General features: G+C 36.0%; 6 protein-coding genes, 2 long non-coding RNA genes and 2 other non-coding genes across 18 annotated transcripts; 5 read left to right on the top strand and 5 right to left on the bottom strand.

Annotated features, from left to right (window-relative positions):
- Positions 1–27,052: 27,052 nt before the first annotated feature.
- Positions 27,053–30,668, top strand: LOC115982740. Of its 2 annotated transcripts, none has more exons than XR_004089718.1 (4): positions 27,053–27,150; positions 27,235–27,631; positions 27,793–27,878; positions 30,591–30,668. It is a non-coding gene; the product is annotated as an uncharacterized LOC115982740 (long non-coding RNA). The 2 variants fall into 2 exon arrangements; XR_004089717.1 differs by having other exon boundaries at positions 27,793–27,945.
- Positions 30,669–30,790: 122 nt separating this feature from the next.
- Positions 30,791–37,073, bottom strand: LOC115982739. Of its 4 annotated transcripts, none has more exons than XR_004089713.1 (5): positions 36,631–37,068; positions 35,513–35,574; positions 33,872–34,589; positions 31,367–31,610; positions 30,847–31,287 (listed from the first exon to the last, which is right to left on the bottom strand). It is a non-coding gene; the product is annotated as an uncharacterized LOC115982739 (long non-coding RNA). The 4 variants fall into 4 exon arrangements; XR_004089714.1 differs by having other exon boundaries at positions 30,848–31,287; positions 31,367–31,605; XR_004089716.1 differs by lacking the exon at positions 33,872–34,589 and having other exon boundaries at positions 30,791–31,287; positions 36,631–37,073.
- A 3,197-nt stretch (positions 37,074–40,270) lies between these two features.
- Positions 40,271–47,123, top strand: LOC115982724 (DNA polymerase lambda). 5 transcript variants are annotated; one of them, XM_031105421.1, is made up of 14 exons: positions 40,271–40,453; positions 40,730–40,867; positions 41,661–42,008; positions 42,138–42,231; positions 42,332–42,450; positions 43,047–43,109; positions 43,530–43,709; positions 43,811–43,864; positions 44,175–44,263; positions 45,056–45,146; positions 45,474–45,563; positions 45,891–45,958; positions 46,607–46,691; positions 46,773–47,123. In XM_031105421.1, exons 1-14 carry the CDS (start codon positions 40,343–40,345, stop codon positions 46,869–46,871), a joined length of 1,629 nt encoding a protein of 542 aa, XP_030961281.1. In that variant the 5' UTR covers positions 40,271–40,342; the 3' UTR covers positions 46,872–47,123. The 5 variants fall into 5 exon arrangements, with proteins under 5 accessions (XP_030961281.1, XP_030961280.1, XP_030961283.1 ...); XM_031105420.1 differs by having other exon boundaries at positions 42,320–42,450; positions 45,483–45,563; XM_031105423.1 differs by having other exon boundaries at positions 42,320–42,450; positions 46,607–46,680.
- Positions 47,124–48,131: 1,008 nt separating this feature from the next.
- LOC115982728 (protein PLASTID REDOX INSENSITIVE 2, chloroplastic) lies at positions 48,132–50,637 on the top strand. The gene is made up of 3 exons (XM_031105426.1): positions 48,132–48,471; positions 48,593–48,688; positions 50,206–50,637. The coding sequence occupies exons 1-3, from the start codon at positions 48,190–48,192 to the stop codon at positions 50,398–50,400; spliced, it is 573 nt and encodes a 190-aa protein (XP_030961286.1). The 5' UTR covers positions 48,132–48,189; the 3' UTR covers positions 50,401–50,637.
- A 636-nt stretch (positions 50,638–51,273) lies between these two features.
- On the bottom strand, positions 51,274–54,811 carry LOC115982726 (uncharacterized protein YuxK). The gene is made up of 3 exons (XM_031105425.1): positions 54,366–54,811; positions 53,046–53,213; positions 51,274–51,622 (listed from the first exon to the last, which is right to left on the bottom strand). Exons 1-3 carry the CDS (start codon positions 54,694–54,696, stop codon positions 51,411–51,413), a joined length of 711 nt encoding a protein of 236 aa, XP_030961285.1. The 5' UTR covers positions 54,697–54,811; the 3' UTR covers positions 51,274–51,410.
- A 1,645-nt stretch (positions 54,812–56,456) lies between these two features.
- On the bottom strand, positions 56,457–56,530 carry TRNAN-GUU. Its single transcript has one exon. It is a non-coding gene; the product is annotated as a tRNA-Asn (tRNA).
- Positions 56,531–57,508: 978 nt separating this feature from the next.
- LOC115982725 lies at positions 57,509–64,179 on the bottom strand. Its single transcript, XM_031105424.1, has 11 exons — positions 64,012–64,179; positions 63,255–63,636; positions 62,887–63,045; positions 62,189–62,272; positions 60,700–60,795; positions 60,237–60,329; positions 60,018–60,161; positions 58,972–59,079; positions 57,929–57,980; positions 57,795–57,836; positions 57,509–57,693 (listed from the first exon to the last, which is right to left on the bottom strand). Exons 2-10 carry the CDS (start codon positions 63,597–63,599, stop codon positions 57,805–57,807), a joined length of 1,113 nt encoding a protein of 370 aa, XP_030961284.1. The 5' UTR covers positions 63,600–63,636; positions 64,012–64,179; the 3' UTR covers positions 57,509–57,693; positions 57,795–57,804.
- Positions 64,180–84,312: 20,133 nt separating this feature from the next.
- On the bottom strand, positions 84,313–87,944 carry LOC115982746. Its single transcript, XM_031105448.1, has 4 exons — positions 87,341–87,944; positions 85,477–85,684; positions 84,726–85,271; positions 84,313–84,623 (listed from the first exon to the last, which is right to left on the bottom strand). The coding sequence occupies exons 1-4, from the start codon at positions 87,885–87,887 to the stop codon at positions 84,536–84,538; spliced, it is 1,389 nt and encodes a 462-aa protein (XP_030961308.1). The 5' UTR covers positions 87,888–87,944; the 3' UTR covers positions 84,313–84,535.
- Positions 87,945–88,024: 80 nt separating this feature from the next.
- TRNAV-AAC lies at positions 88,025–88,098 on the top strand. The gene has a single exon. It is a non-coding gene; the product is annotated as a tRNA-Val (tRNA).
- A 40,804-nt stretch (positions 88,099–128,902) lies between these two features.
- On the top strand, positions 128,903–132,104 carry LOC115982721 (cyclin-D1-1). Its single transcript, XM_031105414.1, has 6 exons — positions 128,903–129,422; positions 130,295–130,381; positions 131,094–131,192; positions 131,272–131,473; positions 131,642–131,772; positions 131,874–132,104. Exons 1-6 carry the CDS (start codon positions 129,162–129,164, stop codon positions 132,090–132,092), a joined length of 999 nt encoding a protein of 332 aa, XP_030961274.1. The 5' UTR covers positions 128,903–129,161; the 3' UTR covers positions 132,093–132,104.
- The last annotated feature ends 62 nt before the right edge of the window (positions 132,105–132,166 follow it).

Here is a 132,166-nt window from a genome sequence, read left to right as displayed (position 1 = left end):
ATATATTATTATTTATTTATGAAAATCACTTTTATGAAACCATCTAATTTATTTATAGTACATAAATATATTGAGATTCTCCTAATCACTCACTTTGCAATTTTTTTAAAAATAAAATCCGCTTACTATCTACAGGCAGGTGCAACTAGGGGTGAGCAATGGACCGATCTAACCACTGCAATCGACCGGAACCAAGAAACCGCACCATGATTGGGGTCGACTGCAAGAGCCGAGGTCAGCAAGCGGAGGTCGCGGATCTTTCTAACACCAGTGCGGTGATGCATTCAGAATTGACTTTCAAAAGTTGAAACTTTCTTCATCGAACCAATACATTATACCCCTTCGACTAAGTGAAACAGCGCCGTTTCATTGGGCTTTTAAAAAAAAAATTAAAAATAGTAAAACAACGTCATTTTACGTTAGGGTTACAAAATTGAGTCACCATATAAATTGTTCTTTTCCAAATTCTCAATTCAGAATTCTCTCTCTCCCCTCTCAACTACTGCAACACCAAAGTTGCTCAATGCTCACTCTCCTGCCAGTCTATCGCTAAGTTTCACTCCCCTACCATAATATCCATTTCATCTCTCTCTATTCTCTAAGTCCACTCAGTGGGTAAAATATCAAATTTTAAACCATAAGTAGGCAACATAAATTTCATCCAAGCCTCAGATGATAAGCTGTAATTTGCCCAAATTATAATATATAAAATTTAATAATTTTATGATTTTTTTTACCCTCAAAAAAAATTTGGGACTACCCTTTATTTTTTTAACTCTCCTGCCAGTCTATCGCTAAGTTTCACTCCCCTACCATAATATCCATTTCATCTCTCTCTATTCTCTAAGTCCACTCAGTGGGTAAAATATCAAATTTTAAACCATAAGTAGGCAACATAAATTTCATCCAAGCCGCAGATGATAAGCTGTAATTTGCCCAAATTATAATATATAAAATTTAATAATTTTATGATTTTTTTTACCCTCAAAAAAAATTTGGGACTACCCTTTATTTTTTTAGATCTAACATAATTAAATTTTGGACAAAATTTGGCAACAAATTTAGTTGTAACTAAGGTTACAACTGCACTCAATATTTTTTTTATTGAATGTAAATTTTGACAAATCCACCATTAAATTACATTTTCTTCTTATATATTTTATTTTAGCAAAATTTCAAGAACATCAAAGATTAATATCTATGTCATCAATCAAATATTTAAACTTCGGGTTTTTATAGTATAAAATTAAAAAAATAAGTTTATTGATCGAATAATAAATAACATCTGATTGGCATGAAATTTGACATGTATTTTATGAACATAAAGAATATGTAATTTAACTATTAGATTTTCAAAAATATGTAGTCATATTAATTTGTTTAATGAGCCTTAGACTGCAATCAAGTTTGTAACTAAACTTTCTCTTTAAACTTTTGTTCCATTAACAATATATTAGGCCCTTACAAACAAAAAGAAAAAGACTAAGAAAAAATTTATTGAAATAAAATTTCAAAAGAGATGCAAGTTACAATAATGAGACTACTATACAACGATTTCAAAATAAGAAAACTCATATAAGGAAATTGTAAAACTTTATGTATTTATGTGTGTGTATGTTTTTTTTTTTTGGTCAATATATGAAATTATCTTTTTATTAGATTTTGTATAATTTAAATTCTGCCTCTACTTCACTCTATAGGTGTCAAAACTTATATAAATACACCTTTTTTTTTTTTTTTGATAAATAAAAAAGAAGCCCCAGCATTCTTTACAAATGTTCCACCTTGTCATCTATAACCAATGCATGGCATTGAGAGTCATCTTTTTCAAGCAGTTGGGACGCATATACGGACCAAAAAGAAAAAAAAAAAAAAAAAAAATTACACTATTTGCCAGGCTCATTTTGGTTTTTTTTTTTTTTTTTTTTTTATAGGTATTCTAACAATAGATTTTTTTAAATTCAAATAACTTTTCTATACTATAAAAATAAGAAAACCTAAAAGGCAAAATAATGACCTTATAAAATTGCATGAATTCTATAAAATTTCAAGAGATTAAAAAAGAAAAAAAGAAAAAAAAAGAAGAGAACAATAGATATCTTTTATTTTTCACTTATTTTGCCAAGCAGATCATGTTACCTTTGGCCTAACATGATTTGGCAAAATAAGTGAAAAATAAAAGGTTTTTTTTTTTTTTTTTTACTCTCTTGAATTTTTTATAGGATTCATGCAATTTTATAAGGTCATTATTTTGCCTTTTGAGTTTCCTAATTTTTACGACCATAAATGCTATTTGTGAGTTTTACATTCTCATTTTGATCTCTTAGCAATTTTGTCTTGCTTAGATTTAATTATTTGGTTAGGTACATTGAACTTTTTATATTGTCTGCTTTGGATCTGGGAAAGAATACAAATAACTCAATTCTTATGTATTTTATGAACTTATTTCCAATCTTTTTGTAATTTGTTTCTTTGGAATGAGAAATTAAATTTGTCATTTGAGGGGTTGTTCTGTGATGTTGGGTCTTTTTCTATGTGAACAAAATTTCTAAAATAATTTTTAGTTTAGTACATACACATATACCCCTGTGTGGACCCATGAGTAGGGCCCACACCTCATGATCCTCCTATTAATTACACCAAGAAAACATGTTTTTTTTTTTAATGGTTATATTAAATGGGAGTTTTATGTTCACAATATTTTTATAATACTTTCATAATAAATTATAGTTTTTTTTTTAATTATAAAAACATTACGGCAAAATCAGAGAAGGTTGTAAATAAAATGAGTTTCACCAAACATTTTGCAACTTTATTAAGTTGACAGAAGGTTTAGCCAAAAAAAATTATTAAGTTGACAGAAGACGACAAAATTCAGTAACATTTTTGAATTATAGGCCTTTTTCACTGCTATTGCAGATTGAAGGAAAACTCACCATCTAGTAATGTTATACTATGCCACGATTGATAATGAAATGATCATTAGAGTCATTTTCTGAGCTGATCAATAATTGTCAATCAAATTCAATGAACTTCATAAGCTTTCAGCTTAGATAGTAACTTGTTGTGCAACATCGAAATCTCTAATATCAATTATTGTAACTTGGGGTCAAGGAAACTCAAACCAAAACTAATTAGGAATTTGAGGCAATACTCAACCCAACTCGATTGAGCTATGTTGATTCATCTTAGTTGGATTTCTTTTGAGGTCCCATGGGGCTTTTAGGCTTTGCACAATAGGTTTTTTTTTTTTTTTTTTTTTTTTTTTTTTTTTTTTTTATAAATTATTATTACTGCCATCTTGAGTGTTATTGAATTGCATAATGCAACCATTTAAAACAGCCTAATTACCTTTTGGTCACACCAATAAACGCATTATCATAAAATAAAAAAAGAAATTTACAAAATTATCTTGAAGCCCTGCTTATTAAATAAACAAATAAAAACATCATTCGGTAATGGAGAAGACATAAGCGCGTGTTTGGATAAGTTTCCTCAGCTTACTAGTTTATTACGGGAAATTATTGTGTACTCTTGAAGTATCATAAATACGTACTCCCTCCTCTCACATGAATGGTGGGTCCCACTAATTAAATTCATGATGAGACCCACCATTTATGTGAGAGGGGAGAGTACGCATTTATGGTACTCTGGGAGTACCTAATAATTTTCCGTTTATTACTTTATTTGTTTACGTAGCAGTTTTTTTTTTGGTTAAATGGCTTTCTCACCGTGGATGTAGGCCAATAAGCTAAATCATGTAAATTTTTGTGTGTGCTCTCTCTTTCATGTTTCCGCTTATCATTCAATCATCATATGCAATCACACAACAACTTTTATATTTTTAAAGCCTGATTTTTTTTTTTTTTTTTTTGAACTTTGAATAAAGAAGCAAATAATAACAGAAGTTAATCCAACCTCACACTTTGCACACATACAGAAATAGCAAATATTAAATCAACATTCAGCCCCTTTAAGCTGCTAATTTTCTTGGCATCTCTTGCAGGCAATAATGGAGCATAGAACAAGAGGAAGGTGGAAGTTAAATCATAAATGCGTGAACGCAAAAGATCAAGACAGGGAAAGTTAGCATTTTCCCTCCAAACCCAGTTGTCTTAATCCAAATGAAAATAGCTCTTATTAATGGTGTAAGGTCTCCTATCACATTAAGGGTATGTTTGTATATCACTTATTTTGTTGAAACTGAAAAATTATTACTGAAAGTAATGTAAATAAAGGTAAAAGTTAGTTGAAATAATACAATAAAATCCATAAATAATACCAAAAAGTGTAGTGTGGCCCATAAAAAATAGTAAAAATAAGCTGAATAGTAACATAATTTTAATTTTTCATCCACACCAAACTAAGGCACAATGAGAAAAAACACTGGAGCAATAATTTCAAAACCGTGATGCCATCAAAGCTATTTTGATCACTTTTCTTATCTCAATTTTTGGCCATAGTTCAGTACTAATCAAAGCTGAGAAATTTAAGGCAACTTGTCTTTTTTTTTTTTTTTTTTTTGAAACCAAAGCAAACTGCTGAAATTCATTGCCAATAAGAAAAAAAAGTACAACAAGCCAAGAGAGAAAAGCTCCAGGCAAAAGCAGATTACAAACTATCTTCCTGAACAATTTGAATCAGCAAAGGAGGACAAACTCCTCTCCACACCTGAGATAATTCCTTTTGCCTTCCAAACTGAGCCAACTCGTGAGCTGCCTTGTTGTATTCTCTTTTCACATGCTTGATTTTCCAGCTATTAAAAGAAGTAAGCAGACTAAGAATTCCTTGATAAATATGGCCAAGACAACCACCATTTCCAGCTGCTAAAACACTATTAACCGCTAATAGAGCATCAGATTCCAAAATTATTTGGGAAAGCTTTTGCTCCTTGGCAAGAAGGAGACCACATTCCATAGCCAAAGCTTCAACTTCCTCCACCAAGTATTGGCCCTGAAGGTATTTACAGCAAGCGGCAACAATATTGCCACCTGAATCCCTTATTACAGCTCCCACACTAGAGTTCTTTTCACCATCCGAAGTAGCACCATCAACATTGATCTTGAATATACCTAGAGGAGGCGCTAGCCACTTACCTTTTGACCGAGACAAGCTTTGAGCACTAGCTTTTGAAGCACATTTGAATTCAAAAATATATTTATTTGCAAAACTCCAAATATGATCAGGGATTTGACTTGAGGACTCATACACAATTCTATTTCTATTGTACCAAATTGCCCATGCAGCCCCAAAGAAAATCTCCAAGTCATTGGATGGACCAGATTCCAAAATCTCCATAGCAATATCTGTAATATTTCTATTTACATTCACCAACAAAATCGGACAATCCAGCCAACAACTCCATACCCTCTTAGCCATTTCACATTTCACAAAGACATGACAACTTGTTTCAGGCTCCATACCGCAAGCCGGGCAAACATCACAAATATCAACACCTCTCTTATGCAGATTCACAAAAGTAGGAAGAGCATTCTTAGACAATCTCTAAGCAAAAATACGTACCTTGGGAGGAATGTTTAGGTGCCATGGTTTTTTCCATAGAGGACCTCTAGAATCACCAATAGAACATTCGCCTGCCTCCAAAGTATCAAGCACTTCAACAGCAATATAATACGCACTTTTAACACTGAATTCTCCTTTTCTATTACCCACCCATATAATCTGGTCTTCTGGAAAGCTGTGGCAAAGGGAATATTTAGGATAGTCCTTGCTTCAAAAGGCAAGAATAGAGATTTCACAACTTCACATTTCCACCTCCTAGTATCTCTATCAATAAGCGCCGAGACCCTAGGGTAATCATTAAAAGACTTCGGGGGGGAGATAACTTTGTATGTTGTTGGAGTCGGAAGCCATTTATCCTCCCAAATAAGAATCTTCTCACCATTGCCAACTCGCCATCGGGTGTCTCTTTTCACAACTTCCAACCCATTGAGAATGCTCCTCCAAGTATAAGAAGGGCTGGATCCAAGCTTAGTGTGAAAAATATCACCATGCGGATAATATCTTGTTTTAAAAATTTGGGCCACCAGAGAGTTAGGATTCGAAATCAATCTCCAACCTTGCTTAGCTAGCATAGCAAGGTTGAAAGCTGCCTTTAAGCTTCTAGATCATGGGTCCCTAGATGTCAAGTTGTACACAAAGTTTCATACAGGAAAAATTGACACAACCTTTCCTCCAAAGTTGAAGTCATCCCGATAGCACTTTTGGATATTTCAGTCAAAATACGTTTGCCTTTGGATTAATTTTTGATGAAAATGTTATTTTCTTATTTGTTGAAAATTGACAAAAGGACAGTTTCACCCAAAAATAAATAAATAAGTGTGATGTTAAAAAGATGTTCATAAACAAACATAACTACCAAGTTTTGTTTCCAAAATTTTAGAGTTGATAATGCATCATCCACAAACTTGGTAAGAGCATTCGCAGCAGTGGAGTTAAAATTTTAGCTTTTTAGCTTCACCAAAAGTTACTTTATCTATTTTACCTACACACATGCTGCAGCAGTGGATCTATTTTAGTTTTCAACACAATAAAATAATATAAACATCACAATAAAATAATATATCCACTATAATAAAATAATATATCTACTACTACAATAAACAACAATTACAACCACCTGCAACCGCCACCACTACTGTCGCCGCCGTCACCACCACTGCCGCCGCTGCTGCAGCCGCCGACTCTTCTACCACCACCGTTGCCACAGAAAATTCTAAAATACCGCCGCCGACTTTTCTAAACTTCCCTGCACACAGAAAATTCCCAAACGTACATTTATATCAAAACTCAAAACCAAACTAACAATTTATCATTAAAATGACCACAAGAAATTTGTGCTCTTTTTCTAGTTTTGTGCAACAAAACATATCCAACAAAATCCACCCAAATCAGAGCACACCATCTTACAAAATCCATAATCATCATCATCATCAATGAGAAACTACTGTATTCATCCATTAAGAACATTAATCATCATCATCATCATCACTCACACTTACCAAACCATAATCATCATCAATCTACCAAAATAATCTACCAAAATCACCAAGCCAATAATCCAGAACAACAATAAAAAATCATATATCAAAAATAAAAAACAGAGACATCCACATGAAGTGGATCCAAATCAAAAACCCAAAGTGGATCAGCGGATCGGCGGAAGAGTATACCCAAATCAAAAACCCAAAGCATACACATGAAGAAGACAGAGACTAACTTGAAGTGGATCGGCGGAAGAAAAGTGCGTTGAGGCAGATCGGCGGCGTGGGTCTGAACTTGACAATGGCGGCGACGTTGAGAGAGTGAGCTTGAGAGGCTTGAGATGAGAGCTGACAGTGAAATAGAGAGAGTGAATGAGACCGGATTTGATAAAATGAAAAAAAGAAAAAGAAAAACAAGCAAGTTGTACCGGAGTGAGCTTGAGGTGGACGGGCCGGCGATGACAATGAGCTTGAGAGGAGAGATGACAGTGAGCTTGAGAGAGTGAATGAGTGCTCTGACCGAGAGAGAGAGAGTGAAATGAAAAAAAAAAAAAGAGAGAAAAGTTGTACCGGCTGTGAATAAAAAATTATTATTTGTTTTTTGCTCCAAACTACAGTGCACATCTATAGATAGATGTGTATTGTAGCAATTCATCTAAAATTTTTAAGTATGGCTCCACTGCTGTAGGAGTTTTTTTGTGTTTTGGTAGAGCTAAAATAGCATTATAGCTATTTAGCCCCACTGTTGCAAATGCTCTAAGTTAACCATGTATTCTTTTTTAATCATTTTATTTTATTTAAAATCATAATTTTTATTTTTTCTTAATTAACATGTCCAAAAAAACGTTATATAAAAACAAATGAGTTAAAAAGTCCAAAAAAAAAAAAAAAATTACAAACTCACATTACAATTCTCAATCTCTTATACAAAATGCAAAAGTAAAGCAAAAACCTTCTCACCCTTGTAGCCTTGTGTACAAAATTGTAAAAAAAAATTAATAATTTTACTTTTATAAAAAAATTATGGGTCAAAGAGAGGAAACCCATATTTGCCCGACTCTAATATCACTATAAATTCTTACCTAGTCCCGAACTACAAGGTCACCAAGCTGACCTTGCAGTCCCAATCAATAAGAACAAAACATGTAAGATAAAAATGCTGACATAATGTAAGAATTTCCCTACAATTGTTGGTTCTAAACAAGTATAAAAATGTTTCTTGGTAGGCTTTTGTGAACCAGGATGATTGGACAAGAGGTTGCATCAATTGTATTCACCGTGGACCTTATTCACAAATTGCTAAAGGAAAAAAGAAAAAAAAAGCAATTGTGTGGTAAAAGAAATTGTTTGTTAGTTTCTTTATGACTGGTTATATATATATATATATATATATTTATATTTATATTTATTTATTTATTTATTTATATATGCAACAATTGTATTCACAGTGGACCATATTCACAGATGGGGCTAAAGGGGAAAAAAGAAGGATAAATGTACTTTTAGTCCTTGTATTTTGGGCCAATTCACATTTTGGTCTCTAAATTGATTTTGTTCCTATTGTCATCCCTGCCATCATCCAAATAACGGAACCCTATTACATGGCAAACAGAGTGCCCTAATTACTGACATTGTGCTGACGTGACACTGACATTACATTAAAATATTATTAAAAAAATTATTTGGCAGTTTTCAATGCCACGTTAGCATTTTAATTTTTTACTTTCATAATATTATTATTATTTGCCTTAGATCTTGTGGGGGATTTTCTCGCGTACACTCAGCTCATTGTCCGCTTTGGGGAGCCAAGTCCGCATGGATTTGTCCTCGTCCCTGAGTATGGGAAGACTTTGAGTGCAGTTCCACATTGATTAGAGAAGCGCCCCACACATGCCTTATAAGCTCTCACACATGTGTGGCTGAGTGGTACACCATGCCTTGGCCCCAAGAGCTTATAAGACATGCGTGGGGCGCTTCTCTAACCAATGTGGGATTGCACTCAAAGTCTTCCCACACTCGGGGACGAGGACAAATCCGTGCGGGCTTGGCTCCCCAAAGCGGACAATGAGCTGAGTATGCGCGGGAAAATCTCCCACAGATCTAATATTATTTATTTATTTATTTTTACTTTCATTATTTTTTTCCTGTAAGAACATAACATCCAGTTCTTCATGCTCTTCCCAAATTCAAGAAATAAACCCTGCAACCAATCCAATCTCCAGCAAACCCAAATCCAAATCCAGTAACCAAATATAATCTCCATCAAATCTAGAAAAACAAGAAATAAAACCCAGAATCAAGAGCAAACCCAGAACAAATGCAAACCCAGAACAGTGTAGGTGAACCCAGAACTGTTCTTCATGTTCTACAAAAAAGAAGATGAACTTGCCCAGAAAATTAAAATAATCAATATTTTCTTTTCTTTTATTGATTTTCTTAGCAAATAATCAAACCCATGAACTCAGAAAAATCATCAACAACCCAAAACTAGAAAAATCAAACCCATGAACCCAGAAAAATCATCAACAACCCAAAACTAGAAAAATCAAACTTCACGTTCTCACAGTCTAACCCACTGATCAGTCAACAAACCCTCGCCCACAAAGTCACCAAACCCATTACCACCATTGTTGATCAAAAAAGAGAGAGGGGGAGGGATTTGGGTTTAGAGAGAGATCGGAGATTGACAAAGAAAGAAGCAAAAGAACGATACAAACACAAACAACACAAACAAGCAAAAGTCAAAGATTGCATGCTGTGCCCATGTTGCTAATCTCCTCTACCTCTTCTTCTTCTTTTTTCTTAGGCCGATCTCCTCTTCTAATTCTTCTGGGCCGATCTTCTTCCCTCTTCTTTTTCTCAGCCGTGGTTTGGGATATTTTTCAACCAACCCAATCTGAGAGCAAGTCGTCTAAGATCGAGAGAGATAGAGACTAAGAGAGATAAATGCCACACAAACACAAACTAATTTGGGTTTTTTAGCACTATAAATATGCTTCTCTAGCTGATGTTGTTTGGGATATTTATTAATTTATTTTTGTTTTGATTTTAATTTTTTGGTTTATCTTAAAAGAAAGAAGAAAATGAAATAGATACAAACACAAACACAAAAACGCCAACATAGAGCGTGAATAGTGTTAATTTAGTGTTTGTTTCTTAAAAAAGTTCAAGAAAAATTGAAATGATTGCTCTAAATTTTTTTTCTCAATCTTTAAAACTGTAAAGTTTTTTTGTTTTTGTTTTTGTTTTTGAATTTTTTCAATTTAAATTGAAATTTTATTTTATTAGAAATTAAAATGTGACATGGCATTGAAAACTGCCAAATAATTTTTTTAATAATATTTTAGTGTCATGTCAGTGCCACATCAGCACCATGTTAGCAATCAAGCACTCGATCTGCCACGTAATAAGGTTCCGTTATTTGGATGACGGCAGAGGCTAAAATAGAAATGATTTTTTGAAAATAGGGACGATAATAGGATCGAAATTGATTTAGAGATAAAAATGCGAGTTGACCCAAAATATAGGGACGAAAATTACATCTACGCAATTGTGTGGAAAAAGACGAGATACAGGTTGTAGAAATTTTTATTTTTAATCAACGCGAGGTGGACCCCTGTGTGGACCCATGAGTAGGGCCCACACCTCATGATCCTTGTACACGCTGAGGACCTAATAATTGCACCGAGAAAACATGTTGTCTTTCACTTTTCTTTTTTTCTTTTTATATATTTTACAGGAAAGAAAAGGATGGAAAAAAAGGCTGAAAAGAAAAGGTAAGGGTGGTCCTCATGATCCTTGCACGCGTAGGAGGACCTCATAATTACACCGAGAAAACACGTTCTCTTTCTCTTTCTTTACCCCTGAAAGAACTTTTTTTTTGAAAAGTTTACCCCTGAAAGAACTGAAGAAGCTAAAAGAAAAAGATCAATTACAGCTACCCTTATGATTTACTTCTATATATTTTGTCTGTCAAAATTTGATATAATATTTCATTATATACTATTTTTTTCAGGTAGATGAGTGGGCATGGTTCAAAGTCCACTCAAATCTGACCAATAGGAATTGGGCTAAACCTTGGCCACTGCTCCAGCATGATTATCAAAAATGGGCCTCCAGAAATGCTACATCAAAGGACATCAGGTTTTTTTTTTTTTTTTTTTTTTTTTTTTTTTTTTTTTAAATACTCAAACCTTTATTCAATACGTTGTAAAAAAAGATACATCATGTGCACACGCATGTGCCACTTGATTGGGACAGTCTTCCAGCCATACAACCAAGTTTTCAACATTTTGAGCATGCTGAGCTAACAAGTGGGCAGGGACATTGCCCTGCCTAGGCTGCCTTTTAATGTGTAAAAAATCAAACGTCCTAAAGCTCTGGGCTTTCTGCAGCACGCCTTGGATGATATTCTGAACCGAAGCCTCAGCCTCTCCAAAGGACATCAGTTCTTAATCATGCATAAAGGAAAAATTTACAGATCAGGGTCCCAAACAAGGCCAGTATCTTGGAAAATACTGACTTCTACCCTAATGCTTTGAAGGCCCAAAGGTTTATAAGAATAAGCATATGATCAAAGACGAGAGAGAGAGAGAGAGAGCATCTACAAGGAAAACTTTTATGCTACAACAACAAACCTAGCAGCTAATGTTGTAGCTAAACACCAAACTATCCAATGAAATAGACTACTCTTCATTGTTAAAAAGGAAACTGAAGATGGTAAAATTTAGTCTGATGGGCCTATCTTAATGGGCCTGACGGATAGGTACTGTTTGGTCTGTGTAAAGCGGGGCCCACGCGCTCTAAAGGCCCATCGTGGACAGACATATTAAGGGCCCATAATCCGGAATCTCTATTGCCTAGAAAAGCCCTAAGATCCAATAAGGGAAATTGTATCAGAGTCCCACATTGGAAAGATCTGGAGGTCAAGAAGAAAAGCAACTCTCTACCACTATAAAAGGAGTAACATTCACGCAAATCAAGGTAAGATTAATTGACCCTCTCTAACGTTCTAGAAGAGAAGAGACGAATTCTGACTTGACCTTCGGAGAGTGTTTGGCCGGCACCACACCGGTGCTCTCTAAAGGTTTCCTTCCGTTCGTTCTTGTTGTGCAGGTCCGTTGAGCCGCGAGTACGGTGTGACCTATTGGTGACAACTTTCAACGTCATCAGTTGGCGCCGTCTGTGGGGACAACGACATGTAGCACATCATCGCTTCCTAGACAAAAGAGTTACATGGTACTCACACGCTCAATGGCAACCACGAATGACGTTCAGGAAGAAGAAGCCCCTACGACTGCCCTTGAGAAACAGGTCAGGACGCTCGCCGCAGCCGTGGAGCGCCTCACCAAACAAAACCACGACCTAGAAGAGCAGCTGAAACAAAAGAATGCCGCGGCCAATAACCAAGGGGTGGATCAAGAAGGGAACAGCGCTGAAAGGAGAAATCAGGACGGACCACAGGGGAGTAACGCCCCGAGTAAACAAGTGCGACGGGACATTAGCATCCCTTCTCTGACGGATACGGCTCCACAATCCGTCATCGCAGAGATGCAGGCGATGAAGGAACAGATGGATGTAATGATGAACGCTCTCAAGGGGCGAGTGTCAAGTGATCTTGACGACCTTGTAAACCGGACTGACTCGCCATTCACGGCAACCGTCAACTCCTTCCCCCTGCCGAGCAAGTTCCGTATGCCAAATATGGATAGTTATGACGGAGTCAAGGACCCTTTAGATCACCTAGAGACCTTCAAGACCCTGATGCACCTTCAGCGAGTGGCAGACGCGATTATGTGCAGGGCCTTCCCTACAACCCTGAAGGGAGCAGCAAGAATTTGGTTCAGCCGGCTAGCGCCCAACTCCATTTGCACCTTCAAGGAACTAAGTGCTCAATTTGCTACGCACTTCATCGGAGGACATCGACATAGAAAATCCACGGCTTGTTTAATGAATATCAAGCAGCGAGAGGAGGAGACGCTGCGGGCCTACATATCACGCTTCAACAAGGAAGCACTCTCGATCGACGAAGCCGACGACAAGATATTGGTAGCAGCATTCACGAACGGGCTGAAGGGGGGTAAGTTTTTGTTCTCCCTATACAAAAACGATCCCAAGACCATGACGGAGGTGCTTTACAGGGCCACCAAATATATGAACGCTGAAGACGCGCTACTAGCCCGAGAGGATAGACCCAAGAAAAGGGACAGACAAGAGGATCCCCGACAGGACCAGGGACGGAAGAAAGGAAGAATGGGAGATCGAAGGGAGGACAGACGTCCAAAACCCACGGGCGGAAGGTTCACAAGCTTCACCCCGTTGACCGCGCCGATAGACCAAGTCCTAATGCAGATTAAGGACGAAGGGTCCCTGACGTTCCCGGGAAAGCTGAAGAGTGATCCCAGCAAAAGGTCCAGAGACAAATATTGCCGCTTCCATCGTGACCACGGCCACGACACGGCCGATTGCTACGACTTGAAGCAGCAAATCGAAGCCCTTATCCGACAGGGGAAGCTGCAGAAGTTCGTCAACAAGGGAAGAACGGATCAACCCCCACAGGAACAACACCTCCGCCGAGAAAACGAGCGACCAAGACCCCCAATTGGAGACATAAGAATGATAATCGGAGGAACTGCTGCGGCCGGATCGTCAAAGAAGGCTCGCAAAACATACCTTCGGATGGTACAGAATGTCCAGTTGACGGGCAGAGTGCCAAGGATAGCAAACGGAGAAGGCCCTATTGTTGGGTTCACCGAAGAGGATGCACGGCGCCTACACCACCCACACGACGATGCCCTCGTCGTCAGCGTGCGGACAGGAGACTACAACGTGCACCGAGTGTTGATCGACAACGGCAGCTCGGCCGACATATTGTACTATCCGGCATTCCAGCAGATGAGGATTGACAGGGACCTGCTAATACTGACAGACGCCCCGCTCGTTGGTTTCGGAGGGAGTAGGGTATTCCCTTTGGGCTCGGTAACGTTACGAGTGACAGTAGGAGACTACCCCCAACAAATCACCAGCAACGTGACATTCTTGGTGGTCGATTGCTCGTCCGCCTACAATGCCATTCTTGGACGACCTACGCTCAACTCGTGGAAGGCGGCAACATCAACTTACCACCTAATGATCAGGTTCCCGACGGAGTATGGGGTAGGAGAGCTACGCGGAAGTCAAGTTGCCGCACGAGAATGCTACGTCGCTATGATGGAGATGCAAGACCAAATCCAGGCCTTGAACATAGAAGAGCACCGAACGGTGGCGGAACCAACAGAGAAGCTGGAGGAGATAACTCTGGACAGTTCCAATCCGGACAGAACAACCAAGATCGGAACGCTTGCCAAACCCGCAATCCGTCAAGAGCTCGTAGCTTTCCTGAGGAGCAATAAGGATGTGTTCGCCTGGAGCCATGACGATATGCCGGGAATCGATCCCTCCGTCATGGTACACAAATTGAATGTGCTGCCCTCATTTCCACCCGTCCGACAAAAGAAGAGAGTATTCGCAACGGAACGAGACCAAGCAATAGCGGAGGAGGTCCGCAAACTCCAAGAGGCAAGCTTCATCAGGGAAGTCTACTATCCCGATTGGCTGGCGAATGTGGTAATGGTGAAGAAAGCAAGCGGCAAATGGCGTATGTGCGTGGATTTCACCGATCTTAACAAAGCGTGCCCTAAAGATAGCTATCCCCTTCCAAGAGTCGACGTCCTAGTAGACTCGACGGCTCAACACCAATTATTAAGCTTCATGGACGCTTTCTCGGGTTATAACCAGATCCGCATGCACGAGGCCGATCAGGAAAAGACTTCGTTCGTAACCAGCCAAGGACTATTCTGTTACAAAGTAATGCCATTCGGCCTGAAGAATGCGGGGGCAACATACTAAAGGCTAATGAACAAGATGTTCGCGCAGCAAATCGGGAGGAATGTTCAAGTCTATGTCGACGACATGCTGGTGAAGAGCCGGAAGGAAGAAGACCACCTGGAAGATCTTAAGGAAACGTTCGATACGCTACGATCCTACAACATGAAACTCAATCCGGGAAAGTGCGCATTCGGCGTAACGGCAGGCAAATTCCTAGGGTTCATGGTATCCCAGAGGGGGATTGAGGCTAACCTGGACAAAATCCGAGCCATAGTAGAGATGGCCCCCCCGCGAAATGTGAAGGAGATACAAAGCCTTAACGGCAAGATAGCGGCATTAAACAGATTCGTGTCGAGGGCCACGGACAAGTGCTTGCCCTTTTTTCGCACATTAAAGAAATCCTTCGAGTGGACGGACGAGTGTCAGCGAGCGTTCGAGGAATTAAAGGCATACCTATCTTCGCCACCCCTATTGAGTCCCTCGCAACCTGGTGAAGAACTTTTCCTCTACTTGGCTGTCTCCTCCGTCGCCGTCAGCGCTGCTTTAATCAGAGAAGAGGATAACGCACAGAAGCCTGTATACTACGCCAGCCGGGCGCTCCGCGGCGCCGAAGAAAGATACCAACCTATGGAGAAACTCGCTTTCGCATTGATAACGGCGGCTCGCAAGCTCAAACCTTACTTTCAAGCCCATACCGTGAACGTAATGACCGACAAGCCCTTGCGAAGGGCACTGAGTAATCCTGAAGCCGCAGGTCGACTGACGCTGTGGGCAATAGAATTGAGTGAGTTTGATATCAAGTACCGTCCGCGCGTGGCCATTAAAGGACAAGCTGTGGCCGACTTCATAGCAGAGTTTACGCGTGACGAGGACGAGGGGGCAGAAGAACCCCCCAAGTGGAGCATCTACACCGACGGGTCATCCAATCGGCGAATTGGAGGGGCCGGCATAGTGTTGCTGTCACCAGAAGGAGACAAGACCGAATGCATGGTCCGTCTCGACTTCCCCATTACCAACAATGAAGCAGAATACGAAGCGGTGGTGGCAGGACTTGACCTAGCCAAAGCCGCCGGAGCTGAAAGTGTAGCCGTTCATTGCGACTCTCAGGTCGTGACCAATCAAGTAATCGGAGACTATGAATGCAAGGGGGAAAGGCTGAAGAGATATCTTGATCAAGTGAAGGCGAGAATCAACGGACTAAAAGCGACGGTCATCCAAATCCCCAGAGGAGAGAATGAGCTCGCCGATCGGCTAGCCAAAGCCGCTTCAGCAGAACATGTGACGACACCGGGTAATGTACTTTCCTTCGTTCAACTCTTTCCACTAATAGACCCCGACAATATACAGGAGATACGCTCCGAAAGAAACTGGACTACACAGATAACTTCATACTTGAAGGATGGGTTACTGCCACAAGAGAAGGAGGCAGCGAGGAAGCTAAAAGTCCAAGCGGCGAGATTCGTCTTGATAAAAGACATTCTTTACAAGAGGGGTTTCTCCCGCCCTTACCTAATGAGGGAAGTACACGAAGGGATATGCGGGAACCATTTTGGGTCGCGGTCGTTGGTGCACAAACTGGTACGAGCTGGGTACTACTGGCCAACCATGCAGAAGGATGCCGAGTCTTACGTTAAAAGCTGCGACAAATGCCAGAGGTTCAACAATTTTATCGGACAGCCAGCTGAGGAGCTGACACCTATGACGGCTCCATGGCCGTTCGCTCAATGGGGACTGGATATCATGGGACCTTTCCCAACGGCGGTAAGACAACTAAAGTTCTTGGTAGTGGGTATTGACTACTTCACAAAATGGGTAGAAGCGGAAGCCTTGGCCACCATTACAGAAAAGAACATTAGAAGTTTTGTTTGGCGGTGCATCGTATGCAGGTTTGGTATTCCTAGAGTCCTTGTCTCGGACAACGGAAGGCAGTTCGACAACGGCCACTTCCGGGATTTCTGCACACAGTTAGGAATAAAAAACCACTACTCATCACCCGCCCATCCTCAGGCCAATGGCCAGGTTGAAGTCACGAACCGATCCCTGCTAAAGATTATCAAGACTCGGCTCGAGGGGGCAAAGGGAATATGGCCCGAAGAATTACCGAGCATACTGTGGGCATACAGGACAACGGCGAGGACTCCGACAGGAGAGATGCCGTTCCGACTGACATACGGGAATGAGGCGGTCATCCCCGCAGAAGTTGGCCTCACAAGTTACAGGGTTCACAACCATGACGAATGCAGGAACGACGAATCTATGAGGCTACAGCTGGACCTGATAGATGAGGTAAGGTCGGCGGCGGAGCAAAGGATCGCAAGATACCAGGATCGCATGGCCAGACATTACAACTCCCGGGTCCGACACAGGGACTTCCAAGTAGGAGACCTGGTACTCAGGAGGGTCATGGGTGCAGCTAGAGACCCTACACAGGGAAAACTCGGCCCCAACTGGGAAGGACCTTACCGAGTCACGGCATGGAAAAGGAAAGGAACATACCACCTGGAGACTACAGAGGGGGAGAAGCTACTGCATCCATGGAATGCTGAGCATTTGAGGAAATACTACCAGTGATAGTAACACGGCGAACAGCAACCAATTTTCCATTTAGCTTTTATTAACTATTTATAAGTTTTTTCTTTAAACTGTGTTTCTCTTGCTACAATCCTGTCGTGCCTTTTTTAAGCCCAAGGGGGCAGGCACTTTTCCTTTACGCAATCAGATACAGTTATGATCTTCTTCTACTTTGATGTCACTACAATTGTCCTCAAACTTAACGAATGCTAGTTAAAAGTCCACAAAGTGGACGGATCACCCAAAACGGTGAGAAATTCTACAAGTCCATAAATTGGACGGATCACCAAAACGGTGAGAATAATAGAAGTCCATAAAGTGGACCGTATAGCCGCCACAAAGTGGACGGATCACCCAAAACGGTGAATAAAATTAACCATAATGTGGACGGATAACCAAAAACGGTGAATAAAATTAACCATAAAGTGGACGGATCACCGAAAACGGTTTGTACTTCTACAAGTCCATAAAGTGGACGGTATAGCCGCCACAGTGGACGGATCACCCAAAAAGGTGAATAAAATTATCCATAAAGTGGACGGATCACCGAAAACGGTGTGTACTTCTACGAGTCTATAAATTGGACGGTGTCGCCTCCACAAAGTGGACGGATCACCCAAAACGGTGAATAATTCTATATGTCCACAAAGTGGACGGATCACCAAAACGGTCCACAAATTGGACGGTATAGCCTCCATAAAGTGGACGGATCACAAAGACGGTGAGAATTATACAAGCCCATAAATTAGACAGTGTATCCGCCACAAAGTGGACGGATCACCGTAATTTAACACTACCATAAATTAGAGGTATTTACGCCACTAAGTGGACGGATCAACAGACTAGCGTATGCAAATTAACACTTAAAATGAAAGTAGACGGAGAAAAAAATCCTTAACGGATACAGATAACGAAGAGAATGGAAAACATTGTTCAGTACAAAATCAAACTTTAAACAAGCCGTCTACAAATTATTAACAGTATATAAAAAGGGAGACGGATCCTCCCCAACAATTACAAGGGTTAGTCTGCTTTCTTGGGGTCGGCAACAGGAACCTCATTCGGCACAGCGGACTCCCCGTCTCCCTGGACAGCATCTTCACCGAAAAGGTCATCGGTATTTTCGGAGACGACGGGTAAAGCAGACGTCTGGTCTTGATCAGTAAGTGCTATCATGGACACGTCCAGATCTGGGTAGGCCTTTTTTATCTGACGGAGCGCATCTTCAAAGCCTTGAAGGAACGATCCCCCCAGCTCCTTCAGCAAAGCCTCCGAGTCGCGATACTCTTTGACGGCGACCTCCCTGGCCTGACGGAGTTTCTTCTTGAAATCCTTCAGTTCATCATCTTTGCCCTTCAAGGCCTTCCCAGCTTCCTCCGTCCTCCGTTCAAGTTCTTTTCTCGTCTTCTCAGAGAGTTCGAACTTCTGCTCCATTGTGGACTTCCACTTGTGTAGCTGGCTAAGCTCCTCCTCCGTCTGCCCAGCTTTTAACCGTACCCGTTCCAGAGCCGCTTCACGGTTGAGGCAACGGTCCATTAAGCCCTTCATCATGACCAAGGACTGAAATAAACAAAATTAAGTGTTAAATATGAAACTAAGAAGTGGACGGACATGCACTGAAGGATAAAGAAAGGTTACCTGTCCGACGGCGAATAACCCCGTCTCCCCCATTGCCTCCGTCGAATGATTCCCCAAATCCTCATAGTCCTCTGCAGAAAGTATGGACGTCAGCTTCTCCAAAGCGAACTTGGAGTCGTCACGGAGAAGGGGAGGGGGCTTCTCCTCGCTGACGGGCGGGGCGTGCATTAGGCCCTTACCGGCCCCGTGTTTAACATGGGTGACGGTCTTAGCACCCTCAGCCATCAAGCCCACCACGGGTTCCATTGACACCTTTGGCTGCTTATGTGGACGGTCAGATTTTGGGGGCTGCTTCCTTTTAGCCGATGATCCCGGCGCATTGGGAACCACGATCTCACCCGTCTTCTTTTGCTCGACGGCTAGAGATTTTATCATGGCCCTTCTCTTGGCGTCGTCCATTTCTACAATACAGGACGGATGAATATGTTTACTCAAAAATGAAATTTTAGTTACAAGAGTCAAAGTCGACGGGCTCACGTTTGTGTATTCTTTCGTCGTATGCGATGGCCTCACGGGTAGGTTCTGGACCGTCACAATACCAATGTATTGTCTTTGGGTTCACCAACTTAGCCCAGGTCCTCTCTTCCGGCTTAGTTTTTCTGCAAATCTCTTCAAGGAAACTAAATTCCTCGAGGCTAACCTGCGGGCGCCGTCTACCTGCAAAGACAGACGGTCAAAATACGCACATAAAAGTGTACGGATATAAAAAAAGGGACAAGCAAGACGGATGTATACGCAATTGGTTTATTATTCCCCAAGTTGTATCGACGGGCATGTACTCCATCTCTCCTGGACGGTTCATCCATCTGTCACCCTCCAGGAAGAAGTAGCGACTCTTCCAGTCTCTATTTGAGTCTGGGGTCTCAAAGATAATCTTCAACAGGGGACTTCGACTAGCAAAACGGTACAACCCCCTTGATCTATCAATCTCATCAGGACGGTAACAGTGAAGAAATTCACGGACCGTCAATCTCCTTTCTCCGTCTGACCATGCACCATAAAGAATCTCCATTGCTATGAAGACCCTCCAGGCGTTCGGAGAAGTCTGGGTGACGGATAGTCCCAGGTAATGCAAGAGTTCCCTATGGAGTGTAGAGAGCGGGAACCGAAGTCCTGCCTTCAACACCTGCTCGTACACTCCAACACCTTCTACCCCGTCATAATAACATTTCTCCGACACGTAGGGTAGACGGATGGGAATGTAATCTGGAATCTGGAAATTCGTTCTAAATGTACTGAAATGTCTCTCCCTGATGATGGATGTGAACCTATGCACTGTCCACTCTGGTAGCATGATGAACTGCCTTAGTCCATCAGCTCCTACAACGGACTCCAGTGCTTGATTCCCGTCGTCAGCAGGACCCTCTACCTCAATTATCTCCACATCCTCACTTGTTGAGGACGAAGAGGATGCAGACGGACTCCTATCTTTGCCAAGACTATCTTGGTCTTTATGACCGGACGGGTATACATTCTCGTATTCCGTCCCGTCACGAACCACCGATTGGTTACTTGACGCACTAGACATTTCCTACAATTAATGATGAAACCTAAGACTTGACGGGTTTAAAAGCATTGACGGGTATAGTAAGCCTAACAACTATGCTTGGACGAGAATATAACTTGAATATGAAGTTAAAGTAAACACTTACCACACCTGGCGGAGAACGGGTGACGGTTGTGGTAATTGTTGGTTACCAGTACTCGACGGATTGCTCTGACAAGGTTGACGGTTCGCTCTGACAGACGTTTTCTGTTTGGAAATGCGAAAATGAGAGATTGAGACGCCTCATATATATAGGAGATGCAGGAAAGACGAAGCGACGCTTCGATCCTATACAACGGCCATTCAGAGATTGACACGTGGCATGCTAATAAATGCTGACAACCTGTCTGCTCGCATCAGCAGATTGTAACCGTCAATTCGATGAAACCGTCTGAAATCGCAAGATACCCGTCATCATATCTGACGGTTTAATCCATCTGAACCCGTCATCCTATCTGACGGGTGAATCCGTCAATTAGTTTGAACCTTCTGTTTCACGGATCCATTCCGTCATTAAAATACCCGTCATGCCCCTATGTTAGAATCGTCACCCCATCGATCCTTTGACCTAAAAGCAGACGGACCATTGGGGTGAAGGGGGCAACTGAAGATGATAAAATTTAGTCTGATGGGCCTATCTTAATGGGCCTGACGGATAGGTACTGTTTGGTCTGTGTAGAGCGGGGCCCACGCGCTCTAAAGGCCCATCGTGGACAGACATAGTAAGGGCCCATAATCCGGAATCTTTATTGCCTAGAAAAGCCCTAAGATCCAATAAGGGAAATTGTATCAGAGTCCCACATTGGAAAGATCTGGAGGTCAAGAAGAAAAGCAACTCTCTACCACTATAAAAGGAGTAACATTCACGCAAATCAAGGTAAGATTAATTGACCCTCTCTAACGTTCTAGAAGAGAAGAGACGAATTCTGACTTGACCTTCGGAGAGTGTTTGGCCGGCACCACACCGGTGCTCTCTAAAGGTTTCCTTCCGTTCGTTCTTGTTGTGCAGGTCCGTTGAGCCGCGAGTACGGTGTGACCTATTGGTGACAACTTTCAACGTCATCAGAAACAATTACTAACACGCTATGTGACCAATGCACATATCAAAACCTATCACAATTGCTGATGATTATGATTATTTACATTTTTTTTTTCCTCTTTGAAATGCGAAATTCATGACTGGGATAGTTTTCTTCCTCATAATACTATGTTCTTTCTATTTTTACTTTGAGTCCATAATGTTCTTTTAATGAAATGTAATGTTAAGAACTTGTGTACCTGCATAATGTTCTTAATCATAATATTAATTTTTTGTTGCATGTTATCTAGTTTGATTTAAGAATATAATGTTCTTAACCATAATATTTTTAAATTTTTTTTTTCATGTCATCTAGGTTGATTTAAGAAATCAGTCGAAGAAGGTGATAAAGGTGATTGAAGTATGTATATAATTAATTTCTTCTTATTTCAATTTCATCAGTATTTTGTTTACAAGGTGGAAGAGGTATGTATATAATCAATTTCTTCTACAGGAATTAGGAATACGTCTACACAACTACCTAGAGCCGAAACGTCTACACAACTACCTAGAGCCGAAGAAGGAAGAAAGAATAAATGCTCTTGACCAAGCATGTTAACACATCATTGACTACAAGAATGTGGTTTTTATTTTTTATTTTTTAATTATACACATGTTTTTTATTATGATTTTGTTATTATTCTTTTTTATTTTTAAATTTAGGACAAGTTTATCTTACTAACGAAGTATGATGTGCTTTATAAACTGGGAAGCATAGGTACACTATTTTGGTTGGCACACCTGCGTTAAACTCGGTGGGATGCACTGTGCGTCCTAGATGCAACCGCACATGCGTCCTTGACCATTTTTTTTCCAACGCAGCTTGATATAGTTTGAAATAGTACCTGATACGACCTGATATGTGTTGATGTACTTGTGAAAAAAAGTTAATCATATGAAAAAGAAACTTTTGACTTGAGAGCTAGGAAGTACGGGCGTGGATTTGGGTTCGGATGCGATACGGCTACATGACAATTTTTGAAAACGTAGGATATGAGTGCGGCAAGACACGTTTATTAATTAATTATTAAATGTATTTTTATTTATATTTTCTATATATTGCTCAACTTTTTTAATTAATTATTTTCTATATATTTTTATTAATTATTAAATCAAACCATATTGGTTCGCGTTAGTAAAATAAATCGTCAGGGGATGCGCATACAGTCGCACGACACATTCGACCAAATCTGGTGTGGTTACGTTGACAAAAATGGCGCACCTGTACTTCCTTGCATATGAGTGAACCTGTCCTTGCACAATTTTAACAATAGTTTGGAAAATATAATATCAACCCACATATACCATAAAGATACTAAATTCAGAATCCCCTCAATTTAACTAAGTCAAAAATACCGTCAACAACCCAGGTGACTTTACTAGTAGCAGATTGTCTGGCCTTTTGTATCTGCAAATAAGGAAAAAAAAATGTCAATAACATCAAACAATTAAACCATGTCAAGGACCTTATTTTTGAGCTATAGATACTTGCTGGTTCATGACCCTGCATAATCAATTTCATCTATGACTAATAGCTCAGAAGTTAGCACATATATAAGCTTAAATCGGATCATGATTCCACCTTCATCTTATCTAACTACATCCTCAAATGAAACCCATTCCTCACAGGTGTGGCAAGATATGTTCATTAATTAATTATTAGATATATTTTTATTTTTATTTTTTATATATTGCTAAACATTTTTTTTTTATTATAATGGTAAATATATATCAATTTAAGAGCAATAGTAGATAATAAAGTGAATATATAACCATTACATGATGTTCATAAATTAGAATACAATATCGAGAGTTTGAAACTAAAACTAAATAAAAGATAAGTTTGAAATTAATGTTTTTTTTTTAATAAGTATTTCGGCTCATATTGGGTCCTATTTTGAACCGTATTGGGCCACATAGGTAAAAAAAAAAAAATTAAAAAAAAAAATCGTTAGGGGATGCAAGTGCAACCATGTCCAAGCCGCATGGCATGTGCCACAAAGTTCGACGCGAGTGCACCAACGAAAATGGCACACCCGTGCTTCCTTGCTTGAGAGAGAGAGAGAGAGAGAGAGAGAGAGAGAGAGAAATGTGATATTCACGTGTGAAAAGTTTTATTAACCATTGGAAAGTGAGTTGAAAGGAAATTAAGAAACTTCCAGGAAGTTCCTGGTTATAAATAACACAATTGCTTCACTTCCTTTTAGTATAACTCTTCAATTCATTTGTTTTTTATTCAGCACTTCACTTTAGGCATTTCCACCCCCCCCCCCCCCCCTCCCCCCCCCTCCCAAAAAAAAAGCACTTCACTTTAGGATTTTAATTTAATTTGAATAAATTACTTTGAAACTTAATTTTTACTCTTCACATGTATTTCTCTCACAATAATGGTGCTAATAATAATAATGCTCACATGTATTTCTCTCACAATAATGATGCCAATAATAATAACGCCAATAGTAATAACATAACATTTATATATATATATATATATATATATATATTTATATATATCAATATAATAATTTTAGTTGATTTCTTGATTGAAAAAAATATGTTGATTTTCTTTCTTTTTTGATAACTAAAAAAAATATGTTGATTGCTTATTTAGTTATCATGTTTACCATTATATGAAAAAAAAAAAGTTAGCAACATATAGAAAATATAAATAAAAATATATTTAATAATTAATTAGTAAACGTATCCTATCACACCCATGTTCTACTTTTTAAAAAATTGTTGTATCACCACATTGAACCTGAACCTAAATTCGCACTTTGCTTCCTAGGTTATGAATTTGATGAGGTAGGTTATTTGTTGTTTTCCTCTATTTCTATTTCTATTTCTATTTGTTGTTATTTTGTGTATTTTCTCTTCTTCTTTTTTTTCAATTAATTTGTTTACCTTGTGAAACTGTTTTTGTTTTTGATGCAGTATGGGAAGTATTTGTTTCAAGACCTACCGAAGCAAAGAAGATTTAGGGTCCATTTAGGAACAATTTTTTTAGTTGAAATAGAAAACTTTTTGCTGAAAGTATTGTAGATAAAACTAAAAGGTAATTGAATTGTACAATAGAACCCATGAACGGTACAATGGAACTCATAAATCTATAGTGATACTAATTTATTGTACTTTTTTTTTTAGAGAGTAATTTGTTGTACTTAGTTAAGTAAATAAATGAAAATACTCCGATTAATGTACTTAATTATTATTTTTTTTTGAAGCCAATGTACTTAATTATTTAAAAAAGCTAGATTCTATTCCAAATGCATATATTGCTTATAAAATATCATACATTTGCATTTGCAGAAAAAATATTTTCAGAACTTAAATTAATAAAATTTAGATTTTAAAAAAAAACTTAACTAATAATTTTGAATCTCAAAAAGAACGAAAAAATATATTTTAAATAAAAATAAAAAAAATCAATAAATATTATTTAATTAATATTTCAATATTAAAAAAAAAGACCGCTTAAAATTTTTGCCTAACGCCCCCATGTTGTTGGGCCGGCCCTGCACATGTTTACTGTCTAATTCAACTTGCCCCCTTTATAGAGGAAACCTTTACACACCTGGGCTGGACTTTACGTTGAAAACCCAGTTTTTTTTTTAAGGACCCAAGAGAAGAAGATGGGTTTTCAAGCAATGGGTCAAGTGGGTTTCTTTCTGGTCAAAAACCTGCAGAAAATGCCATTGTTAGTGAAAAGAGGGTATTTTCTGTGAGACTCAGACTTGGCAAATTTAGAAGTGGAATAGCAGTTGTAGTGGAGAAAGGAGTGGGAGAGAGTAGTAGTTTGGATGCATGAAGAGCTGCAAGTTGCTCTATTTGCCAATAGAGTTGGTGGTAGTATACTATGAGAATTGTGAAAGGGAGAGGTGGACAAAATGGGACTTCCATCATTGATGGGGATGGTGAGCGGAAGAAGATTAACATTGGAAGTAAAGGTGTAGTTTTTCTTTTTCTAAGATCTGGCAATGGCCCAAGCAGAGTAAATTCACAAGTTCTGCAGAAACCCATATGGGTGGTACTGGTACATCTTCTCTTACTGTGGGTTTGCCATGGTCTGATAGATTACAGGGTTCATCATGAAGGTATTCAATGTGCTTTGTACTTTTTTTTTTTGCATTTTGTCAAATTGCCAATGGATTCATTTCTCAAAAGCTTTTTCCTTTTCTTCTTTTCTTATTAATGAATGGTTAATTCCTTACCTAAATGCTAACTTATGTGAATGGTGCTCATTTTTTTGAACTTTATGGCAAATGGCTCTTGCACGTTATCTTTTCAGTAAAATTCCTTACTTTGATGCTTTCCTCTTCCTTATTACCTTTTTTTTTTTTTTTGGGGGGGGGGTGGGGGGGGGAAACTTTGGAATATTGGGTATCCAATTCTATTCATAGACATTGTTGCATTAACGATCGACTAACAATGTTTCCCTTTTTAATGACAACTAGATTTAATACAGCCATGTGTTTGAATATAATTGGAAAAACTATTGGAATACGACATTTTCTTTTTTGATAGGTAAATACGACATTTTCAAGTAAAAAAAAATAAAGCATTTAGGTTATTCTGTCAAGATGCGATCATAGTAGCATAGTAATCCTTAATTAAGTAAGTTTCAGTTAACGCAAATGGTAAAGTCTTTGACCTTTCACTGAGGAACTTGTGTTTGAATACTACCCTACCTACATACAAATAAAATAAATTCCATAGTTGAATTAATATCACTTTATCGTTGAGAAGTGGTAAAGTGACAAAACTCAGAAGCTATGCATATGAAGCCCCTAGGATCATCAGCATCCGGTCATGCAAAATGCTTTTAATCCATTTTAGCTTTTATTGTAACACCAAATCCACAAATAGATTCCCACATCTGGTTGAGAAGTGATAAAGTGACAAACTCAGAAGCTATGTATATGAAGCCCCTAAGATCACTAGCATCCAGTAATGCAAAATGCCTTTAATCCATTTTAGCTATTATTGTAACACCAAATCCACAAATAGATTCCCACATCTGATGAAGCATATTGCAAAATTTTTTGCATCATGCTGCAATGAACATGTAAATTTTTTTTTTTTTTTCTTTCTCTACTGCCGCCAAAAAGTACAATAACATGGTTTTATTTGTTTATTTTTTTTGTGTATAAAATATAGTATTATTTTAATGAGAATGAGATATAGGGTGTATTGTTAAAGTTGTTATAAAATAACAGTACATTGTGATCCCTGCAGGGACTGCTTTGAGGTTTTCATATGCCTAAACCCGCAATATTCTATGCCAATCACAATACATGCCCTTTTGGAACTCTGGAGTAATATTGCTTCTCAACTTTCTTCAGGTAGAAGTTTTATTATGAGTGTGCATAAGTCTGCTTGATTCGCCCTTGACAACGACCTTTTCTACTGTTATTATATTGCACTGGATCTCAAGGACAACCAAGCAGGTATATATGTCATTAACTTTACATGTATAATTTTGTATCAAGTGTTAAAAGTTAAAACTAACTGTAAACTGTGGTTATTTGCAGCTTCAAGGTTATGATATCAAGGAATTGCTACAAGCAACCTGATAGGGATTTTCATTGCTTCTGGAGCTTGTTCAGGCTACCTTATAGGTTTATTAACCATGGAACCATACACGCTGCCTTTATTACTTCTTTCATAATCTATCACTTCATAATTGGTGTGAGTGAACCAAGTGATTCTTTGTCCTCGATTCTGTCAAAAAGCATAGAAAGCAATGTCCTTTTTTTCTTTTTTTGCTTTTGTAGTTTTGATTATTCCCTGTAATCTTATACAAGTTAGTTCCTTTTGTATGTGAGAGAGTTTTATATAACATGCATTTACATGGGTAAGCATTTTTTTGATCTCGCACCCTTTGCATCTCTCTTACTGTCACTCCTCTGCCACGGCTCACACAGTCAGGTACCCTCTCTCTCTCTTTCTTAGCTGATTTAGGGTTTTTTTTCCCTCTCCTCTCATTCTACTCTTCCCTCAGTCTCACCCTACCAGATTTCTTTTCTTTTTATTTATGACATCACCTGACTAAGTTAGAATTACTGATAAAATATCTAATCTTATTGTAGGGATTTTCATGTGTTGTGATGAACAACCAAACGATGATGGAGTTTTTTGTGTCTCATCAAGTACAGAATTCAGTTCCCTTCTTCAGGTAAACCCACTGTTCAGAATTCAGATCATTGGCAGCTGGAATTCCCAGCCCAAAATTTTCAGAAAGTGTAAGTTTTCCTAAAACTATGATTCTAACAATTCAAAGCAATCAGTAGTAAGAGTTGTAAAACTTGCTAGGTTGTCAACTTTCGAGCTGACTGCAACAAAATTGACAGTAGTAGTAATGGTCTGGGACTTATTGAGTAGTCTATCGATTATCATCAGCTGCAGTTTATAGTCACTATATAGCCATTATAAATAGTTAGTAAGGATTTAAGACTAATTGTAAGCAAAAGAGTTCAAGTGCATCTTTTATTAAGGAAAGGGAACTAAAGTAGTTAGAGGGAGGACTAAAATAACAATAGTAGCCATAAGAATGGGTTGGAGGGTGACTAAGTGAGCCAGTGAGGTCATGGGTTCAAGACCTATTGGGTGGGTGGGTGGGTGTAGTTTATCAATTAAAAAAGAAAAGAAAAAATGAACACTAGAGAAGTAGTATAAAAGGAGATGTTAATAAAGGAGGTGACAAAGAGTTTATTTTATATAGGATAGAATATTGGAAAAAGAATACAAGTGAATGACTAAGGATCTATAGCTGATCCCATAGTTTTGGATGAGGGCTTTGTTGTTGTTGTTTGTCAAGGGAATGGTGGTTGTGGTATTTCTTGGAATTAGAGATGGATGGTGGTGATGGTTATTATTTCTGATCGCAAAATATCAAGCACAAGTAGAACTTTTGAGTCTACTGATGATAAAGCCATTGCTTAAACTTTAAATCTAGTATTAGTAGTAGTACCGTAGCAGTAGTTATTAAAGAATGAAATTTATAATAGTTTGTGGTGGAAAAGGACTAATGTGTCTCATGTTCATGTACATCTACTGATAGTGAAACTAATAATACTAGTCTAGCAGCTTCAGTTATTACCATTTTAGTATATGGAATACCTTGTTTCTGGGGCTGCCAAAGTTGAACCTGATCAAGATTTGAAAGTTTATACAATTATTTAAGCTCTAGAGAGTACTACTATTCTTAACGGAAAGAACATTGTGGGGAAGGGGGATGAATCATTAATCATGTGATCGGTTTTTATTTCTAAAAATGCAAGCTTGTTACTTATTTCCATAATACTAAGAATGTCCACTGCAGTTAATAAAGAGACCATAAAAAGAAAAGGGGGGAAGAGATGGGGGGCACATAATAGAAGTTGGAAAAATGATTCTGAAAGTAGGGAAAGACTATCTATGCAAAATGGAACTTAACTAAGAACTCATAAGTGACTTGGATGAAGTAAACTAAAATAGTTTCCAACTTGCTTTCCTAAGCAAGCATCTTAGACAAATTATAAACTCATTGCAAATTTTGTCGAAAGAAGTTTATCAGAGATCTGGGGTTTGAGGGATACTCCAGTAGTTCCAGCACCTCTTGTAGTGTCTTGGAATTGGGGTTTGAACCCCACCAGCCCCCTCCCCCCTATTTTACCTGTATATATATATATATAAAAGGAAGGTTGATCAGAGGGCTGCTGCATAATCAGGATGCATATTATGTTATTGAATCCAAAATATTTGATACAAGATTTAGGTAAACTTAGCCAATGGAGATGCATGGATGAGTGTGAGCCCACAGAGAGTAGAACAAAAGAAAAAGAAAATCATTGAGGTTGCTTGTTTTTACACAGGACTACAAATTCTGTTGACACATCATAAATAAGAACTCCAGATTTTTAACCTTGACCAAAATTTGAAGTGCTGAATTATGCTTTGAATTATTTTATGCATCAAAATTTGATGGAAACTTGAAGTTATATTGTGAAGCAAGAGAGTGTAAGAGGTTCTACTCTCAACATTACTCTGAAAATAAAACAAACTTTGTTACCCCTATTGTAATCCTTTCAGAGAATTTTAGAGCTAGCTTGTGTGCTTTTTATGTCTCTTCTTCTATAGTTCTGTATCCTATTGTGGTCATAACTCTACCTTTTTTTTTCATATGTTCCTTTACTGTTGTCTAAATACAAATCAAGCAAATACTACAGATGGCAGAAATGCTTAGAATTAAGTTTAAATGGAAAAATGGGGTGAGGGATATCCCAGTGGTTCCAGCACCTCTAGTGGTTCTGGGCACTGGGGTTTGAACCCTACTGGCCCTTTTCACCTAGCCAAAAGAAATATGTTTAAAAGGAAAAATATCATGGCAGAAACTTAAAATTTTTTTATATCTGAGCAACTGCCAAAATGCTCTACTTAAGAGGCACCATCACTTCTATAGAAGCATTCATGTTACACTCTTAGTGTGATATCCTGTATAGGTGATGCACATATGTGAAGAAGCTCAGTTAAGCCAAGCGAGGTCCTAGATGTTGCCTTGAGTTTATTAGTCTACTGCAAAACAACTTAAAATTGCAGGAATGATCAGTTGTTTACATTTAGCTAAAAGCTTAAATTAACCCCCTTCCTGGAGAACACTCTTTCACATTAGTGATTAGTAAGTGAAAAAAAATGTCAAATTCAATAAATGTGTCATATGAATTTACTAGTGCAGGCGCTGCTGACCCTTCGAAGTATTAATCATTTCCTTTGCTTTCACAATGAGGGGCTAGAGAACTGAAGAAGGCTAAAAGAAAAAGATCAATTACAGCTACCCTTATGATTTACTTCTATATATTTTGTCTGTCAAAACTTGATATAATATTTCATTATATACTATTTTTTTCAGGTGGATGACTGGGCATGGTTCAAAGTCCACTCAAATCTGAACAATAGGAATTGGGCTAAACCTTGGCTAATGCTCCAGCATGATCATAAAAAATGGGCCTCCAGAAATGATACATTAAAGGACATCAGTTCTTAAATAAAGGAAAATTTTACAGACCAGGGTCCCAAACAAGGCCAGTATCTTGGAAAATAGTAAGTACTGACTTCTACCCTAATGCTTTGAAGACCGAAAGGTTTATAGGAATAAACATATAAATTTTTTTAAAAATCAAGTTTACAACAAGCAGTTAATGCTACAACAACAAACCTAGCAGCTAATGTTGTAGCTAAACACCAAACTATCCAATGAAATAGACTACTCTTCATTGTTAAAAAGGAAACAATTACTAACACGCTATGTGACCAATGCACATATCAAATCCTATCACAATTGCTGATGATTATGATTATTTACATTTTTTTTCCTCTTTGAAATGCGAAATTCATGCCTTGCCTCTTCAGCAAATTTTCTCCACAGCATCAAATCTTTTTCCTCTCTAAGGAAAGCTCCATTTTAAAACTTGGACTGATATCTTTCTCAACTTCAGCTACTGCACATTTTCTATCATTGATTCTGCTTCAATCCATGCAAGTTAACCACCTAATATGTCAGAAGCCTCCCTAGTTGCAAGGGCAATAGAAGCCTGGGATTTTGTAACCTATCACAAAAACAAGGCATATTAATTATGAAAACAAAGATAAAACGTTTACAAGTAATTGCAAGGGACTAGAACTCACCAAATGCAATAGTTATGAACTTATGATTCCTTGTTTACCATCGATATGCAGCTGCAAGTGCAGGATAAGCATCTGGTTATATCTTAACAATGTTTATAAAACCAGAAATTTTGTACAGCTTCTGTCCATGGGCACAAAGTCAATTTGGTTGGCAAGTAATTATTGTTACCATTGTCAATCAGTGAATCTCCAAAGATAAAGAAGGCCCAAGCAGCCTCAATTTGAAAGTGAAATGATCCCTGAACTAAAAATCAATAAGCTGGCCATGAAATTGAAAGTACCATAAAAAAAGAAAGGAATTTAAATATAATGCCTAGAGCAACAATCTCATATAACAACAACACCCAGATTCAAAAGCTCATTAAAAAAAAAAAAAAAATCAAATCATTGAAAAGCACCTATTCATATCAACAACCATTGAAGTTTCCAGTAAATCATCAAGCCCAAAACAATTTATTGTCTACTTAGTATTAAAACAAAAATAATTTCAAAAATACATCAAAATGCACAAATATCCATAACCATTCTATACCAGAAGTATTTCAAAGTTCGCATTTTTCATTCTTAACTCAATTCTCATTCAAGCAATTGCAAATTGTTTCAAAAACAAAAAATAATTTAAACTCAATCTTGGCCATGTAGCAAAAGGACATTATTTTTGTACCCTTTATTTGATTTTTTTTATAAAATTTTTTAATTATTTTATCTTCCACAATGGTTAACGTAACGTGAGAATTAGATATGTGTGTGCACCGTGTAGGTTCACTGCCACCGGTACTTAGTAATGAATGATATTTATCTATTTTAAAAAACATAAAGAATCATATTTATCTATTTTGAGGTGCATTTCCAACCAAATGTGCTAATATTATCTTAGTAAAATTAAGTACCCTACTTCTTTGCTTTCAGCTGAATATTTGCTCAGTAGCTACTGAATGGGGTTAGATGCGAGTTGAACCGTATTCTTTGTAATTTTTTTTTGGGAAAAATGGTGACACCAAAAATTATTATTGACATTTTTAAAGAAACTGTAAATTTACGCTTAAAACAGAACCTTTTTTTCCCCCACCAAGCACTCATCATTAGACAAAATACCAATCCAATGGGTGCTGTTACAAGCTAACCACAAAGTTAAAAAAGAAAAAAAAAAAATACAAGCATTAACGGAAAATTCATAGCAAGGAACAAGATGATATCATAAGGTCACTTATTAAATTCCTTCTCTTTAGTATGATAATCAACTTCTTTCTTCAACTTTATATTTATTTAAAGACTAAAAAAATGTCATTTTTGTCTAATTGAAGTCGGATATGCTGTTTTGATTTAGTTTCTATTATATTTTTAAGTTAAATGGCGTAAGATTAATCACAAGGCCACAGGTGGGCAATAAACTGTTAACAGATAGGATCACGGGTGGATAAAGTGCCCTTTTTTAAACCATAAGTAAAATGATTTTTGGGCAACTCACATGTGGGCAAAGTTTAATTTTCCAAAAAAAAAAAAAAAAAAGCAAAGTGAGAACCCTAGAGGTGTTTGGTTTGAGGAAAAAAGTGTTGCATTTTGTATTCAATTTCAGTTTTTGGTGAGATCCACAGTAAAAAATTGGTTTGGTTGTGTTATTTGTATTCAATTTTCATTTTCAAAATCCAAAAAACCAGATTTGAATAAAGAAATGAATACATACTTTATCATCTAAAGTTTTAATTGATTAATTTGCTCCCCAAACATTAAGATTAGGCATTTTTTTTAGGAACATTAAGGTATGGTTTAGATTTACTTCATTTTGGCATTTCATCAATGTGTCATGCCTAATTGTCCGTTAAGTGTCAAATTAATATAAATAAATAAAATTAAAAAAAAAAAACTCCAAACATAAAGGGTTTAATAACATAAAATCCCAAAGATAAAAAAAAAAAAAGGTGTAAAAAAAAAAAAAAAACAAATATAGAGAGTGTATTGTTATGCCAATTTGGTAAAGTATAGTACTGTAACACTACAGTCGTACATTGACATAAGGGGGCAAATAAAAAATTGAAACTTTAAAGAACAAATTAAAAAATTACCCCAAATTTTAGGGGTATAATTTGTAATTAGAAAAAATACCATCATTTTCGGTTACCAGTTTCAAGTTAACAAAAGTCACTTGGATTGTAGGAGAAAAAGCAAAGGGATTGATAGCAATGGCGCCAAAGACAACGAAAAACAAAAGTACCCCTCAAGACCCATAAGGGATTTTCGCAGGAATGGTTGTTTTCTTAGTCCAACATGGAGTTCAGCCTCGTCGATTACAGGTTCTAACTCCATCTACGTTTGTACTTTGTTTTTAGTATATTATCAAACAAAACTTAGTTACAGTTCCTAGGTGTTCTACATTAGCTTCTCCAATTATATTCTAACACATACCACCATTGTAAGGCTTATACGTGTCAAACCAATCTTTCTTTGGAGTCGTATGATATGAGCATGCTGAATCTAAAACCCAAGATTCCAATAGAACATTGTTACCTGATGAGGCTGAAAGTAAATCTGCACCAACTTCACTTTCATCTGATATTTCTTCAGCAACACTAGCTGGTTCTAGGGGCTTCTTCCCATTCCTCTTCTCCTCTAAATGCTCTTTCAACTCTTTACACTTATTCTTGTAGTGTCATTTCTTATGACAATAAAAGCACTCTACATCTTTCTTTGCACATGATCTAGACTGAGATCTGTTCTCTTTGGATCTTGACTCACTCCCACCCTAATTGTTCGAATTTGACTTTACAATAAATCCATAAGCTTAAGAACCATCATCATCTTGCTTCATCTTTACATGTGACGAGAGAGCACTAGTCACCTCATTGAGTACTGCAGTCTCTTTCCCGTATATCAACGTAGTCACTAGACGATCAAAATGTGTAGGAAGTGACGCTAATAAGAGTAACGCTTTATCTTCGTCCTCATAATTCACCCCAAAACTTAACAATTGGGTGTTCAACATGTTAAACGTGTTGAGATGCTCCAACATATTTGAACCCTCCTTCATATGCAAACTGTACAATTACTTCTTCACGTACAACTTGTTCGTCATATTCTTTCTCATATAAAGACCTATTTTTTTTCCAAACTTCCTTTGCGGTCTTTGCTTCTAGGATGTTGTGAATGACCTCATCACCTATGTCACGCCCCAAACCCAGTACCCAGATTTGTGACCATGACCGGCATGCTAATATCAAGCCTAAACCTGATATTAACAAGAACCAACTTAACTAATAAGAAAACTTTTCCTTATAAACTTCTTCTCATAGAATACTATAACTTTCATGATCATAAAACTTAACGTTTCATAAAAACAGATATCTGATAAATTTTAAACATAAACTTGTACTTTCATCAGAAACTTTATCTTTATAGTACAACAGAACTTCAGAAACTTTTATCTTTAATGAACAGCTTTTCTTTTCATCATAAACTTCTTTTCATGAGAGCTTTTAACTTTTCATAATGCATTTAAACAAAAGAATTCTCTCATGATTAATAACATAACATAGCTGTTCATATCATATTGGTTAGTCCATGTCTGATAAGCTATACAGTGAAGGCCTCAACACATTTGGGTGCCCCCGTGTGTATGATATTGTCCCCTTTGGGAGGCTTGATGGCACATCCCCTCCAGGTTTTGTTCCTCCCCGCCGTCCGTACACATTGGGGAAAAGGCCTTAGTCAGATTAGAGTTACGGGCAACCCCATTTCCTCTACTTTAAATGGCCTAGAGTTACGGGCAGCCCCATTTCCTCTACTTTAAATGGCCAAACAGATAACCTATTTCCATGGAAAGTCAATAATTAACCCCTACTGGCTGAGTTCAGATTACCAGAGGACATAACCCGAAAATATTTCATACTTTACATCATACTGAAATTTCTTATCTTGCATAACATTTCATAATAATAGTATTTCCATTCTTTTCTTTAAACATCATGTTTGTGGAATCAGTAATAGTATCAATATGCTTAAATTCTCTACATAAGTTTTCGAAAGCTCACGAACATGTCTTTGTTAGAATAATGAATATATGCCATATCTCTAATCAAAAACATTTTAATGCATAATATACTTTAAAATAACCTTATGACTTACCAAATACCCATATAACTTATCCCTTACCTGAAAGCAGAGGAACTGAGAACCTAAAGTCGAAGGAGCTTAGACTTGGATACTGGTAACACCTAAACCATAAATCAAAACTTATTACTATCCATAATTCTTTACCATAAACTTCACATTCATCTCAAAGCCTATCTCTTAGAATCAAGAAAATCCTAATTCCCATCACATAAAGTTCCCCAAAACATATGATACAATCATCAAACACATTTTGCAGCCAAACCATAGAGAAACCAATCCATAAAATTTATATATGATTCTAACATACCAAAGGATGAGCATATAAAATTATAGCTCAAAACATTCACCTTAACTTTAGAATCAAATCCTCAAAGTTAGGCATGTCCCTTACTGTTCACTGTTCTATTCCAGCAGCATAGGCTCCATTTGTAAAATACAAACGGCCTGCTCAAACACATCCAATTGTCATGAAATTTTACAGAACTACTCCCCTATATGTCCAGTATATACCATAAAAATTTCGGAGTCAAAACATAAACCCATGATTTACTAAAAATCACACAAGACAGCATACTCAAATCTGTCCTGTCAGAAATTCATGCAACTTATAAATTAAACCATTATTTTTATATTAATCCAAATACTGTGAGACCAATTCAATAACAACCACAAGTGTCTTAGGTTTCATAGGAATTATCCCTAGCATCCAAATTTACTATATACAATTTAATACATAATTTAACATACACAAACACAGAATCTGTCACAGTGACAGCTTTGCAACGTTTTTCTCTAAATTCACAAACAATTATCAAAGAATGGTATTTTCATATGGGGATTTTTATACACTCATAAGACCTGTTATAAAGCACTTACATATAATCATTTAACCATTTAAAGCAAAAATACACACAACAAAAATCCCAGCAGCAGCAACAACAAAATACTCATCCTAACTTTTTCTTACTCCCTTAATCCTATAAAATCCCTAATTAGTGAAAACCCTAACCTACCTTCAACAAATCACCAATACAACTTCAAAGCTTCTTAAAACAGCATATATATATATATATATATATATAGACTTACAAATACCATTACTAAAATTATTTAAAGGAAAACATGGATTCTAAGAGGAGAGTAGCTAGAATTCTTACCAAGTTTATGGTTCTTGTGGGGGAAAATAGACATAGAACTACTCATGTAAGAATGGTAGAGAGCTTGAGAGAGTTTTCTGGTTCCTTTGAGAGAATATGAAGAAGAAATGAGCTTTCTTTTGGTGTGTGAACCGGTGGACTTGAGGGAAGACTCAAGAGAGCTTTCTAGCACTTTCCTTAAGACAAAAGAGAGAAAAGTGAGGTGCAAATTTCTGATTTGCATGGATCCGTGGGAAATGGGAGCAAAAGAGTTTCTTGAGTCTTCTTTCTTTGAGAAAGTCAAAGAAGAAATAAAGGTGCAACCAATAAGAACAAAGAAGGAAGAAAACAAAGAAGTAAAGCAAGAATGACCAAGGGAAATTTCTGGTGCAGCCAAGAAGTCTAGCAAAAATATCTTGGGTGAACTATCTGGAGTGACATACGTATATTGCTAAGGAAAGGGAGGATAACTCATCTTTTCAACTTTCTTGCATTCATACTGACTTTTCTACCAAAATAATTTCTTGCATTCATACTTACTTTTCTACAAAAATAATATCCCTTTGCATATACAAATATATATTGTTAGAGATATATTAGCCCATTAGCATAGGCCCAAGCCTAATTCTACTTTGTGTGCAAGCCAAGTCTCCTACTTGTACTAGAAGTCTATTAGTCTAGGGTTTAGTCTACTATATATACACATGTTATGATTCATTATAACACAGGATTTGTATTACACTATAATATATTATTGATGTAGCCCTTTAGGGTTTCCTCCGTGGATTTAGGCCGTTAGGCTGAACCACGTAATTCTCGTGTGTTATTGTGTTTTATACATTATGCTTTCGCTCCCGCATCTATACTAGCATATTCAACATGGTGTATCAATGCTAATATTTAACATATATATATATATATATATCTCATAACTTAACCACCTAATATAGTTTTGTACATGCTAAATATATATTTATAATACAACTAGTCATTTCAATTATTTATAATCTTTAAAATTCTTATTCAATAACATTATAAAATAATATGTTTATTAAATACTCTTATATTAATTTTTGTAAGTAAGTGGCTTAAAATATTAATAATACTTAACTACTTAAACACATAGTTTAATTATAAAAATTGGGTCGGGGTGTTACAACCTAGGTTAAGACGAATAGTGCTAACTGCTTCCTCATTCATCTCTACCCATTCTTCACCCTTCGCCGTTTCCGATTTCTTCTCCTTCCTAAGTAAGGGCTTATGAACTCCTTGTTGAATTATAAGATCCTTCAGCCGCCTTTGCCAAAAAAGGAAAAATTTCCCTTACCACAAAACTTCTTTACATCATACTTTGTGCTTGACATCTGCTCTGATACCACTTTTGCAAATAGCACCCCAAGACTCAAATCTATAATAGTCAATAAGCGGAAATTAAATAACAAGCACACACAAAGAATACAAGAATTTACGTGGTTTGGCAAAAGGTTGGGCTTGTCACTAAAATTACCGAAGTGGGCTTGTGTCAAATCCAAGCCACACATGGGCCCACATCAACAGTATAAAACACTCAATAGACACATGGTTACTATCTAATTCAACTTGCCCCCTTTATAGGGGAAACCTTTACACACATGGGCTGGACTTTACATTGAAAACCCAGTTTTTGTTTAAGGACCCAAGGGAAGAAGATGGGTTGTCAAGCAATGGGGCAAGTGGGTTTCTTTTTGGTAAAAAAACCTGCAGAAAATGCCATTGTTAGTGAAAAGAGGGTATTTTCTGTAAGACTTGGCAAATTTGGAAGTGGAGTAGGAGTTGTAGTGGAGAAAGGAGTGGAAGTCGGAGAGGGAGAGAGTAGTAGTTTGGATGCATGAAGAGCTGCAAGTTGCTCTATATGCCAATAGAGTTGGTGGTAGTATGAGAATTATGAAAGGGAGAGGACAAGTTGACTTGGAACGAGTCCAATCATGGCATTTTTAACCTCGGATAAGCTTATAAGATAGCCATTAATCAGGATAATGTTGATTCATTTAGGGGTAAGGGGATATGGAAGTCTAAGGTGCTTCCTAGGATCCAATCTTTTGTGTGGCTCTATTATCACGATAGCATCGGGGTGAAGGAGTGCCTCAATCAAAGGGGTATGCTTCTTAACACTCAATGCCCTCTCTACCACACATGTAGTGAGTTAATCATCAATGTCTTTCGTGATCGTAGAATGGTTAAACATGTTTGGGACCAGCTGGGTGAGAATTGGGTAAACATGTCCTTTTTCAGTGGAAACCTTCAGGAGTGATTGGAGGAATACGACACCAAGCAACAAAAAGTTGGTTGCCATGCTATTCCCTGGAATAAAATTTTTCTATTTGCTATATGGCTTATCTGGAAGCATAGGAACCAGGTGGTGTTCAAGGAGCAGAGGTCGAACCCACAGCTAGTTAAGGAAATATCTCACATAGCCATAGAGTATACCTGCTATGCTGGCCCTCACAAGGAAACTATTATGCGAGTTTGTAGACCTGTTCGATGGAGCAAACCTGTAAGTGGTTGGGTGAAATTGACCACGGATGGTTCTTCCCTTGGCAACCCTGGCCTAGCAGGGGGAAGGGCTTTAATCTGAGATAAGGCAGGGAATTAGGTTGTGGGTTTTGCTCGCAAAATTGGAAAGACTACCAGTTTTATTGTAGAACTTTGGTCACTTCATGATGGGCTTATTTTATGTCATAATCGCAACTTTGCTACAGTAGAAGTAGAGATAGATGCTAAAGCTATAGTAGATGCCATCTCTAACCCGAATTACTATAATGTATTTGTCTCTCCCCTTATGGATGATTGTAGGCTTTTGGTGTCCCGGATCCCTTAGATTCGCTTAAGGTATTGTTTCCGTGAAGCCAATAGGTGTGCTGACGCTCTTGCGTGCTTAGGAGGGCTTCAAGCTAATGATTTTGTTATTTTGGAAAGTCCGCCTTTGGACTCAGTTAATTTTCTAGATTTGACTTTAATGGGTTGTATTTGAATAGGCTTTTCCCTAAATTGTTGTTTTCTCCTTAGTTCGTTAATGCATTTCCTTTTCACCAAAAAAAGAAAAAGAAAGGGAAAGGTGGACAAAATGGGACTTCATAATTGATTGGGATGGTGAGGGGAAGAAGATTAACATTAGAAGTAAAGTTGTAGTTTTTCTATTTCTAAGATCTAGCAATGGTCCAGGTAGAGTAAAACCGGATTTGAATAAAGAAATGAATACATCCTTTATCCCCAAAGTTTCAATCGATTAATTTGCTCCCCAAACATTATGATTAGGCATGTTTTTTTTAGGAGCATTAAGGTATGGTTTAGATTTACTCCATATCAGCATTTCGTCAATGTGTCATGCCTAATTGTCCGTTAAGTGTCAAATTAATATAAATAAATAAAATTAAAAAAAAAACTCCAAACATAAAGGGTTTAATATCAGAAAATCCCAAAGATAAAAAAAGGTGTAAAAAAAAAAAAAAATACAAATATAGAGAGTGTATTGTTATGCCAATTTGGTAAAGTATAGTACTGTAACACTACAGTAGTACATTGACATAAGGGGGCAAATAAAAAATTGAAACTTTAAAGAACAAATTAAAAAATTACCCCAAATTTTAGGGGGTATAATTTGTAATTAGAAAAAATACCATCATTTTCGGTTACCAGTTTCAAGTTAACAAAAGTCACTTGGATTGTAGGAGAAAAAGCAAAGGGACTGATAGCAATGGCGCCAAAGACAACGAAAAACAAAAGTACCCCTCAAGACCCAGATGGGATTTTCGCAGGAATGGTTGTTTTCTTAGTCCAACATGGAGTTCAGCCTCGCCGATTACAGGTTCTAACTCCTTCTACGTTTGTGCTTTGTTTTTAGTATATTATCAAACAAAACTTAGTTACAGTTCCTAGGTGTTCTACATTAGCTTCTCCAATTATATTCTAACACATACATAACTGCATTTATTTTCATTCCCTTTGAGAAAGTTAATATAAATTTTGTTGTATTGGTCAATGCAAGAATTTTATTGTTAACTAAGGAATTTGTACCTCAGTTTTGCCCATATTTATTTGCATTTGAATCTTTCTGTCTCTCTTTTTTTTTGGGTATATAAAGATTTGGAAGCAGAAACTGGTGCAAATGGGGGCTGCAATAGAAGAGCGCTTATCCAAAAGGGTCACTCATGTATTTGCTATGAACTCAGAAGCTCTTCTCAAACAAGTGGCCGCTGAACGCTTGGAACGCTTTAAGGGAGTGAGTCTCTGTTCTTGTCTCTCTGTTTGAGCATGATTTTCATTTTGTATGATGGTTTACATATTCCTACATGGTTGCATAATTTAATTTAATATGGTCTTACTTACAAGTTTGACATATAACTTTAAGTCTAATTATATTGTTTAAAATTTTATTACTTCCATTCAGTTTCGTAGTTAGAGTTCTTGATTAATATTTTTACTGGAGGACCAAATTAGCAGCTAAATTTGCTTGCTAAGATTGAAGTTTGAATGCGATTTGCTGTTTGCTTAAGGGGATTTTTTTTAATGTGGGGCCCACCAAAATATGCTCGAAAGCCCAAAAAACTGGCCTTTTTGTGCTTGCAAAATACACACAAGTGTGCTTAAAATCATAGCAGCTGACAAAGATTGTAATCAAAGTGGTGTACTTATAAAAAAAAAGTGGTGTACAGTGTACTTTACCTCTATGTTATCTATGTTGGACTCTTGTTAGTTGAGTTTAATGACCCACGTCAATTATGGGAAATCAGTTATGGTCTAAGGAGTTACACTTAAACTACTACATTGCCTACATTAAAATCCTCAGAGGCTATTTTTCAGGAACATAGATTTTGGATATAAAGGACATGTCATGGCAAGACTCTCTAGTTAGGTATAGGCCAAGTTCAACATTCAACTCTGTAGGACTTCTCTATCAAGTAGTTTCTGATAAATTATTTTTACTTGTTTCTTGAGAAAACTTGATAATTTTGTTAGATTAGATTTTTTGTCTTCATATATCATATTCATCTATGTACTACCACTTTTTGCAGAGGGCTCTCCTTTATCAGTGGCTAGAGGACAGCTTGAGATTAGGAGAAAAGGTATCTGAGGATTTGTACTATATTAAAGTGGACCGAGAAGGAGATAACATCCCAGACAAGTCTTTAGTTCCTAAAGAAGCCAACAAAAACACTACTAGCGACGAAGAACCATCACATAGCAAAAAAATCAGATCCTCTCCTGAAGATTCGAAAAATGTAAATGCAGAAAGCAAGGAAGATGCAAAAAGTAGTGCTCTATATGACGCACCGAGTACTCCTGGAAGTTATGAGGATTCACCCAGTACTCTAAGCCCAGTGAATACCAGTCCACTGACCCCAGATCCTTCTAATAAGGATGTAAGATGCCAATAATTCAGATATTCTCTGGAACTTTGTATTGGAAATTTTGTAGCCATGGCAATTGTTTTGTGGAATTTAGGCTTTCTTTTCTCTTTGCAACTAAATACTTTTACCATTTTCAATCAGGTTGACACAATGCAAACATCCTTGCCATATAGTCCTCCTGATTTAAACAGGAATCTAACTGAGATATTTGGAAAGCTTGTTAACATATATAGAGGTGAGACTAAAATTAATTCTTTATTTTTGGTTGTTTTTTTCTTTGACCTCTTGGTGATCTGATTCCTTGTGATTATTGCTAATGGAAGCATTGGGTGAAGACCGGAGGTCATTTAGCTACTACAAGGCCATTGCAGTTATTGAGAAGTTGTCCTTTAAAATTGACAGTGCAGACCAGGTCAAAGACCTACCCTCAATTGGGAAGTCACTGCAAGATCATGTAAGTGAACATGCTCTTGAGTAGGTGTCTGCATTATTGGCCTAGGTTGTTTACTTGGCTTGTCTTTTAAAGCTTAGTCTTTTATCTCAGTTGGTCATCACATGAATTCTATACAATTTTTTTTTTTTGATAGGTATGAATTCTATACAAATGTTAAACATTGCACTTCTAAGAATGGTACAGCTGACTAGTTTCTTAGTCACTTACTTGACCCCTTTTAAGTTTGAATAATAGGGTAGTTTATTATTTGCCTATATGAATGTTGAATATATGATTATGAGTCACCAGGAAATTTTTTTGCTAAGTCATGAGTCTCATCATGATATTGTTACATGCTTAGCTGAATTGTGGTCTGTTATGTAAAATTATCTACACTGTGTGCTTCGAACATTGAAGATTAATGCGGTGAGGTATTTAATTCCAATCTTGAAACTCAAAATTTTGTACATTAGTTTTGGATCCTTACACATAAGAGTTACAATCAGAATTTAGAGAAGACTATGTTGTAGTATTATGCACTCTCTGGTGTACAGGATGCTTTAAATTCTATCATCTAAAGTTTACAGATTTTTTTTTTTTTTTGTAATTACTTGCAGATCCAGGAGATAGTGACAACTGGGAAGTTATCCAAGCTGGAGCACTTTGAAAAAGATGAAAAGGTGTTGCAAAGGTCCTCAGTAAAACTAGAATTTACTATCATGAACTGCTAAATGCATCATGAGTTATTTACATTCTTTCTGATTGTTAAGTATCTTCTTCCTTGTTATCACCTTTTTGAATAAATGATTATTCCATTAATTTGGACTCGCTTTCGTGAATCTAGTCTTTGTATGCCAATGATTGAAGATCTTATTCTTTTAATATTTTTTTGAAGTTTTATGTTCTGGAGCTTCTTTGTTGGCACTATGTACAGTGACTAGCAAGAAAGAAATTCCATTCTATTTGGAGTGGGTTTTAAATTGTTTATCCACTTACGCAGTATTGGAGATTATGAATATATATACATATATACAAGCTATATCTGACCATAATTCTTATCTTTTTAATAATCTTTCTTTCAACTGCATTACCATTTGCAGGTACGAACAATCACCTTATTTGGCGAAGTTTGGGGTATTGGTCCTGCCACTGCCCTTAAATTATATGAGAAAGGACATCGTACACTAGATGATCTGAAAAATGAGAATTCATTAACAAATTCACAAAGAATTGGGTTAAAATATTTTGATGATATCAAGCAGAGGATTCCACGCCATGAGGTCTGATATCCATGTTAGTTCTTAGAATTTTGCATTGCTAATCTAGAAGGTCTAGATTCACTTCACCTTGGATGTATTTGAAGTTATTTCTGATTCCACAGGTTCAAGAGATGGATCTTCTTCTTCAGAAAGTTGGGGAGGATATTTTGCATGGGGTGAGCACTATCACTTTTTCTTTGGTGCAAATGCTTTCTGCCCAAACTTTCTTTTAGCAATAAATGTGATTTCTTTTTCTCTCTGTGTGTTTAGCATTATAAATTAGTTGGTTAATATCAGGTGACAATGTTAAATGAACTGATTATATGCGAATTTAATTTGGTTCATCATTGTTATTCAATTAGATGTGGATCGAGATATAATTCATTGGCAATCAAATTTCAGGGCAAAAGCATGGTTTATAATTCTAGCATTAATTATGCATATTTGTATATGGGTTATCCTACCATTTTGATGTCTGTCTTGAAGGTGAACATAGTCTGTGGAGGATCATTTAGACGTGGAAAAGCTTCCTGTGGGGATTTAGACATTATAATTACACATCCTGATGGGAGAAGGTACAAAATTATTTCATCTCTTAGTGTGTCACCTTATATTTTGTTTCATTGACAATGTTCACTTGTCTTGATCTTAGAGGAGATCAGTTGCTTTTAGGCCAACTGTTTTCTTCTTTCCTGAATTCAGCTTTGTTCTCTTTATGGCATCTCTTTCTTCCCTTGATAGAATGAAATATAAATGTAAATGGTAGAAGAAATATACTTATAAAAAAATTTATCTTCAAATATCCAATGAGTTGTCAAATGGCACCTTTCCCCCCTATAAGAAAAGGGTAGGGGTGAGGTCGTGGGTTTCAAACCCAATGAGTGTATGTGTAAGCTGCCAATAAAAAAAATATTATGGTCAATTAGTATAAGAAATCCAAGACATTTTTCTACAGACCCTTTTTTTTTTTTTTTTTTTTTTTGAATAAGAACTCAAACATAGACCTTACCTATTTGTTTTTACCTATCAAATAAGTTTTTGATTACCCACCATATATCTGGCTGATCTTGGTTCCAAAGAGTGTAGATTAAATTACTGGATGCCTCCAAATTCCAACAAACAGTTTTTCTACAAACATAAAAGATTCTATGAAAGACATTATTTCTTATGACCTAATTGAATTAACCCTTGATTGCTGCAGATCTTGCCACTTTCTGCCCCAATTCTTTGACATGCCTTTTTTTTTTAACGTTATCATTTTTGTTTTATGTCACCCCTTTACCTGTCTTACATTCTTTTATGACTTATAGTCTTTCTGCTTTGTAAATTCTAACTGTCATATATGTGTTATTACTCTGTACCCACAGTCATAGAGGTTTTTTATCAAAATATGTTGAGCGTTTAAAGGATATGAAGTTCTTAAGAGAGGATTTGATTTTCACTACTCACAGTGAGGAGGTAATATCATTTTTCTTCTGTTTGATTGACCTATCTCTCTCCCTCCCTCTTTGCAGAATGCATGACTCTCTTATTTCTTGTATTCTATGTTATATGTGAGAGGGAGAGATAAATGAAGTTTATAGGTATTTATTTTTTGGATGCTTCCTTTTTTATTTTTGGTCATCTCGTGTAGCATATTTTAAGAACCATTGTTTTACAATAAAACTTGTGAATTTTGAGAGCTATTAGTTTGTTTCTGCAAATTGCATTTTTCAATCATAAGAAATGAGATCCTCGTGATTGTCAGACTTCTTGTAATATGCCCACATTAACTTTATGCAAAAGTTTGCACAGGGTACTGATTCTGGTGTTGACACTTACTTTGGTCTATGCACATATCCTGGGCGTGAGCTGCGGCACCGCATAGATTTGAAGGTACTTGATTGTTTCCTTAATTTCAGACAAAATACCAGAAGGAACAATGTGAGAGAAGAACCCCTCTTCCAATCCTTTTTTCATGCTTGAAACCACGCCCCCACCACCCCTCCCCCCCCACGCAAAAAAAAAGTGTTACTTCTAACAGGGAGGGAAAAAGAAGGCGGCCAGTCTTTTCTGGTTAATTCTCTTAGTTGATTATCTGTTCACATAGACACAGCCACCTTTGGTTGTATACAGCTTTTAATTGATTGTTATACGTAGAATTGCAGAAATGTATATGATTGATTTCGTGATACTTTTAATGCATATATTATATTTTTGTAGGTATACCCAAGGGATATATATGCATTTGGACTTATAGCTTGGACAGGGAATGATGTGTTAAATAGGAGGTATAATCTCCTTACTGACTATTGAATTCTGTAGTTTCTTAAATATTCTACCTTATGAAGTGTTTGCCTAATGAAAACAAAAGAAGTTCACAGAATGTATGTCTGATCCCTCTGCATAGGATATTGTAGGCTTAAAAAAAACGTGTCAGCTGTGCCAAATGTTGTATATTTGCAAATGAACAAAGGATGAGGATGATGCATCTATCAAAAATATTTAATATTGGAAAGAGTGTAGTGCTCCTGTTGAATAACATGTCTAGCAATTGTTGTATAAATTTCTAAGTAATATGCTATATTGCTATAAACAGAATTTGCTGAACTAACATATCTTGGAAAGCAGTAGGTTAAATTAGGGGGAAAAAAACAACTAGCTTTTTTGATAGTACTGACAATTATTGCTACCAACAGAATGGTGTTGAGTCTTCCAGAACCATTCCTTGTACCTACTTTTCTCTCATACCAAATTGATTCACTTTCTATACGGACTCCATATTTTGCATCAATTTTAGAATGTCTTCATTATGCTTGGGCAATATTTATGACAAATAGACTTATGGATCAATCAAGAAAGTTTTTTTTTTAAAAAGAAATTCAAAACCACCCACAGTTGAGTAAAAGTTATACGATTTACTTGATACTTGGGTGTAGGTTGAGATTGCTGGCAGAATCTAAAGGATTCAGGCTTGATGATACAGGGCTGTTTCCAGCTACTCATGGTTCAGGCGGTAAACGGGTAATGAGTTTATATGAGTTTGTTGTACTTTCACTTGTTTACATGGTTCATCTAGCTTTAGCATGCGTTGTTCAATTGCAGGGAACAAGAGCTAGTGCAAGTTTGAAATTTAACACGGAGAAAGAGGTGTTTGACTTCCTGGGATTTCCTTGGCTTGAACCACACGAAAGGAATCTGTGAGCTGTGAATAGTTTGTATAAGCATGCTGTACATAAGAGTTACCATGCTTGGTTTTGCATCATTCTTCCCTCACTCTTTGTTGCTGAGAGTTTTTTGGCATGCTTTCCTTGTAAATTATGATATAACAACAGGTTAGAAAAAGAGGGATTTTTCTTTGGCATGCTAGCCTTTTAAGCCATGTAATTCAAACAAGGGGGTCCAAGTAAAAACAGTGATGCCACCACAGGGTTGAGCTTTCGCTTTGGTCCTCAATTTCCGCAGCATGAAAATTTTTTTTAGCACTAGAAATATGCGGCAAGGAAAGGATTAGAGGGAACTGGGAAGAAAGGATTAGGGTGAATAACAAGAAAAGAAGAAACCATCCATGTGATATGATAATGAATCAGTGGTTAGATAGCCAACTTGCCTTGGGTGGCACTAGTGTGGCATTGGTTTAAGAATTCTGATGCCCAACAGCCTAAGGTAGTGATGTTCTAACCAAAAAAAAATAGTTTTAGGAGGTATTATGCACTTAAATTCAACTACATTATGTGGGCTTAGAAAATTCAAGCATGGTTAAATCCAAACTGTATACTGTATAATCTATATACTTCATTTGTTGGATATTTATTTTTCTGAACAAATGAATTCATTAAGCATGGACAAAGAGGGTAACGAGGAGATGGTTGGAAGCTCCCATGCATCACAAGAGGTCACATGCATCATAAGAGGCAACCCAAAGTTGCTAAGTTATGAGCTACAAAATTAAATTCTGGCAAACATAGAAAAAATCTCAGTCCACAAAAAGGGGCTAACCTTATTAGTGTAGTCTAATATTATTATTAATATTTACCTAAAGTCATGAGTGAATCCTGTTGTGTGGATTTTGGTTAACTTTGTATATTAGAATTATCTCAATCCTACTTAAATAAATAAATAAATATATATGTATATATATATATATATCTATATATTAAAAATTGATTAATATCATGGTTCAATAATAAAAGAGGATTTATTATCATGAAGTATAACACGTGGTTTAATTAGTAAAATTTCTTATTATCAAATTACACCTATATAGCCCCCCCAAAAAAAAAAAAAAAAAAATCAATCATGGAACAATACTTTTTAGATTTTAAATCAAAAATCTTGTCCTTCCATGTTACTATTTTACCATTCCGAACTTAACACAAAAGCCACAAACGAGGGGCTGAATCTGTAAAATGCTATGGTAATAGTAAGTAGCAACTGGTATAAGTACGTTATAAAAGTTTTAAAACCCCCTTATCAGCAGCAGGGTTTATCTGGATAGACCACAGAGAGTAGACAGAAGAGAATGGCTTTGAGAATAGGCACAGCTCCTTCAACTTGTCACTCATCCTTCCCTTTCTTTTCTTCTTCTTCTTCTTCTTCTTCTTCCTCTTCTTCTTCATCTCCATACAGTAGCTCAACTGGTTTTGGGTACATATGTTCCTATCCATACCCTTCTTCTTCTTCTTCTTCGTTAACCAAAAAACCACAAAGCTTGCCACTCTCACTCTCCTCCTCTTTCACAAACCATATTTGCAAAGCAGCCGAGTATAAATTTCCAGACCCAATTCCTGAATTCGCTGATTCAGTAAGTCTCTTTTCCATTTTACGTGTATAACGTTGTGTTACATAACCATTTTATACTGTTAATACTTACTATTATTTAAGTTTGGTTGCTACTTTTTATTTTTTATTAAAATTGGGTTCAGGAGACAAAAAAATTTAAGACCCATCTCCACAAGAAGTTTGTGAAGAATGAAATATATGGAGACTCAGCTGAAGAAGTTGTTGAAATCTGCACTGAGGTACTCTCAATTTCCCTGCATAAAATTTACATTTTGCTTGTTATGGCATTTTTATGGGTTAAGGTCAAGTTGTACCAAATTTTTGTGCTGCTCAACTGCATGTTCGACTCCGTAAAGATTAATGCCAAGGACACAATATTTTTCACAATTGTTAACATGGTTTGTTATAATTGGAACAATGTCACTTTAACATAGGGCTAGCACTGACATCATTTTTATTATGTCCAATAATAACTGGCTATGTCAGCAGTTGTTTTGTTACATGTAATACACAATTCGTTGTCATAAAACATTAGTTTTAATGCTATCTTTGTTGTACAAGAAAATCAATATCTTGGGGTTCACTAGAAAAGTAGTTGCTATGGAAAAATAATTTCTAATTTTAGGTTTTCTTTGGTATTTGGCAGAAAATTATTCATAGTGCTTATCCTACATTGTTGTAAATAAAGCTTTGTTGAGTTAATGTAACAAATTTCTTGGTTTGAGTAGCAGTGTTGCAATGTACAAATTACAATGCCACTTTGTGTAGGACCTGGACTATATGTAACAGGCCTGGTGGCTAGCAAGACATCATTGCATTTGATTGCATTGGCATTTAATTTATCATGTAGAAGAGACCCAATTATATGTGATCTTCCTTAGGGTGACAGTAGATGGAGAGATCACTTTTGTTGATACTGATCCAGTGATCCTAAAAGTATCCTTGCCTTCCTGAATTTCATAGTACTGAATGCCCCTATATATCCTTGCTCTCTAGTATAAATAACAGCTAGAAATAGGTACCACTTATTGCCGTTAATTTGATTTGTTGGTTTTTGAACTGCTTCACAAGCAAGCCACCATAGCCTGCTTTAGAAACACCCAACAAAATTTCAGGAAACTCTCTTGACCCTGATTTGTTTACCAGTAGAATTTGTAGCCTTTGTGTTGTCTTCTACAAATTGACTGGTGTTATCTTGACTAGATCTGTAAAATGTTGAAGGGATATGCAGAGACTCCTATAGTTGAATAGTAATAATTTTAATGTTGTAAAAGAAGAAAAAAAAGGGGGGGGGGGGGGGGTCCAGTTACTCACTGGATGTATCAATAAAATGCATCCAATCAGTTGTATTCTGTTGTTGAATGGTGAAATCTTAAATAATGTAAACATTATTGTTTATACTTCTTTGAAAAAAGAGATTGATCAAATGGGTTTGGGGGGGGTACCTAGGACACCGACTTTTTCCAAACCACTCATTATGGTGGCAAAATGTCTCCTACTCAACAAATTGTGGAAATTTTATTCTGTATTCTTCTAGAATTTTGTAGGTATAATTTTGCTCTGAATCTTTCAAGTGTCATACTTTTGTCTGACCTAAAAAATAGAAATATTGAGCCTCTAATTTTGTAACCTATTTTGTTGCAAATGTATGTTTGATTGTCTATTTATCTGAATCTTTGCTGATGAACTTGTTCAGTTGATATGTGGAAGTACACTGGTACTTAAACTATGTTGCCTGTGATAATATTTTTAACAGATATTCAAAAACTTTTTACACACTCATTATGGTGGTCCTGGAACACTATTGGTCCTTCCATTTATTGACATGGCTGATACTATAAATGAGCGGGGATTGCCGGGAGGATCACAGGCTGCACGTACTGCAGTCAAATGGGCACAAAAACATGTTGACAAGGACTGGAATGAATGGACTGGTGGTGATAGTGATTAAGCTGAATGCCTCTTGCTGGCATGAGTATTATCTCCCTAGTATTGTCAATGTGTGTTGTAAGAGCTATTCATTAATTTTGAATTTTTGATATGTACGGCGTTTCCTTACGGCAAATGAAATTCGAGTAGGTTTTGGGGTGTTACTAGTTGTAGGGAAAGCATAAGCTTGAAAGTGTATCATTAAGTGTAAAACTAATAGCATTTTAGATCAACAGAAGCTATTCAATTTCAGTGAACCCCTCCTTTCCTTCGGCTAAAAAGGTGTGACTGCTTGTGTTTCTTTAAAAACCAAAAGTGCAATGCAAATTTGCCATGTTTTCAATGGAGCAAACCACACGTAAAATTATTGTCCATCCTAGAATCAAGAATTCAGCAAACTTGATTCATATCCTGCATTTCTATGATCAAATTTTGTTGAAATTTTAAAATTTCTTGCATCTAGAGCTTAAGACAATCTTGTGCATTGGTATTTCTCAGTACTTGAAAGAGATCACAACTAGCAACACAGTTTTAGGCAATTGTATGTTTTTGAAGTTATGTTTTACTAGAATTTCCTGAGTCAAGTAATCAAGTAACCAACACTGTTTCAGCAAAACAGCTATGGATTTACCTTGTTCTTAGAGCAGGAAGGTTTATGCTGATAGGTGTTCAGCAGTTCACTGATAAATCAGTTTGCATCAAGTTATTTCCATTGTACAATTATACAGACTCTTCAGGCTATAACAGCTGGCATTATTAAGTTTTAAACATTCAACGGCTGACTGCATTCTAATTACTGGTGCTCCAAACCAGGCAGCTTGAATTTAGTCAGTGCAATCAATCTAGAGGGCCAAAGAAAACACGATCATTTTTAAAAACTGTATAATTGACAGAATAGTGCGTGTTGAATATTATTGCAGTAGTATCTTATCATCGGGTAAAAAAACTCATGGTTTGGACAAAAATAGGCTTGGCTAATTAGCAACTGGCATGTACAAGCAAAACATGGGTGATGGCTAGTTACAAATCTGATCAACTCCGGTCCATCATTTCTTCCCTATCAATGAAACGTTCAAGCAACTCTTTCTCTTTCAAAACTAAACAATCTTCACTCTTCCCGAACCAATTATAGCGTCGCTTGGCAATGTAATCGTAGACAGGATCCCTAAGCGGAGTTGGAACTACCAAGAGTGCGCTTAAGGCAGAGTATGGTAGCGGCAAATATGACATAACTTTCAAGGCAGCTGCAGAATCACATCACAACAAAAGTTAAGACCTTGGCACTTGGCAATAATAATGTTAAAATGTAGATTATAGAGTAGGAGAAGCAGCCTGGTCAAAGAAAAGCAATAGTAACTGACATGATATGCATTCACATGTCTGTAAGCACAACAATCTGCACAAACATTCATAAGTTTGTCCTCTAATGGATGTTCGAATTTTGATACACATGCATTGAAAGTTGAAACCACAAAATTCTCTTAAGTCACTAAAACTTGAAACTGAAATTCAGTAACAGAAGAAATTCATTTTGGAACTTATGCAGCATAAAGTTTCTAGTTACAAATATGTAATGGGATCGACTGTTATAAAGAAAATAAGCAAGAATCTAATAGCTTTTAAATAAAACTGTTTCATCAACTGAATCTTCCAAGATAAAGTGCAAGCAGTGTTCAATTACACTTCTTTCACTCTCATAATTTGGCCAAAGATCAAACCAGCAGTAGTGTTAATCAACCCAGATTTGCAGCAAAGTAATCCAAAGGATACAGATTTAAAAGGACAGTAAGGACGCCAAGGATATTTAGCCAGACCCAAGTACTTGGTAAAAAAACATTCATTCCTGAAAAGAATTATGCATTACCAATCTAGACAATACTATTTAATAGGCACAGGGTGTAAAAAATTAAATAACACTGTCCCTGGGAGTTAAATCTAACTCAAGTTTTGGGAGAATCACTGTAAACTGTTTCCACCATTATATTTAAAATAAGTATTCTGTACCCTGATAAAAGCTATCATTTATATATGAGCGGATCTTAGAGTAATCATCAGTATTCAATGAAAATCAAGTTGATTTTCAAATCCATAACTAGGATAATTGATAAAGAGCCCCCCAAAAAAAAACTTCACCATGTTGACTTTGAGCTGCATTTATATGGTGGTTTCTATCATCCTCACAGTCGAGGGATGGAAAGGGAAGACACTAGGAGAACAAGTGGGAGGGGATAGCCAGTGATCCAATAACTTCCACAATTTAAACCAATAGAGTTCTATTGAACAAACATATGCATAGAAGAGTAGATAATGCAAGAAAGAGTTATGATAGGCATTCTCCAACAACATTAAGAAAACTTCTTCCCTCCTTTAATCAAATACTATTTAGCAAGGAGAACATAGATCCATTGCAATCTATATTCTGCAGACTGATATGTTTAGATAGCTTGCAGCTACAAGGTAAGTACAGATGAATCAAAATTTTAAGCAGTGAAGATGAAGCTCTTGTTCTCTTACCACCTGCTTTTAGGATAGCTGATTTCAGTTGAAACAAAATCCTTAAAAAACTAAGTCTAACCAAATGTGAAGGAACACTTTTAGACAAAGCTTTTCATTAAAAACTAATACATTTAGTTGAAAAGTAATACAAAAGCTGATGAGGTTTCTAACCAGTTGATGCTTGGTGATACAAGCCAGGGCCTTCAACGAACAAAAAGCGACGGAGAACATCCTCTCGTTCAAGACCACACAATCGCAAGTATGGTTCAGCAGCCTTTGACTGAACGCAACAATACTTGATTTTCTTATACTTGTCTGCTTGAATCACCCATTTCACCCCTGTAAACATAAAATATCTAATTTTAAATCACTACATTAGATACCAGAAGCTACAATCCAAGCAATCATTGCAGTAATGCGAAAAGCATCTCAAAAACCAGCATCAAAATTCATTAACAAATGAACCTAAACAAAATGTGACTACTCTCTGGGTTTTGAAAAAGAGACAAGGTCTTGAAGAAAGTAACAAGAAAGAACATTGAGGATCATTATGGTTTTGAATTATTGTTTTGCTTGAAGCATTAGTATGCAAGTAACAAAACTATTAACAATTTATTTTGTTGCCAAATTGATGTGGGTCATGTGACTTTTCAGATACCCATTATTAAATATCAAGCTATCAATCCATACCTACGACCTAACATCCTTGTTTTTCATTAGCTTTTACAAAGTTATGAATGGTAGGATTGCAAAATAGAGCCTAATCAAACATCACATACATTTGCCATTTGTGATTCGATTCCTATCAAAAAAACAAAACTCATATTCAATTTATTGCAACAAAAAAAAAAAAAAAAATGAAGACACTAAAAGTTCATGATCCTCAATAAAAAAATTAAAAATAAACATAATCTTAGCTATCAAACATTAAAACAATGGGGTCATTTGGAAATGTCCACTTTAAACTAAATATTCTTGCAACCCAACGCATTGATTTGAGACCAAATTTCCATGCCCATCCCAGCATAAAAAACAAAATTAATAAACTAATTGGGGTGGCATTGCAAATCAACAGGACATTAGTTCACTCCACCTCTACCACCCAACCAACCCACTAAACTTAGCCTAATTTTGGCACTAAATTGGAACAATGGGATAGGATAGACATTGTCAATCAATCTCAAATTCAAAGTGTTAATTATAAACCTTTTCACAGTTTAAAGTTTTGTTTCAGCATATTTTCAAGCTTAAAGTTTCAATTTTTTTTCTTTTTATTGGTTCTTAAAAAATAAAAAATAAAAAAAGTTTCATTTTTTAGGTGCAACTGTGCAAGTGTAACCGTACTTTTAAACAGTTTAATTTTTTTTATAAATAAATAAATGAACATAAGCTAATCCAAGCATGGGTTTTTCACATAACAGTGAACAAAAATTATAAATAAATAAATAAAGCCTTAATAAGAGAAACACTTTGAAAAAACACGTAAAGTACCTCCGTGACAAAGGTGGCAGACACCGTCATAGACGAGGACACGTGGCTGAAGGAGAGTGGGTTCCACCGCGGTCTTCTCCGTGTTCGAGAACACCACCTCTTCTTCTTCATCTTCATCGACATCGGCCACGTCAGGTACAGCGTCCGAAACGACGTCGGACGGTATTGCTGCTGCTTTTGCTGTTGTCGTTGTAGTTGTTGCGGTTAAGGTTGATGAGGAGGTTGAAGAAATGGAGCGATTGTAAAAGGAGGAAGGTGTTTTTGACTTAGTTGTCAATAATAAGTTTCGAACAACACCTCGCGTCAACGTTGTCATGTTGTTCCTCATCATTTAAATTTTGGCTTCTTCTTTCTTTCTTTCTTTCTTTTCTGATCTCTCAAATTTTGGGTTCTGATTTTGAGAGATTGGTGCATTTCTTGATGCGCAAGTCCTGCAGGGACCGCAATTACAGTTTACAATAGAAAAGGGTCCCAAAACAAATATTTTGGTGAAATTACTTTTTACTATTTTAAATTATACCATTATTACACTTTACCTTCTAAATACGTTTTACCCTCTAAATTATGATTCTTATCACATTTTTACATCCCAACACCAAGTTTGCTATTAGTACAAAATGAAATTAATAGTATTATATCAACAAAAATAAATAAATAACAGTATAGTTTAGGTAAAGGTGATAATTTTTATCCAAACTCATTAACTCACACATGACCTACTTAATTTGGGTAAAACTTGACCCAACCTAATTAGATATTTGAGTTAAATGGATTAGACCCAAATGGGTAATTCAATTGAATGAACCTTAATGGGTAAACCAGCTGCCACTTTCTCCACTTCTAGCATCTAACATAAAATTTTCTCCTTCATTTTCTTGGGCATTTTCTCAACTACCAAACGAGACAAAATATAAACCATTTTCTCTCTCTTTAACTCTATCTTGTAGAACACGCCACAAAACCTCACTCACTCACATAAAAAGAAGGAAATCATAGAATGAAAATCAGAGGCAACATCACTGGACCATGATTTGGATTCCATGGAGTCAAAAATCGAACTCCATGGCGTCAAAACCATGGATCTCATCCATTTGAATCCACTTACTAATCTATAATTATTCTATATTTTTTTTTAATTTTTTATTAATCCTATGTTTGGCTGCCAAAAAAAGTTAGGGGAAAGGGAAAAATAGCTAGGTTAGGTTTAGTTTGGCATTGTGTATTTGCTATTTTGCTTCGTTTTAGGGCACAATTTGTTTTAAAATATATATATATATATATATATATTTTCTAGGAAAATTTGAATTCGTTTTTGATTGAAAATTTTATGTGATTTGCACATTTTAGATCAAGATGGATAGACTTAAGAATGATTCCTCAATTATTATATTTAATTTATATTTTTTTACTTATCCTCTATTTGGTTGCCAAGAAAAGTTAGGAGAAAAGAAAATTTGCAAGTTAGATTCAGTTTCGGTGTTCTTATTTTTGTTCTCTTAGCTCTAATTGTTTTAAGGGAAAGGTGAATTAGTTTTTCCAAGAAATAAAAAACTCAAATGATTTGCATAGCATGGGTGAGAACAAGTGAAAATTTTGATAATTGGTTAAATGGGTGGGTTGCACATTAAATGGGTTGGGTGGGTAATGGATATTTAAAATTTTTTAAAATGGATAATAAATGGTTAAAAGGGTACCACTCTTAAATTTAAGGTGGTAAAGTATAATTTTTTTTTATTTTTAAGAGATTAATAAGAGGGGCAGTTTATACATGTGATGTCATATTTTTTTCATTTAAGTTAACAACAAACTTAATTTTAGAGTGTAAAATGTAATAAGGGTTATAATTTAGTGTGCAAAACATGTATTTTTGAAAAATTTAGGATGCAAAGTATAATTTAAGATATAGTTTATAGTGATAAATAGTAATTTCCCTCTTCTTCTTTTTTATTTGTTTTCTGTACATGGACAAAAAAAGTGAATAATGAGGCCCAATTTTAAGGTAATTGTTTTAATCAGAGAGGCCCAATTTTAAGCCCAAAGTGAAAGTGAAACCCAAAAAGGGCAGTCCCGTTATTATGTACATCGATAGAGCGCTAGAGGAAGGGCTTGAACCTTCGACCTTGTGGTTAACAGCCACACGCTCTAACCAACTGAGCTACTCCAGCCACTGAGTTTTTCTCAAAAGTTAATAATATCAATCCGTTTGTTTTTCTTAACAAAAAAGGAAAATAATTTATGGCTTTCTGTGCCAAATTGCCAATCTTGAGGCTCTATTGAAATCCATTGATAATGAATTAATGGACTCTCTACTCACAAAATATTTTTACTACTTTTATTTTTTAACTTTAATTTAATTTAATTTTTTACTTTTTCTCACTTTAAAAAAAAAAAATTCAATGTCTGAATATCATTTTTACTAGACATTCTTATTTTCACTACTTTGCATCAAGTGCAATACTCCTAATCTTAATCATGAATTAATGATAACGTCATAACCTATTGTGAACTGTAATATCATAATAACACTTTTTTTGGAGATAAAAAACTACTGGTGAACTTCTCTTAACAATGATCATGGTATAGTCCTATTTATTGATAATTTTATATAGATGGTCTCCATCAAACAGATAAGTAAAGAACTATGATGTTAAAGCAAGGTATAATGTGCCAATTTTTTTGGAAGAAAGCTAGTAAACATTAAACTATGTCAATGAGTGAATCCCACTTATTGTGAGAGGATCATAAGACCAAATACCCGTCCTAGGTATATTACATGCCCTGTCATTTTATGAATTTGCCTCCTCCTTGATTTTCATCACTGAAGGGATATGATACAAAAATAAACTTTAAAAAATAACACAGATTTTAACGACAAGTGAAATAATGATTATTAAAGCAAGTAGGAATACAAATAGGTATGACAAATTTCTTCACTTGTTTCTTTGTGTACCACATTCTATAAGTTGGCTGGATAAATTTCTATAAATTTGAGGTTCACTTGCATCACTATGAAAAATCAAAACCATGTTAATTTACCACGGTTCCTGCCAAGGGGTTCAACCAACAAAAAAATTTCCCATCTCTTGCTATGACATTAATAAATACTCCAAATTTGGTTAAGATACAACAAAAAAATTTCCCATCTCTTGCTATGACATTAATAAATACTCCAAATTTGGTTAAGATACAGAGATCATGCTAATGCTTCTTGACATGATGCCCAATCATCTATGTGCTTGTAAACCAGCAACTCCCATGGCTCATCGTGGCAGTGAGTTTTAGACAGAAATCCCACTCTTCAGGGTTTGATTGTCATAATTCAGGTAACCTACATAAAGCAAAACAATTTAGCCCAAAGAGTAACACAAACTTGTCAATGTACAACATTTTCTATAGTACAAAACAAAATAAGCATATCCAGAAGCTTACCCTAAATTGATTACTTCTCCATATCCACCTGGATTTGACCATCTGCAGCAATAGACAGGTTACACAGAAATCAATGAAATTAATCGTATATGACTAAAAGCCAAAAAAAGCTATATAATTCTTGAGAGCCTCACCAGCAAGATTGACTGCCAAGTTTGCTTGAGCATCAGCCTCAGAGTTTAGTTCCTTTGAGAGGTGAAAAGAAAATGTCAGAAAATTGAAAAAGAAGCAATGACATAAAAGCAGCAGTATCAGGATTCTTCTGCAATAAGTAACAAAGAAGTACATGTTTCTACACATAAATCCAGGCTGAAAGCATGAAGAGCACAAAGAGTACACCAAAAGGGACATTGATAAAGACGGTAAGAATAAACAGGAATCCTATCGATTTACCAGAAAATTTGGTCCTAGGTGAAAGCTGCATGGTGAATAGGAATTGTCTAACACATCCCAAGTAGTTGAAATTAAGGCTTCCTTGAGTTGAAAAGTCCATGCTATTATGTTATAAAATACTGAACAACCAACATAAGAGGCCTCTATCGTGGGTTCTGAGCTGCAAACCTCAAAATGAACTAAATCAATAGGTTCTGGCATATTTAGAATCCTATAACAGAGGTCACTAAATGCCAAGTAAACCAACCAAAATGGGAGATCAGATTTAGGTCCAGACTTAGATGCACAAGACATAGTTTCCTCCCTTAGGCATAATATACTCTTTGATAAGGTAGCTTGTTTCAAGCAGTATAACCCAATAGATGGATGCTTTTCATATCCTAATTAGGCCTTCCATTGAAACACCTATGATTAATGGCAATTTGGGGCTTTATCAAAATGTTGTTATTCTTCTGCTTTGCCAGGGACAGATGATCAAACTTGGCTGAATGATAAGCCCACACTTTTTTCTTTATCAATAGTCTTAAACTGCACAACTATGTTACACTAAGCAACGGTATGCATGCATGCTACAACTACAAAAGCACTCTGCATGAAAAGTTCGACATTTTTTATTTTTTATTTTTTTATGGATTATTCCCTCTTTATTTATATTATGATTCCATTTGTTGTGAGGGAAGTGATGATCAAGTTCCATCTGTATTCTGTTTACAAAATCTATCATGAAGGGCCCATAAGAACTACCATATAGCATTAAAACCAAAAAAAAATCAACTGTGCCCACCCTTAAGACATGATTTATCTGGAAGGAAAGAAATTGATCCTTCAGTTTTTTGGCCTCCTCAAACAAGTCAGACATGTTCTGGTTTTTGACTTTCCACAAACCCTGAACCTGTTCCATGAAATATCATTAGTCATTGAAAAGTAAGGGTAAAAAAGGCCAAGCACAGGAATTGGCAACCAATAAAATAACTAAAACCAGAAGAACAGTATCACTGATATCATTGGGCACCAACTTATGCATGGCCCCTGTGATATGGCCCTTTTCACTTCACTACTCTGAGGTTTGAAATTTCACTGAGGTTTATTCCACAAGACATCAAAATTAATATAGATTTAATTACACATATAAGGATATGCAGCAGGTAGGTAAACTGTAAACTGTCTACAGCCAAAAATAATGGAACAAACCTGTCAAACTTCCAAATTGTAAGGTCATCTCACAAAAGAAAAATGTATGATTTGACCCTTTGAGGTTAAAAGTCAAGGTGTAGTAATACCGAAGCCAAAATTTTGCTTTAAACTTAAACCCCCAAATAAAGTAACATCACATCAAGTGATCACCTTGTAAATCAAGCCAGGACAAAACATCAATCTGAGTATTACAACTCATAACATCACAGGAAAACGCAAATGAGAGCCTAAAAATGTGGCAAAAATCCTTGTAATTGACAATTAAATATTGTAATAGATACATAATCTCTTTAGTCTCCAAGAAATTTGGGACTAAGGCTTGGCTGTTTTTGTTGTTGTTGTTGTATATAATATCTCTTTAATCAAACTCTTTTTGACAAGAATTGAATTTCTTCAGGCTTTTTCGACATTTAGTCCCAACTCCTAAGTAGTGGCAACCAAAATATCTATTTGTATTAGATAAAATTTTTTGTTAAGTATTGTATTAAATATTTTAACCTATATTGCGGAGAAAAAAGGCTGGAAAGTGGAAGAAACATATCACAAGAAAAATCTACAGCAGAAGATAATTTCTAGATAAAAATGTATTATTGACAACCAATGCACATGAAAGGGGAAAAAAAAATATCAACAAACCTGCATACAGACGAGCTTGGAGTCTCCTTGGACACGGATGCTAGTAAAACCCCTTTTAAGAGCATATCTCATCCCTAAAATCATAGCTCGATATTCAGCAACATTATTGGTTGCTATGCCCAAACCTTCCCGCACTCTACCAATCTATGAAGAATGCAAAGTTAGATATAGATATTAAATATAACATACAATATAAACCCCAAAAGGTCAAATGCATACCAAACTGCCATCGTCAGTTCGCAACACAGCTCCTGCACCAGCTTGTCCTGGATTCCCTTTTGATGCACCATCAAACTCAAGAATACAAGTTCGCTGCACAGACACATGATTGAAGGGTCAAGTTTTTGTGTTCTACCATACATGCAAAGCATGAATACATTGCCAGACTTTAAACAAAGAATTACAAATTTCTGTCCACAGGCTTGGATAGGTTCTGAGGAGGGTCCCCAGTAAAAGAGCCCATAATTAAATACATTCATTAATAAGAAAATGAAATAAGAATGGTCCAATTCTCAGCCACTTATTTGGCTTCATCCAGATTATAAGGCGAGAAAATAAGACTCGCATGAGTACAAAGGATGGTTTGGAGGAGCATAAATTGGGGTCAAAATAAGGGCAACCTAGAGGGTTTTTTTTTTTTTTTTTTTTTTTTTCATTATGCACCATCACGATATCCACTTACAGAAGCAGTGGATGGTGCAAAAGCCAGAGCAGAATGATCTAGCTTGAGATGCTTCGCAGAGGGATCAGTTGAAATAGATGCAGAACCGCTTACTTCCTGCAAAGCATTAGAAATAAAGGACAACAACATAGATCATCAGGGACAAAGAGTATGATCAACCTTCTACTGAATAAAGTATGAGTCATAATATTAAAGAAGCAAATATCAGTTTGCATCATACACCATGGGCATAAAGTTAGCCTAGGAAAAACAAATGACTCAATTACTTTAGTCAATAGTAAAGGAAAAGTACAAAAAAGAAGGATAAGTACAAGTCAAAGGAATCCTACGATGAGGAAAATACTGCCACATAAAGAATGACTATAAACCTTTGGAATATTACCACCCACCCTTTAGATAAATCAGCCCCATTCTAGCATATTTAGACACCTATCTAACCCCCAGCACTAAATAACAGTAACAAATATCTATTCTCTGGCATCAAATGCCCGCACTGACAAGGCCCTAGACAACCAGATCTCACCTAGTCAATGACAGAAAAATCATCCTCAAGAAAAAGATATTCATAGCAATAGCTTCCTTTAGGCCATCATAAAAGACTCAGATATATGCTTAGGAAGTATGTCAAAACATTTTTGATAAACTAACTAATAATCTTTAAAAAAAACTACAACAAAAAGGAATATTATGAGAGCATTAAGAATAAAAGTTGCTAATTGCTCCTACAAAATCATACGTGATACCTCAATCAGCCAACAAAGAATCAAACCGTCCAACTAACATCTAATCCTGCATCTAAGAAGAGGTTTCCTAAGAAATTAACTAGTTAATATAGTGTCTGCCTTTGATTAAAATATTTGAATCTCCAACCTTAAAAATGCAGAAAAATTTTAAGTATGAAGATTATTCACTAAACCTTTCCATAGATGACAGCCTCCTCAAGGCACTTAATAATTTTGTATTTTTCATTGGATGTGCTTAGTTTCTACCTCCACAGGCCCACACAGACGCCCCCAACTCCCCCCCCCCCCCCCTCTAAAAAAAAAGATAGAAAAACAAAAAGAAAAGAAAGAAGAAAGATGTGCTACTCTAACTGATGATAAGATGTGAGCAATTAAAACTGTTACATGTACTGCTTCTAGAATTTAGAAGAGGTTATTACTTCCAACTTTTTAACTACTGACAATGACAAAGATTCAACTCAAAGTTCTGCTAAATAGCAAACCAATAACAACACTTTCAAATCATCACTGTAGACATATGTGCCATCCATGGTTCTTTATGATCTTTTTCTGTTGACGTGGAACCTCACCAAGGCAGGGCCCTTTGGACCCACCCTTGGGGAGTAAACCACAAATACACAACCCCACCCGCTAGAACCGTGTATCAAGTAATTCAAAGGAGCTAGTATTGGGGATTGAACCCCAGATGTCTTTATGTTCTTGAACAAGGATTTCTATTTAAAAATATGCAAGTACACCCAACTTACCGCAATTTCCAATCCAAGGGCTGCCTGTGATCTTTTTTTAGAAGCATCCTTGCTAATTGTTTCACCTCTAAAAGAAGCTGGATCCTGATACATAAAAGAGAATTTAGTCTTCTCAATTATATAAGCCACCAATCTCAAACTTCTCTGATGCAGTAGGCACACATTAAGCATATAACTTTTGGTTGAGCTGTTAAGAACTCAGATTCCATATTTTAGCGTGTAAATCAAAATCAACCCTAGAGAGGCAATGTCATCATAAAAACTACTAGGTAATTCTTGACATAATAAAGAATGTTTTGGATATACAAAATAAACAACGAAGATGAACTAGTGACCAAAATGAACAGGAAAAAAGGGTCAAATAAGGGGCAAAGTCCATATAAATACAAAGGCCAGCATGATCATCATCTTCAACCTTGAGAATAAGAAACAAAGTAACTAACAAGAAGTAAGGTTACATATAAAATGATGGCTCATTTAGCTTTTCAAAGTATAAGCAGAGCAGTTTATGGCTGGCACATTCAACTGTTTAGGACATTGTTAGAGATCCAAAGGAACTAGTCGAAAAGTTAAACCCACAGAGAGAGTAAAACAAATATGTTTGCATCAAATTGGCACAGATAACTATTTTCCTTCACAGTACGAGTGATGAAAAGAACAGTTTACAATTCAAGAAATTCACAAATAAGTCATCTTACTTGAAAAGGGCAAGGCATAAGTGTGCCGAAAAGATCTTCTTTCAAGTCTGCAGCTCTAATAGTGTAGACAGCATTCTTAAGCCCACGGGAGAGAAGATATTCCTCAGTGTCCTTAGGCAAAGAGTTTCCTTTATAGACACTAACAGGAGGATCACATATCTACCAGGAGAAGTACAATCATCTGTTCAGTAATCATATGTGTAACATCTACACAATAAGAATCGGATGCATTTGTAACTCTACACTCTTTTAAATACTTCGCAACAAAGCAACGAGCTTTAAGACATGACAACAACTTGGAAAATCCAATCAAGGAGGTAATATTCAATAAAATTACAGTAAATTATAGGGTGGCAAAAGGGAATTACTGAAGATCCAACTTGAGCCTGGCAATCAGTCAAATTCTTATAAATACCAACAATATCCCCTTTCCGCACAACGAAGAATGCATCCTTCTCTTGTTCCATCACCGGCTCAGAATCCAACTTCCGTGTACGCGATGATGCACTCTTGGTGCCCCTTTTAGACGAATAGCACTGAACACAAAGCCTCGTCAGCACAAGTTCTAAACTGATAGCCTTAACACCAATATGTTTTCTTTGTCCTCCTGAGAAAGTAGCACCACATCCATACAAAGAACTCCTCGGCACGAAATGACTGGTCCTCCTAAATATAGCCGCGGTATACGAAGAAACTTGCGACAAGCAGTTCATCACAGTGTAAACCTTCCCAGATTGTCCAGATTTTCTTCTGAAATTATTAAAAAAAAAAAATCCCATATTTAAATTTGGATTCCCTAATTCTACATGTGGTTGCTAAGCAAAAAAATTAACAACAACATGATTAAAATAATTATTTCCTCTATTTCTCATCTTTTTTTTTTTCTTTTAACTTCAAAATTTTGATTCCATGGTCTTTACGCAATTTCTGATATGGGCACAGTAACACAAAGCTAATTGAAGAGAAAAAAACGTGAATGGGATCATTGACAAGCCAATTAGGGAGAGATGAGATAAAGTGATAAACCCTAAAAATGAGCAAAATTGAATTAGTGTGCTATTTTGATAGTGAAAGAGAATAGTTAATACTAAATGAGAAGGTTGGGTAAAGTGTAATGTAAAGTACCAGATGATCAGCAGTGAATAGTGATGAATGTTTGCGCCTTTGCGGAGATACTGGAGCAGTGGCCTCTAACGTCAGTCCCTCCGGAGAGAATCAGAAAATGCAGAGGACAGTGTGTGGGTTTTGGGTGGGTTTTTGAGATTCAATCATTTTGTGTCGGGTCGATAGGCGGGTATAAGGAGCGCGGGTCGGTTTTTTTCAAAAATACTTTCTTTTTTTTTTTTGAGAAAGAAAAAAAAAAATACTATCTTTCGGTCTGCATTTTTGAGTTGCATCATGGCCACGTAGTTCCCACATTTTTGTAGAGGTCAATTTGATTTTTACCGTCAATCATATCATTTTTTTTTCTTGCATTTTTTCAACAACCAAATACAAAAAAATAAATCAAATTTACTAATTTTTAATTTCAGTTAAGACAAATATCAACTTAGTAATTAAAACAAACTCATATTTGGACTTAAAATGATTGTAAATTGAAAATAACATAGACCAAATTAATTGTAAGTTAAAATTAACAGAGATCAATTTGAATACTACTAAAATGTGTTGACCAAATTGACATTAACCCCAAAAGGGTATTTTCGCCTAGTTTTATAATCAATTTACAACACCATTTATAATGGATAAAACTTAGATTTTTTTTTTTTTTTTTTTTTAATAATTCAATGGTTACAATTGAAAAGAGAGATTCATTTCGATGTCCCTATTTGAAATACAGACAGGTGTCAATTGAGTTCCATTGGAAATACTAAAATAAGTATTAATTATGAATAAAAATAAGAATTACAAATAATACAAGATGTGGGGCCAGAGAATTTGTGACCCCGGCCCACTATACATTAGGGCTCAAGGCCTGCACCGAGGAGAGACGTTGCTGAGGACATGTAGCGAAAGTCCAAATGGCCTAGAAATGCAGCCGAGGATAATCCTGTCCTCGACATCCCAAAACCTAGAAGGGAAGAACGACACGCCATCAAAGGCAGCCCCCAAAGTGCTCCCAGAAGAAAAGACGAGTACAATAGGACTTGCACGGGGGTACAATGTGGGAGCAGTTTAAGGAAAAGATGTCACCTCCGCATTAAATGCGCCAACAAACGTCCTGGCCACATTGATGGGAAAAGACCCCTAAACAGTGTGGCTTCGGTTATTGCAACTAACAGAAAGTGGGGGAAGGCGGTTGATGGGACAAGCACTCGAGTGGTTACCTGTCTGATCAACAGATGGAAGGTCAGGATCAACTGAGAGGGGCTATATAATGTAAGAATTTATCCACGCCAAGAAAAAAAAACAAGAGCATGATGTATCATCTCTTGGACCATTGTAACCTAGTGTAAAAGGAATAATAAGAACATTAATCTCCTCGAACGAGGTCCAATGACCAGAACCACTTAGGCCATGCCGGAGAGAAAGTCTTCTTGGACAAGCTCAGTTCACCTCTGTGCAATCATCATGAACACCATGACTAACTACTGTCCGATAACGAAGGCCTAGCATTTTAGTCCACTCTCTTCAAATTTATTGTTTGGGTCTTTAACGTTCGAACCCAATACTCCTTGGGGATCGTTACAAATTGAGTCCCTACAATTGGCGTCGTCTGTGGGAAGGCTTGTGTGTTGGCGCAAGCGGTGGTTAGTCATGGTAGGATCAAGCCCCTGTCAACAAGGGTCCCTCGAAAGAAATAACTTTGGCAGTGGTGCAAGCTATGCAAAACCCCTTCATCATTTCCAGCAGCACGCAGTTGTTGCACTAACACAGCTTCCACTCAGGGCTACACTTCGAAGCGCCAGTGGCACGGGCAGTTCTAGGGGCTTCTAACATAAAGTTTATGCCCCACACATATGCCAAGGGGCTAATCCTCACGGGACTAGAAAGACTCAAACCTATGGGGAAACTAGTCACTAGAAAATATAATTGCTAGACAGAACCAAGGTCTTGCATGGTCCTCGGACTCAAGCCTATGGGGAAACTAGATACTCCAAGAAAATCTAAGTACCAGAAATGGCCTAAGAACATGGTCGGCACCTCGGATGATGCCTTTAGCTCCCTAGAAGTATGTGTAGACACAAATTCAATGCCTCATGGGCGCGGCAATAGTAAATATCAACAAGGGCAACGAACGTATAATTTAAAGGAAAAAGGAAGAAAAGAATTTCATACATATGGTCAAAGAGTTTAGTTACAAGCAAATCCCAAGGTCCTTAAAACAAAAGAGAAACTAACTAACAGCTAAACTAAAAACAAATACAAAAGTTGGCTAGGGCTCCTACTTCTTCAATTTTGTTTTGGCCACTTCTTGGGGAGGCTGAGCAGGATTAGCCTCGGGACCCTGAGAGACATCCCCTTCTTGGGGAGGCCGAGCTGGATTAGCCTCAAGGCCTTCGGAGACATCAGTAAGGGGAATGGCCTGAAGGGGCTGAACTAAGAGGGTCGGCTTCTCGGCGTCAGAGACCTGAGCACTGACTGTGGACCTGGCAGCCTCTTAGGGCATCTCAAGATTCAGATCTCCAGGTGTTTCTGTCGCCCCATAAAGCTCTCCTCCCTTAGTCGGCTCGTCAGGAGTAGGAATGAGCTGAGCAGCTTTCGGTTGAGCAGCCTTAGTCTCCTGTGGAATGCTCACAGCCTCAGAGCGGGCGGAGACGGTCTCACGGATGGCCAGAGGATAGTACACCTTCTCTGCCTTCTACAGGTCGGACGAAGCCTCCACCCCAGCTCATTTGAAGGTTTCATCCTAAACCTGGGAGCAGTATAGCCTGCATACACTAGGGATTTGAGCTTTAAGGGTGGCCTGGGTATCAGCTACCCCCGCATCATAAGCCTTCTCCTCGGCTTTGTCCTTGGAGGTCTTGGCTTCCGTCTTGGCAAACTTAGCCTCTGTCTTGGCCCTTACAGCTTCATCCATGGCCCATTCTGCGATGCCCTTAGCCCTCTCTGCCTCGGTCAGTTTCTTCTTTAAATCACCGATCTGCTCCTTAGCGATCTCATTGCTCCTCGGCAGCAAGCAGGCGCCTCCTCTAGTCCTCGGCCTGTTTTTGAGCACCGTCCAGGCCTGCCTCAGCATTATCTTTGGCCTTGGTCATCTCCTTTAAGTCCTCCCTGGCCTTCGCGAGGTCAGCCTTGAAAATTTTAAGGGTTCGCGCAGCCTCTATACGCTTATTACGCTCAAGTTCTACGGACTTACTTTGCCCCTTAGCCTCATTCTCCAGCCTATAGGTGGCCTGGACGGCCTGCCAATTGAAACAAACACATTATGAATGAAAATCTATGAGCAAAGGTTGACGGAGTCATAAGTATTAGAAGCCTTACCATACCCAGGTACCTCTTCATGTTGAGGAAAACCTCTTGCATCCTCATATTCTTCAACTCGGCCATGTCAGTGGAGAGCAGTAGGGTCCTCTCCAACGTGTCGGCCACATAAGCGCCTTCATTGTCTGGGAAGCTCCTCATGGATACATCTTCCATCAGAGGCTCCTCGTGGAGCATTAGGGCAGGAAGCCAAGCATTGGACGCAGACTGGGCATCGGCCCCTTTCCCCTAGCCTTGATGCCCAATCTTTAACTGTTTTTCAGCTCACGGGGCTTCGTCCTCCTCTCGAGAGGAGTGAGATTTCCCTCCGTCCATTGGCTCCTTACCCTTGGAACTCCTCTTACTCTTTGGGTCGGTGGGCTCAGGCCGAGGAGGCAGAATGGATGGGAGAGGGGCAAGAAGTTTGGGTTGGGGAGATTATAACTGCGACTGAGAAGGAGAAGACCTAGTCTGGACAGGCTAGGGCTGTGGTGGGGGAGTTGGAACATTGGACTGTGACCTTCCCTGCACACCCTTCCCTGGCTGGCCCTCAAGCAGGTCAAACAAGCTGGTCGGGAGCTTTCTCTTAACACCCATCTCCGCCCGAGAAGATGTTCCCACTGACAATAGTTCCATCTCGGACAAGTCAGGGTCACCCAGGTCACTGGAAGGATCCTCGGGTGGATCAGCTTGGTCAAATACACAGAACCCCTCTTCGGATAAGCCCAAATCACCCTCGTCCTCCGCTATTTGGTAGGACGGAGAAAAGCCCGCCAACGGGATGCCCTCTGGGACAGGAGATCCTTCAGAGATCAAAAACCCGTGCTCAGCTACAGTGATTTTTTGAAGCCAAGGATCATTAGCTCTGATCACATGCTTCGGGGCGGCAAATGACTTCTGAATGGGATCGTATCCTAAGATTTTGTGAGCGGCTCTGACTTGACCATCCTCTTCGTTTACAAAAACCGCCGCCTTGAGAACGATTTCCAAATCCTCCCAGTTGATCAGATGAAAGTGTCGATAAAACGCGTGTGGATCTGCAAAAAGAAGGCATGTTCATAGTTAGTAACCGAACCATACAAATTAAGACGGCACAAAAGATTGGCCCCCTCCTACTCTTTACACCCCACCTGGTTCTCCCTCCACAATTGGGCAAGGAAGGCCATCGTGCCACTCCCCAAATAAAATAAGAAAGTCCTTGTTCAATCCTTTGCTAGACTCGAGGAGGCACTGGATTAGTCGAACCCTATCGTCTCTAGTTTTCATGTAGTAGGATTTGCCCCTCAAATGTTGGAGGTTGTAGTACCAGTTTACATCATGATAGGTTAGTCTTAGCCCCATTTTTTCGTTTAAGGCGTCCACACAACCCAGGATCCTAAACACATTAGCAGCGCACTGGGTGGGAGCTAATCGGAAATGCCTAAGGTAACTCCTCATTACCGGCCCCATGGGGATTCTCACACCCCCTTCTATAAAGGCGAGAAGGGGAATCACCACCTCGCCCGTTCTTCTCTTAAGATGCCACTCCCCCTTCTTGCAATACCTCAAACCCACATTGGGAGGTATCCTATAGTCGGCGATGAACTTTTCCATCGCCTCTTCGGTCTCAACCAACTTTCTTAATTTAACCATCTCTAGAAACTGCTAAATAGACTCAAGGGATGACGGGAGAAGGAGAGGAACAAGAGAAAAATAAACCCAGAAGAGAGAAAGCACGAGTTAGTGAGAGCAGAAAACTTATAGAAAAGAGGAAAAGTTTCTCGGACGGGCTTTTTATGCTGGAGAGAGACTTGAGTTTGGATGGAAGTTTGACTGAATCCAGGATATGTGCGCCAGAACACTTAAGTACAAAAGTGAAGAGAAAAATCAATTTTAAAAATTATTTATACCTCCCATCAAAAGTAATTGGGCGGGTTTTCTCGCCCATAAAAGTAGGAAAAATCTCCACCGTTTGATTACCATCGCACTGCTAAACGTGGGGAGCACAGAGCCGCTCGCATTTAATAAAGACGCGCTTCACATGCTAAGATGCCAGGAACGTGTCTCGGGTAGACGAAGAGGCTCTGGTACTAATAGATGACAAGGATTGACAAGCCATGACAGAGACTTGATGTCATCAAAACCCTCATCTCCGTCCGAGGAGCCAGACAGCAGGATTTTAAGGGGCTATTGTGGGGCCAGAGAATTTGTGACCCCGGCCCACTATACATTAGGGCCTAAAGCCAGCGTCGAGGAGAGACGTTGCCGAGGACATGCAGCAAAAGTCCAAATGGCCTAGAAATACAACCAAGGATGATCCTGTCCTCGGCATCCCAAAACCTAGAAGGGAAGAACGACACGCCATCAAAGGTAGCCCCCAAAGTGCTCCTAGAAGAAAAGACGAGTACAATAAAACTCGCACGGGGGTACAGTGTGGGAGCAGTTCAAGGAAAAGATGTCACCTCCGCATTAAATGCGCCAACAAACGTCCTGGCCACATTGATGGGAAACGACCCCTGAACAGTGTGGTTTCGGTTATTACAACTAATGGAAAGTGGGGGAAGGCGGCTGATGGGACAAGCACTCGAGTGATTACCTGCCTGATCAACAGATGGAAGGTCAGGATCAACTGAGAGGGGCTATATAATGTAAGAATTCATCCACGCCAAGAAAAAAAACAAGAGCATGATGTATCGTCTTTTGGACCATTGTAACCTAGTGTAAAAGGAATAATAAGAACATTAAGCTCCTCAGACGATGTCCAATGACCGAAGCCACTCAAGCCATGTCAGAGAGAAAGTCTTCTTGGATAAACTCAGTTCACCTCTGTGCAATCATCATGAACACCATGACTAACTACTGTCCGATAACCAAGGCCTAGCCTTTTAACCCACTCTCTACAAATTTATTGTTTGGGCTTTTAACGTTCGAACCCAATACTACTTAGGGATCGTTACAAATTGAGTCCCTACACAAGATAATTAGAATAATTATTCATATATATATTTTGGTGATATCATATAATTAGAATCATGAATTTTTATTTCATAGCTTGATATAGCATGATTTGAGGATATAATTGAGCTATATTTCAATCAAATTTCTTAAAGTTAAAATACTCTTATATAATTATATTTATAAAATTATTGTGGGTCTCACTTAACATTTAATTATGTATAAATTAAATAATTGTATAATTTTTTTAGGAACAAATAATTGTATAATTGATATCATTGTTCTTTGTCCAAAATTTCTATCTTCATAATTGTACAAAAAAATTAAAAAAAATAAAAAAAAATCTGCCAACATCTCCTCTAAATATTAAATTCTAATAAATGACAAATTTACTTTTTTAAATTTTAAACAAAAGGGTGAGATATAAATAAAAAAAAAATCTTGAAATTTTCCAAAAAGACATGTTTCATAAAAAGTCAAAACATATTTGAAATTTAAATTAATAAATAAAAAAACGAGTTCATAGTTTTTTTTATTAAATGTATAACCATAAGATAAATTGATTAGGTTTATACTTGTCAAAAGTTTTTTAATTAAATTATTACATGGTTCTAAAAAAATGAAATTATTACCATCAATAGTTAAGATGTCACATTTTATTGAAAAATAATAATCTTACATTATTTCATAAATGAATTTATAAATACCATTGCCATCTTTATTAAATACCAAAAAAAAAACCTGGAATGATCTTAGGCCAGGCCCAAAAATTCATTTTTCACCACTAATAATAAAACCCAAAACATGAATAAATCCTGAAGATTCATCCCCACCGAGTTTTATTTTTTGGTGAGAAAACTTCCCCAAGTTAGACAAGCTAAGGTGGGCATTGAGGCCTCATTTGGACCGTAAAAACTTGGCCACAATCCAAAACATATTGTAGACTTCAAGACAAGCTCAAATCGATAAGAATTGCTTTGAGATTTCCGTGGTTTCTATAAAAACAAAAGTTTTGGATTCAGGCTGGATCAAAAAGTGCCCAGAAAATGGAAAAATGTATCAGAATATTTTTCTTCCATGGTTTCGCCGTACCGGTTGTCAATTCATCTTGTCTATATAAAGGAAGTGCCAATAAATTCATATGGGGCCATCTTTTCTTAATGCAATCTTCACTCTCTTTTCTTTTACGACTAGCTTTTTCTCGGGAACCTTTTCTCCGTTTACTTTCGCACGTAGTTTTTTCTCAGGAACCTTCTCTCCTTTTCCTTTAGCAACTAGCTTCTTCTCAAGTACCTGGACTCTTTCTAGCTTTGAGGAAGAGGAATCAGTTAAAGAATCCTTCCTTGGTTGCATATTATTATTGCCAAAATTTATCTTCAATATACCAACCGTTGCCAGGTTCTCTCTACTATCTCCCACTTCTACTCTTACAAACTCATCATCTCTGTCATTAGATTCGTCAGAGGTGGTCTCCTCCCATGAACCCAGAGAAGAACCATCCACATGGAAGCTGTGTTTAGGTCTTCTTCCATGCCAAGAACTGCTAGCCGGCGAGAACTGTTGGAAATTTCTGTTGATTGTACATGGCCGAACTTGGAGACTGTACCAAACTCAATAGTTTGTCTAGAAAATATTTGTACAAACCTGCCATAAGAGGATTATTGTTTTAGTGAATACGATTCTAGCAAACTGAAAAACTTTGGCTCACTTTGAACCAGCAGAGAAGTCTGTCCATGCCAATCAGATGCAATGTTTAGTATGGAATAATGTCATGTATTACAAGTAATTGAAAAGAGAGAGAGAATTGCTCTAGAAAATTCTCTTGATGTATGGAGGATGAGAGAATCAAGGATTTATGTGCATGTGCTTGGGAGAGAATTTAGGCTGTGTTTGTTTTGGGTGTAAATGGATTTGGGAAAATATTTTACACCCTATGCGTGTTTGGTTACACATGTAAAATATGGTCAAACTGAAAATCTTTTCATTTGACCATAAAATAGGGCCCCTTGACTTGTAAAATATTTTACATATTAATTTTACCTTCAATTTGTTTTCTGGACTCACACACTTGAAGACAGAGATAGATCTAGAAGGGAAAGTGAAGAAGACAACCCAACCTTTGCTGGTTTGATCACGCCGCAGGTTCATGCCTTAGCCTCACTGAACCGTCATCGTCTTTGCTACAGATCTACATCGCCGGTCAAGGAAACTTTCTCTTCTCTCTTCCTCTCTCTTTCCCTCTAACCAACCAAAGTCGAGAAGCTAACACGATCTCTGATCTACAAACCAATCTCCTCCTCGTCGCCTCCTTCAGACCCACCCACCGATCTCGCCGCTATTAGACCCACCCACTGATCTCGCCGCTATCAAACCCACCCACCCATCTCGCCTCCTTCAGACCCACCCATCGATTTGTGGTCCTTTACCTCTCTCTTTCTCTCAATCTATCTCTCCTTCTCCCTCTCCCTCTCCCTCTCTCACGATCGGTGCTTATTTTTAAGAAAGACTAAATTTTTTTTTGTTATGTTTTTTTTGTTGATTTGGTTTATATATTCAAATTTCCTATTATAATATTTGTTTGGAAGCTGAGAAAATGTGAGAGAATGTGTTTTTCTAGAGGATTTTCAGAAACACAACCAAACACCTTAAAATATTTTCCAAAACATTTTTTGTGATATGACTAAACACCTGAAATCATTTTCATTTCTGAAAAATATTTTCACTTGAAAATATTTTACACTATGAAATCATTTTACATTGAGCCAAACACAGCCTTAGGTGAAAAGAGAGAGAGAATTGCTCTAGAAAATGCTCCAAATGCCCAATTTTTTTTTTTTAAATAATAATAAAAAAATCTGGGAGTTCAGGGGGCTTTTATAAATTTTTTGCTTCGACTTCCTAAGTGCACACCGGTCCATACTGGCATACACTAGGTGTGCACCGATTTGCTTTGATGACGTCAACAATTTTGTCTTTTCCTCTAATTTTTTTGGTTCCAATTTCATTCAATCATTTGAAGGACTTCCCGAACCGTGTTTGACCTAATTCTGGTGGAACTAGAAAAATATGGATGTCTAGTTTTTAAATCATTTGACTTTTCTAAAATCAAACGATCAGATCAAACGTTATGGCCATAAGAAGCGAGCTGACTGCCTGATCAACTGTTTTAACTCTGATTTAAACCCATGATTAGTCGTTTGAAAGGGAATTTCATATTATTTGCAATGACATTGGTTTTATCTTGATTGGATGATCGGATAGAAATTCGATTTTCAATCGTCATTAAGAGTCAATTTTAGGTCAAATTTGGTCAAAGTTGATAAAACTCTTTGATAATCTTGGGTTTGATGTAAAAATATAATTTTAAAAAATGTCATTTTGGTAGAGTTTTGAGCAATTTTGACCTTCGGTCAACCTTGGGTTGACCAAGGGCAATTTGCTTATTTTGAAAGGTTGACCGAAGGTCAAAATTGCTTATTTTGACCTAAAATGACTCTTTGATTACTCTAAACCCCAAATGGGTTAAACTATGATGATCTAGATGCTCCCGCAGTCCTCTAGTGAGAAAATGTTTTTTTTTTATTATAAATTTTTGGGGTTTGACACGCAAATCAAGGTGGACAAAATACAGTATTAACACCCCTTTTGCGACGAACCTCTTTTCGTTGCCAAATATATTCACAACAAGCTTATGGTGACAAAAATATTCATCACCAAAAATTTTATATTTTTAGTGATGAAATATTTCATTGCCTTAGAGTAAAAAAAATTCCGCACTTGACTTTTAGAAGAACTAATAGCAACGAAAAAGCTTATTGTATTTTCATAAATGGTGACAAAATTTATATTTCGTCACTGTATGTTAGCTTTTGGTGACAAAAAAAAATATCTTCACCAAATATACATTTTTTTGTAGTGTTATAAATCATTATCGTATTTCTTAAGTCTCTAGGTTAATCTTTTAGTTATTCATATATTTTAGAAATCTACTTTCATTGAATATAAACTTTAGTAACTCTTTACTAAAGTGGCCGCACCTAGCACCTTGAATAACCAATTCACATTAAACTTATCATAAAGAGATATTTCTTATCTCTATATAAAGGGATTATGTATTCCATCTTGAGAATATGTGTTTCCTCAATACTTTGAGCTGTTACCCAACATATTGAGGTTATGATCGTTAGATTAGATTTCACTCTGGATATATTAAAGCAACCTATATTTCATGATCAAGTTCATAATCCTCTCGGGATTGAAAGTCTATGACATTTAAAAGTTGTGAGATTTATTATCACGTGACAGGTGTTAATTGAATAATTAATCTCACAGTGATCTACTTCAATGTGTCTTACACACTTACGACACACTAACACATCAATTAGAAGTCTCCACTTCCATGATCAAGATAAGTCATCTTAGTTGACATGTTATAGTGTTCGTAGATGAAACGCTTAATTTCATCATTGACTACAAATTATGTTTTTTAGTTTACAAGGAACTTATGATTTATATCTTCTATAACTAAATCACATATAATGCATCTCAAGGACTATATGATAATGTCCAATTAGTTTATATACAAATAGTCACATACAATTAAAACAATTTAATTATTTATAATATGCCAATGAATTGGATTTTAGGGCACAAGCCCCTAACATTGTCCATCTTTGATATTTTGGACAGTAACAAAATAGATAAAAATAGAAAAATTGAGACAAAAAGAGAGAAATAGCTACAAAGAGAGATAGAGAGCCAAACCTTCTTCCATCGGTGAGAAAACCCAGTTGTCGGTACTCGATGTCACCATCTGCAACTTTTGCTTTAGTTGAGAGTTAGGGATTAGGGACAGAAATGAACGTGAGAGTGAGAATGAGGGTGAGGAAAGGGTTTGATGTGAGTGTTAGGGATTTTAATTTTTTTTTCCCAAAACCAGTCTCACATGAGAAAAGCAATTTTTTTATATTTTTTATAATATAATGTAGTTGTACAATTGGCTGTTGATGTTGTAAGTAAATTATTATTTTTTAATTTCATTTTACATGTCAGACATTTCTATTCAAGGGATAACAACAGTGACCAAAATGATATGACATTAAAATTGTAGAGACCAAATTGACACAATTGAAAAGTTGAGGAACATTTATATAATTTACCCAAAACTAAGATAAAGAAGTAAGGGTGTTAAGGACATGTTTTATGTAATTGGCTAATTCTTTGACAAAATGCACTTTACTTATAATTGTGTAAATCTAGGATGGGTTTAGTACTTCAAGAAACAAGAGTTCAAGTCAAATTTTAAAGCCATGAAGATCTGACCAAGAAACAAGTGAAGAAAGAGCTCTTTACTAAAGCTCGACAGCAGTATCAACAGAATCTTTTCTATCGAGATTTAATGTTGAAGCTCGACAGAAGCTGTTTTTGTTGAGACTTACAGAATCAGAATTTCCAAATTTTATTTTTAGCTTAAGCTGATGAGTTTGTATAGGGTTTCTTTTCTCACAAGCCTAGACATATATAAGGCTTATTTTAAAGGCCGTTATGCATGCAGAAAGTACCCTAGTTCATTATTCTCTCTGAAAAAGCTACTGTGTCTTTACGCCAAGGATTTTGTGACCAAGGAGCTTCCTGATCTTCATTGTTGATGAACTGAAGAACTTTGTAGCCAACAGCATCTTCAAGTTGTTGGAGTTAGTCACGTACTAGGATCCGTGCATCATTGGTTAGTCACGTACTGGGATTCGTACATTGAATGGAAAGATTGCAGCTACAATACAAGTCCAATTGAGTATTGGGGTAAGGTTTCAACTGTAAGTTGATATTTCGAGATAGGCTAAATGGTTTGGTAAGATTCCTTATGCTTGTAACTGCTTGTGATTGATAATAGTGGATTCTTGGGAGTGATGACCTTAAAAATACCCAGTGGGGTTTTGCCTTGGTGGTTTTTTCCATTCGTAAATAAATCACCTGTGTCAAATTCATTTTCCAATGTAGTGATATTTGCTACATTGTCCTCCAAGACTCTTTTCTTCAATTCCATCACTCTTTTGGGGGAAGTATTCCCCATATTGCTACTGCTTCCTTCAAGGCTTCATCTTCTTCATCCTTGAATTTCCACGGTATTGACATTGACATTTGTGGTCTCTATCAACTTCGAGCAATCCCATTCAACTTTATCTATTTGCCCCAATTTTGATATGGAGGGGGACCCTTTTGGTAATTAGGCAAATGATTTTTTCTAATGTTGGGCTTGGTGATGATGTTGGGATTTGGGAGATTTCCATTATCTATGAGGTCTTGTATCTTGTGTTTGAGGTGGAAGCAATTGTCAATTTTGTGGCCAGATTTTTGGTGATAGTGGCAATATTTATTGAGGTTCCAAGAGGGAGGTATGGGATTAGGCATGAGCATGGGGTCTAAAGGCTTGATGAATCCTTTGGAGGATAGGTTTTCATATGCTTGGGTAAGAGTCATTCCTAGTTCGAAGAATTCTTGACAAGCTTTTTTTGGGTAGGATAGTGTTGGTTGGGGTATGATGGTGCTTACATTTACAAGATTGGGTGCTTTAGTGGTGATCCCTCCTCCATGTGTCTTCTTGGTTGGAGGCTTGCTTTCTCCTTTCTCCAATTGTCCATTGTTGAGAGCATATTCAATTCTTATCCCACAATCACATAATTCTCCAAATGAACTAATAGGTGACCACAAAAGCCTACTATTATAATCCGGGAGCATGTTCTTGATGATCATGTTGATTTGGTCTTTCTCATTTGGCCTATTGACCATCATAAATGCCTTGTTCTTCCATCTAGTCATGTATTCAGAAAATGTCTCCTCCACACCATGCTTTGCAGTCTCCAAATCCCTTAAAGCCATATCAATCATGGTGTTGAAGATGAATTGGTCCATAAACAATTCCACTAGCTCATTCCATACCCTAGTTTTGCTTGGATCAAGGCTATAGTACCATCTTGATGCACCTCCCGTGAGTGAGAGAGGAAATGCATGCAAAGTTTGCTTCTCATCTAGCCCTTTCATTTCAACAATGCTTAGGTATCTTCTTATGTGTTGCTTTGGATCCCCAGTCCCATCAAACTTTTTCATATCGGAGATCTTGAACTTGGGAGGCAATGCAATAGGAGCATTTGAGCTTACTCCCCCCCATGTTATAGAGGTACTCATCCATTCCTTGTGCCTTATGGAAGGCAAGTTGCATCTTTTCCCTCATAGCTATGGTTTCTATGATGAGCTTCTTAAATTACTTGTTTCTTTCATACTCCAATTTGTCTTTTTCATCCCATCCTTTATCTTCCTCCTCATCATTTTGGATTTCCACATATGTGGATTTCTTGAGCCTAGATTCTTCCAACCTAGTGAGGCGTCCTCCCATTTTCTTAAAAACTTCTCCATGTTTGTCCAAAGTCTTAAGGATCCTTTGCACCATTGGGTCTTCTATGGAGGTAGCCATGGTCTCTTGGGGGTTTTATTCTTCTTGGTATGTCTCTTCTATCTTGATCAAGCACCTTCCTTTCTCTTGAATCCAAATGGACTGAGGACGTGTTTTCTTAACTTTAGCAGTGCAATGATGCCTAAAAAGAAGCCCCATTTTTATTAAGTTCATGTCCCAATTAAAAGGTTCCTTTTACTCTTTAGATGTTCTTGAAAAATTCTTAGGTCCATTTTAATGGAGGTCCAATTACAATATCACTCACTTTCCCTTCATGGATCCTTGCCTCTTCTTTCATTGGGCTTTAGTCCATTTACAATAAAGCTCTCATCTTACTCTCATGGGTTTTCATTAGAACGTGCTTAGGAATTTTCAACCCTTTGTCTCAAACTTGGGCCTATAATGTATTCATCACCTTTAGGCTTTTCATTTTTATTATTTTATCATATTTTTTGAAAGAGCCCTCTTCTAGAATATTTTGTGGTCTTCCTTTCAAAGTCTATGAAATTCTCATCATTTTGGGACTAGGCATACAACAAAGAGACCCAAGATTAGGGAGTTTCATTTTGGCTTTGAAGGATATTGGATACTAAGTCCATAGCATACTTATTACCTTAGGCAAAAAAAAAATCTTCTTTTTCAAAAGGGTTTTTTTCCATTTGGGCCTATGATAGCAATTAAGCCATGGTCTTCTGAACCTTTCAAATTAAGATATGCCTTTGGATTTAGGGACAAGCCTCTTATATGTGAGAACTTCTTTCTTTTGTCCCACAACATCTTAGGGTATACCATAACTTTAGGGTCATCCCTTCCATTTTTATACCTTTATTTGTCCTTTAGGATTAGGTGAACACATGATATGGTTGAACAAACAAGAGATATATAGAGGGTACCCTTCATGGTGGAATCTAGGATCTCTCTAGTGTGGGTAGGCTCCCTAAGGCCAAATGGATAGATAAGTAGGTCACTCACAACTAGGTGGGCTATGATTCCAACCGAGGGCCTAAGTGGACCCCATAGTGGATTGGTAGCAAACATTTAACGTACTTAAGGCTCATTATAGAATGGCACTGATTGTGAGTTAATGGGATGAACTTCAAAAAATTTGGGCTCAAATGGAACCTTCCATCTTCCCACTCATCACCAACTGAGGTTAAGGGACAAAAGAGAGCAAGTGATATGTGTGCAAAACAAGTATTGAAACAATTTTTATTAAAGTTAAGACATAGGACACATAGGAATTAAACTCATAATCCCCAGTGGAGTCGCCACTGTGGGTGCAAGGGAAAATGCATATGGGGGGAGTCGCCACCTAGTTGTATAGTCTAGAAACTATGAATATAACGTCCTTTCGAGGAAAGACCTTTGATCTTACTACTAGAGTTTGGGTTTAGAGTTTAGGTACGCTCTTGGGTAGGTTTTACACACCCAAGATTGCCCAACCATAAGGTTGGCCTCCCATCATTGTGTCCTATATCTTAACCCTATAAAAAACTATTTAAATACTTGTATTCTAGGCTCACATACACACTGCATCTAACAAACAACATGACATCTTTAACCCTAAACACATACTTATCCATCTATCCAAACAAAAGGGAGCCAAACATATTGAAGAAACCCTAACATTTATCTAACACAGGAAAACATTATCATACATCTAAAACAAAGCAACAACTTAAACATGGCAGTAAGCATATCATCAAACAAAACATATCAAAAACAAAATCTTAACACATTAAAAACTCTAATCATACATCTAAAAACCCTTATACAAATGCATGAACATTGCTCATGCCTGACTTACCCTTTACTTACCTCTCAGCAACACAGCACCTATGGCATCAATACATGAACATGTGAATGAATGGCATTAAGACTAAGAAACCCTAAATTAAACCCTAATCTAGACATGTGATAACAAACAAGCATGTTAGAAGGTGAGGAAGCATTTTATAAGGCTTAAAAAACATGTGAAAAGGAGGCTATTCAGACAAACATGTGAAGGCAGAATCAAAACAAACAAAAAATTAGGGTTTCTGGGTAACAACATCATGCACGCTAGAACAGGTTTGCGTACGCATGAGTTCAAGTTGCGTGCACAAGCTAGATCATGTGCACACAGATCCTTACCTAGAAAATCTAATTACACTGAAATAGAGCATAAACCAAACAAGACATAAAACATAAAATCTAGCAACTTAATATGCTTAAAGACATAAAGAAAACCTAAAACTAACCTAAACAAACATGTGCAAGCATAAACCAAACAAAAGAAGCAGATTGAAACAAAGATTAAGGCAAAAAGGAAAAAGAAAAGTTTTAAAACATACCTTAAAGCAAAAGCTCCTAGGCTTGATTTTTGACCATTCCCCTCAGTCAAATCTATCACAATTCAATAAAATAGTGATTAATAATCTTAAACTCGAAGGATTGGGGCCAGAAAAGGTCTCAATTAAATAAAAATGACTTGATAATGTTTTGTGAAAAACTCCTTTTTGATTCATTATTTTCTAGTGAATCTTAAGTTTTTCCTATAGGATTTCTATGTATTTTGAAAATGTACGTTGTAAGGCTTTATATAGTGGAAAAAATGGGGTTTGGAACAGCTTCCAAATAATGTGAGATTCGTTCCAAACCTCGGCCATTATTGCAAAAAAACTTGTATTTCTTATACTTTTGAAACTCTAACTGCATACGCAAGAACGTGCCTGCGTATGCATACTTTGGCTCGCGTACGCAAGTCGAGGGCCACTTTAATCAATTTATTTCCAAAAATAAATTTTTGCTCATTTAAAAGGATATATTTTCTATTTTAACACTCCTTAAGTCAATTTAATATCTAATTAGGCTCTAAACTGGCCTTAGGACTTAAAGTTCAAGCATTATTGGGGAATGGGGGCCCGAGTTGTAAGGGGTATAAAATGCGGTGTTTACAGACCATCGCACCAAGGGTGCATGCACTGGCAGCTCCACGTAGGGTGCAGGGTGGTCACAGGACCACTCTTACTTGGAAAAAAAATTAATTACGATATGTAAATTTTATAATTTTTTATCCTTTAAAAATATTTGGGACCACTCTAAATTTTTTTAGGCTCAACATAATTATATTTTGGACAAAATTTAGCAACAAACTTGGTTGTAGATTAAGACTACAACTCCACTAAAAAAAAAAAAAAAAATTATTGGATGTGAATTTTGGCAAATCCACCATTAGATTACATTTTTCTCTTAAATCATCTCTACTTGTAAAATTTCAAAAATATCAAATATCAATAGCTATGTCATCACTCAAATATTTAAATTTCAAATTTTTGTTGTTTAAAATTATACATAAAAAATAATTTTATAGACTAAATAGTAAATAACTTCTGATTGACATCAAATTTAACATGTGTTTTAAGAACATAAAGAACATACAATTTAACATTTAACTTTTCAAAATATGTAACCATGTTAATTTGTTTAGTGAGAGTTGTAGCAAAAGCCCAAGAAAATTTTTATGAAACTAAAATTTTGAAAAAGATATAATTTGCAACATTGATAATGAAACTATCATAGTATCATGCAAAGATTTCAAAATAAGAAAGTTCAAAAAAGAAATTGTAAGACTTCTTTCTTTGTGTGTGTATGTGATTTTTATTTTATTTTTTATGGTCAGTATATGAAGTTCTATTTTTTATTAAATTTTGTATAATTTTAAGTTTTTTAATGACCACCCCGGAAAATTTTCCTAGAGCCGCCATAGGTGCATGGTGGTTTCTTACATTTTTGGTTACTATCAATTGGTCGATATATGTTGGTAGCGGTTAATTTGGTCCCTACCATCAAATAGTTGTTGTTGTTGTTGTTGTTGGTTTTTTTTTTTTTTTTTTTTTCACTTTTTTTTCAACCAAATACAAATCAAATTTACCAATCTTCAACTTCAATAGACACATATATCAGCTTAGCAACTAAAACAAACTCATATTAGGACTTAGAATAACTGCAAATTGAAAATAGAAAACAACATAGACCAATTTGAATGCTACCAAAAATTTATCAATCAAAATTGTATTTTAACCTAATTTTATTATCGATTTGCTATAATACCCCATCAATGGATAATAAAAAAAAAACTTGGGTACTTTTTTTGTTTTTAATTCAATGGTTACTGTGGGGGGTAAAGTTCGCCAGTAAACCGTGGGCCATGGTACCCGTACAAAGCCCAACCATAATAGGAAGCGAAAACACGGACAGAGGACCCCCAACCCAACCATGTTGGGCCGGGCTTGTTTGAGGGGCGTCCGAGGAGGAGTGCCTCCTCGGACGCACCAAACGGGAGTCCAATTCACACCCTTTACATGGTGAAAGGTCATCTAAAATCAAAGGAAAATGCTAGACGTTCAGGGGGCAACCACAACTGCCGCATTAAATGCAAGGAAGCTACTTTTCCAGCCGCATTAATGTGGAGAGGACAGGAGAACAGTATTATCTTGGCCAGTGCAACTCACAGAAAAGGGGGAGGATGTCCTATGGGACAGGCACTCAAATAGAGGTCCAGATGATCAACAAGTGTAGGGTCATTATCATTCGAGGGATGCTATATAAGAGAAAAAAACCCCCATGATTAGGGGATCGGAAGCTGGAGAGCAAAAAGTAAGGAAAGGAAGAGAGAGAAAGAAAGGAATTCTGTAAACGAAACTTTGGGGTACAGCCCTACGAACTGTTATCCCAGGAAACCTAATGAAGTATTCCCACGTTCAAATTGTTGCATGATTTACTAACAATTACGTTTACTCTGTCAAGACCTAGTTTTACATCCCACTCTCTACAAATTCATTGTTGAGGGTCTTTTGGGCCAGAATCGCTCGCTCGCTGGGCTTGGGCCCCAAAATCTGTCCCTTATAGTTACAATGAAAAAGGTGTCAATTTAGACTATTTGAAATACTACAATGATTATTATTTGTGAATAAAAATAAGTACTACAATGAATACAAGATATTTAAATAATTATTCATATGTATCTATTTGGTGATAACACATAAATAGAATTGTGAATTTGTATTTCACAGATTGATATAGCATGATTTGATGATATAATTGAGTCATATTTCAATCAAATTTCTTAAAATATCCTTATATAATTATATTTATAAAATTTATACGGGTTTCACTTAACATTTAATTATGTATAAATTAAAAATTGGATGATTAATATCACTGTTCTTTGTTCAAAATTTCTATCTCCTTCAATATAAAAAATAAATCTGCCAACATCTCCTCTAAATGTTAAATTATAATAAATGAAAATTTTATTTGTTTCAACTTTAAATAAAGGGGTGATATATAAAACAATCTTTATTTTTTTTCCAAATAAGACATGTTTCATAAAAATTCAACACATATTTGAAATCTTAATTAATAAATAAAAAATGAGTTTATAATTTTTTTTTATTAAATTTATAACCAAAATATAAATTGATTAGGTTTACTTGTTAAAAAGTTTTTGTAATTAAAATATTACATGGTTCTTAAAAAATTAAATTATTACAATCAACACTTAAGATGTCACATTTTATTGAAAAATAATAATCTTACATTATTCCATAAATTAATTTTATATATGATATAGTTCAAGTTACACTTTGTGTATCTTAAGAAATGTTACACCATATAATAACTTTTTATTGTGTTAATATTTTGAAAATCTCAATGTTAGATTACATGTTCTTTGATGTTCTTAATTAACATGCATGTTGAATTTCATGCCAATAAATTTTTGTTTACTATTCGATCTATAAAGTCATATTTTATGTTTTAAAACACAAAAACATGAAATTAAACATTTGATTGATGGTTAGTTATTGATCTTTGATTATTTTGAAAATATAACCCAACAATAAAATTTGTTAAAATTCACATTTAATAAAATAAAATAAAAAGATTGAATAGTGTAACCTTGTTTAATGCTATACCATATGTAACTTGAATCTAACTCATATATATATTATCTTTCCCAAGGCACGCATCTATCTTAGCACTCTCATTATCGCTCATCTCATTTCTCTCTCATTACTATTCCATTGTAAAAGCCATTTCATTAAGGATAGCAAAATGCATCCACTCATCCTGCTTCGCCCTAACTTGTCGCACTCATACCTTGTATAGGTTTACACATATTCTATTATCTTTCCCGAAACACTCATCTTTCTAAGCACTTTCATTGTTACTCATCCCCTTTTTCTCTCATTACAATTCCATTGCAAAAGCCACTTCATTAAGAATGGTAAAATAGATGCACTCATCCCGATTCGCCCTAACTTGTCCCGTTCTTACCTTATATGGGTTTTCCTCTTCTCGTAGAGGATACAAGGCAAGGACGAGATTCCCAAGAAAAACCTTGGAATGATCTTAGGCCAGGCCCAAAATATCATTTTTCGCCACTAATAATAAAACCCAAAGCAAGAATAAATCTTGAAAACACTTTCCCACTGAGGGTTTTTTATTTTTTTTTTGAGAAAACTTCCCACTGAGTTAGACAAGCTAAGTTGGGCATAGAAGCCTCATTTGGACTGTAAAAACTTGGCCACAATCCAAAACATAATTTTAGACTTCAGGACAAGGTCAAATTGATAAGAATTGATTTGAGATCTCCGTGGTTTCTTTAAAAACAAAGGTTTTGAATTCAGGCTGGATCAAAAAGTGCCCAGAAAATGGAAAAATGTATCCAGGATATTTTTCTTCCATGGTTTTGCCGTACAGGTTGTCAATTCATGTTTTTTTTGGGGGGGGCATCTTTTCTTAATGCATATGCAATTTACACTCCATATGTCTAGTAACGGTCTCATCTTATCAAAATTTAACTGATTTACACTACATTGGTTAGCTCCCTTCCTTTGAAGCCGTCGCAACTTGTACTCGATATTTAGAGAAAACATCAGCTAAGATAGCCTTCTCCTTGACCTTTAACCTGCATAATGATCCATAGAAATTATATGAATTAAAAATTAATATAAAAATAAATTAGGAAAATCAATCAAGTCAACAACAAAATGCAAATGCAGGAGATTACCTCTTGGCAGATCCTGGAATGCCTAACTTCGGAATCTTCACTCTCTTTTCTTTTACGGCTAGCTTTTTCTCGGGAACCTTTTCTCCTTTTACTTTCGCATGTAGCTTTTTCTCAGGAACCTTCTCTCCTTTTCCTTTAGCAACTAGCTTCTTCTCAAGTACCAGGACTCTTTCTAGCTTTGAGGAAGAGGAATCAGTTAAAGAATCCTTCCTTGGTTCCATACTATTATTACCAACATTTATCTTCAATACACCAACGGTTTCCAGGTTCTCTCTACTATCTCCCACTTCTGCTCTCATAAACTCATCATCTCTGTCATTAGATTCATCAGAGGTGGTCTCCTCCCATGAATCCAGAGAAGAACCATCCACATTGGAAGCTGTGTTTAGGTCTTCTTCCAAGCCAAGAACTGCTAGCCGGGGAGAAATGTTGGAAATGCCTGTTGATTGTACATGAGCCGAACTTGGAGACTGTATAATATCACAGTTTATCTGCTTCTGAATTTTACCAAACTCAATAGTTTGTCTAGAAAATATTTGTACAAACCTGCCATAAGAGGATTATTGTTTTAGTGAATACAATTCTAGCAAACTGAAAAAATTAGGCTCACTTATGAACCAGCAGAGAAGTCTGTCCGTGCCAATCAGATGCAATGTTTAGTATGGAATAATGTCATGCATTACAAGTAACTGAAAAACTTTTTGTTTGATTGAACTCCTTTAAGAAGGAAAAAAAAGAAGATAACAAGTACCTAGTTGCATCCTCCTCAGACTTGAAATCAACAAAAGCAAAACCCTTACAGATGGGTTCCCTAGTCTTCTTGTTCCCATAAACTGCTGGGACTATATTAAGTATGCCAGGGACCCCTACAAAAGCAGATTTCAAATCCCTATGAATGTTCTTTTTCTTAGGAAGGTTGACAACTCGTACTCGAACTCCACTTGGAACAACTTCAGGAGCTGCATAAGTCCAATGCAGTAAACTCAGACTCACTTTGGTAAAAATGGAGAAGTAAATAATTCAATGCTATAAATTAACCTGAAAATAGTTATTGATTAAATGTTTAATGAATATTACCAACAACTTCGCCAAAGCACATAAAAAAAGCAACCTATGAAATAATTTTTCACAGGCAAAAGAGTATTAGTTTAGCAACATAAATGACTGATATTATAGACACAAGGGTATCCTATTAGTCTCTGTTGGCTATTGTTGCTGGCTTGGTGCAGAGATTTTCTGTCACCTGATTGGAGTAGGTCATTGGACCTAACTTTGTTTTCTTTTCAGTTGAATGAAAATCCTTACTGATTCATACAGAAAAAAAGAAAGAAAAAAAAATGTACAGTTTGCATGGCCATAGTGTAAGACAGATGCTCTTCAGTCTCTATAAACCACATGCTGAGAATTTTATTGGAGAAAATTTAGAGAATGTATTTGAGCAGGGAAAGAAATTCAACAAGAAAAGGAGAATGATGACTTCCAATTCTATATCCCAATGCTGTCAAAGTGTCGACAGATGTTCTTCAGTCTCCACAAACAAAAATGATATTCCATTAACAATAGAGAAAATCAATAGAGTGAACTTAATTGTAAAAACCATGCAAAAATAGAAGTTCCTTAGAATTGAAAGCCAATTGGAGATGCATAATAAACGAGGGTTTTAAAAAAAGATTCACTCCCATCATACATTTTGAACATAACAAAATCATAAACTGGTAGGAACACTAAAAAATTATGCATTTTCAGATGAGAACTGTGCTTAAGGCTATTGAAATTGAACTAAGGATAAGGAACAATGGTCTTTTGGAAGGGCTGAAATACTGCTGATGGTGATGAGGACAAAGTGAATATTATTTTGGTTTCTAAAGAATATGAAAAGGTGGCTGAAGAATAACCACCGAAGCATTGAAATGAGTGTCTACCATTATAGCCATGATAATAAGCCATAAAGCTAAACTTACATTAGCTCAAGTAAGGATAAACTGCTTAAACAAGAGGAAAAGGTAGACTGGCTTTGCTTGCCATTATTAACATCCTTATTGGTAAGAGGAGAAAACAAAAGCCTCTTCGTAATCAGGCTACACTAATCTTCCTAAGTTCTTGACATTAGCAAAGCTAAGGTAGTTCACTACCTTTCTTAGAATGCTTGTAACTGCATAACATGAGAGTAAATTGATTCTTTTTCTTTGGAAGCTTTGGTCCAGACTCATCGACCACAAATGAATGCTTGAGCAAGACTTTGAGTAAAACTATACTGTCCTGTTCTGTTCTGTACTTCTGTTTTCCACTTACCAATCAAAACCACTAATGTCCAGCATCCATAACCATACATACACACACACACACACACTCACACACTTTTTATAGGATGTGCTATATGCATTTCTATGATATACAGTGAATCACAGTGTCATTCTTGACAACCTTACTATCCCTAACAATAAAACACTAATTGTACAAACATTATAGTCAGATAAGATGAAAATCCAACAGATATATTCCAACAAAAATACAAAATCAGCAAGACCCATTTGAGCAAATGGGTATATCAACAAAAAAACCAACCAAAACATTCATCCCCTCACAATTCAACCAAAAAAAAAAAAAAAACTAACCTGTACTCTTTTGATTGTCTTTCTTGGAACTGGGCATTATGGGGTTTTTCTTAAGATTTCTAACATTAGTAGCCTGTGCTTGTATACTGTGCTCCAATTCCTCAAGCAGCTTGTCCTCAATACCAGTGTCGTACACCTTGCCTTCACCAAACCCACGTGGCTTGTTCTTCGTCCAATTCTTCATATTCTCAAAAGGTACAAACATCTCCTCCTCTTCCTCCTCCTCATCATTATCATCATCTTCTTCTTCTTCTTCCACATTATCATGATTAAAGGCATGAATGGCAGCTTGGCCACGCTTATTCAAAGCATGTAGGGGCAACCCAGAACGTGGATACCCAATAAAGAGAGGAAATTGGAGATGGGTTTGGTGGAATTTGGAAAACACAGTGAAGAGAGGAACAGTTGAGGTTGAGCATGTGTTTGTGGCAAAAAAGAGGTGGGTTTTGGTTGGGAATGAGAGAGAGGTAGTGTTGGTACATTGAGATGTTAGAAAAGAGTTTGAATTGGAGAGTGGTGGAGACACTACTGTGCTCAGCTTCACCATCTGTTTGAGATTCTGCCGCTTCGCTTCAAGTTCCTCTATCCTCTGAAATCCACTGTTACTAGAAGATAATTATGCCATAGTAAAGAAAAACTGAACACATTGTATTTATAGTAAAAGTTGAGTTGATGTTTCAAAATGGTGTCGTGGTGTAGTTGGTTATCACGTCAGTCTAACACACTGAAGGTCTCCGGTTCGAACCCGGGCGACGCCAGAAAAGTTCATTTCCAATTTTTATTTTCCTTTTGTCTGACTTGCCGATCATCCTCTTTTTTTTCATAATTTACTGAATGTACAAACATTTGTTGATTGGTGGACCGGGTAGGACCAAGGTGGCAAGCTCTAAGCTCAAGGGGAAAAAATTCAAACTAACTGAAATCAGTCATTTAAATTTGTAGAAGAAACGATGAAATTTAGTATCTAGATTCTAGGGTATGTGCTTAATGTGTATGCAGTAGGGACGTGCACATGCCATGAATACCAATTATATTTTGTTCCATGAGCGGACAACAAGGTGGTCAAATCTCAAAGTGATTAGAGAGCTAATATTGAGAAAAAGATTATACATGGTATTACACCTAAAGAAGATTAATTAAGTCCCATTAATTGTGTGCAACTATTTTAATTTGAGTGATACTATAAATACTACAAATGTTATTGTGGGGCCCAAGTAATTTATGGGTCAGGCCCATTTTCCCGTGGGAGAACCAAAGGCCCAAGCCGAGGAAGGCTATGGCCCAAGCTCGACAAGATAGCATTGGGATACCGCCGAGGACAGTTCAGTCCTCGGCAGACCCAAAGTCCCACTGGAAAGAGGGGTAAAAACGGTATAGGACTAAAACTTGGAAGAAAAATCTAAAATATCCAAGGAAAGCTGCCCTTACTGCCATTCAATACTCTGAACCTGACAGAGCTGCATTCTTTGGCTTTTACAACCACTCCCAACGACTTTGGGTATGGACTGATGGGACAAGTATCAACCTTAGAAATGTTGACCCTATATGTGGACGAAGGACAGTGAACGCAGGCGAGTATAAAAGGAAAAATAAGTAACCTAGAGAAAGGGCTGGGAAAAATGGCCAAAAACCAGAACCTCCCAGCCCCCCTCCAGGAGAAAGACTCTAGGGGTGAAGAAAACTTAACCATGCATGAACACCATGAAAAACCCACCGCCTGGTGACCAAGGCCTAGCCTTTCAAACCCACGCTCTACAAATGATATTGTTTGGGCCTTTCTATGTGCGAACCTAAACTGTTACGGTTCGTTACGAAATCGTGTCCCTACAATTGGCGCCGTCTGTGGGGAGGGCTTGTGTGTTGGCATAGACGGTAGGGTGAGAGAGTTCTGTTGCCGTTTCTAACCGTTGGTTATAGAGTTCTAGTGTAAACTTCCGCTCGGGGCTATGCTTCTTGATTAGGGGCTATGCTTATTAGCGTTAATCGCACGGATAATTCTAGGGGCTTGGCCGAGGAGATGACTCTCCTAAAGCCAAGGTCCAGCGCCAAAAGAAACTAGGTTTTGGACAGAACCAAGGCATTGCATGGTCCTCGGACTCAAGCCTATGGGGAAACCAACTACTCGGATGAGGAAAACTAGGTTTTGGATAGAACCAAGGCATTGCATGGTCCTCGGACTCAAGCCTATGGGGAAACCAACTACTTGGATGAGGAAAACTAGGTTTTGGACAGAACCAAGGCATTGCATGGTCCTCGGACTCAAGCCTATGGGGAAACCAACTACTTGGATGAGGAAAACTAGGTTTTGGACAGAATCAAGGCATTGCATGGTCCTCAGACTCAAGCCTATGGGGAAACCAACTACTTGGATGAGGAAAACTGGGTTTTGGACAGAACCAAGGCATTGCATGGTCCTCGGACTCAAGCCTATGGGGAAACCAACTACCTGGATGAGAAAAGGATTGAATTTTGTAAAGTTGGCCACTTAATAACAGTTCTAAGTTACTCAGTCCTTGGCTCAACAACTGTAAAATGTTAATGCCAATAGGAGTGTTAAGAAGATGTTTGCGTCACTATTCAGTAGCCTAGGGGGGCTGTCCATTCTACGGATGATACGTCCTCAGATGCTTACTTCCTACAACGCATCGAGCATTGAGCTATCATCTCGGCTAGGTTTATGGTAAGTATCGCTTTTCACAGGTCGGCATTGTGATGCCAAGCAACTCTATTAAAGTTATGGTGATATCTTTTTTCTTAGTAAGCATTCTTGCCCTAAGTATCATTGATTCAAATGTTATATTATTGTGCCGAACAGCATTTGCAAATTCACGATAGTGCTTTCTTTTTGATAAAGGATTAGGGCCCCAAGTATCGTACTCTAAGGTCGGCGACATTGTGCTAGGCCGACTTAGTAGGCTCATCATAATGCCCTTGCTTTTCCTGCCTCATGGGAGTTTCAGCCCCAAATATCTTTTGTTTGATTCAATATTATTAAGCCGGATTGTTTTTATAAGCGCAGAGCAAGATCTTTCCATTAACTGGGACTTTGTTCCTAGACGTCGGCCACAGTATAAAATTTTTTTTTTCATTCACAAGATTGTATGTCTATTCATTGCTTTATCATTCTGGAAATATAGAGATAGAGTATGTGAAATAAAGTGATAACAATTTTCATTAATACAAAGATGTATTACAACGTACAAAGAGGGGCTTAAACAAGCCTATACAAAAGGTAGATTGACAAAACAATAAAAACAAAAAAAACAATACATCAAGTAAACAGTCAGGTCTCTTTTTAAACTCGTCTCCGAAGTCCTTCCAATCTCTGCCTTAGTAGCGTCCATATCGAGAGAAGGACCTTTTTCAGAAGAAGATGGAGGAGATGAATGAAGAAGGTGGAAGAGATGGAGGAAGTAGAAGATGGAGGAGATTAATGAAGAAGATGGAGGACATGAGTAAGGAAAGAGGAGAAGAAGAGAGAAGAGATGAAAAGGAAGAAAGGGAGGCAAAGGGGGCACCAGTGAACGAAGAGAGGAAGAAGCAGGGGCACTCAGTCCCTGCCTCGGTCCTGACTCCTAACACACTGGTGCCATGTTAGATATGCTTGTGAGAAGCCGGTTGGTACTGATAGGGGGTATCCTCAGCTCAATCACGCCAAAAGGTTGACGTGACGAGCCCCTGCTTCGGATTTTGGCTGAAAGGAAAGTGAGACAAATCTTGAGTCTCCGCCATCCTTGCCCTGACCGGGCCATTTCGAACTTTGTTAGAACATGGTATTTTTGGGAGGGGTACGATTCCTTCATTGATTACTACTATGGCGAAGATATTACAACTTAAGAAATAACCAAAGGGCAAAATTAAAACTTTGAGAAGAGTTTAAGGGTTTCAGATTTTGGGGGGATTAAAGTGGTTCAGGTACGAATGAAACAACTCGCGCCTTTTCTTTTTATATGAGGGGCTAAACGGAGGGTACTTAATACGTTCAGATCTCCAAGGAAATCTGTAAACAAAAGTACGCCCGTTCCGTCTCCCCACGCCATCAGTAACTGTGAAAATCTGGAAGATCTCGTAAAAGGAAACTATTAAAGACCCGCTTGGGGTAGTCAAACGGCTTGAGCGCGTCCTTAATGAATTAGGAGGAACGTCTCGTAGACCGGTATGTCTCTTGGGTAGGTGGAAAACCGCTAGTATTGATGAAAGACAGAATTAAATGAGCTGTAATAAAGGCTCGATATTGCCAAAACCCTCATCTCCAACTAGGAGGTCGGATAGCAGGGTTTTGAGGGGCTATTGTGGGGCCCAAGTAATTTATGGGCCAGGCCCATTTTCCCGTGGGAGAACCAAAGGCCCAAGCTGAGGAAGGCTATGGCCCAAGCTCGACAAGATAGCCTTGGGATACCGCCGAGAACAGTTCAGTTCTCGGCAGACCCAAAGTCCCACCGGAAAGAGGGGTAAAAACGGTATAGGACTAAAACTTGGAAGAAAAATCTAAAATATCCAGGGAAAGCTGCCCTTACTGCCATTCAATACTCTGAACCTGACAGAGCTGCATTCTTTGGCTTTTACAACCACCCCCAACAACTTTGGGTATGGACTGATGGGACAAGTATCAGCCTTAGAAATGTTGACCCTATATGTGGACGAAGGACAGTGAACGCAGGCGAGTATAAAAGGAAAAATAAGTAACCTAGAGAAAGGGTTGGGAAAAATGGCCAAAAACTAGAGCCTCCCAGCCCTCCTCCAGGAGAAAGACTCCAGGGGTGAAGAAAACTTAACCATGCATGAACACCATGAAAAACCCACCGCCTGGTGACCAAGGCCTAGCCTTTCAAACCCACGCTCTACAAATGATATTGTTTGGGCCTTTCTATGTGCGAACCTAAACTGTTACGGTTCGTTACGAAATTGTGTCCCTACAGTTATTATATAAATTTTACAAACTGATATATCAACTATTTACCCCACCCTTAATGGATGGGTAGCCCACTTCTCAAATTCAAAGATATATTAACTATTTTAAAAAATGAGTTTCTCTCACTAAGAAAGCTCTCTCTAGCTTCTCTTAGTCCGTAGAACTGAGGTCCCTTCATCCGAAGGTTTGTTTTTTGTAGTCCAGAAAATAATAAGTTTATTTTCTTGGTTTGTTGGTCTTTTATTTGTGGGTTTTGGGAAACAGTATAGGTACAAGTAGTTTTTCTTTTTTTGTTCTCTCCAATGTGTTTACTCTTTACAAATGGAGGATCTCACTACGACCTGGAATTGCCTTACCCTGTCTGATAAGGAGGGTCCGGGGTGCTGCGTAGATGAAGAATTTAGCTTGGAGGAATATCTAATAGTCTCACATTTTCTCACAAAGCGTGCCTTAAACATCGATGCAATTGCAAAAACTTTTACTCCCCTATGGCGGTCATGTAATGGCTTTAAGATTCGCAATGTGGGTAATCACAAGATTTTGTTTGTGTTCGATAATAAGACTAATGTTGATTTCCTTATGAGTGAGCCCTGGAGCTTCGACAAACACCTGGTGGTTATGTAGCGTTATGACAATGCCTTCTCAGTTGACGAACTCCCTTTTAATAAGACAACTTTTTGGGTGCAAGTCCACGACATGCCAACTCAGTATATGAATGTTAAGGTAGTGGAAAAAATATGTGGGGTGTTGGGGCAGATTATACCACCTAAGGATCTTGCTGAATGTGAGGGAGAGAACTTTATCCGGATTAGAGTTTTAATGGATATTTCTGGTCCCCTGTGCCGTGGCCGCTTAGTCCTTCTAGGGAAAGATAAAGAAGTGTGGGTAAGTTTCAAATACAAGCGCTTACCAAACATATGCTACTGGTGCGGATGCCTCAACCACGACGACAAGGATTGTGGGCTTTGGTTGGACAGTGAAGGAATGTTCCTACCAAACCAGAGGCAGTTTAGGTAGAGCCTAAGAGTCCCACCTTTCACTCCATCACGTAGAACGGTGATCTCTATTCCAGGCTTCTACAAGTCCAAAATGGGGCCATCACGTCACGCGACAAACAAAGATCAGGTACATGCATCCAACGAACACAAGACTGATGTCCACCAGTCGGAGCAGGGGGTGAAGCCGCTGGCGACAAGCAGGGAACCAATAAATGATCCATTACAAAAATCCTTTGAGGTTTTTATCACAATTAATCCAACGTCAATGTTAAGGGATACATTACACACTCAACATCCAGCTAATGAGGGTGTTACCGAGATTGTAAGAAACCCTAATTATCTCTTTAATGAGATTGATGAGGCATTAAAGGAGGTTGAGCCAATCAGGTCAACAGCCACAATAGGAAATTTTGAGTCCACCCCAAAATTTGAATTCTTGCCCTTTTAAAACTTCTACAGATGTAGGTAAGTCATCATGTGAAGAGCATGAGGAGTTAAAAAAAAAATACACAAGCATCCCTTCTCTCTGCCAACTCGAGATGGAAAAGAATTGCAAGACCAGATGCCCTAAACAACGAGGTCTTAAAGGAAGCGCTACTAGGGTTAGGCAAACATGACCTAATGCAAGTTGATGTCCACCCCATGTTACCAAGCAAAAGACAATTGGTTTCAAGGAGTGATAAGGTTCTTAATTTGGTGAAGGCTGCCAAGTAGCCCCACCAGTCACAATGAATTGTTTAGTGTGGAACTGTTGTGGGCTTGGGAACCCACGTACAGTGAGAAAGCTTGGAGACCTTATCTGGGAAAAAGATTCTTCTGTTATGTTTGTAGCCAAGACATGGACAGACGAAGCTAGGCTAGATCAGATTCTTAAAGATATTAATTTTGATAATAAGTGGGTGGTACCTAGAGAGGGGCGTGGAAGGGGCCTTACTCTCTTTTGGAAGTCTTTAGTCGACCTTGTGGTTCAAGATTCATCAAACTACTATATTGATACATGGATAGACAAGCATAAGGAGAGTGAATGGCATTTCACAGGGTTTTACGGTGAGCCAGAAACTTCTAGGAGAGGTGAAGCATGCGATAGCCTTCGTTCCTTAAATCATCATCCTAATATCCCATGGCTATGTGCAGGTGATTTCAATGAACTGACTAGGCAGGATGAAAAGTTGGGTGGTGCTATTCGGAGCCATGGACAGATGCAATCTTTCCGGAACGTGTTGGATAAGTATGGGTTTATTGATCTTGGCTTTGTAGGACCACGTTTCACATGGAGTAAAAAAATTTCAGATGGTCATTCCATATGGGAAAGACTCGATAGAGGCCTAGCAAATAATAATTGGTTTCACAAATTCCCGGATCAAGAGTGCATCATCTACAATGCTTTGCATCTGACCATTGCCCCTTGCTGATCACCTTGTCAGGCCTTAATCCTCTTCCCACAAAAAAGATTTTTTGCTTCAAGGAGATGTGGCTCTTCGAAGAGCGTTGTACTGAAATTGTGGAAGCAACATGGTCCCATCATGATTTCGGCACAAATGATAGCAATATCTTAAGGTGAGTTGAATCTTGTGGTAAGGAACTTGCATGGTGGAACCGAAATATATTTGGGAACATGAGAAGGGAGTTAGAAAAGAAGAGAGCACTTTTGACACAAGCTGAGAGTGCAGCTAGGTATACAAGTTTAAACCATCGGGTTAGAGCTTTAAGGGAGTAAATTAACACTTTCATAGAGTGGGAAGAACGCCTATGGTGCCAAATATCACGTGTGTTATGGCTAAAAAATGGGGACAACAATACAAGATTCTTTCACAGCCTTACTACCCGAAGATATAGGAAAAATCGGATTCGTGGAGTAAGGGATGAGTTGGACATGTGGCAGGACCAAACGGACAGAATTGCCTCTACTATAGTCGGGTATTATGAGAATCTTTTCTCCACATCCACAACAGCATCATACACAGCCCACTTAGACCATATTCCCCATTTGATATTTGAAGAGATGAATCAAGTTCTTATGGGTTATTTCTTAAAAGTAAAGGTCTCTTTAGCTTTAAAGTAGATGGCACTGCTCAAAGAACCTGGCCCAGACGAGATGCCACCATTGTTTTATCAACACTACTAGAGAGTGGTTGATCAAGATGTCACAACTTCTGTTCTCTCATGGCTCAATTCAGTTACTATCCTCACCCCATAAACCACACTTTTATTACCCTCATCCCAAAAATCACAAATCCCGAATATGTACAAGAATATCGACCTATCAACTTATGCAATGTATTGTACAAAATTTTCTCCAAAGTTTTAGCAAATAGATTAAAAAAAATCATACCATCCATTATTACCGAACATCAATTTGCTTTTTTTAAAGATAGGCTCATCTCTGATAATACTCTTGTTGCCTTTGAGACACGACATTGTATGAAGAAACACAAAACAGGTGAAACGGGTTTCATGGCTGTAAAACTCGATATGAGTAAAGCCTATGATCGTGTGGAGTGGGGGTATTTAGAAAATCTGATGAGGAAGATGGGTTTCAATGAGAGGTGGATTGGTTTGGTTATGGTGTGTGAGAATAGTGACATATTCAATCCTGATAAATGGTGAACCTCAAGGCATGATACACCCAACGAGGGGGATTAGACAAGGAGACCCATTATCTCTCCTTTTCTCATCCATGTATGGAAGGCCTACATGGGCTCATTCAGCATGCAGCCATGATGGGGGGAAATTAAGGGCTTCTCTCTATATCGACAAGGCTCTAAACTAACCCATTTATTGTTTGCAGATGATAGTCTCTTATTCTACAAGTCCACTCCAGAGGAATGTGGTAAAGTGCTTGGCATCTTGAACCAATATGAGGTAGCTTCGAGGCAAAAGGTTAACAAAAATAAAACAACCATCTTTTTTAGTACATCCACGCCAGAAGACGCTAGACAAGAGATAAAGAGCATTTTGTGACTACAAGAAATATCACAATATGAGAAGTATCTTGGGTTGCCATCTCTAGTCGGAAAAAATAAAATGAAAGTTTTAATTTTATCAAGGAGAAGATATGGAGGAAATTGCAAGGTTGGGAGAGTAAACTATTGTCTCAAACAGGGAGAGAATTCCTAATCAAAGCAGTCATCCAAGCTATACCAACTTTCTCTATGGGGTGTTTCAAAATCCCATTGGGTTTGTGTCATGAGATAAAAGCTATGATTAAAAAAATTTGGTGGGGGCAAAGGGGAGATAGAAGGAAAATCCATTGGATTAAGTGTGAGGAGTTGACAAAATCGAATTTTTTTTCTAAATAACAATAAATATTAAAAAATTTAGTTAATTGTCACGTTTTAAAACAATATTGAAAACTAGCATCTCGAGTGTCTAAAACTCGAGTTCCAAGATAAAAATCGAGTTTTTAAGTCTCGATTTGTAAGTGGAATAGTTGAAAGTGGAAAAAAATTAAGCTGAAAATCGAGTTTTAAAGACTCGATTTTGATAAATTGAATAAAAACGCCGCTATAGGTTTATAAAACGTCACTATAGGGTTTAAAAACGCCACTATAGGACTCCATAAATCTGTACTTAAGAAATTTTTTTAGGAAAACGCCGCTATATGGTTTTAAAACGTCACTGAAAGGCTTAAAAACGCCACTATAGGTGAAATTTTTTTCGCATGAAACTCGAGTCTTAAAGACTCGAGATCTATGTGGCCTTTTTCTAATATGGATCTCGAGTTTCTAAAACTCGAGATGCTACTTTCCTTTATTGTTTCAAACGTTGTCTAACTAACTATATACAATTCTTTTGCATTGCTATTTTGCACATTACCTCTGACAAAATCAAAGATGGTTTGGTGGTATGGGTTTTAGAGACTTAGCTTTGTTCAAAGACTCACTACTTGCAAAATAGGCATGGAGGCTTTTGCAAAACAAAAACACTCTTCTATAGAATTTTCAAGGCTAAATTCTTCCCAAATTGCTTAATTATGGAGGCAAAACATTCAAGATCCGGGTCACATGTCTGGACTAGTATTTTACATGGTAGAGATGTGCTAAAAAGGGGGTGCAGATGGCGCATCGGTGGTGGCAAATCAGTGGGTATATGGCAGGATTTTTGGCTGCCAAGACAAAGCAATCGTCAAGTTCTATCACCTCCACTGGAATCTTTATCCGAAGCTAGAGTGGAAATCCTAATTGAAGAGTCAAAGAGGAAGTGGAACCATGGCTTAATAGATGGTATTTTTACTGCGGAGGAAGCCAAACTCATTAAGTCGCTGTCACTCTCACAGACTGTACAGGAAGATAGCATCTTTTGGCCTCATACAACCAACGGTGTCTACTCCAGCAAATCCAGGTACAGGTTTCTTAAACAGGAAGCCAGCACCAAACACCCCGACGGACACCCTGAAGCTAGAAAAAATTTGTGGCGTAGCATTTGGTCCCTACAAGTCCCAAACAAAGTAAAAAATCTTCTGTGGAGAGCAACCCGAGAATCACTACCAACAAAACAAAATCTGCAGCGCCGAACCATCACGGATTGCTCTCTATGTGATCGATGCAAACTTGAACCAGAGACAGCTCTACATGCGACATGGTCATGCCGGGAATTGGAAGTTGTTTGGGAGGATGTTGGAGTATGGGGTTTCCCAAGGTCAAGAAGCTTTCTGAGCTTTAAGGAGTTGCTGTCATGGCTCATAACGAACACCCAGGAAGTGGAGCTCTTCGCCGTCACAGCCTGGTCTATATGGAACCAACGGAATCGGGTTCGCATGCATCAACCCAGCTGTTGTACCCACTTGCTTGCTGCCACGACCAAGGAAAAGTTGGCTGAATTTTTGTCAGTCCAGCCAGCTGCTCCGTTGCCCATTCCGAAGACTCGGGTTCAGTGGCAGCCACCACCTTAAGGGATGGTGAAAATCAATTTCGACGGTGCAACCTCAAAGGACCAGATGTCAGGAATAGGGGTGGTTCTGCGCGATGAAAGAGGTTCAGTTCTCGCCTCTCTATCTCAGAATATCCCACAGGTTTGCAGACCTTTAGACATTGAAACTTTGGCAGCATCAGCTCTCAAGTTTGCAGCTGCTTTGGGTTTTAATAAGGTGGTACTTAAGGGCGACTGTGAGGTGCTTATGAAGGCTCTGAAGGGAGGAGATCAGTTCTTATCTACTGTTGGTTTGCTGATGGATGATATTCGTTATGATGCAAATTTACTTTATCAATTACCCGTTACTTTTATATAAGAAGAGAAAGTAATGTAATTGCTCATTCTTTAGCTAGATATGTTTATTATAGACTTTATTGCATAGATGGAGGATATTCCACCACCTTTGTTTTTTGTTGTTTAACATGACATTGTCAGTTTTCATTAATGAAAGTTCATGGTTTTGCCCCTCAAAAAAAAAAAAAAAAAAAAAAAAAAAAAACTATTTTAAAGTTTAAACACACAAGTAGTTACAAGTTCTTTCCTTAAAAAAATAAATAAAAATAGTTGCAAGTTAGCTTAATTGGTAAAAACATAAAATTTTTTGTCTTTGAATAAGAATTTTGTGGTTCGATTTCCATTTATACTAAAAACCAATTGACATCTTGGTTTGATGATAAAGAAAAATTATCAAGATTTGATTACATAGATTAAAACTCTATGGTTCCCTTATGAAAGCTTCCAATGAGCTACGGGTGGTACACTATCTATGGTTTGGCAAAAATGATTCTAGCTAGGCTACTAGGATGGTGATAATTGATAAATAATTTAGGTGCTGGATGAAAAAAGTCAAATTTTGAATTCATTTATTTCATGACCCAAAAGAAAAAGGAAAGGAACCATAAAAAAAATAAAAACACGAACAAAAAAAATAGAAATCGAATTGACAAGGCATCAAAGACGCAGTGGGAACTCCGCAAAATATGCTACTGCTACTACGATTCAAGTCAAATCTTCTTTGTACGCATTATAACTTCACGGATGTTCTTGATAGTATGTACTGTATGTTTGACTTTCTTCACGAGTTTGGGCTTGAGGTTTTTTGTACACCCTTTATTTGGTTACTTTGGAATAACAAAAATGAAGTGTGGTTAGGGCTGCAACAGTCTGGACCCTTTTCCTGATTACCTTGTCCAAAGCACTGTGGATAATGCAACCATATTCCATTCAATCAAAAATTCATAATTGACTCTTCAAGTTTTGGTCTTTTTTTGCTTTTAATTTTTTCTTTTTTTGTGTAAATATTTTTTCGTATTTATGTGTGATGGAACTTGCCGGCTATCAAAGAAACGAGACTCCATCACAATCTTAGATTTCTATTGAAATTGACATCAATTATTGCTACAGGCATGTATTGTTCAAGGATAGATGAAGCAAACACTAAACAAATTTTTTTTTAAGAGTGTTTTATTAAATAATTGTGTTGATACTCATTTTCGTGACATTATTAACTGAGCATTGAAAATTCAACAAATTAGAGTACTCGTCATCGCAGAAGAATTTTGACAAATGTGTTACCTGGCAATAAGACAATACTTCTCAATTCACACATAAATGTTTAGTGTCTGCTTCATCTATCCTTGAACAATGCCTGCCTGTAGCAATAATTGATGTCAATTTCAATAGAAATCTGAGATTGTGATGGAACCTCGTTTCTTTGATAGGCGGCAAGTTCCATCTTTACACAAAAATTTGAAATTAAAATTAAAAAAAAAAAAAAAAAGACCAAAACTTGAAGAGTTAATTATGAATTTATGATTGAACAGAATATGGTTGCATTATCCACAGCCCTTTGGACAAGGTAATCAGGAAAAGAGTCAAGATTGTTGCAGTCCTAACCACACTTCATTTTTGTTATTCCAAAGTAACCAACTAAAGGGTGTACAAAAAATCTCAAGCCCAAAGTCGTGTAGAAAGTCAAACATACAGTACATACCATCAAGAACATCTGTGAAGTTATAACGTGTAAAAAGAAGATTTAACTTGAATGGTAGTAGCGGTAGCATATTTTGCAGAGTCCCCACTGCGTCTTTGATGCCTTGTCAATTCGATTTCTTTTTCTTTTTCTTTTTTTTTGTCTGTGTTTTAATTTAATTTTTTTTTTTTTTTTTAGTTCCTTTCCTTTTTCTTTTGGGTCATGAAAGAAATGAATTCAAAATCTGACGATTTTCATCCAGCACCTAAATTATTTATCAATTATCACCATCCTAGTAGCTTAGCTAGAATCATTTTGGCCAAACCATATATGGTGTACCACCCGTAGCCCCTTGGAAGCTTTCATAAGGAAACCATAGAATTTTAATCTATGTAATCAAATCTTGATAATTGTTCCTTATTATCAAATTAAGATACCAATTAGTTTTTAGTATAAACGGGAAAATCAAACCTTCAAATCTTTTATTCAATAACAAAATATTTTACCTGATAACTAGAATCTGCTACCTTATACTTGCTACATTATGCTAGTTTGTGCACATTTTATGATTCTATTTTGTTAAATTGTCACAAATAACATTTTGTAAGGATAAGGGCCCAAGATCATATATTGGGCTTTGGGCTTAGTCCGAGGACGTTGAATGGTCCGAAAAGGGACAAATAGTCATTAGAGGTTCTAATTTAAAGTCTCAAAAGTAATGAATGAATGAAGGATAGTTCGAGAAGGAACTCCTCCTTGGATAAGATGAATGCAACTCAAATATCTATTCCAGCAATCAGAGTGATCTTCCAGAAAACTCCAATGATAGGGACGTGCCTCATGAACATACGAGAAAGAAGGAAACCCAAAAATATCTAAGGAAAAGCTGATACCACCGCATTAAATACATTGCAGCTATTTTTCTAGCCGCATTTATGTGGAGAAGACCTCAGAATAGTGTTGCTTTGGCTATCACAACTCACAGAGAGCCAAAGAGGGTGTCTAATGGGATAGATACTCAAGTAAGAGCTTAAACGATCAACAAGTGTAGGATTAAGATGATCCAAAGGGAGTTATATAATGTGATAGACCTTCCATGAGAGACGGATCGGAAATTTGAAGAGAGAGCACTGTTGCAATCTATATTGTCTTCATATCAAGTTGTGATCAATTTATACTAGGTTACCTCCTCGGATTGAAAGTCTATTGATATCAAAATCTTTTATTTGTGTTTGATCATCATTTAATTCAGTATTAGCCATTTTCAAACTCGTTAGGGCCTAGTTCTTGACCCACTCTCCACAAATTTTATTGTACTGGGCTTATGAGGCCAAGATCCCATACATCTTGGGCTTGGACTGTAAATCTGGTCCATACACCTTTCATTAGATTGAGCAAATGATGATGCCAAACAAAAGATTTTTAACATCATTATTGTAAGTTTCATATTGATGGGGCTGGATTAAAAGTAATTTTTAAAAAAAATATAAACCCAAAAGACATGCCATCATTCTCACTGGGAAAATTCTGGTGACACAACTATTTACACAATTTTGTGCATAACTTGACCACGTGGCAAGTTGTGGTTGGTAGAAAGGTGACCCACCATCACCCCTCCACCAACTATAACTCGCCACGTGGACGAGTTGTGCATAAAGTTATGCAAATAGTTGTGTCACCAGAACTACTCTTCTCATTGGTTCAAGATTTTCAATTGTAATGGTTGTTAGGGCTAGTTCCAAGGTGAAGAAGGTGCCCCACCAACACGACATTTGAGATTCATTAATTTGCACGTGTACGGCTTAATACTTAAATCTTAATATATACACACTGTAAATAAATCCAGCCCAATAACTGTTGGCTTTTGCTTAGGAGTAAGGTCCGGTAGGAAAAAACAGAGATGACAGCATATATAGGGATTAGGATCCGGTGCAATAGCGACAACATATATAGGGATTAGGATCTGGTGTAATAGGCTATTGTACCGGGAGCAATTCATCTTACTTTGTTTCACAAATTTTTTTCATTTTTTACTTTTCTAACATCATAATTTTTTGCTTAATTCTTTTTAATCAATGGTTGAGATTGAGAGCTATTTTTTACAACTATCAATTTCAACCATGCATAATAATTGCATTAAGGAATTGCACTTGATCTCAATCTTATACATAGCTAACAGAAGCATATAAAGACCACCAAATTTAACGGGAAAGAGACAGCCGCCTTGTGTACTTTCCTTTTCCCAATGGAGAGAAATTGGCAATAATTTTGAAAACTAGATAAGCCAAATTATTCATACAATTAACCATGTGACATTATACATGGTATCATAAATATGCGGAGTTGGTCTCGGGAAATCTTTCACACTAATTATCTAGAAAGTGTAAGATGGTACGTTTCGTGATACAATTACCTCTGGTTTCATATCTATGAATGCTAAAAGTTCCACCAAATCTCTACTCAATCCACCTTTTTATATTGTTTCCTTGAAAAGGAGAAGGGATTTGCCCATTTCATCCTATCTTACCTAATACTTATCTTGAGTAGGAGTGTAACCAACCCGTCAAAACCGACCCAATCCAATCTCACCCATCGAGTTGGGTTGGTTTTAAGGGTTGGTAGGTTGGGTTATGAGATTTATTTTTTAATAGTAGGTTCGGATAAATTCAAATCATAAGATTCACAAATCTACCTAACCCAACCCAACCCACCTATATTTAATATATATTTAAATTCTTAAAAAATATATTTAAAAATATATCATACAATTTCTTTATTTACCTTTTTGTCTCTTTTCTTAAATAAAACTCAAACCCTACATTCAATAGTTTGTGTTGGTTTGATATTATGCTCAAGATTATTTGATTATAAAATTACACTTATTTGTGGTAGGGACCATGAGGTTGTTCTAATGCTCAATTTAATAATAATAATAATAATTTTAAAAAATATTTGTCCCCAATCCACATAAGTTGGGTTGGGTTTTGCCTATTTCTTCCTATCTTACCTTACTCTATCTTGAGTTGTATTTGTTGATATACATGTTCTCTATTAGTAACACCAAAATACTATCTCTCTCCTTATTAACCTCTCTCTCATCAATGTTGAAAGTACCTAAGATTTCAAGTTACACTTATACTGATAACATTTTTTCTTGCATCCAAAATCTTATCATAAAGTCTTAGGAACTACTAAGCTAACTCCTTCATGGTTTTATTTTATTTTATTTTATTTTAATCACTCAACTATTTAGATGAAATTGATATATATCTTAAGGTATGAAGTCATAATTTTAAACTTAACTAGTATATAGCCCTATGCATATGCACGAGTACAATTAAAAACAATTACAATTATATGATTTTAGAAGAGATTCAATATATATATATATATATATATATATATAAAGCCAAATCTTAAAGAAAATCCAATTAGATTTTAATTGGATTCTCAATTTTGCGCCACGTATCTATCTAAGTTTTTAATTTTTGAGAGAAGTGAATTGTTGGGTGTAAAAACTGAAGAGTTTAAAACTAATTAAATTCTAAATTATATATATATATATATATATATATAAATAATATGAGAAACCATTATATATTTTAGAAATGTATGATTTAAAAAAAGTATTAACTAATACCATGTATAATTAACACCAAATTTTTTAGACCCTAGTTTGATTCAAAGAGATCAAACTCAAAAATCATATTACAACATTTTTTTAGACCCTGGTTTGATTCAAAGGGATCAAAATCAAAAATCATATTACAATAGTATCCTTTTTGGAAAAAAAAAAAAATGCATCATTTTTCAAATAGATATCGGCGCAATATGACTTCTGATTTTGGTCTTTTACAATAAAACCAATAACTAAAACCTTAGTGTTGAACTTCTCTTCATTGCAGAGTCCAAATGAAAAATATAGGAGATTAAATTGACTTCAACCAAAATATATAGAACAAATTGAAAATAACCCAAAATAAAACCCTATATTTTAGGGGTCAATGTCAATTTTACATTTTGGTAATATCAGTCCATTTGGTCTCACATTAAAAATATAGAATTAACTTCTACCAAAATATATAGATTAAATTGACAATAAACAAAAATATTATATATATATATATATATAATATTTTGATTTCTATCTTTTGGGGTCAATGTCAATTTTATCCTACATTTTAGTAGTTGCAGTCAATTTGATCCCATATTAAAAATATTGGGATTAAATTGAAGTCTACTAATATATGGAGAAAATTGACAATAACCCAAAAAATAAGCACCAAAATAATACCTTTTATTACATTCCCAAGTTTGGGTAGCATTGGATTGGGCGTCTATTGCTCTTGCTAATAAGAGCAAGAGAGGCCCACGACTTTTATTATAAGAGAAAAAATAAACCCTTATTATGATATTTTCAATATCTGATTTTGGCCATCCAATCAATTTTGCAGACTACATAAATCTATCAACTCGGTAACAATCCAATTCAACGAAGTTCTAAAGGAAAATAACTTGAAATAATGTATAGATCTCCTTATCACCTTATGCGAAGCTGACAATTTCATTTAAATTTCCTATTACAATATATATATATATATATATATATATATATTTATATATATATTTTTTTTTATTGCCAGTAACAAGCCTATCAAGAGATTCTTTTTGCGATTCAATTATTTTTTTTTTTTTTCAGTTTTTCATATCCAATTTAATTCTTCCTTAAGTGGCCAATTCAATACATGTACAAATAATATCTACATTATAAAATTATTAAATACACCATTCCAATTAGGGCATAGTCAATCAATTTTGTAGCCTAAAACAATAATCTTTGGTAGCGTTTTTATATTTAAATAATATTTTTTAAAATTTTTTTATCAAATTTTTTCCAGTTAAAATATATTCTTTTTACATCTTAAGATATAAAATTATTAATTAAATTTTTGTCTTCAATTCTATTAAAAAAAAAAATTTTTGAATTCAAGTTCCACCAACATTTCCTTTTCAATTAATTATATAACAAATTTGCTTACTCTTTCTTTTCTTTTCTTTTTTTGTTTTTTTTGTTTTTGTTTTATAAATAATTCTACTTACTCTTTCTTGTGACATAGTTTATCTTAATATAATTTTATCAATTTTTAATTTTGAAAAAATTCATCATACAAAAGTAATTATAATTATAACATGTATCCTTAATATCATTTCGTAAGTGAGAAATGCATTTAGAAACAAATTGAACCATTTTATATAATTTAGCAGGTCAATTAAAATATTTTCATCTATTTGTAAAACTTGTTTTAAACCTTCTAATAACTTTTTTAACAATAGAAAAGTATGTGCCTGTGGCAAAGACTTTTTGTTTTAACTTGTTTAGCCTAATTACTTATGTTAAAATTTCATATAGACTAATTTTTCTTCATAAAATTCTAACTAATTTTCAACAAATAAATAAACGTACAACAAATTAACAATGACATCCAAAAACATCATAAGATTTTAACTAACATTGGTCTTTCAGTTTTAGATATAGTCATTGCGGACAACATCGGAGCCAACATTTCAGGTAATAAATTAGTGAGTAAAACTACTAACAATAAACAATACGATGCATTTATGTCAGTAATACATACATACATATGCATTTATGAATCACTGGAAGCAAATGAAAAGAAAATCATCTAAAAATACCTTTGAGAAGAAAGGGATCAGGGTAAGCCATATTTGTAAACAATTCTAATAGCAGCTATATCTCCACTTGAGCTTGGATGAACAATGTGGAGCTCCAATTCATCAATAATATACAAACCAGATAAACAAAATAAAAATGTGTCAAGAGTTTCAATCTTTTTTTAGTTTGGGTTGCGAGTTTGATACATGATAACTCAAAATCTATGACTAAACAAATCAAATCAATAACTATAAATTTTTGAGTTTTAAGGGGGTGTTTGGTAGAGTAGTTTGAGATGGGATTTTTGTAGTTTTTTGAGATACATATAGGTGAAAATGTATATGAAAATGTGTATAAGTGTATTTGAAATGTGAAAATTGTTGCTCATGTATATTATAAAAATAATAAAAAAATAAAAAATAAAAAAAAAGAAGAAGAAGAAGATAGATGACAAGGGAAGAAAATATACCTGGAGAGGAGTGTGAAAAGTAAAAACTAGAGAGAAAGAGTGAAAACTGTATATAACTTGCATAGAAATTAATGAGAGGTGAAAAAAAAAAAAACCTTTTGAAGATAGGGTAGTAGATTTCCGGTGAAAAATCTGGAACCTTATCGCATTTGGATACGGTGGTAGATTTTCAACCAATGAGAGGATGACACGTGGGGTTACAGTGTTTTGTGAGTAGTTGTCTACTAGGCTCGTGTGTCCGTAGTTCCTCAAAAAAAAAAAAGGGTAAATTCCACAAACCTACCCTAAGGTTTGGCATAATACCAATCAAGTCCAAAGGATTTAAAAACTGACCACTTCAGTCCTTAAACCCAAACGGCTTATAACGCCGTTACCAATTTTTAATTCTATTCCAAAACTCTCCTCTTTCTCTCATCTGTCTCCTTCGGTCTCTTTCCTCTTTTTTCCGACTCTTAGAGCTTTCCCAGTAAACAAACAAGAACAAGAAGAAGAAATTGTAGAACACGTTCCCAGTAAAAAAAAAAAAAAACCCTTGAATGGAACCAACAATCAAAACAAATTTTCATTTAATGAGAGTAAAACACAACAAATCAATTCATTTTGAATATTTAAATCCAAATCAACGAACCTGCCGTCAAGAACCATACCAAAAATCAACGTCAACACAAAATCAAAAACCAATCTCAGCTTCAAATCCAAAACCAAACCCAACAAATCAAAACCCCAAAAAAAAAAAAAAAAATCTTCTCAAATTCACAAAAATGTCAAACCCCAGCACAAGCAACTCACTCTTTTGATTCACGATCTCATCCACTTGCATGCAATTGCAACTCTCTAGCCTCTGCTTTCAGTGAGTGACCCGTCGAGTGTGAAGGTTGGAAATGTCTAGATCCAACTTGGTCGAGACCGTGGCGGCGCGTGCGTTCTGTTACTGTAACTGTGGAGGATGAATCAACATGAGAAATTCTAGAGGCGACAGCCACACTCCTCTGCCGATCCAAACCAAAAAAACCCAGAAAATATTCAAACTAAAACCCATAAAATTTCAAAGCCAATCCACAAAAAAAACCCAAATCTTCCAACATAGATCTAACCAAAACTCACAAACCACCGCAACTCCACCACTGCAGCGCACCACAAAGACAAAGAGAGGTCAGAGAAAGGGACGTGGAAGCCATATGGAGAGAAGAGAAAGAAGAATTCTGGGACAAAGAGAGATTTAGAGAGGTCTGACATAGAGAGAGCAAAACAAGCCCTTCCTCCCTTTTACACTGATCATAAAAACCCTTCCTCCCTATTACTGGGATCGTGTTCTTCAATTTCTTCTTCTAATATGAGTTAGAGAAAAAGAGAAGAGAGACTCAAGGAAACCGGTGAGAGAAAGAGGAGAGTTTTGGAATAGAATTAAAAATAGGTAACGGCGTTATAAGCCGTTTGAATTTAAGGACTGAAGTGGTCAATTTTTAAATCCTTTGGACTTGATTGGTATTATGCCAAACCTCAGGGTAGGTTTGTGGAATTTACCCAAAAAAAAAAAAATGGAGGCTAGTGTGTCCGTAAGTACAATAGGAGCATTAACACTAAAAGAATGAAACAATTAAAGAATTGTAAACTAATAAATTAATATTAGCAAAAACAAAAAAGTTAAACTGATAAATTAAAGAATTGTAAACGATTCGAAGAATTGTAGACTAATAAAAAATTAAAGAATTGTGAACATTTGGTCAGTGAGGGAGTGGGATATAAACTAATAAATTAAATTAAAAAATTGTATAAAAAAAAATACAAAGGAATTGCTCAAAATGTCTTGTGAATTCAATAAATAAAAGAATGGTAAAAACTAAAAGACATAAAATAATAAATTAAAGTATTCAAAATAATAATAATTGTAAGGACCTGATTTGAATCCCTAATCCAAAAAGTGGAAGGACTTAAGCCTAAAAAGTCCAAAACAATGAATTTGTAGAGAGGGTTAGAAAACTAGACTAAAATAAGTTAAACAACAAATAAAGTGGATTCTAGTGACGAGGAAAAAGATGGACAAGTTTTAACTACAAAAAATTGTCCTCGACAATGTTCGAGGATATCAATTCTTATGTATTGCTCTTAAATTAGATTATAAGTTTGGTTCCTGATTACTACGGTTTTTTTCTCTTGATTTCTTGATCCCCCTTTCATGAATGGTCATTTCTATTATATAGTTCTGTTTAGATGATCTTGGCCCTCCACTTGTTGACCATCTAAGCTTTTACTCAAGTGTTTGTCCCATCGGTCACCCTCTCAGGTCCTTTATGTGTTAGGGTAGCCAATGCAGCACTGTTCAGGGGGCCTTCTCCACATTAATGCAGCCAGAAAGTTAGCTGCAAAGCATTCAATGCGGTGGTAGCAGCTTTCTCCTTAGATATTTTTGGATTCCTCTCCGTCTTGCGTTCCTGTAATACATATCCATATCAACAAAACTTTCCCAGAATGCTCCCCTAGATGTCAGGCCGACTCCTCTGACTTCAGCTTTGACTAGTCAAGGATATATTCATCCTCGGCCTGCCCTCCTAGGCCAAACTGACTTCTCCAATTACTAACACGGACTCCCCTGACCACATTTACTCCTCTTCGAACAACCTTTCGTCCTCAGATTGGGCCCCAGGCCCAATGTATTCATAAATAGTGAACTCCCGATCCCAATATCACTACAATAATCAAAATTTACTTCATAACAATAATTAATATATTTATTATATTAAAATAATATGTAAAATAAATTTATAGTTTGTTTTTTATTCTTTTACTAATACAATAGATAAAAATATGTAATAAAGAAATCACATAGGCTACAAAATTCATTTCCTACCCAGATTGATCTTCTCACGAAACAAGATTTTTTCCCATTTCTTATGGTTCGAAGGGAGATTGTTCACATAAAAAATCCCGAAGCCACCACTATGTATTCCCTCTTAAATTTTCCCAGGCTCGGAAAAACTTGCACCCTTCAATCCAAAAGATCAATAAGAGATTGCATTTTTCCATTACCACAAGCTTTCCAAAGTGGATCAATTTGGATCCATTTGATAATTTTGATTGGACCTTTCTCAAAAGCTCCAGTGTATAAAGTAAATGGAATTTCATAATCTATAAGACATGAAAAGATTGTTCAAATACAATTATTATACTATTGGGAAATTTAGACCTCGGTTGATAGGATTAACAAGTTTTAAACTTAAGTTGTTAATTAGCTTTATTATGAATAAAACTTGTTAAAACAAGCAAACATCAATATCATGTCAAAATCATGCAGCCGAAAAATAAATAAGACAAACAAACTAGTTTCACAGTAAAAAAACCTGGGGGAAAACCATCCTGAAAAGCAATCCACTATAGTAAAGAGAAGTTTCAGATCTAGTACAAAACTTTTGTTCCTAGACTCTACAATCTCCATAGATGAACTCAGAGCAAAAACCTTCTACCACTTCAGAACCTCTGAACTTTTCAATATATGAACGCCACCCTTTTTTATGCACAGATCCTAGTAGTGACTAATTTCTTTGCATGAATCCCAGTACGTGACTCACTCACTAACTTAAAGAAGAAGTTGGTTGCAAAGTTCTTCACTTCATCAACAACGAAGATAAAGAAGCACTTGGTTACAAAACCCTAAGGTGCAAAGACGCAGTAGCTTCTTTCAGAGAGAATAAGGCATCGGTCACCTTTTGCATATGCTCTCCTTGTATTCTCTTATATGACGGCCTCTAAAATAATCATTATATAGGTTTAGAGTTGTGAGAAAAGAAACCCTACACAAATACGTAAGCTTGGGCCGAAATTCAATTCTAAAAATTTGAATTCCCATAACTCGATAGATACCTCGATCGATCGAGAATCTGTTGAGCTTTATTCATCAAATCTCAATATATAGCTATCTGTCGAGCAGCTGTCGAGCTATCTGTCCACAGGTGTCGAGCTATCTGTCCAGCTTTAATGAATAGCCCTTCTTCACTTGTTTCTTGGTCCAATTTTCATGGCTTTAATATTAGACTTGAACAACATGTTTCTTGAAGTATTAAATACATCCTAGATCTATCCAATTACAAGCAAAATGCGTTTTGTCAAAGGATTATCCAACTACACAAAATATGTCCTTAACATATACTATCCATCATCTGATATATTATTATATGTGGGTACGATGTGACGCCCATCCTAAAGGATTTTTAAGAAACAAAGATTGATCTTAAGAGTTTTGATTTAGAAACTACTGAGGGGTGTGGTCTAGCAGTCCTGGGTGATGTACAAGAGTGTGCATTGAGTATAAAGTCCTAGGTTCGAGTTCCAATATAGACGCACTTGGGTAACCTCCCCCAACAGCTTAACGTTCGCTAGTGTCCCTTGTGGGGCTGGGAAGTTATGGCTCATCTTGGTCCTCTTGCATCCTAGCAAGGCCCTGGACTCAGTGAGTAGGGTGCTACTATGGTCACGCCTAGATAGGATTGTTACGTTGATCACCCCCTTACTCATTTTTGTTCATTAAAAAAAAAAAAAAAAAAAAAAAAAAAAGGAGTTTTGATTTAGGAATCATGAACTTTGAAAAGTGAAGAAGTCTAGCACTTATTTTATATTTTTTTAAGAGAAAATATAATAAGAAATAAAAATCATTTTTATTTGATTAATTCAATGAATAAGAAAAATAGTCTATATTCCACCAATGATGAGTTTGAGGTCAAATTATGATGTGGAAAGGTGTGAGACATCCATGCATGCCCGATATGTCGACCGGTCTCTACTAGTAAAAATAGGTTAGAGCGTTAGCATCAGTCCTTTTAAAATTTTCCTTCTATTTTACAATAAAAACCTACTTTTTCTATTTTACATAATCACTTTGCAAAAGCACTTACATCAAATCATCTATTATATACTCTATTTCCTTTAAATAATTTTTTTTATTTTACTTTTATTCTTTCCCCACCACACATGTTAGAACTCTCTCTCTCTCTCTCTCTCTCTCTCTCTCTCTCTCTCTTATTTCTAAACACATGCTCTCTATCTCAAATTTGAAAAATCTCAAATCTCTCCAATCAACTTCCATGGTTCATATTTGAAATCAGATCTCTCTACCTAACCCTCCATGGATAAGCACTTGAAAATTAGATCTCACTTTCTCTTATATTTCTTTAAATTTACTTCTTGTTATTGATCTAAAGTTTATGTGGTGAATTGTCTAGGTGTTCGAATTGGCTAGGAATGCGGTTAGAGACAACAAGAAGACTTGGATAGTACTAAGAAAACTGGTGTTGGTTCCAAACAATGGTGATTTTGCTTTTGTCTAAGGAAACCAGTGATGTTTCCAAATGGGTTTTTCCTTGGGTTTTCTATTTGGTTTTGTTTTGGGTGGTGGTGGTGGTGGTGGTGGGGTGGTTGGTTGGTTGCAGTGGTCTTCCTTCTTTGTCTTCTTTCTTGTTCTTCTTCCTTTTCTTTTCCTTTTTTTGGACATTGAAGAGATCGAGAGAGTAGGAGAAGAGAGGTCGTTTGACAAGGGTGAAAGATGAGAGAGAAAAAAAGATTAACTCGGATAGAAAGTTACAGTAGCTGTGTATATTGTATATATATATGGTGTTATAGACCCACTAATGTGGGTAGTTTTTGAGTAAAAATGTGTAAAACTTATTGCTTTTTCTATTTTGCACACACTGATGCAACTGGTCTTAGCCAATGTTTAATTAATTATTCAATAGACAATATTATTAACCCAATTTATTACATCAACTCAAACAAGTGATAAATTTTAAGCCATGATGGCCTAAAAGCGCAATAAGATCAAGCAATTGAAATAACAAAAAGAAAAGAAAATGTAGTGAAAATGATTTTAGGAGTGAGTCTTAGAGTTCATTTGGGAATAGTTTATTTAGTTGAAACTGAATTTTTTTTCTTTGAAAGTACTATAGATAATACTAAAAGTTAGCTGAAATAGTACAGTGGAACCCATGAATAGCACCAAAAAGTGTAATGGGGCTCATAAATAGTAGCAAAAATAAGCTAAATAGCAAGTGATTTTATTGCAACAAAACTCTATTGCAACAATTTTTTTATTTTTTTGCAATAGTCTATTGCCACAAACTTTATTGCAACAATTGACAACAAAATTTTTTCATTGCAATAGATTGCAACATTTTAAAATTTATTGCGATAAATTTATTTCTTCCCTCCTCATTGTTTCAAAGGCAGTTTTCATGTTATGATTAAGACTTTCTAGCCTTTGACATTCACAAGCATATTGTGCAAGGCTATGTGCAATTCTGTTAAGTTCCCCATTTATCCATATAACCTTTAATTATGAGTAACAACAAAATTTCTTTTGAAATCTATTAGATTAACACCATTGCAATTAGCTTAATCAATTAAAAAATTAACAATACTTTTTTGCATCACTCTCAATTTTGAAATCTTTAATAGGTGGGTCATTACTAAGTAAACGTTTGACCCATGCAATAATAGCCTCACCTTCCAAAAACGAACTTTTCTGAACTGCATTTTACTAGGAGAAACCAGCACAAACAGGTAATTGGTTCTGGTCCCTAAGGATAAAACCAGTTATAAGATAAGACATAGGTGTGCATCTCCTTAGAGCCCCATTAAAATCTAGGACACATTTATGCGTACCCAAGTGATTTTATTGCAACAAAACTCTATTGCAACGGAATTTTTGTTGCAATAGTTTATTGCCACAAACTTTATTGCAACAATTAACAACAAGATTATGGGGAAATTACACTTTACTTCCCTAAACTATACATCATATTACATTTTGCACCCTAAACTATCCGAATGCATACTTTGCACCCTAAACTATTACACTTATCAAACTTTGCACCCTGATGTTATTTTTGTTATTATATTTGACAGAATTTTACTGCATGTACTTGGCACATGCTTCTTGCTTAGGTGGAACAACCTTAAAAGATTGAAACACCCTTCTTCAAAATCAATTAAAACAAATGCCATATTTTTCCAAATCTCTTGTCTTGCGTGTGTGCCTCTACCTAAATTTGGATTCTTCTCAAAACCTCAGGTCCCACCCACCCAACTCACCCATCGTCCAAAGAGAAAGAAAAAACTCAAATTTTCTTTCTTTTGTTCTTTCTTTGGCCAAAAAGATCCATGAAAGAAAACGAAGATAGAAAAAGGACCAGAATAGAGGCAAAAATTATGAAAAGAGGAACTCTAAACTGACCGTATGGAAAGTATTGCTGGTGTAGGAAATCTACATGCAAGTTTTGTTGACAGCGCAGTTAAAACTTGAAATGTGAGAGGACATAGAATGCACCTTTGGCTGATCAAGTCATTGATCTTCATACGCATCTATTGCATTGTTTGACTGCGAGATAGGATTTGTAAAAATCTACAAACCCGGTAACCAAAATTCCACACAAAGTTCTCGGTTTTTCTGTTTTTGATTTATGAAAACTCTAAATTTAGGGTGGTTTCTTTCTTTTGCAGAAAAATCACAGTTGAGGATGTCAAAGAAGAGGTCAATGGATCTTAGATTGTTGTATGGGTTTGCTTATGGACATTCTTGGTTTGGTAGATGGGGTTATAGATTTTACCGTGAAAGCTTGGAGTGGCAAAGCACAATTACAATAAATCTATTGAAATTCTTACCTCATTGGAACTTGACAAAATTATCCAAGATTTTAGTAACATAAACTAATTCAAAGAAATCAAGCAAATAATTCGTCATTGCAGAGATAAGTGAAACCCAACTATTGACAATCAAAGATCTTCTAAGGTTTATACTAATTGTCAAGTCCTCTCATGCTCCTTTGCAATTAAACAGTGAACTGCTACTAAAATCAATGAATTGGATTTGAAATATGAGAGAGAGAGAGAGAGGGACAGGAAGATGGGTGAGTTGGGTGGGTAGGACCTAAGGTTTTCAGAAGAATTTGAATTTGGGAAGAGGCACACGAGTATAGAAAAAATTGGTTTTTGTTTTAATTGATTTTGAAGAAGGATGTTTTAGAATTTTAAGTTTGTTTCACCTAAGCAAAAAACATGTGTTTGTCACATGCAGTAAACTTTTGTCAAATATAATAGCAAAAGTAACACTAGGGTGCAAAGTGTGATAAGTTTAATAGTTTAGGGTGCAAAGTGTAATTTAGTGCATAGTTTAGGGTGGTAAAGTGTAATTTCCGCCAAAAAATTTTCATTGCAATAGATTGCAACATTTTGAAATTTATTGCAACAAAAAATTTCGTTGCAATAAGACTTTTTTCTTGTAGTGATTTGTAATTTGGTACTTTATTAGTAATTCCACTAATTTGTACCAAAAATTACATTTTTTCAATGTTTCTTTAATATATATTATGAATTATAATTATGGGTATTTTTTTTAGTATTTTTCTTAATCTAAAAGTAGGATCTTACGATCCTCATGCCAATCTTACAATCCGAACCATGAACCCTCTCACCAATCCCATGTAGGATCTCGATCCTAATAACCTTGACTATACATAATGACAGATGCTTCATTCATATATTCAGTTTAAAAAGTAAAAACCCACTTTCAACAAAAAGAAAGAAAAATATGGGATTTCTAAGAATGATTTCTTCTTTTTGGAGAGAGCTACATCTACAAGGTGACCACAAAATGGCCCATTTGTCAACAACTTCAAAATCATCAAACCCAAAAGCACTAAGTACGAAAAATATATATTGCTAGACTTAAAAAAAAAAAAAAATCCAATTACTTGAATAATGAACAATATAGCATTGTAACAATGAGTTTTCCCAAAGTTATTTTTCTAAAGGTGAATCTACCTACAAAACAAATTACAATCCATTTGTCAAAAGCTTCAAAATAACCAAATCCAAAATATACAAAGCAATCAGAACACCATTCTCACAAAGCAATGGAAACAAGGACAAATCCAAAATAGCTACAGTACCAGTTAACTAAACCAAAAGCATTGTATATAAAAAAAAAAAGAAGGAAAAAAAAAACCACTGTTGCCTCAACAATGTTTGCACAGTGCAAACACACTGAGTGCACAGTGCTGAAACACTATAGAAACAAAAGTATAACAATATATATACCAGCTTACATAAATATTATTAAAAAAAAAAAACTTTAGGGACTGTAGCTACAGTATCGGTTAACTAAATCAAAAGCACTGTATATAAAGAAGAAAGAAAAGACAAAAAAAAAAAGCACAAAACAAACCGAGGAAAACAAAAAAAAAAAAAAAAAACTCACGAAACCAAAGCACTGTTGCCGCTATAGTGCTTGCACAATGCAAACATACTGACTGTACAGTATCGAAGCACTATAGCGGCATAACCGCTTTTTATATAGTTAATAGAAATAGAAAAGGTGACAAGCTAGGAAAAACCATAGAAAAAAAAAATCCAAACATGATTTTCTAACCAAAAAAAAAAAAAAACAGTTGGGGGAATCGCTATAAGAGGAATCGCTTCTTGGGCCTCAGGAATGCAGAGAAGGAATGGTGCTCTCTTCTGATTCTCAAATCGCATATATTATGGAAGAGTATTACCAATCCTCACACATTTTATATTTAAAATATAATTACTTAGGGTTACAATTTAAAAATGTTATATTTTTTTATTAATAATAAAAGAAAAACTTCTAAACACATGACATGCATGTGAGGAGTCTATTATCTAATAAAAATATAAAATAAAGAAGAAGAAGAAAAAACAAGAATTGCTAAGTCCATAACATTTTCACAATAAATTTTTAGTGATAAGTTGTTACTAGTTTTAATTTGAAGCAAGCAACAACTTAGCACTTAGGATTTGTTGTTTAGTGTTGTGAAAATGTTGCGGACATATTATATCTCATATATATATATATATATATATGAAGAATTGTGCAAGCTAAGGTTAAAATAGTAATTCTGCCTTATCTATCCAATATTCTTTTTGAATTCTCCCATAGTTGGGGAGATTGGGGAAGTTTGATAATCTTGTTCTAGTAACGTTATTTGTATTTTATGAAAATACATGTAGGTAAAAAAATATGTAAAAATATGTGTAATGTTGTTTAAACACTAAAAACCGTTATTTAAAATACCTTACCAAACACCTTCCAAAAGTTCAAAACCTATGGACTGGTTGGAAAACATCTTATCACACCCATTTCCTTTCTTTCCCTTCTCTTTTATACCTCAAAAAAAAAAAAAAAAAAACAGACGAAAAGCAAATTTCTCTCAAATCATTTTCTTTCCTCCATTTCCATGCTTCCTAAAATCAGTCCAAGGACTCCAAAGTCCAACCAAACAGACAATACCTGAAAGCTAATCAATGAGGCAATTAAAGGGCTTGGGCTGGGACCAGAGCAAGATGGGACCCAAACCATGTGAGAAACAGAGTCCAAAATTTATCTGGGCCTACAGCCCCAGTTTTGAAACTGGGGAAATTCTGTTCAGCCCATAAAACCAGTGTGGTTAATAATAATATCCTCAATTATAAAAGTGATGATCATTGATCATGTTGAGAGAACCGCTTCAATCATTCATTCATGATTGTGAATACGGCACAAAAAGTACACTGGTTGTTACCCATTTGCAATGTAATTGTTGGACTCAATCTTGCCCAGATTGCTCACAGAGACACAGTTTACACAAGTCAGTTCAGTTGGACATATGCTTGGCTCATCAACCAATGTGATCAATGGGCCCAATTTCAATTGTTTCTATCTAGGTAAATAGAATAGAACTTGCATCACTTGGGCTTATATTTATGACTAATTCGTAATCACTATTCAGTAGCTTCTCATTTGTACATCTAATTTACAGCATTTTGGTTCTAAACTTCTAATGTTAAGGGGAAAATGTTGAAGATAACCCCCTTTTTTTTTAGATTCAGATTACCTTGAAATAGTTGTGTGATTAATGATTATTCTCCAAGTCTTATACATGTAGAAGTTCCGTTTGGCAAAAAGTTAAGAGAGGTTGCTGGTGGCATATACTTCCCCACAGATTAGACACCTACCAAACACTTTCCAGCAATTCATGCCCAGTCTCTTCCATGCTGACTAGGTAAACTTGTGGCATGGAGTGTCCTCCTTGATGTTGCATATCTTCCCATCTTTTCTTGATTTGATATGAACATGATACAAACGACAGGCTTACTTTTTTGAGTATCTTAGACAACAGTAGGGGGCTGAGGAACATTGATTAAAAGAATGATCATGTTAACAACGTTCTAACGGCACACGTTAAACCAAAAAAAAAAAAATCAATTGTAAGTTGTAATATACACTTTAATTTGTGAAGATTGTTTGTGTTTTTCTTTTCATGATATCTGTATGTAAGTCTCGCTTTAATTTTTGAAAGATATCAAAAACATCATCTAATAAATTATGAAATGCATCAAAATTTTGTTCCATTGTGATAGAGTTGTTCAAACTAATAATGAAGAGACGCTGGTCTGGATAGAAGAATATCTCTCATTTCTCTTTTCCATTTTCCAAACTGATATTTCTTGATCTAATAAATACTCTTTTGAATAAGAAAAAAAAAATTCTTTAACTTGTGTCCTTAGACTATTCGTTAACAAAATCCATTAAAAAAAAGATAGACTAAGAAAGAGAAGTGTGAGCACAAATGCATAGTCAATCTGGACTGGGGCCTGGGGGTCATAATAGTTCTATAGACATTGGCATGAGGTTAGTAGAGATGTCCATCTTGTTCTAGAATTTTAATTTCCAGTTGATTGACACTAGGAGTAGTCAAAAGGGGAGGTTGAGACTTCAAGACTTTGTGAGGCTGCTTGGTTTCTGTATGTTAGGTTAGCACACATAAATAGGCCTGCAAGTCAATTTACTCCGCTGGTGCTGTGTGGTCTTTATTCAGATTAATTTTCCGTAGTTTATTTTTTCTCCTTCAATATTTGCACCATTTATTTTCCTCTCCCTTGTCCACAAATGTCTTTAGGATTTCATTTTATATTTGGATAAAATATCAATAAGTTTTATCAACCAATAACATTTATAAACTATCTTTTAATTTCTTATACATGTCAGAAAGAGTTGTGATGATGGACAAGCCGGTTTTTGAGTTTATAATGAGCGGAAATTCTGGATCTTCTATATCCACATATTTTTATATTTGTTGAAAATTGTAGCTAAGGTATTGGGTCAGGCAATTGCTCAATCATAAACAAATGGTGCCTGCAGCTTGCCAATATGAATTATGAAGGCTTCCAAAGAAAAGAAAAAAAGAATGAAAGGATTGAAGACGACATGGATAAGTTTTGTAGCAAAATATGTTCATTGCTTTATTAATTTTAGACAACTCTCAGGCATAGATGTTTTGCCATTTTGGATGAAAAATGTGTTTCTCAAAACCATATAGTTTTGAACAATGAATGATTGATATTGTTTATCCGAATCATACCATTAATGCTAAAAAGATCACTGCCTATTTCCATGATGCTTCCATTAATAATATAGTTATGACATTTCTAATTGGATGCAATAAGTTGGATTGTTCAATTTATTTGCCTAAGCAAGATCATGATGTACTTTAAGAACACACTTACTGATAAATTGTAATAGAAAAGGTTGATTAGTAAAGTTATAATTAAACTTAGTCAGTGGATTAAGACAGGTGTGTCATAAAAAAAAAGATTAAAACTTTAGCCAAAATCTACGAGTTCTGGCCATTTTGAAAGTGATTTCAGACTCATAATTATTGGCGCGTTATGCTAGTGATTAATTTAACCAACTAGACTGCCCAACTTTTTTTTTTGAGAAAGTAGACTGCCCAACTTTGAAGCATAGTGAAGAAAAACACATAATGTGGGTTTGATAGTGAATAACTTAATACTCATTGTAGCATCATATAATTGTTGACACTAAAATAGTCATTATATGCAGTAAAATAAAGGTGAAAAGAAGAAGTACGTGACCTAACATTCAAACCAAAATTCAATGAGGTTAGACAAAATATTTCCAAATAAAACCCATCTTAATCTACCTTCACCGACCAAAGTCCAAAAGGGCCTAATGGGTCCTATAATTTTTTGGAGAGAGTCTAAGCCTTGGATAGGAACATATATCCGAATCCAAAGGTCCTTAAATAACACTCAATTTGGTCATATAAATCTCACCATCAATTGGGTCTTTTCATAAATTCAAATTTCTCCTTTACTTTATCAAGCAATTGGGGGGAAAAAAGATGATCAAGAAAGAAAAAATGTCAAGCCAATCTCTACTAGTCTTGTGACTCTCTCGTCTATGTGAGAGGCAAATAATACAAGGATGAAATAACTAGAGATATAGAGAAAAGGGAAAAAATAGTGCTGAAAATGATGTTCCCACTTTGTATTTGTAGGTAATCAATGATCAAAAAACTAAATGGGATAGACCCGGCTAGGCTTCTGGGACCTTGTCCAATGGTAGAGGAAAGAGATTGTATAAATAAAGATCCCCACCTATCTAAATAAGTCTAACATATCCCCATTTCTCATCCAGAAGTTGTGTGGCAATGCACCTTCTTGATTAGGACACATATATATATTGATCATACATACTACGTAGGCTTAAGTTGAGTATGATGAGTTTTGTTATATTGCTAAGCTTTTTTTCAATAATCATGACATCATTTTTTCGCAATACATACAGTAGTCATACACAATCAAAAAAGCAATAGGAATATGTTCTTTTTATGATATGCTATAAAGGTATTAGCTTTAAGAACTGGTCTATTGAGTCTTTGATGTGGAAATATAGAGCAGCAACACAGAAGATGAAGCAATATCCTACCCAACACGGCATTAGCGAATATGAATGGTTGATCTAGTGGTCCTCTGATTTATTTTATAATCTCAAACAAACAAATGGACAAACTTCAAAATCCTTGGCCATACATTTTTAAATTTAAAACAAATTGATAAACTTGTATAAGTTTCTCTCCCACTACGCAGATTCAATTCAATTCAAATTGAACCAGTTTCTTCCATGCATGCCTCTCACTAACTCAAGTTCAAATGATTAACACAACCTTAACTCACAACATTCAAAAAGACCGAGAAAAAAAAAAAAAAAACCTTTTGCAAAATATCCCTTCCTGAAAAGTTGAGAGAGAAAAAGAAATCAACAAAAGACCTGAAATTTGTAGGAGAGATGCTCAACATAGCGTTTACAAATCAATTGAAGGCATATTAATTAGTTTTCAACACTCACAGAAAAAAGACAAAGAACAAAGGTTCTCTCTTTTTCTCACTTAATTTTTCTAGCTAACCAAACACAAACAAGCTTGTTTATATTGCTATTGTTTGAGTCTATAATTATTTGCTGCAATTTTTATTTGCTTACAAATTTTTTGGCCTCAAATGTCCATCCTAAATTGCTAATTTTTTGCCATTAGAAATTTTTTGATTGGCGAGCCTCTAAAATTTATGACGTTATAAGAGTTGAATGAATAGAAAATTATGATACTAAACCCCCAAAAAAAAAAAAAAAAAAAAGCCTCATTACACTCGTAAAACACATATATAATGCAGCTAATGGATAAATGAGGTACTAGATTCAAGTCTTATAAGTTATAACCATTATTTTGAGGCTACACTCGAGGGATATTATGTGTGCGTTTGGGTTATGATGAAAAATGAAAATTATTTCACTATTCAGCTTATTTTTGCTACTATTCATAGACCTCACTGCACTTTTTGACACTATTCATAGGTCCCACGTCTTATATTATAACTATTGGGAAGTCACACTTTTTCTAGGAGCCATGGACACCAAAGTTAGGAAAAAAATGAAAAAAAAAAGAAAAAAAAAAAGAAAAGAGAAGAAAATATGAATGATATCCCTGTTGCGTCCATTATATGTTGGATGTCGAGGAGTCAAGGAATCATGATTTGTGGTTGAGGAACACCCCCAACCACCTCTTGCAGTTTGCTTCTAATGTTATTCATTATCCGCTATTTATGTGAATGATATAAAAGACTTTTCCGAATTTATAAAAGGGATTTATTTATCTCGAACATGGAAAAAAAGCATGCAATAGGGTGTATATTTCGAAGGTGGTTAATAACTCATTTTCAAGTGACGTAGAAGGGGAAGTAATGGTGCACTAATTAGACATTACATAATAAATTTATTGTTTATTTTTACAATATTTATAAAAATTATCCAATATATTTATGTGGCATTAAATTGGATTGATTGTTGCATGTAACAATGAAAGGAGAAACTATAATAGGTTGTGCCTCATCAAGCATTGATGGGGTCATGCCAATTTTTTATTTTTTTATTATATACATAATGGTGATTTTTATTTTTTGCAATTTAGATAATTTATTATATTAAGCATATGAGAGATAATTGAGTACTGAATATTATAAATTGAAAGCTAACATGTATAAGAACTTTTTTTAATATGCAAATGCTATCTACTCAAGATGACAGATGCAAATAATAAAGATATAAATCACTTCAATAATTTCTTGCCTATACCAAAAACTAATTGGTGTCTTAGTTTGATGATAAAGAACTATCATTAGGAGTAGATGTCATAGGTTGAAATTCTCCTTCCTACAAAAAAAAAAAAAAAAAAAAAACTTCATTAATCCAAGAAAATTTAAAAATTGGTCTACCTTCATACTTTTATAAATATTTGTAAATCAGTAGATTTATAAATATATATATATATATATATATATATATATATAATTTTTATACAGAATAAAGGATATAACCCCATCAGCTTTGATGAAGGGCCACCTAATCTTACTTTCTCTCAAAATTTACAATCCTTAATTAGCTCTTACTATTAATCAGGAAGTTAAGTACATGAGAAAGATGAGATTCATTTTTGTGATCAGTTGTGACTTGTGAGGGTTACAACATTCAGTTGCCAGCTGGACCGTAAAACGTGGTTTTTTTTTTTTTTTTTTTTTTTTTTTCGAGTTAGTTAACTAATTAATGTTAAAATTATTGATTAAAGTACAAAACTTATCCACCTCCTAATTTAGATCATTATGGTAGACAAGTGGCGTGGTCCGCCATTCTACCAAAAGACTCTCACCTGTTTAAAATTGCTGAGTCAGAATTTTTTTTAAATAAAAACTGATTACTGACTCAGTAATTTTAAACAAGTGAGAGTCTTTTAGTAGAATGGTGGATAAGTAACGTGGTCCACCATAAAGACTGTATAATTTATCATATGGCAGGAAGCTAGTTTGATTTAAAGTAGTAGTTTTAAACTTTTAAACTCATGATCAACGTGATAATTTAACCTCTAATTGGTTTTTATACAGAACCCGGAGCCTTTATTTTTCCTTTCACATAAACTATAAGCATGCAACTTTTAGGAGTTCAAACTTCAAAATGTTGAATAATAGCAATGAGAGAGAGAGATGAGAATGAGATTGATAACTTTTGTTCATCATTTCATTAACTATGCACATCTTTTATGGGGTTCATTATTCAAATGATTCAATATGTTAAAGGAAGTCCAGGCTCCACCAAAAGTTAGGAAGTTTATATGGGAGGGTACTTTCATCAATTCACAAAATATAAATGACTTTACAATCGAAACCAAACTTTTGCTCTTTATGTCACGAGTTTTTACCATTATCTCTATTGCGTACTCTTTGAAAAACGATTGGCAGATTTACCTTAAATCATGTGGCAATTGATGTGACCCATTCTTCTCTTAAATTCAACCCCATTATCATTAATGCACTGATTTAAAATTTAAATTTGCAAATGTTTTAGTACAAATCAACTTGATGACCATCCTCTTTTTTATCATAATTTACTGAATGTACAAACATTTGTTGATTGGCCATGGCCCATAGGGTAGGACCAAGCTTTAAGCCCAAAGGGAAAAATTCAAACTAACTGAAATCAGTCATTTATTTGTAGAAGAAACAATGAAATTTAGTATCTAGGGTATGTGATTAATGTATATGCAGTAGGGACGTGCATGCCATGAATACCAACTATATTTTGTTCCATGGGTGGAAGACAAGGTGGCCAAATCTCAAGGTGATTAGAGAGCCAATGTTGAGAGAAATATTATAAGTACACCTAAAGAAGATTGATTAAGCACCACTGAATGCGTGCAACTATTTTAATTTGAGTGATACTATAGATATTACTAAAATATGTTATTATATAAATTTTATAAATTGATGTATCGACTTTAAACACTCAACATAAATAATAGATTAATGCTATGATATTATAAATTTATTACATAATTCTTACAATGTATCACTAATCATAAATAATTTGTTAGGTTTTAAAAGTTTAGAACAATTGACAAATTGTGAACACAAATTTGTCTAGATATAGATCTTAGAGTCTATAGGGTATATTACACAATGTTTAAGGTGTTACAAGTCAGAACACAAGAAAAAGGAAGTTGCAGGTTCAAGAATTAAAAACATGCCAAGTTTGACCGATCGAGATGCAGTTCTGTAAAATTTTAAGTTCGGCCCATTAGCCCAAACTTGTCTGTTTGAAGCCCAAATCGTGATCTGCTTGTTGCAGTATTTAAATGACATTATAAGCTAACTCTAGGTGTGATTTTTAGAATGAGAAGAGTGCTTCTTGTGCCTTCTATTGTAAATCTAGGGTTTTTGTATCCAAAATTCTCTAAAATCTTCTATCGGCAATATTCTTTGAAGAAACTCAAGATCCACTCAAGATCCGGTATTGTAGAAGTTGCTACCATCACTAGTCATCATAATTGATGATCTAAACCTTTGAGTAGAGTTCTTAGAGTTACAAACTGGAGTGTTTGTATGCAACAAATTCATAATAAAAAAGTCTGTGGATTCGGAGTTGCGTATGGTTATGTGAGTAAGTACTACAAGAGATAATAATAGATTTATGGTTAAGTTTATTGTAAAAACTTCATTCTATTAGTGAATTGTTGTCTTGTGGATTGTTTAGATTAAATCTTCCATAGGTTTTTTACCTTAGTACTAGACGGTTTCATTGGTTTTTCTAGGTCATCATATTATTGTGTTCTTTAATTTTCTGCTTTGCATTTTACGATTTATTATTGTTTAACCTGATTCTACTTAATTGACCTAAATAACAACTTGACTATTAAATTTAGTCAAACAAACTGTATTTTCTAAGGGTCTAAATTTAACATAATTAATTAAAAATTTTATTATGATATTGGAGTGACATCAATCACATTTTATTATCAAAATTCTAAACATATTGATAATAATTTTAAAACTTTTGGAAATGTAATTCTAAAATTTATCTATTATTGTTGTTGATCGGTAAGAATCACATTTTATCATCCCATCAGTTAATGAATTTTTTTAATAAAATTTATAGAAATTTTAATTTTTTTTTCCTTATAATTTGAGGGTTTATTAGATTAGGAATGTAGTTGCCGACATTATTACCTGGCATTGAAAATTCAACAAATCAGGCACATGAACCTAGAAGGATTTTGACAAATTTGTTCTGTCAATAAGGAAAATACTTCACCAATCTTGTTGGTACGGTTTAGCAAAATGCACGGTTTTGCTTCGTCTATATATTCTTGAACAATGCCTGCCCGTAGCAACCATTGGTGTCAATTTCAAATAGAAATCTGAGATTGTGATGGAGTCTAGCTAGTTTCTTTAATAGCCGGCAAGTTCCATCACACATAAATACGAAAAAACATTTACAACAAAAATTTTAAAAACCAAACAAAGGCCAAAACTTTAAGAGTCAATAATGAATTTAAGATTGAAATATTGTGGATGGGGGAGTGAATGATTCTAATTAACACTCCCATATTCTGTTCATCTCCCATATCAAATGTCTTTTGGTAAATAAATTAATCTCCCACCAGACCTACTATTTGTTACCAAAATGTCAACAACAAAAACAGCTAATAATTAGCATGTTCTCACTTAGAAAGGAAAACATCTCATGAAATTTAAAATGGGTTATGTGTCACATGCCACACCACACATGCATCAGATTATAATTAAGAGAGAATTTGAGCATTTAATTGCAGGAAATTCTTTCCCTTTATTTTTCATTCTAAATAAAAATTTCAATGAAAGTTCAAAAAAAATGTAACGGACGAAGCTTTATAGAGTTTGAGATGTGTGCCTGTTTAAAAATTGCTTATTTACATAGTTATGTTTATTAAAAGATATAGTTTTTTGTAACATTTATATTAAGTGAACGTTTGAATAGCTACAAGCGTCTAACGTTTGCGCATCTAGCATTTTGCGCGTGGGTCCTGTGCACTGTTCACAGGATCTACGAACCTCTTTTTCAGTCAAACGTTCATTAAAAATGGATCTCACGGCACTATTCATATATTTAAAAATTATTTTGCTACAATATTTTCAGTTTTCAGCAATAAGCGGTATCTAAACAGACCCTAAATGTGTTATAGAAAGTTAAAATCTAGTTTTATTTTTATTTAAAAAAAAAAAAAAACTAAAAACTAGATTATTTGTTAAAAAGTTGAGACAACAAATATTTTTTAAACAATTCCTAAACATACACACTAAAATAAATTTTATTTTTTTCTTTCTAAAAAGTGCACTCACTTGAGCAGTACATTACACAATACAAGCTAGAGGGCATCCAAATCAAATTATGAGAGAGGCCTACAGGACAACAAGTTGAGTGAATCTCTATGAATTGGGTAGCATTATCCACAGCCCTTTGGACAATCTAATCAATAAAATAGTTATACTATTGCAATCCTAATAGTTATTCAACCGAAACCAACTATAAATAATGTTACAAAAATATCTCATGCCCTAATTCCTGTAGAAAGTCAATCATACTATGAGGAACACCCGTGAAGTTATAATGTGAACAGAGACTTCTTCTCCACACTGCCTTTATTACTGGGCATACCCATGACACGTGAGTGTCCTCTTTGGCCAACCATGGGTACGAAGAAAATTCAACTTGAATGGTAGATATTGGTAGCAATATTTTTGTTGCAGAGCTCCAGCTGTTTCTTTGATGCCTTGTCAATTCCATTACTGTATTTTTTTTGTTTTTGTGTTTTTATTTTTTTTATGGTTCCTTTCCTATTTTTCCTTTTGGGTCTTGAAAGAAATGAATTCAAAGTCTGACGATTTTCGTCTAGGATCTAAATTATTTATCAATTATCAACATGCTAGGAGCCTAGGTAGAATCATTTTGCCCAAACCAAAACCACTATACACCTCGTTGGAGGTTTCGTAAGTGAAGTGTCGACTTCCAATAATTATTATTTATTATCAGACTAAAACACTGATTGATTTTTGGTGTATGCGGGGATCGAATTCCTAAATTTCTTATTCGACTACAAAAGACTTTATCAGTTAAGTTAATTGAAACCTACTACCACTTAATTTAAGTTGGTGCACAATTCATGATTCTATTTTGTTAATGTCACTAAATATCCTTTCATTAAATTGAGCAAATAATGATGCCAAACAAAAGATTTTTAACATCATTATTGTAAGTGTCCTCTTGATGGGGCTGGATTATTATTATTTTTTAAAATACCCAAAAGACATGCCATCATTCTAACGCTATCAACTAGTTCAAGATTTTCAATTTGTAATAGTGGATGGGGCTAGTTCCAAGGCGAAGGAGGTGCCCTACCAAGATGACATTTGAGATTCATCCATATGGCATATACACGTGTACGGCTTAATACTCAAGGCTTAAATAATCTTAATATACACACTGTAAATCCAGCCCAAATAACTTTCGGCTTTTGCTAAGCAGTAAGGTCCATAAGAAAAAGACAGAGATGGCATATATATATATATATATATATATATATATATATAGAGCTATCAAAAGCATATAAAGACTACCAAATTTAGCGGGAAAGAGACGGCCACCTAGTGTACTTTTCTTTTCCCTATAGAAAGAAAAATGGCAATAATTATGAGAAGTTGGAAGATAACTAGATAAGCCAGATTCAAACAATTAACCATGTGACATTATACTTTTCTCGCAATTATCACCATAATGAGAATTCCAAGAAATTGGTACCTGGATTTTTTTCACTTAATTATCTAGAATGTGTGTAAGATAGTGTGTATTTTTCATACAAATACTTTGATTCGTATTTATAATTACTAACACTGTGTTTGGTTGTAAATGGAGGAAAAGAAAAGAAATGATTAGGGGGAAAAGAAATGATAAAGAAAATGCTTCATTTGTATATGTTTGGAAGTAGGGAGGGGAAGGGAAAAAAAGATATTTATATATTTTTTATCTGTTCGGTTTGCAAAAGAAGAAAAATGTGCTTTTTACCTTTATACCCTATTAAGTGGAAAAGTGAGTAAAAGGCTAATAGGTAAAATTGTAATTTCCAAACTTTTCTCGCCATTTCTGTCCATTTTGGGTGGATTGAAAATGATGGGTTCGGTGGATTTAATTTCTTTTCCCTTCCCTCCATTTTTTCCAACTAAATTGCAGAAAAATAATCCCTTCCCTCCATTTCTTTTCCCTTTCCTCCTCTTCCATCCATTCTAAATATAGTGTAAATGTTTCACCTGGTTTTTACTCGACCCACATTTTTTTTTTTTTAATTTTTGCCTCACAAAGGGAATGAGATATGGATGGGATTTCAGATTTGCTTGTTTTATCTTATCAAAGGTAAATTATTATAATTTAATCTTTTATATACATGTACTATTAGCATCGCTTAAAATACCCCCCTCTCTCTATCTCTGAGTTGTTTTTGTCCTTTCTCTGTTGATCTCTCTTTCATTAACGTTGAAATTACCTCATTAGGAATGACAACTGGTCTCCACTCATCCCACCTCGACTTACAAACTTCAGCAAACTTAATTTCCTAGCCCCTCAAAGGGGTGGTAGGATGAATAGTGAAGACCCCATCATAAGATTCCAATTTCTACTTAATAAATGATATCCACTTTATAATGATTGCTCTTTATTATAAGTTTATTAACTTTCGTAAAAATTTATGGGTTATGCTAAGGGCACTTGTTAATAATCTATTTTAGGAAAATTTTGACATCACTTTTATAAGAAATGGAAAAAATTGTCAAAACATTAATTGTTTTTTTTTCTTTTCTCATAAAAATTTTCTCTAATTAGATGCTTAATCAGTGTCCTAAGGACACTCGTTAGCATTTCCCTAAATTTATATATATTTATCCATTATATAATAGATGAGACTAGGGTCTCATAGGAAGTTGCAAAGTACTAATGTGTTGGCCACCCGAGCAACCAACAACCAATATGCCATCATCTTTTTCCACGTGGCATTACATGATTGGGCTAGTAAATTATCCAAGACTCTCTAAGCTAATGAAAAACCTCGACAGCCACAGCCACTAGCCTCAGATTAATACATATAACTGTAATGTAAGACCAAACAGCAATCTTCCAAAGCTAAAAGGTGTTTAGCATTAGCAAGTAACCCAAAAACATATACTATTATTATTATTACTACATTTTTCCCCGACACAATTCAGAAAATCTACTATAACCTGTAATAATAATAATTTAAAAAAAAAAATCAAAATCAAAATCCCCACACGCACTTCGTCCTTTCCTTTTCCTTTGGTCACTGTTTATATAAAACTTTAGCAAATAAAATAAAAAAAATGAAAAACAACTACAATATACCTCACATTTATATATCCAACGAAACAGATAGTCCTTTCAAGTTTCAACACAAACCCCGAACCCAACGCCAAAACTTAAACCACACACTCACTCTCTCTCTTTCTCTCTCTCTCAGAGACACACAGACACAGACACACACACTCACAGAGAGGGGAGACAAGACAAGCTTGGGTGAGTTGTCTTGGGGGTAGTTAAACATGGGAAGCAGCAGAGAATGAGAGTGAGTTGTGGTGGTAGCAGACTAGCTAGCAGTAATAACACTTATTGGCAGCAATCATGTCGATACTATCGTGCTCCTCCGAGTGTTTATCCGATGACCTGCTTTGCGGTGAGCAAGGGTCCGAAATCTTGTCCGGTGAGTCGTCTCCGGCGGAGTACTCGTCGGACTTGGACTCCTCGGCTTGTAGCGAAGAGTCCATAGCCGAGTTCATCGAGGACGAGCGTAACTTCGTTCCTGGGTTCGATTACCTCGCTAGGTTTCGCTCTCAATCCCTCGATGCTTCAGCTAGAGAACAATCGGTTTCGTGGATTCTCAAGGTCTGGTTTTTGCTTCTTCTTCTTCTTCTTCATCATCATCATCATCATCTTCATCTTCATCTTCCTTTTTTTATTAGATGATCGGACTTCGAGTTCTGCTTTTTTTACTGTAATGCCACCCGACCGTTTTATGTGGTTTTTACGTAGAGATCTGATTCGACCACCTCGGACTTCGGAGCCGCCATCCGATGTTGGCGCATTTTAGCATCTCTCTCCGGTCTTGCTAACATGCGCCGGGGTTTGCTAACTAATATTATTATAGAATGTGTAAATTTTTTTAAATAAAACCTCCGATCTTTTTGTTTTTGCTTTTGATTTGTTTTGATTTTTTTAATTATTTGGTCGGAGAAATTAAATGGTCAATATATCACTATTTATGACGATGAGTCCGTTGAAATCAATGGATTCCTTTATTCTTATTCTTAAATTAATTAAGATGTTTTTTTCAATAAGTTATTGAAAATGATATAATAATATTAAAATGCAGTTAATGTATGCTTTTAAGATACACATTATTGAGTTACAAAACTTTTTACATTCACATTTTTATTTTTAATGTCACATTCAATCACTATTTATTATCATGAAGGGTATGTTTTATACATTTTTAATTAGGCATTTGAATCTAGACGTTTTTCTAGAAACATAAATGCTTATTCACCTAAAAGTCATTGGCATTAATTATATCATTGTTCTTGTTTTATTTAAAGACAAACGAAAGATAAGGCTTTTGAATTAAATTACTCCTATCCTTTATGAGAGATGTGGAAAATATGGACAATATTATTATCCGAATTTATATATATTTAAAAATCAGCAGAAATTATGTTAGATGAAAATAACAATTGAATATTTGTATTGCGTTTTTGCAGGTTCAAGCATATTACGGATTCCAGCCATTGACGGCGTACCTCGCCGTTAACTACTTGGATCGGTATCTTTATTCTCGCCGTTTGCCGGTAAACTTTAATCAATAGAAATTAATATTATTTTACAATCTATTTCAATAAAATCAATATTTATCGCCGCGAGTTTCTAGTACCATAGTAGGACTATTCTTTAATGACTTTTCAAAGGTACAAAGTAATTATTTTTGACTTTTCAACATGACAAGGACCTAAGTAGTGTGAGTAACGTTTTTAGACTTTATGGTATCCAATATCCACTTGTCCAAATATATATGTTTAGTGGTTTTTGTACAGTAGAGGTGTACGTACTCTCTTTTTCTGTCTTCTAGGTTAAGCTTATGATTACTTACCCAAAAAAAACAAAGGGTTTAAGATTTTGATCCAATAACCCATCCCAAAAGAGAAAAGAGATTACTATATAAGTGTTTGGTTAAACTTTAAAGTCCGACAAATTACTTATTCCTTATCATTTGTTACGCTTGACTTTGTAATAACTACAGTATAAAGTACGGATTGCTACTTATGGAGCCTTTTATATGAACTTGGCTTATGTTCTTTGTTGTTGTCCCGCACAATTGAGTGCACGTGGGAACATTGGCATTTGTGCCACTATGTATATAAAAATGGAGTATCGAACAGTTCGATTCCACAATGCACAGGAATCTTTAATAAACCCCCATTAATTATAACTGTTACTTATACTATTGAATAAGCTAATGCTATTCTTCTTTTTTGATTGCTAATAGTGTTGTTACTGTTTCAGCAAACAAATGGGTGGCCAATGCAACTGTTATCTGTAGCTTGCTTATCTTTAGCGGCTAAAATGGAGGAACCTCTGGTTCCTTCTCTATTGGATCTTCAGGTACATATATATATTAGTGTCTCTAGCTATTATTTTGTTCAATTATGTGAGCATAGTACTAATGTAAAATGCATTATAGGTGGAAGTAGCCAAACACATTTTTGAGCCTAGAACGATCCAAAGGATGGAGCTTCTTGTGCTTAGTGTTTTGGATTGGAGACTACGATCCATAACACCATTCAGCTTCATTGCTTACTTCGCATGCAAGCTTGATTCGGCAGGAACTTATGCTGGTTTTTTAGTTTCAAGGGCGACTGAAATCATTTTATCTAATATTCAAGGTAATATATACTGATACTATTAGGTACGTACATGCATGCACACATGTACGTATATGTACGTATATGGAAATAAAGAATAATTACGTATTGGAATTTGGGGACAAAAAGGGTCATTCTTTTACAATAAAATTGAAAGAATACTTTTTCTTTTTTATGACGTGTCCACAGAGGCTAGCTTTCTTGAGTATTGGCCATCATGCATTGCTGCCGCAGCCATACTTTGTGCAGCTAGTGAAATTCCAAATTTGTCTCTTGTTAATCCTGAACATGCTGAATCATGGTGTGATGGACTACACAAAGTAAGCATATAACAATGTTTATGGTTTATGATTATTATAGATAAAACAATCTAGCTGTTATATGTTAATTAATCTATTATTTTTGGCTTTTGTTTTTTTAGGATAAAATCAATGGTTGCTACCAGTTAATGCAAGAATTTGTTCTTGACAATAACACCAGGAGGAAGCCCTCAAAAGTGTTGCCACAGCTTCGAGTTACAATTTGTACTAGAATGAGGTCTAGTGATTCATCGTCATCATCATCGTCATCATCACCAAATAAAAGGAGAAAATTAAACAGCTACTTATGGGTAGATGATGACAAAGGAAACTCGGAGTAATGGAAAAAAAAAGGTGGGAAAAAAATAAAAAATAAAAATAAAAAAGCAAAGAGACCTCAATAGTTTTTGGAGGG

Source organism: Quercus lobata, chromosome 3 (assembly GCF_001633185.2).
Source record: "Quercus lobata isolate SW786 chromosome 3, ValleyOak3.0 Primary Assembly, whole genome shotgun sequence".
In the NCBI taxonomy this organism is placed as follows: Eukaryota; Viridiplantae; Streptophyta; class Magnoliopsida; order Fagales; family Fagaceae; genus Quercus; species Quercus lobata.
Note: the sequence above shows the minus strand (reverse complement) of the source record. Positions and strands in the feature narration are given on the sequence as shown.

Coding starts and splice junctions, on each gene's coding strand:
- LOC115982724 (XM_031105419.1), top strand. CDS start 40,343: ATGGCGCCAAAGACAACGAAAAACAAAAGTACCCCTCAAGACCCAGAT. Junction 40,868..41,660: donor GCTTGGAACGCTTTAAGGGA/GTGAGTCTCTGT, acceptor CACTTTTTGCAG/AGGGCTCTCCTTTATCAGTG. Junction 42,232..42,319: donor GCTTGTTAACATATATAGAG/GTGAGACTAAAA, acceptor TGCTAATGGAAG/CATTGGGTGAAGACCGGAGG.
- LOC115982728 (XM_031105426.1), top strand. CDS start 48,190: ATGGCTTTGAGAATAGGCACAGCTCCTTCAACTTGTCACTCATCCTTC. Junction 48,472..48,592: donor TTCCTGAATTCGCTGATTCA/GTAAGTCTCTTT, acceptor AATTGGGTTCAG/GAGACAAAAAAATTTAAGAC. Junction 48,689..50,205: donor TTGTTGAAATCTGCACTGAG/GTACTCTCAATT, acceptor TATTTTTAACAG/ATATTCAAAAACTTTTTACA.
- LOC115982726 (XM_031105425.1), bottom strand. CDS start 54,696: ATGATGAGGAACAACATGACAACGTTGACGCGAGGTGTTGTTCGAAAC. Junction 53,214..54,365: donor CTGCCACCTTTGTCACGGAG/GTACTTTACGTG, acceptor TTATGTTTACAG/GGGTGAAATGGGTGATTCAA. Junction 51,623..53,045: donor GTATCACCAAGCATCAACTG/GTTAGAAACCTC, acceptor GTGATTCTGCAG/CTGCCTTGAAAGTTATGTCA.
- LOC115982725 (XM_031105424.1), bottom strand. CDS start 63,599: ATGAACTGCTTGTCGCAAGTTTCTTCGTATACCGCGGCTATATTTAGG. Junction 63,046..63,254: donor AGGCTCAAGTTGGATCTTCA/GTAATTCCCTTT, acceptor TTCTCCTGGTAG/ATATGTGATCCTCCTGTTAG. Junction 62,273..62,886: donor TTATGCCTTGCCCTTTTCAA/GTAAGATGACTT, acceptor TTTATGTATCAG/GATCCAGCTTCTTTTAGAGG.
- LOC115982746 (XM_031105448.1), bottom strand. CDS start 87,887: ATGGTGAAGCTGAGCACAGTAGTGTCTCCACCACTCTCCAATTCAAAC. Junction 85,685..87,340: donor AGACAATCAAAAGAGTACAG/GTTAGTTTTTTT, acceptor GGACTTATGCAG/CTCCTGAAGTTGTTCCAAGT. Junction 85,272..85,476: donor TCTGAGGAGGATGCAACTAG/GTACTTGTTATC, acceptor CTCTTATGGCAG/GTTTGTACAAATATTTTCTA.
- LOC115982721 (XM_031105414.1), top strand. CDS start 129,162: ATGTCGATACTATCGTGCTCCTCCGAGTGTTTATCCGATGACCTGCTT. Junction 129,423..130,294: donor CGGTTTCGTGGATTCTCAAG/GTCTGGTTTTTG, acceptor GCGTTTTTGCAG/GTTCAAGCATATTACGGATT. Junction 131,474..131,641: donor CATTTTATCTAATATTCAAG/GTAATATATACT, acceptor ACGTGTCCACAG/AGGCTAGCTTTCTTGAGTAT.